Source organism: Crassostrea angulata, chromosome 6, assembly GCF_025612915.1.
Source record: "Crassostrea angulata isolate pt1a10 chromosome 6, ASM2561291v2, whole genome shotgun sequence".
NCBI lineage: Eukaryota > Metazoa > Mollusca > Bivalvia > Ostreida > Ostreidae > Magallana > Magallana angulata.
Genome location: NC_069116.1, coordinates 64,260 through 183,695, shown reverse-complemented (window position 1 = coordinate 183,695; position 119,436 = coordinate 64,260). Strand labels below are relative to the sequence as shown.

Here is a 119,436-nt window from a genome sequence, read left to right as displayed (position 1 = left end):
CATATAAATAATTTTTAGATTAAAAGAGTATTCCTCTACCACTCTAATTTTCTTGTCGTCGCGAAAGTTACCCATTTTTACAATAGAACCTAATAGGAATTTGCATGAAAACCGCACTATTCATCTGCTCTAGATATATATTTTTTCTCTCAATATGTGATTTCGATATAAAAAAAATGACTCAATAATTAGATTTTTTTAAAAACATTGATAATCTGGTTTGTCCAGGGGTTTTTATGAAAATGTACCATTTTCAATACTAAATCCCTCTTTTTTCAATGTTGGCATGTCGCAGTTTACTTGTTACTTGTGTAGAAAATATAATAAAAAATGAACAATTTATACTAGTTGGTGCCCTTTTAATCGTTTTTTTTTAAAATGCTTACACGGAGGTATTTCTTTACTGTATACCCCGCTATACAACTACTATATAAACTGTACTCACCACTGTCACAGTTTTTCCCCGTATACGCAGGTGTACAAATACAGTTGTATCCTCCTTTGGAATCATGACATGCCCCATGCTTACACTTACATGGTGAGTCGCTGCACTTGACGACTAAAGCAGATTTATTTTATGTTTGTGTTAAAAGTTGACGATTTAAATTAATGTTTTTTCAATGTTTATTATATTTAGCAAAATAAGACGGTTTGCTCACCCCTGTCACAGTTTGTTCCCACGAAGCCCGGAGAGCAGGTACATCGGTAACCTGTTGATGTGTCTAGACACGCTCCATTACGGCAAGGACTGTCACTACATTTGGCGGCTTAACAGAAAATAAGATTGTTTTGAAATAACAAAATATTATCGCAGTGCTAACGCTGGTGGAATACATTTCAATTTTCTTTCTAAAACGGACTTCGAAAATTAAGCATTCTTTTTTTTGTTAATGCACAGTATAATCCGGAAAAGTAACGATCTAGGGAGTCATTGTTTTTACCTTTCTATATCCTTACTCGTAATGTATTCGTAATAAGATAATAACGACTATTTATAGTCTGTGCCAGGATATTTATGCAGCACATTTAGACGATATATATACTGCTATATTTAAATAATAGACTCGATTTAAGAGCCTTTATTACCGATAAATTAGTAGAGTACTATCTTTTGTTTTTTAAATTTTAAACATCATTGGTATATGAAAATTACCAATTTATTTTTATTTTTCTTTCAATCATGCTTCGCTAATTAATAATCAACGAAAATCCCTACACAAGATTCTGAAAATTATCTGGATTGTTTTGGTTTTTACAATATTGCGCGTGCGCAATACATTCGCGCTAAATCATGAAAGGCTCATCACGGTGTTAAAATCAGATGAGACAAAAGTTGATATAAATTTGTTATTTTAATAATTGAAGGATATTGATATTGGGGTGATATTGGGGAAACAAAGACTAAAGGCAAAGAAATGTTTGATTCAATGCAAAATACTCGCCACATATTTATAAGGAAGAGTCGATACAATGTTCTATCGTTAAAATGTTAAATGTTAAATGTCCTACGGACCCACTTTATGACGAATCTTTCAGAAAGCTAAGGGAGTCTTTGGCTGTAGATTGGCAAAAACCTATTGAAGAATTCAGAGGTAAATGTATTGCTATGTCCAACATTTGCAGTGAAAAATCTTACTAGTATTATATTGACTTTGTTGGTTTGAACCCTGCTCTATACAAGGGTCACAACTTCAGGATAGGGGCAGACACTCATGCAGCACATTTGGGTTAATATTCTGAAAACTGCATTCAATAAATGGGAAGATAAAAATCTGATGCTATTCGCAGATACATACGTTTGTCAAGCTTTATATTTTAAATATGTATAGCAAATGCTATGTATATATACTTTTCTTGGAAGATTTTCACAGTTCAGAAGTTAACTGCTGTGTATTATGATTGTATCTGATATGCATTGTTTGTGTTTTTAATTCAATGTATAGATTAGTTGTATGTCAAAATTCAGTTCTCATCACAATTCCTTATCATCTGTCTTATATTGGACATTATTCAAAGTGTGATTCATGTATATCATTTATCTATACTATGTGCATGATGTGGTTACACATAACATAACACAGGTCAACAGTAAACTGATGTGTTTATGTGCTGTATAGTTTTTTAACCATTGTTTCTGTTGTTTGATTTTGATTGTCATTTGAGTAACATGTGCCTACTGGTTCATCTGAAAATGTTTGATTACATGTATATCTGTCTTTAAAACTTGTTTTATAGTATAACAAACTTTTAACATGTATATTAGGCAGCTGTTATATTAACACAGGGCAGAATTCAACTGATGTGTTTATACTTGCAAGGTTAAAAATAAGATGTTCCTAGTGGTATTCAAAATTTTAACTGGTTTGGTTATAGATAATCTGTGCCTTCATGATATATTAATATTTATATCTCCATAAAAGGTAGGGGTTGGTCATTTCCATGTGTGTTGTATGTACTGCCATCTTTCATATTGTTGACTACCATATCTGGCTAGTCCACTTTGTGTGGGGTCTTTTTGTGCAAACCCGCTGTTTTCTTTTGGTGGCTGTTTTTGTTCAACAATATTTTTGTTGCATGTATATTTGGTACATGTTGATAATGCATACATCTTTGTTTAATATGGGGGAGGTCATTTACTCATCTTTTATAACTTACACTCAATGTCTGGTAATTGGTATTATGACTGTTTGAAGACCTCCCCTTATTGCCTAATTTTTCTTATTAGCAAAAATAAATGGCAGTACATACACACAACCATGTTTTATATTTTTCTATCAATCCTAGACAGATCAACAATATTACATAATACAGCATTATTGTAAATAATAGCATTTATGTAAATTGTGATATGTTATTTTTATGCTAGTACCAATAATAGTAGTCATAATATAATTGTAATTCTAATCTTTGAGTACTTTTGAGTATTTAGCTGATCTTCCTTTTTGTCTACATTAGCCAATCAGAGTGCGGTATTTAGTCGCCCGATGTTTTGACTACGTCACTTTAACTGTCAGCTGTCAACAAGTTTGTAAATACCGCAGTCAAAAATGGTAATAATTAACTTTGTTATTTAAATGTCCACAAAAAATGTAAAATTCTTAAGGGACGACGACGGACAATAACCACAGATATAGTAAATTAACAAATGGTTTAATTTACTTGCAAATTGACTTTTTTGTACCTGCATACCTCATGGAAGGTGGTCCAACTGTAATGCACTACTCTGACAAATGTTGACTCATGCAGAAGAAAAAAGTACGTTATATTTAGTAAGCATTTTATAAAGTAACATACATGTAGTACAAAAGGCCAGACTCCAATGATTTTCCAGTATTTTGATATCCATCTGAGAGAGAGAGAGAGAGAGAGAGAGAGAGAGAGAGAGGAAAATATGAAACGAAAACATCGCGCGGTATATTATCAGACCTGATAATCGGCGCAAAAACAAGCGAGATATTAAAGATCAAAGTTTGCGTCTAAAAGAAAATAATAACAAGAAATCTGAATATTTTAAGAATAATAGTAAGGTCTCCCGCACGGAAGTGGAATACCTTAATTACATGAATTATTAATATACATCAGTGCGTTAGATCAATGAAACATAAACAAAAATCTCTCCTGTAGGATTTGAGTCTGACATCATCATAGTTATTTCATGTAGTCGGTGATATACTTATATGTTGATTTTAACAAATCGATTAACGGGGCGTGTAGATCTCATCAGGTCCGTCTGTTTCGACAGAGCTATGAATGTACAATCACTTTCAGTAAGAAATAGAGGAAATCATACTTGGTGGATGTAAATATAGTTATTTGAATTAAAGTCGATATTTATAAGCTAAATAAAACGTTTGAAAGAACTTTTAAAAAGTTAAAGAAATGCTCCTAAATATTTTCACTTACAGTATACGGTGCAGATGTTAATAGGTTTAAGATGATTGACATTCTGCTCTGTTATTTCTAGCTCTTTTTCGTGTATTAAAAAGGAGAAACTTATTTTAAAGATAAACAACATACACATTTGATATTACTGTATAACTGTACTTTCTGTTTAAAAATGTATATTTTTTTTGCTGTTTCACTGTATTTTCTGTTTAAAACTACACATGTTTCATTTGCTGGAAGTAGTTAAGAATATCAGTTGACTATATGCAGTTCTATATATTAAATTTTCTGAATTCTTGATAAGAAGATCACTGTAAGATCAGTAAATTATACTGTGCTAAAAATATTTAATCTGATGATAGTTCACTTGCCGTGCAAACACAAAAACAGACTAAAAGGGTGTTATATCTGTAAATAATAAACAACTCAATTGAGCACGTTGAGTATGGGTCTCCTGTTTGATGCAACTGATAACTTTGTAACTCATTAATATCAAAAAGTGTTTTTATCAAAGGCTGATGTTGATTTTTTTTTTAACATACACTATAACCACATGCACATTTATTATCTATCAAACATAACTAAAGGTACTCAGTCCTCAATGATTTTTTTTGATCCAGTAACTATAAAAAAAATGTAAAAAAAAAAAAAAACACACAAAACGATAAAAGAATTTTTCGAGTTTATGGCTTGGCTTGAACATACAACAAGGTTAAGTTTATAATTTTAAGCAATTTGATTTTCTCTAACGTTAAAAAAGAAATCAATAAAAAATATCTTTATTCTTACTTTTAATCAAGCACAATAAAATAATCCATAAAAGCATGTCAAAATATTTTCAAAATATATTTTAAACGCTAAATCATACTAGTAAGTAAGTTAAAGGCCTTTTTTACTACTAAACAGTAAACTGTTAAATGCAGCCTGTAACCTTATTTTAAATGATGCGTTTTGGCGGCCAGATAGAAACCTTTTTATACAAACAAATCACTAAACTAATTTAACAACGAATTAAATACATTCTCAACTTTTTATTGCAAATAATCGAATGTTCCTGACTGCAGATGCTACGAGAAACATGTATATTGGCGAGTATAAATATTGTCAAAAAAGATGCCATTTAAGGTGGTGTGGGACGCCTCCATATTGTGACATACTTCCGATCAAAATAAGCAATAAATTCAAGCATAATTTTATTAACTTTTTCGTACCTGAAATTGTTACTAAACAGCGTAGCGCCATGGGTTAGAATGTAAACTAGGAATACGTAAGTAGGGCTTTTAAAATGTTTACCTTTCCAACAAATTTATAAAAGCATATCTTTTTCTCAAATATTGTAAAATTCGCAAGAAAAATAATTTAAAATGGTGAAACTTCTTTGTTATTATAATGTAATTCCATTATTATGGACCGGTGTCCACCCGAGGCCGGTTAGATGCATTTGACGTTTCTTCTAAAATAAGTAAAATAGTATCTAACCTATAATATACAAAGCATTTTAGTGATGTATTTGTATGAAAAACACATTCAGACATCATTTTTAAACACGTTTTAAATCGCTACATATCATTTATCCATTTATAGATATCTTCGAGACATGACTTAGGTATATAATTTTTAGGGTAACAAAGTTTTTGGTCCTGTTTCTGTTTCAACATCCAAAAATTCTGTCAAGTTTGAAGAACAGTTTCAATGTTTTTTGTCTTTGCTCTTTTTCTCTAAAAAACGAGACATTAAATTGTTAATGATATTAATGATTAATATTTTTTATAAATACTTTATAATAAATTACAAGACACGTCAGCACTATATTCTAAGTTACGAGTTTGTTTGTTTTTTGTTTTTGTTTTTTTGTTTTTTGGGTTTTTTTTTTAGAACCAACTGCATTGCAGAATTTTATAAATGCAATTTGACAAACCTATTTTACCCTCAAGAGCCAATTGACCAGATTTCCTGAAAAAAGAACCCACAGACATTTATCGCTGTAAATCTATGACATTATGGATCAATTAATGCAGGAAATTTAAGCTTTATTACAGTGTGATGTCAAATGATTATTCATGCAAATATTTCTTGATAATTTATTTGTACTTATCTTACTTAAATAATCACAATTTTAATGCATTTTTGTATCTTGTACGGTTTCTGAAAGAGTATTTATAATTTTCTAAATGTTACTTATAATACATACCCTATTTGATTTACGATACTTTTGTCACCTTCAACCACAACTGTCTGTTCATGGACATTCCCATGTCGGTCTCTTAAAAAGGTTTGTAGGACAATATTAATAAGATTGCATTTTTCTGCAATTTAAGCAACATCCATAACACAAAAACAAAGTACGATTCCACTAATAGTGTAAAACGATTGTATGTGTGTTCGTGTTCAATATTAACACTAAGGAAATAAATACAAATTTTAAAAGTTAAAAATGTTTAAAAAGGTATGATAGTCCAAAATAAGGAAAAGTTTTATATTCATAAAAAGGTTGCGTGTAATGCTATAACAAATATTTTACCTGTTACAAACTTTTATCAAAATTGTTCCTTGAAAATAAGTATATGATAAATTGTTAAGAAAACAGCTATAAGCAAATAAATGGAATCATATAAATATTGATATTTTTCATTTTTATTGCATGATTTTGCAAATTAAAAAAAATGTTTGAATAATAGTTGTACAATAAATATAATAGTGTTATTTGTACATTATCTCAAAAGTTACTCTGTTAAAAGATCTGATGTCAAAACGTTTATTCGTCATTCATGATTGATTTTACTTTAAATATCTATTTTGATGAATGAAAAATCTTCCAAAGTGCATCAATTGATTAGTATGTAGAGATAATATTCCCAAAGCAAGTCAATTTGAAAATGGAATACTGAGCTATTGCTCTTGGATACAGAAATGTTTCTGCGAAAGAATGATACTTTGATACAGTTGCTGAAATAAATAAATGTTCTTTACAAAAATCATTGTCAGATGTCATGAATTTCACATTTGTCGTAGTGAGTTTAATTAACATCATAACACTGCACTTATATTGTTGTTTTTTTTGTTTTGTTTTTTGGTTTTTTTTTAATTCTTAGGAAATAGCAATGATTTTTGAAATTTAAGACATGTTCGCTTTATGACTATACTGCCCCGCTCTACGTCTGAACCTCTGACCAAGGGGCGATGAATTTCTCAATTTTTCTTTTTTAGAAAGCTTTAAGGACATACAAACCATTTCAAACTTTTTTACACCATGTGTGAAAATATAGAAGGAGCATTTTGAACATTTGGCCTTTTTGATAATTGCCCCCCCCCCCCCCCAAATGAGGTTGAGGACTAAGACAAACGAAAACTTTAAAGGGTTGCTTTTAATATTCTTCATCGTCATGTTTGGCTCAAAATTTAAATGATACAGGTACTGGCCCAGGTTAAATTTATGGTATATCTTTCTGAATATTTTGGGATTTCCCGTATTTTTACTTGATACCACGTGAAATATATCATTTTCGGTATGGGCGATGGCTGCAGACACATCCGTTTTGGCGGATCCACGTCAATGGGAATAAACATTAAAATACATTCTTGCAATATATAAAAATAGCAAAGCCGCGAAATAATAGTAGAACCTTCCTGAATGGGGTAACCAAGAACGCGGTTTGACTAATTAATGTCGTGGCGAAAAGGAAAGAACGTATGGGTTCATCATGCATCGCGAGCAAATATTCATAACTTGGAAAGGGGAAATCTTTAGTTGATAAAAATAAGTTAACAAATAAAATGAAACAATTTGATGCGATTTTAGTTTTGATCGAAAGAATTTATTTTCCACAACAGAGTGCCCAGGAAGGCTGTTTGAATAATTTACACCATAGCAGAAAGTGAGGGGGTGCTAACCATCGAGCAGATACTTGGTATATGACAACTTTGGTTTATCAAAAATACAAATTGATATGCATACATGAGCGGGTTTTTTTTAAATTTCATTCATTTCTATACCTAAGAAACAAAATCTAGAGATATGAAGTCCTAAAAAACCACTCACTGGGAAACAAAAAATCATTATTATCATTTTCATTCAGCTGCAACAAAAAAAATTAAGGCCCTGTACATGTATATATCACCCAATTCAATTTAGATTTTTCATACCTAAGCTAAGTATCCAGCTATGCATTTTTTTAATTTCAATTTTAAAGAATTGGTAGGAAAACAATTAGGAAAATATTCGGACACATTATATATGAAAATAAAAACAAACATGGTTAACATTTTAGCATCGTGTCAATAGTGTGAAGTATAAATTTCCACTGCGGGCGCGATATCATCTAGTTTTGTAGAAAACCTTTTGAAGTTTCATAATACATGTGTTTTTAAAATATTTCACCAAAATATGATTCACTAATGTCACGTATAATTAATCTTTTAGATATTGCGTTTATGTGTTATAAGACTACTCACGTTGTTTTGTTCATGAGGGTAACCTTTGTTTTCTTCAATTCGTCCTTCAGTTTTCTTTGAAATAAAACATAAATACTGTAATTGTCATATCACACACACACACACTAACGCGCGCGCGCGCGCAATTTAGGTGTCTAAGTATCGTAGTGAACAATGCACTCGCTTTTCACCGCTGCGACCCGAGTTCGATCCCCGTGATCGACAGTGGTTGTATGTGATAGGGTATGGCGGTCGCCCGCTTGGAAACGTGGGTTCTCTCCGGGTACTCCGGCTCCTTCCCACACCAATGACCCCCTCGCCCTAACATCCGTGCCAACGAGAGATATTAATATAAGTTGTAGATCTTGCTTATCAATCGTTGTAAAATAAATAAAGGTCAGTTTTAAGGTAGCACACAATACCCGCACACACAGTATTCATTTAATTTCAAATCAGTAAATAATGTTATAATAATTGTGTGTGAAATCATTATATTTACATTTAAAAGTGCAAAGAATGGTCATATACATGAATATACACTACCTCTCTTCAAGTCTGTTGCATTCCTTAACTTCATCTTCGTCTTTATGTTTATGGCCTTTGTGACAAGTGAAGCTACAGCAAAATTTTAGAATTTCCAAAATAATTCAATGCTACTTAAGCAGAAACACTCTTCTTTAATATAACTTAAAATACCATTTATTAAATGATTTAAATCAGTTTCAGTAAAGATAATGCCTCATAACGTTTTTGAAACGAATTACTATTTTTTTCTCTGTGAACAAAACGGCAGACTTTCTATACATGTATATGCGTTTTAACGTTTTTAAATATAATGACGTTTAGATTTGAAGTCAATTTCAGTTTAGTCTTTTTACTCTAAAAATAGTCGAACATTCACCCATTCAGCTCATTTCAGGTCATGTGTATTTTTGCTAGCCAACGGTTTTAGGATACTCCGCTCTCAAAAATCTTTGTCAGATCTCCGAAATGAGTCAGCTACTCGCAGCTGCAGCCAATTACAGAGTTTGTCACCGATTTTTCGTAATGAGATCTGCTTAGAGTTTATAGGGTGGGGAGTAGACCGAATCCCTTTGGCTAGCAAAGATGGGTCATGTTCCACTTCTTGATTTAATGAATCATTAGTAAGAAATTTGATTTGTCGTTTTATCATGGAGACACTGTTTGTTCATTATTCTTTGATAACATATGATCTGAATTTCTCAGAACAACATCGTGATTAGCAGCAAGTCAAAATTAAATGAACAAAACTTATATATAAATGAACCCCAAATATCACACATTCATTACAAATATTTATAATTGTTAAATAAACCTACAGAAAAATACGACGCAAACAACAGAATCAACAAACCTTTACAAATTTCTTTAATCGTTTTAAAACAGATAATTGGTTTTACAAATTTAAAATAAGAAAAAAATTCAGAAAAAAGGAAAAAACTACAATTTCACATTTTTGCTAAAACATACAACATTTTTAAATGTATCATTTAAATCATAATAAAAGTAATCTTTTCAATACTTGATCTTTTGTATCATTAAATTCTTACCTTCGGTGCCTCACAGGTAATCTAATTGATAAAAAAATCACTTAGCATGAGAAACGTGTAAATCAATAGCTAAAATCATATATTTTAGAAGTCAAGTCAAACAAAAAGGCCCAAAGTATTTACACTTGGCATAATCTTTGGTTACTCATCGTTCGGTCCTCAGGTTATGCTGAACACTTGTTGAAAAGCTTTTATATGCAATGAAACAAAGATAAGGACAGAACACGTGATTTTAATTGATTTCAAAGAAAAACGTCCTTTTCTTGCTAAAACACTATCAAAACAATCAAAATATGTAGCGGTTATTTGACATATTTGAAGTTTATTGATACAGTGGGTTTTTTTTTAAATGTTATCTATCCTCAACTAACAAATCAATATCATTTCATGAACACATGCCGCAATATAATCAGCAGAGCCCCTTTTCACCTTTTAGAGTAAGGATTTCACACTAAACATACTATCGGTTATTCACTCAAGAATGTATATTGTTTACAAAACAATTGAAAATAATATTTTATTTACATGAAACTTAACAACTTTCTTTACCTTTCAATAGAACTAAAGATATGGAGATGTTTACATGCATTGCAACCAGTTAAATGCCAATGGTGGTGCAATGTAAACATTGCAATGATTTATTAGCTTTTTCAGTTGTATTCTAGGCGATCGCTGGTATTTGAAAACGGAGTAGATTGAAACGGAAACCTTTTTTTTTCTCAGAAAATAGAGGGGAAAATGTTCAGTCAAAGTCAATAAATCATGATATTTTAAATAGGTTAAATACTTATATTTCTTCCGCTTTTGTGTTTCGAGGTTAAATAAAATACTTTTATCTATTTCCCAGTATTCGTGTAAAAAATCGACAATTTTAAGAAATTACTATCATTGTGTGACAAAACAAATATTCAGCATTTTTTTTGTAAAAAAGACATGGATATCGCACACATGACAGTGCAGAATCAAGTGATCTTTACCACATAAAACTGAAAATGCATATTCTATATTTTCAAAGAATACGACTTTTATGCCATTTGGATTTTAAAGTAACCAATCAGTTCACTATAAAACAGAAGCGTAAATCTGGCACAAAAACAAAAAGTAGAATTATTATATTTCTACACTTCCTAAATAAAATTTAATTGGCTTTATTGGTAGAATCTAACATATAGAGGGGCTCATAGTTTTATTTTTTTAGATTATTTTCAGGTTCATTTTAAAAGTCAATATTTTATAAATTGCACCTTTAGACTAGTCTTTTTTTCAACGAGTTCCTTTAAGGTTTTTCTTTTTTTATCGTTGCGGAATTAAGATGTGTGGTATATAAAATAATTCTAATCTCAGATCATTTGGAAACACTGTATTTAAGGTAAACCAATGCAATAAAAATAACAAGTATAACATACAACTTTATCTTTCCTTCTTTCTGTTTCTCTCTCACATTTATTTTATACCGACGTATCCCCCCATACATCTGTTAATAATGTCATTTTCTGATAAACATATGTATTTGATTTCATGGAGATATAACTTAATTTCCTAAGAAAAACAAACTCCTGGAAAAGGAAATTCATATATTTTCAAACGTGATAATCACATGATACAACTTATCTATGAAGTTGATTTTTGTGTTCTTACAATCAGTTTTATTTTCCTGTTAACAAGTCCAAAGGGTAACAGAGAATATGGCGGAGAGTGAGTAAAAGTTATTTAAAGTGTTGAAAGTTATAAACTTTTGAGAAAATAGAAACTAAATTGATGAGTAAGAGTACAAAACACACAAACACGGTCTTCATGCATTCCAATTGTTTCAAAAATTATCTAACTAAATGTAATTTTAACGAATTTTCACCTAGCTTCTATACAATATTTTTGACATATATGAGTTATTTTTACTTACAGCCATTATAGCAAACCTATTTTTAAAGGGTTCTCTAAGTTACCAGATGAAATTTATCCTTTCATGTTTTTTGAAGACTTTTTTTTAAAAATATGTTCTCTTCTTAAAAGGCTTTTTTGTTTTTCTCTTACAAAGTATCCTCACAGGAGACAAAGGGAGCCATTGGGCTAATACATTATCGATCATACTAAACCTAAAACCAGAGTAAACCCTAACTACACCCCGGGTTAACTCTCGAGGTTTACTTGGGGTTTACTCCAGTTTTTCATTGGGTTTAATCGGGATTTGCTTTTGGCGTTAACTGCACACAATGAAGTGTGAAGCAGACTCCTCTTTTATCTTACCATCTTCCTGCCAGTAATTCCTGATCCTAGTATATTCTGAATACACATGGAAAGTCTTCTTTCATGGGTATACTTCTAATCGGAGTTTACTCTTCGTGTCCACTCTGTTACTGTTTACTTTTTGTTTATCTAGGATTAATCTGGCTCCACTCTTGTAAAGTCGGAGGAAACCCAGAGTAATATCCAAAAGTAAACCCAAGGTATAGTTGGGGTTTACTTTCTGTTATGTTGGATCTGATTGGTTTTGTATGTATCATAAAATGCCGTAAGATGTTGGGATTTTTTAGCTTTTGTAACACTGACGATTTTCTTTCAGAAACTATATCAAACTATGTATATGGAGTGTGAAAATAAGTTGTTGCAGCGCGTTGCCGCCGACTATTAATATTAACGTACTGATACTAAGACTTAACTTTATGTAGAAATTGGTTATGCAAATAAAAATCGTAAACTCTTATCAAAGATTTTGTGTACTAAATTCAAAATGAAAGAAATTGTCACAATCAGATCCTAGTAATTGCTGTAGTGTAAGTTGTTTTTATATTTAGTGGATTTATCCCGTACTGAACCCCAGTGTTTTGATAGACTTTCTATTTTTATCCCGTATGGAGCCTCATATTTTTCAGTTTGGCATTGGTCAGCATAATAGACTCAACTTGGGTCATTCTATCCGCATTGTTAGGGCTTTATAAGGTTTGAATTTTGCAGTTTGGACAGAGCGCACGATTTCCCCACACGGATCTGACCACGTGTATTTAGTTTTGTAATTGCCTGGTAACTAAATCTCCAGACGGGGTAAGTTTGCTTTTATTCATTTCATTTTCTTTTCTGTAACTCTTAAAGCTTATAAGTGCTACTTTATTTTACTATAAATAGCGGACAAGAGTTGCCACGTGAATGTTACCTTAGCGTTGTATGTGTATCAGTGCCACGTGTATGCCACATATATCACAATATTTGCATTATAGTCTGATAGTGTCATGTTTTGTTTAGATATGTAGTATATAGTGTAGTTTAACTACCTGTGCCGTTCGCTACGGTGTGTAAACATATAACTAAGTATCGAGAGTTCACTCTGTTTAAATGTATTATACGGAGACCGATTAGGGTCATTAATACATTGTACTTATGTAAGCATTATAATTAAAGGTCCCGGGTTAAGCTACGTTCTATGCATTGACGAGGCTCTGTGTATTGGCCTGAGAGGTGATGGTGACTGACGGCCTATGGTGGACGAACGGAATAGTTTTCGTAGTTGATTACCTGGAGCAGGTGAAGTGGTGAACTGGTGGACACGGTAGACACGGTGGATACAATGGACGATGATTCAGGGTAGCATGGTGATGGGCGGAGACAGGAGGATTAGAGCCTTAGGACCGTCTCGCGTCGTATCTTTCTGACTCTATATTGTATATTTGTAATTTTTGTATATAAATATTTTATTGTACATTGTACTGTTGTTGTTACTGATCAGAGGCTCGGTCATGGTGACAAAAATACAGAATGTGAAAATCTTTCGTAATGGTTTTAAGTCAAAAATCTAATTACACTGTTTGTAAGCTGTTCAAAGATAAGCCTTAAAAAAACTCCATACTTTTTCACTATTTAGTTTTGTTTAAACTCAGGATGTTATTCGTGCTGCAAAAAACTATAGGATTTACCTGGAGGTATACATTTCATGTGTCTTGATTGTGATGTTTACCTTTGCAAAATGTGTTATGAACAGGAAGCACAGCCCGGAGAACACTGTCGATCGCACAATATGCGAATAATGGGTTTGTTGTTCTTTTTCTTTGCAAATTTATTAGTTTAACTCTTTGAATCAGAACAGAATAGTTTACTCCATCTCTACTTATTTGTCAGTTAAAGCCATGACCTTGTTTTCAGTAGAAAAAAAACATTAAGAAGTTTTATAGTCTATCCCATGTTATAGCTTTCATCACATGTTGATGATTTTAATAAAAATACACTTTCCTGTGAAAGAAAGTAAGTCGATAAAAGGGAAAATATCCATTATCATTGACATATTTTCATTTTTTAATCATAAAAGTTCACAGGAACCTTACGGAAATTCATAATGGGGAATGTTTACATCATTTCACCATTCGGAGCTCACTTGGAATGCCTGGCACAATTTTTCAACGTTATCATCCGGGTTATTCTATAGCTGATGCAATGCAAAATCCCCGTAGACTATTTTTGGTTATTATTGAAGCAGGAAGCGGTAGAAGGGGCACTTCAAAACAGATAATCTGGACATGTTTCATATTAGTGGATGAACGTACTTTAAGCACAAAGGTATTAATGATTATTGAAGTATCAAGCGAAAAGTGGTGGAAGCAAAAACTCGGGACAGAGTGTAAAAGCAGTTGTCAATAATTACAGCTCAAACAACATCTCTGATTTTGCGAATAAAAAATGATAAAAGGGATTGAAAATTCAAAACAAAACATGATTCTCTCCCGATTTATCGTCAATAAGCAAGACATAAGATCACTTGCTTTACGTTGTTAAAGTTAGTAACCTACTTGAGAAAAATGAACAAATTTACTCATTTAAGCATTTTAACCATAATAAGTTTATACAAAAAATTAAATAAATCACTTTAATTAGTTTTTTTTTTTTTTTTTTGTTTTGTTTTGTTTTTTTTATTGAACTTTCACATATTCACATACCACAGTATTAGTATTGCATATATATATATATATATATATATATATATATATATATATATATATATATATATATTCACTATGGGCAGGTATATGTCAATTTGAGAGTTATTGCAATGTTTGTGCTTGTTATATATGTTTGTATCTATGCAATGTGTATCGTTCCGATCCTCTCAGATTGTCGTTTAACTGTATTCCACCTGTATCTCAAGCGACTGTGTAGTGCGCGGCCAGCGCGCTAGGTTCCGTTCGTTATCGAAAGCAAGATTTTTGTCTTGCCTAGATAGCCGAGTGGGGAGCGCGGTGGCCGCTCACTGCTAGGAGAATGGGTTCCAGAGGTCGTGAGTTCAAGCCTCGGTCGGGGCGGATGGTGGAGCTCCAACAGAAGTGAATTTCTCTGTGCTTTATATATATATATATATATATATATATATATATATATATATATGTGTGTGTGTTGCAATGTATACATATACATTACATTTGTAGTATTTGTTTGATAGATATAATCAATACTTTGATATAAAGTATAAATGTACATATATGTATTACTTCTCAGAATAGTTACAATATAATTTGAACAAGTTGTGGTATATAAATATATGTGAAAAATGGTTTCCTTTTTAGAAAAAAAAAAGAAAAGGAAAAATTCAAAGATACATAGCAAAAAAAAAAGAAAAGAAAAAATATAAGAAACAGGGACATTAAGGAGAGAATATAGATGGTGATGAATGTTCCAAACGTTGAAATATATCTTTCCAATAAATATCAAACAAATGATAATTACAGTTTTGTGAAAAGAATGATTAAATTTTCCAACCTATGAATATCTCTATTATCAAATTTTCCAAAAAGGATTGAATATTTGTCAAAATTTGTTTGTAAACCAAAGATATCTGTCATCCATTTCTCCAAATCTGTCCAAATTTCCTTCACTAAATAACAGTCAACATGTTCTATTGTCTCAGGGGTCTGTTGACAAAAGTAACACAGTGGAGAATTTACTATCCCTACTCTATGTAAATGATAATTGATTGGCAAGATCCGGTATTGAAGCCACGGTAATTTTGAATCCTTTGTGCACTTTAAGGGCAGACTATAAATTTTCCTCCATTGTTTTTGAGTTAATTTGATTTCTGACATCCATTTTTTCTGATTTTGGATAAGTTCTTTTCTTTGATATCAAGAGGTTGTATATGTCACTACAACCCTTCTTAGATCTACAAAATATTTCTACTGTATTTGGGTAACCAATTTTACAATTCTTAGTTAACAGTATATTTAATACTTTCACATAATTTTGTAATGCTTGTGTAAGACAGAGATATTGAACAAAATTTGTTTTAAGTTGAATATCTTTTTCAACTGAATATAACTAAAAATCTGATTGTCATATTCATACATATCCCCTATATATATATATATAAAACCTATGTTAAATAACTCCTTAAAGAAAACTGATTTATTGTCGATTTTAATATCTGGATTATACCATATGTGTTCATTAAACAGTCTATCACAATTTCCTTTTTGCACATCAATAATTGTTCTCCAACATTGCAATACATCTTTCCAAAATTTATCGTTTGAATTTTTCATAATCATATTAGTAAAATCAATACCAAATTTCATCAATGTTTGCATATTATGTCCAAAATTAGCTTTAAAAAAGTTTGTCCAATTTGAATTTGAAAATATAAGCCTTCTAATCCAACTTGATTTAAGTGATATCATAAAGTTTTCGAAATCTATCATTTTTAATCCGGCATTCTCATATCCTTGAAAAAGAGTGCTTCTCTTAATTTTGTCTGGCTTTTCATTCCAAATAAATTTGAAAAGTTTTCTTTCAAAACTTCTAATAAATGTTAATGTTGGGTTTGGTAGTGTTAAAATTAAATGATTAATTTTTGAAACTATAAGTGTTTTAATAACTGTTATTTTGCCTATAGGTGTAAGATTTCTAGAATTCCATCTGGTTAAGAGTTTATCAATCTTTTCCATTACTGATATATAATATATATCTATCATCTCTTCCAGATTTACTGAAAAACTTATAATTAGTTTTAACCAACAATATTACATTAACTTTTTAAAATAATTTAAAGAAAACAAAATTATACAAATTTAATTTCTAATTTGTTGTAGATGATGATGATGATGATGATGATGATGATGATGATGATGATGAAAAATAATGACAATATAATTTTGATTCGAGATTTTGAAATAAAAAAATGAAATTTCATTTCTCATTTTTTGTCGATTTGCAGATATGCCTAATGGTACCTGTAAATGATAAGAGCTAGACACCGATGTGGCAAAGAGTGATGCAGATTTCACCTTGAATTTTTGTAATTTAAATCGGGAGAAATATCCTCGCATTGCACAAATAGTTTTATATAAATGGATTGCTTTTTAAATTTTTATTTTATGTTACCTTTTTCTGACTTGCCCTGTGTGTAAACAAAAAAATTCAAAATTGAAGAGTAAATAATACTAGTATGGCATACTTAATCAGTAGCGTAATACAAACTTAAGTATAGGATTATGCTTCATAACAATATCTTTGTTTCATAGGGTGCACGGGGGCTTAAATGTTTGGTAAACATAGTAAAAAATCATGTTTTAAACTGTCATTTTCAATGAAATATGAAGGATAAAAGTAATAAATTAAAGAGTTTTGTCTATTTTTGATATAAAATATATCTAGAATGCCTACAGTTTCTCCAAAAACAGCATTAAACAAGCCCTTGACATCCTTTTTAAAGGGACATGGTCACGATTTTTGCCAAAACTTATTTTTTCGACTTTAATGTTTATAATGCTTCAGTAAGGCATTTTTAATAGGCAACCTAAATTTGAGTGACATTTGTTGAGTTATGAGCGAGTTACAGAGCTTACAAATGTAAACAAAAGCTTTGTTTACATTTTGAATGTTGAAGTGAAAATACCAGTTTTAGACGTAAAATGAATGTATTAATGATAAGGAACTGTTTATTTATGTTTAAAATTAATAAGAGTTTTGACAAATCATCTTGAAAAAGATTTTTTACTGGTATATTGAACCTATGTAAACAAAAACAGGGCACGAGCCTTGTTTACATGACGAAGAATTGCGAGACCTGTATCTCACTTAAAACTCATCAACGGCCACCAAAATTTCACTTGATCATTAGAAATGCATTCAAAAAGCATTGTAAATAATAAAAACAGGAGTATAAAATTTGACCAAAATCGTGACCATGCCCCTTTAAAATAGTGTCAAATTGAATATAGGTACAAGGGTTACTTTTCCCGTGGTTAAATATAAAATGTCAAAATATTGTTTTATTTTCTAAATAATTCCTTTAAGGTTCCTCGACACACCAAAATTTTATTTTATGGATCGATAGAGAATCTTTTTTGAAACATGATTCCTCAAAACAGAGATCAATATCGGCTTTCAGTTATTTTATACGAATTTTTTTGTATTTTTTCAGTGAAATAGGAAAAACTGTTTTGCAGACAAACAGAATATGTTAGAGCTTAAAACTTGTTGTCAATAAATGTGTAATATAATTATAAATAAATTCATGCCAAAGATCGTTTGGTCAAGTGTTTAATTTTTTAATTAAAAAAATATTTCTGAAAATCAAAATTGTAATTCTTTAATATCTTTTTAATCTATGGATAAAATTTTAAAAATAACATATAGTCACATAATCTATTTACTAAACAATGATATTTTACAAAGAAATTGAAATGAAAATGCGAAATTTTGGAAAAATTGCTATTTATCAAATTTGAACCGATCCCGATTGAAAAAAAAACTGATCCCGATCAGAATTATTTTAAAATTAAACTGCAGTTTTTTTCTAAGTAATTGATATGAATTATAAAGTTAGTAAATGACGAAACCATTTTTCAGCTAAACAACCTGAAATTTTTGCAAAATTCTGATTCATTCTAACTTTATGTGATTTCGTTCGGGATCAGTTTAATTACAATCCGGATCGGTTCGATTTTAATATTTTCCATTTATACTTTAATTTCACTATTTGGTTTCAATTTCTTGTTGAGATATGATTGTACAGCAATTGTTAAATGCGAGTAACAGTTTATCTGCAGTTTGTATCCATAGATTTAAAAAATATCTACAATCCTTTTTTTCTCATTTTCATAAATATTTTTTTTACAAAAATATTTCAAAGTTTATCTGGCCGTTTTTGATATGTATTTAAAGATAATTGTATTGTGCATTAATTGATAACAAATTTTTAGCTCTAATATACCTTGTTCGCAGCTAAAACGATGTTTCCGGTTTCTATAAAAAAAAAATACAAAAAAATTCATATTAAATAATCAGAGGCCGATATAGGTGTCATTTTTTAATAATCATTTCTCAAAGAGAATTCTTCATCGATCCATCAAATAATGCATTGGTGTGTCGAGCCACCTTAAAGCCATAAAATACGGGAAAAGATTCATCAAATCAATTATGACGTCATAATGGTTCTATCACCAAAAAGACTTTTTAAAATCATTTACTAGATCTTGACCTTAAACGATTTTAAATTCCACAGAAAACAGAAGAAAAATTGGAACAAGTTGATTTATTAAAGTTTAAAAATAATGCCTATACAAAACCGAAATGACAACATGTTCTTACATCACTTTGATTTGAATCTACATCATACAGCTTATGAACTTCACAACGTTCCAAAGACGAATCAATTATTTTAAAGCACAAGATATATAATTCAAATTTAGGTAAAGCCTTTTTTCTTTTGAATCAAATTAGATTGATAAAAACTTGACTAAACAGAGTCAAATGAGCACTACTGTCTCAATAATAGGCTATCAGTTTAGACAAAAGTAAATTTGAATGTTTTAATAACGCATGCGCTTAGGACGTTTTGTTGGAGGTTGTGGTCGAATCTTTTTGTCCCATCTCTGGAACTTCTTTCTTCTGTTCTTTTTCGATGAGCGCTTCCATAAGAAATAACAGCATATGCAAACAGTTGCGAGAACTGATAGAGCAAGTGCGGCTCCCACTGTTGCAGTAATGATGCCTGCAATAGCATGGTTCATCAATATACTTAAACATAGCTATGTAAAAAAGAATACCCCAATGTTTAAAAACCCAAATAACACAACTTACCAAATGGCAATTTTTTCTCTCGGTTTGCTTTAACGTTCTGACCTACAAAGAAAATTTCAAAAGAGAATAAATATTCATACTACTTATCACTTTCCCCTTTTTTTCACAAACTTCCTTCCCAAGTTAAACATACTTAACACTTACCAGTCGTGATTTTAGGTCCAACAGTGTTGTCAGATCCATGTCCACCTCCATTCCCACCTCCACCCCCAGCATGATTACTGTGTCCACCCTGCACTCCACTCCCGGCTTGTCCACTGATTCCTCCAAATCCTGGTATGATGTTAGCTCCAGGAGTCACTTTAATCGTGGCACTAAATATGGTAGGAGACTGAGTTACTTTTGATGCCGGTCCATTGTTGCCAAATACAGAGCCCGTCACAGCAGACACACCTAATGAACGCGTCGTGTGCAAATGAGCACCTGCTCCTTGCTGACTGTTTGTTTGTCGTGAAGATTTGTTTGTGCCAAATAAGGATTGTGTAACTTTGTGATTTGATACGAAAATGTTCCCATTAGGACCACTTGTTTTGGTTTTCGTAGTTGTTCTAGAATTGGTAAAACCAACAGCGTTATATATTGAAGTGCTGTAAGTTGGATTTTGATTTGTTGGAAGGGAAGTCTTTGATCCGCTCTTTCCTCCATAAACCGGTTTATCTATTGGTGAAGTCATATTTTGAAGACCAATTTGTAAATTCTGATGACTTAGAGCGTTTCCAGAGTTTTGTTGTGTTTGGCTGCTAGGATGTCCATTGTTTTGCATCAATATGTGTCCAGCTAATGTTGAGAGACCATTCCCGTTACTTAATGATTGTGACAACTGTGGCAGGGAAATCTCTGATACAAGTAAATATTATTTAAAATCAATTCCAACGAGAAAAGTGTACAATTAAAAGTAAACTAGTTTTAACGAATATGCGTTTGTGACCGAATTTCATTTTATGTCTAATTTTAGAGATACAGGTCTGTCTTTTTTTACTTACGAATATTACATATCTCCCCTGTGAACCCAGGGTTGCACTGACAAACATAGCCTCGCTGTGAATCCACACAGGTACCGTGTATACATGGATGGCTGCTACATTTTATTGCTTAAATGATAATCAGCCATGTATTGCTAAACAAACTTTGAATGCAAAAAGATGTAACTTTGTTTCGTAAAGCGTGTAATTTAACACGAAATGTAATATTTTTTGGCGCCTCGAGGATTTGGCGGCAAAGGGTTTCATTGAATCTACATATAATAAATGGAATTTGAATCCATATATGTTTGTAATATATTCTTAAAAATTAATCAAATTCAAAAATACTGCTTTATTCGGTTCAGTTAGGATAGCAACGTATTACGCTAAATTTTAATTACTGAAAATCCTCATATGCTTTGTTATACAGCACTTATGCAATAATCAGGGAAACATATTTTTAAAAAAAATAATCGTATGTGTTATGTACGTGCAAAATGTGAGCTTTTAATTCTGAAAAATTAAACGTTGGTATAATGCATGAATTTTACTTACAAGTGTCACACGTCCTTCCTGAATATTTAGACGGACAATCACAGACGAAACCAGCGGCGGTGTCTTTACACACTCCACGAAGGCAAGGCGGAGGGGAGTCACTACACTTGATTACTGAAAACAAGGAAATAAATCAACCAATAAAGGCATCAATATTCAGAACTCATCACAACTGTGTAACCATATTCTTTAAACCAAACAAAATGTTTTCAGTTATGAAATCTTGACTAAATTCTGCCACAATATATTTATGCAGAATATTTTCAAAATGTTTTTGATATCTATAGATAACCCAGGGTTCAGACGATAACCATTTGATAGAATATAAAAATCCAACATTTTTCCTTTGATTCACCCCTCTAACTTGTTAAGTTTAAATGATAAGTACACTGTTAAAAATAAACTTTCTACCGGGATTTTGTAATGCAACCGAGATGAAAGCACCCGGATTATAACGTCGAGAATTGTGAAAGGTTTTTTTGAGTGACTTCCGAATGGAAAAAATATTAACATTTCTCATTATAAATTTTCGTGAGAAATTTTCTGTGGACGTTTACGAGTAAAAAATGATAATGTGTCAATAAAGATATCTAAGATATTTCCCCTTTCTTTAACTCCAATTACAGTTCATTTACAGGTCTGTGTATTTGTATTAAAAATCGTTCAAATGTGTTGCATAAATATCTTATGACAGACTTTAATTATGATTGTAAGGTAAACAATATTATAGATATAGCAAATAAGCTGGCAATGCTACAAACGTGTGTCGCAGTTGTCTCCCCTGTAGGAAGGGTCACATGTACATACATATCCGAGAGCGATATCTCTGCATGAACCGTGAACACATGGACGGGAGCTGCAATTTATCACTGAAAAGACAGTTATTCAGATTTATCTTAACTATTTTGTACACATATCTTCAATTATTGGTAACATTGTATTTTTTCCTATTTAATTAATATATGCAGATGTTTATGTACATAAACATATTGTAAGTATTTTGAGATTTCCAATTAATTAAATATTCAAGTGATTAATAGAAAAGAATAAATTCATTAGTAAAATGATTTTTTTATTAATTTGTCATTATTATAAACAGAATAGATATATTAAATTTGATGACACCCCACACTCTTTTACTTAAAAAATAATTTTAGCGGAATTGACGAGTTGGAAGCCTCGTGAATATATACGCCATTTCAACTTATTGGAAAAGCAAATATTAAATCAGACAATATATAGATATCTTCTATAATATATTATACAGCACTTAAGCAATGAAAAGGAGACCATCTCTTTTTTAAAGCTTATGTATTATATACTTGAAAATAAATGGGGTTTTGATGGACATTTTATTTTTAAAAATGCAAGTTTATTTTATATTATGATTCTGAAAATCGTGTGAAAAATCAAACGTTGACCTTTGTTAATTTTATGAAATTTACTTACAAGTGTCACACGTCCTCCCTGAATATTTAGACGGACAGTCACAGACGAAACCAGCAGCGGTGTCTTTACACACTCCACGAAGGCAAGGCGAAGGGGAGTCACTACACCTTATTACTGCAAACAACCAAGAAAATGTATCATTAAACATATTAATACATAATTTTTGTAAAGTAAACAATATTATGAATATAACAAATAAGCTTGCAACGCTACTAACGTGTGTCGCAGTTGTCTCCTCTGTAGGAAGGGTCACATGTACATACATATCCGAGAGAGGTATCTCTGCATGAACCGTGAACACATGGACGGGAGCTGCAATTTATCACTGAAAAGACAGTTATTCAGACAATATCTTAATTACTATGTAAACATTCCTTCAGTTTATTAATTACAATGTATTTTTTACCTTTACATCAATTACAATGCGCAGTTTTCTATGTACATATATACATATTGTTAGAACTTTGTGATTTTTCAATTCATTAAATTAACGAGTGAGTTCTAGATATAAACTCATTTATTGGTAAATTGATTTGTAACCTTATTAAACACTAAACAGATATTAAATTTGATGTCTTTAAAATAATGACACCGCACAACTCTTTCGCTACACTATAATATTAGCCAAATGATACAAATAAGATTATGCTAGTTAGAAAGCAGTGAAAACTCACGTGTATTGCACGAGAGCCCAGTGTATTTAGCGTTACAGGTACAGTAGAACCCAGATCCTCTGTCACTGCATGTACCGTGTTCACATGGATTATTGCTACATGTCAACACTTGTGTTGAAAAAGAATCAAATCCAATAAATTAATATTTAATTGCTTATCCAAAAATTACCATAGATGATTTGTTATAAAGCGTATTTCCTTTTGTTTTTGTTTTGTTTTGGTTTTTTTAATTTAAGAAGATTTTTTATTTTCTCTAAACGTCAGTTTTGATGTTGTTTTTCATTTTTTACAAATCTTTTTTGCATTTTATTCACCTATTTTACCCAATTCACACAGGAAATGACAAACCATCAGACTTCATTTCTTAGAGATGGGACATGAAATATGCTTTTTTTCAAATGAGATGTTTTAAAAAAACTCACTTTTGTCGCATTTTTGTCCTGTATAACCAGCGTCACATTGACAGACGAATGAACCGCTTCTGCTGATACATCGACCATGCCCACAAGGATTAGACTTGCATGGTTCTGAAAAATATTACACTTTTAACTTATACTTTGATATTTGATATTGTATGTAGAATAAAAAATAATCTTTATATTAAAATAAGTCAGAAACAATTTCAACGGACGCAAATCTTACAACCTGCTGTTTGGCAGTTTTTCCCTGTGTACCCCGACGAGCACCTACACACGTAGCCCCCTGATTGGTCTGTACACGATCCGTGCTGGCATGGGTTGTCCCTGCATGTCGTAGCTGGTTATTGAAACAACAAAAAATATACCGACATTCGTTCAATAATAAATTTAATTGTATTATTTTGAACAACTAATTAAAAAAGAGAAAAGCTGTCAATGTGACAGCAAACCGGGTTTTCTTTTGTGGGGACAATGCCAAAAATCCATTTGTCAACCCTGATTGATAAACAATACCTAAACAAAAAAATGGCAACGCAATTTGAAAAAAATTACGCTCTTTGAAAAAAAAAATTCAAACTGCGTTAAATTTTGGACAAAATGAACGCACTTTGAAATTTTTTTACAAAGTGCGTTTAATTTTGGACCAAGTTAACCCACCCTGAAAAAACATTCAATGTGCGTTATGAAGTTACATCAACATTTTTTAGTATTGGCACTCTTAATGCACTTTGAAATACTATTTTTATATCACATATTCTGGAACTGAATTTCTAATTTGTTGATTGTATGATGATTTAACACTGGTGGGTCTCATTTACCGTATTTAGTACGGAGAAGGGGAAGGGGGAGGGGTTAACCAAAGATAAAGGTCAAATACCAGTGCAGCATTTAATTGATTACAAGAAGGTCCCTAGTCACTCATTTTTTCTTCCAAAACATATGATATTCAGCAACTTTGGGTAAACATTTAAGATCGGAAAAAGAAATATGCTTTGTATAAGTACATTCAGTGTTATTGTAAAGTGAGCTGGCCGAACAATAATTTCTCCATTGGTATGTTAAAGAATATATGTGTTTCAACAGTAACCCTATTTTCGTGTTCTAATCAAATAAATCACTTCAATTTAATAATTTAATAATATCAACATTAACGGACATTAAATTATCATAAACCTAAAAATACGCATTAGGATATGGGTTAATTTTTTCGCACTGATCTTCTAAAAGATCATATTCTCTTTGATAAACAGAACAAAGGTATCCTTTTTCACATCATATTTGCAAGAAGCCAGTTGAAGTATATTATACATTGATCTCCATTATTCATATCTATAAATCATATCCGTTCGGGCATAGTCTAATATACTAGATAAGAAGTAAATTTGCTGCTTTCTCAAAAAAGGAAATTAACAGGTGGTATTTTTTCATAAATTATCAAAAATAAAATCTACTATTTAGCTTGGTGACATGTTACCTGTATCACAGTTCTTTCCCGAGTACCCCGGATGGCAGGAACAGGTGTACCCCTGGACGACATCACGACAGGATCCGTGTTGACAGGGACTGTCACTGCACTGTAAAGCTGGAACAGAAACTTCCTTACATCATTGTTACATTGACAAGGTAAGAAACTTAAGATCAGACAAATGCGATTTTAAAGGGGCATGGTCACGATTTTGGTCAAATTTTAAATTTATATTTTTATTATTTACAATGCTTTAGATATGCATTTCTGATGATCAAATTAAATTTGAGAGTCATTTGTAGAGTTATAAGCAAGATACAGGACTCACAATTCTTTGTCATGTAAACAAGGCTCGTGCCCTGTTTTTGTTTACATAGGTTCAATATACCAGTAAAAAATCTTTTTCCAGCTTATTTGTCTATTTTTTTATTTATTTTAAGCATAAATAGACAATTCCTATGGTTTAACACATCGTTTAACACATTCGTTTTAGGTTTAAACTGTATGTTTTACTTCAAAGTTCAAAATGTAAACAAATGCTTTGTTTACATAGCACTGAATTTCAAGCTCTGTAACTCGCTTATAACTCGACAAATGACACTCAAATTTTGGTTGCCAATTAAAAATGCCTTTCTGAAGCATTGAAAATATTAAAATCGGAAAAATAATTTTTGACCAAAATAGTGACCATGCCCTTTTAAATACTGTATATCTAAAATAAATCTCTTTTAGACTTCAATAGAGATAGAATATATTAATAAAAATGAAATACTTATTAGACAATGTCTTTAAATATCTACAGGATACATTGTGTTCATATTTTTACCATTAAATATAAAATTATGTTAAAATTCAAAGAGAATAATACTTACATATGTTGCATGTTTCACCTTTGTATCCAAGGTCACACGTGCAAGAGAATCCGCGAGTTGTGTCTTGGCATGTTCCATGATCGCACGGGTGACTACTGCAGTTTATCACTGATATTTATGAGAAAAAAAATACATTTTTTGTTTATTGACAACATATCATAATTGCACTCGTGAAGTCTTTCAAAAATATCTTAACATTTTGGTTAATAAAGAAAATTTCAAAATTTAAAGAGTAGCTGTATATTTTAAGCATGCATAAACTACCCCATATCATGTTATTCTTGTTTATTTTAGAGAAATAATAGATTTATTCCTTAAATTCTATTCATATGAACAGACGTAAATAATGCAACACTTTAAGCAAAATGTATGGATTTCCAGGTTTCCCTTGCGCATCGTATCATGACTTAGGCAAGATATGTTTATACTTTATAGAAAATTTGTTTATCAAATCCAAAAAAAGTTTTATCATATATTTAACTGGTTTTTTTTTAGTATAATAAAAATAAAAGCTTGAATATGACTCACGTGTATTGCACGTATGTCCTGTGTACTTGACATTACACCTACATAGAAACCCTGATGATCCCCTATCAGTACACTGGCCGTGTAGACATGGACGATCTGAACATGTCATCTCTATAAACCAAATTTATATATATATATATATATATATATATATATATATATATATATATATATATATATATATATATATATATATATATATATATTGTCTGTATATGATTTTGTAAACATGTGGAATGTAGGTCAATTTTTCATCTTATAGATTTTAAAAACGTACCATAATAGCGGAGAGCAAACTAACATAACAATGAAATGAATCATACTTAAATCAGTTTGTGTCTGTTTAAAGAATGGTTCAGTGTGTACCTACTAGAATCACAGTTGCTCCCAGTGAATCCCTCGTCACAAAGACAGGTGTACCCGTTCCTTCCATCTGTACACGTTCCGTGTTGACAGGGGTGATTGCTACATGTTACCTCTGAATTGGCATATTGTAATTAAATATACTTAAATTCTCGATGTTTCTTTGTTATAATATTAACAACACTATCTTGTTTATTGATCTTTTAAAGAAGAAGATTTATGGTGGCTTATGAATCTAGTTATATTCGGCTTTTATGAAAGGCTATTAAAATTGAAAAATAGAAGCATTGACTAACATCTCGTATAATGATCTTTGTTTGCGATGTATATAACAAAAAGTGCATAATTTAATTACTAGTCTGACAGTATGTCCCTGTATACATTGGCTGACAGGAGCACCTGACGCCATTATGTGTATTTGTACAGGTACCAAGATGGCACGGGTGATCACTACAAGTCACAGCTTAAAAAATATATAGATAATTTATCAATACGAGTAATATTTTCATGAAAATAATACTAACATTAAGAATATTCTTTTACTAGTCTCAAAATATATCAGGTTTGACGGTTTGAAACATACTAAGCAATTTTACAATCCCTCTTGTATAACTCATTGTGCATTGCAAACTGTACTAACATATGGCATACAATGTAGTTCCTACCCGTATATCCCGGTGTACAACTACAAGATACACTGTTGTAACCACGGTCACAGTTCTTCCCCATTAAACATGGTCTAAAGCTACAGTATAAACTGTACTTACCACTGTCACAGTTCTTACCCTTGTACCGTAGTATACAACTACAGTATAAACTGTACTTACCACTGTCACAGTGTTTAACCTTGTACCGTAGTATATAACTACAGAATAAACTGTACTTACCACTGTCACAGTTCTTACCCTTGTACCGTAGTATACAACTACAGAATAAACTGTACTTACCACTGTCATAGTGCTTACCCTTGTACCGTAGTATATAACTACAGAATAAACTGTACTTACCACTGTCATAGTGCTTACCCTTGTACCGTAGTATACAACTACAGTATAAACTGTACTTACCACTGTCACAGTTCTTACCCTTGTACCGTAGTATACAACTACAGAATAAACTGCACTTACCACTGTCACAGTTCTTCGTATACCCCGGTGTACTAATACAGTTAATTTCCAAACATACCTCGGCGAATACGTACTCCAGATAATTTCACTATAAGGCTATATTTTCCCCACCCTTAGGCTTAAAACTGTGTTCACGGATCGTGAATTTCACAATTAGGTAGAGTGCTTTATGAACATTAGAATTATGCATTTAGATTCTCTCATATAAATATATTTGTTTAATTTTGAATTTTTTTTGCATATTTGGCCCCGTCTATAAGTCCCCGGTGGTAGTAAAGCTTACCTATAGAGATGCGTTACACCAAAAGTCATAAAAATTGGCGTTGTACCTTAAGCTAAAAATGTCAAATTGTCAACGGACGAAAGACGACGCACAAAGAAGGATGTAGTCCAATTGCTATAGGTCACCTGAGTGACTCAGGTGACCTATTAAACTACATTCTCTACTCTCCCCGTGTATCCCGGTGTACAACTCTATATTAACCGTACCCACAACTGTCCATGTTCTTCTCTGTATACCCCGATGTACAACAAGAGCACAAACTGTACTTACTGCTGTCACAGTTCTTCTCCATATACCCCGGTGTACTAATACAGTATAAACTGTTACAATCATTGTCACAGTTCCTACATATAAAGCCCTGTGTTAAACTACAGAATAAACTGTACTTACTTCTGCCATAGTTTTCCCCTATACCCCGGTGTACAACTACAGTATTAACTGCTGTACTCTTCAATTCTTACAGTTCTTCCCTTTAAACGCCAGTGTACAATTACAGTATAAACGATATTTACAACTGCTACAAATTCTTTTAAGGTGTTCCCCGCTGTACAACTACTATATAAACTGTACTCACCGCTGTACAACTACTATATAAACTGTACTCACCGCTGTACAACTACTATATAAACTGTACTCACCACTGTACAACTACTATATAAACTGTACTCACCACTGTACAACTACTATATAAACTGTATACCCCGCTGTACAACTACTATATAAACTGTACTCACTGCTGTACAACTACTATATAAACTGTACTCACCACTGTACAACTACTATATAAACTGTACTCACCGCTGTACAACTACTATATAAACTGTACTCACCGCTGTACAACTACTATATAAACTGTACCCACCGCTGTACAACTACTATATAAACTGTACTCACCGCTGTACAACTACTATATAAACTGTACTCACCGCTGTACAACTACTATATAAACTGTACACCCCGCTGTACAACTACTATATAAACTGTATACCCCGCTGTACAACTACTATATAAACTGTACTCACCGCTGTACAGCTACTATATAAACTGTACTCACCGCTGTACAACTACTATATAAACTGTATACCCCGCTGTACAACTACTATATAAACTGTACTCACTGCTGTACAACTACTATATAAACTGTACTCACCGCTGTACAACTACTATATAAACTGTACTCACCGCTGTACAACTACTATATAAACTGTATACCCCGCTGTACAACTACTATATAAACTGTACTCACCGCTGTACAACTACTATATAAACGGTACTCACCGCTGTACAACTACTATATAAACTGTACTCACCGCTGTACAACTACTATATAAACTGTATACCCCGCTGTACAACTACTATATAAACTGTACTCACCGCTGTAAAACTACTATATAAACTGTACTCACTGCTGTACAACTACTATATAAACTGTACTCACCGCTGTACAACTACTATATAAACTGTACTCACCGCTGTAAAACTACTATATAAACTGTACTCACTGCTGTACAACTACTATATAAACTGTACTCACCGCTGTACAACAACTATATAAACTGTACTCACCGCTGTACAACTACTATATAAACTGTATACCCCGCTGTACAACTACTATATAAACTGTACTCACCGCTGTACAACTACTATATAAACTGTATACCCCGCTGTACAACTAATATATAAACTGTATACCCCGCTGTACAACAACTATATAAACTGTACTCACCGCTGTACAACTACTATATAAACTGTATACCCCGCTGTACAACTACTATATAAACTGTACTCACCGCTGTACAACTACTATATAAATGGTACTCACCGCTGTACAACTACTATATAAACTGTACTCACCGCTGTACAACTACTATATAAACTGTACTCATCACTGTACAACTACTATATAAACTGTACTCACCGCTGTACAACTACTATATAAACTGTATACCCCGCTGTACAACTACTATATAAACTGTACTCACCACTGTACAACTACTATATAAACTGTACTCACCGCTGTACAACTACTATATAAACTGTACTCACCACTGTACAACTACTATATAAACTGTACTCACCACTGTACAACTACTATATAAACTGTATACCCCGCTGTACAACTACTATATAAACTGTACTCACCGCTGTAAAACTACTGAATAAACTGTACTCACTGCTGTACAACTACTATATAAACTGTACTCACCGCTGTACAACTACTATATAAACTGTACTCACCACTGTACAACTACTATATAAACTGTATACCCCGCTGTACAACTACTATATAAACTGTACTCACCGCTGTAAAACTACTATATAAACTGTACTCACTGCTGTACAACTACTATATAAACTGTACTCACCGCTGTACAACAACTATATAAACTGTACTCACCGCTGTACAACTACTATATAAACTGTACTCACCGCTGTACAACTACTATATAAACTGTACTCACCGCTGTACAACTACTATATAAACTGTACTCACCGCTGTACAACTACTATATAAACTGTATACCCCGCTGTACAACTACTATATAAACTGTATACCCCGCTGTACAACTACTATATAAACTGTATACCCCGCTGTACAACTACTATATAAACTGTACTCACCGCTGTAAAACTACTATATAAACTGTACTCACCACTGTACAACTACTATATAAACTGTACTCACCACTGTACAACTACTATATAAACTGTACTCACCGCTGTACAACTACTATATAAACTGTACTCACCGCTGTACAACTACTATATAAACTGTACTCACCACTGTCACAGTTTTTCCCCGTATACCTAGGTGTACAAATACAGTTGTGTCCTCCTGTAGAATCATGACATGCCCCATGCTTACATGGTGAGTCGCTGCATTTGGCGGCTAAAGCAGATTTATGTCATGTTAAAAGTTGACGTATTTAAATAAATGATTTTTTTTTTCGATGTTTATTATATTTGGCAAAAATAAACTCACCCCTGTCGCAGTTTGTTCCCGCAAAGCCTTGAGAGCAGGTACATCGGTAACCTGTTGATGTGTCTAGACACGCTCCATTCCGGCAAGGACTGTCACTACATTTGGCGGCTTAACAGAAAATAAAACTGTTTTAAAATTACAAAATATTATCGCAGTGCGAACGCTGGTGGAATACATTTCAATTTTCTTTCTAAAAAGGACTTCGAAAATTATGCATTCCTTTTGTTTTTTTAATGCACAGTATAATTCGGAAAAGTAACGATCTATGGAATCATTGTTTTTACCTTTCTATATCCGTACTCGTAAGGTATTCGTAATAAGATAATAACGACTATTTATAGTCTGTGCCAGGATATTTATGCAGCACATTTAGACAATATCTATACTACTATATTTAAATAATAGACTCGAATTTTTGGCCTTTAATACCGATAAATTGGTAGAGTACTGTCTTTTGTTTTATAAATTTTAAACATCATTGGTATATGAAAATTACCAATTTGTTTTTATTTTTCTCTCAATTATGCTTCGCTAATTTATAATCAACGAAAATCCCTAAAAAAAATCTGAAAATTATCTTGATTGTTTTGGTTTTTGGGGAGTTGATTTAATCAACTCTCCTATGTAGTTACTCGGGCAAACCGAAAGTGAAACAGTGTTTGGACCTAAGCACAAATCAACACACCACTGACAACATAAAGTTCTAATCGATAAATTCGATTGATTTCATGACTTCTTTAAGGAAACTTATTTATAGATACCCTGTAAAAAGACAGATTTTAAATGGTACGGATAATTTAGATAGTTTTTGAAGTCGTACATTTTATATATTCCTACACCAGAGTTCAATATAGTCTCGGTCAGCCAGACGCTCGGCTGTCTCCGTAAATCTCCGACAAGCAGAGAGTCCCTCTTGCTTGTCGGAGATTGACGGATCCGAGGCAGCTGAAAGTCTTGTTGAACGAGACTAGAGTTCAATTTTGCTTGGGTCCATACAATGTCTAATAACTATTTCGATTACTGATACGTAGTTTGATGGAATAATTCTTTGAATATTACACAACATGATTCATATTGGAGTTTCACGAAATTCCTGTAGAGAATTAATATTACAAAAAATGTGCGTAATTTAAATACATAAAATACGTATAGGAAAGTACTTGCCATGCAAAATAATATAAGGTTGATTTTAAAATAAATAATAATCGATAAAATCAACTCCCGTCAGTACTTCAGTACTTTGATATAATATTGCGCGTGCGCAATACATTCACTCTAAATCACGAAAGGCTCATCATGGTGTTAAAATCAGAGGAGACAAAAGTTGATATATATTTGTTATTTTATAATTTCTATCATTTGAAATCATAAATATATATGAAAAGATTATAAAGCAAATTTTTCTTTTTTTAATCACATATATTTGTATCATCTCTCTGAGTTTATCCATGCAATATTTAATGTGATATTGGGGAAACAAAGACTAAAGGCAAAGAAATGTTTGATTCAATGCAAAATATCACATCATATTTATAAGGAAGAGTAGATAGAATGTTCTATCGTTAAAATGTTAAATGTCCTACGGACCCGCTTTATGCGTTCCGTGTATTGTCTCTGTAGCAATGAAAATACATGAGATAAGTCTTACTTGGTGCATTTACCGTGAAATATACCGAAAGCTCCGAATGTCAACATGGTGTGTAAATAAAACGTTGGTGAAAAAGTGTTGAATTCTTCCATTATCTGGATTAAAATTTTAAATGGACGGTATTTACAGTCTCAAAAAAGTTTGTTATGATTAATTTAACCCATTCTGTGCTACGCCGTTACGCAACAATATAAAAACAAAACAAAAATTACCAGAATTATATCCCCATGCATTGTTTATTTTAAAAGTATCTCACAATATGAATGTGTCGCTGTATCTTTTTCGTAAATGTCCGATATACAATATCAACCCGTGCACGCACGGGTCAAAGTCTAGTTTAATGAATATACATAAACCTGAATGAAGTGGATTATAAAATTTAAAAGGGGGAATTTTCAACATGTCTACATTTACATATGATCATTTATCTCTCGAAAAAATCCACAGGAACGAAAAAAGAGTTATTTAAAAATATCGAATGGAAGTGTGCAGCATAAATATCTTAGGACAAAGTATAATACACAAAGAAACATTATTTGTTCATCAAAACATTACCTTAAAACCTATTTTCAAAAACATAAACTTATGTATTATATTGTACATTGGATATTGTATGTAAAAGCAATCACGTAAGTATAATAATGTACCGTTACATGTTACTATAAAAAGTTTTCATTTTCGTCAAAATTGATCTCCAAATCATAATGGTTTGCCTATACTGGAATCAAAATCAGTTCGCTTTATTCGTAAATTTGTTGTTTTAGTTTTACAAGGATTTGTTTCAAATTTTCCAGAATCTTTATACAGTTTTTTCCCATATATATGAAGTAGCTATTTCGTGTTCGAGCTTTACAAGACTTACTCTGGGGGTTTTCAAATCATAACAAGGATATCATTAAAATAAGGAGACGTTACCCTTGCATCAAACGACTGATGTTCACTCACCCCTGTCACAGTTTGTCCCTGCATATCCTGGAGAACACGAGCAGGTGTAGCTGGTGCCCGTGTCACGACAGGTTCCCCTCTGACAGGGGTCATCACTGCACGTAGCGACTGAAATCAAAAACCCCTTTATCATTGACTGACATGGTCAAGTTTGAAAGGCTCGTCGAATGATGAACATTAGTATGTGAAGAACTAATTTAAGAATTACTTTAAGAATTATAGCTAATTTTCGATGCTAAAAGGTCTACAAAACTGTCAGTTATTTCATAAGTTACGTTGAAAATAAGGTATCAAAATATAGGTAAATATACTATCAAATAAATAGAACAAAGAAAGGAAATGCCTGCTGAGAGTTAGGGATTCGAAAGTTTTATGCTGACCTCTATCACAGTTTTTCCCAGCATACCCCGGAGGACAGCTACATTGGTAACTCCCCGCGGTATCCCGGCAGGTGCCCTTCTTACAGGGAGTGTCACTGCATTTGGCGGCTGTGAAACAATGCATTTTGCCGATAATGTCTGTTTATTTGTAAATAACTTTGCAAAATTTACTCTCAGAACTAGAAAAAATAGATTTATTTTTGCATTGGCAAGTAAATGCCCCACGAATTCAATACCTAACTTGTAAAATTAGTTTTTATGAAGACCTATGAAACATTATCTAAAATGCGCTGACAAATAGATGCGATTTTCTTTTTAGGTTACGAGCTGCTTGTTTGTTTATCACATGTGTCTTCACTAATTTGCTGATGTTGAAAAGTCTTTTCTGTAACTGTTACATTTACCAGGAGGGTTTAATAATAAGTGTCGTTTAGCGATTATTATTGATTTTATATTGCTTGTCTGACAATTATTTCTTTTGTGATTTTTCGAGGCCAAGTCCATTTAATTTTCCAAAGATATTTTTATTAAAACTCGAGCATGAAGTTTAAAAATAATTTTGAGATAAAAAAAAAATTATTCCTTTAATACCCAAATTTCCTTGGGGTTGTCTCGAAAGTTACCCTTTTTACAGAAGAACCTGATTGGAATGTGCATGAAAACCGCAAAATTTACACTTTTATCCATTTGTTTGTATGTCTGCCCTATATGTATCCTTTTCTTTCTAATATGTAATATAGATTTTAAAAAAAGGTAACTCAATTATTAGATTAAGGAAAAAACATTGATAACCTGGTTTGTCCAGGAGTTTTATGAAAATTTACCTTTTTAAATACAGAATCCCTCTTAATTAAAGTTGGCATGTCGTGATATACATGTTGATGTAGAAAATACATACATGTATAAAGGATTGAACAATTAATACTTTTTTGTCCTTTTAATCATTTCTGAAAAACAATTTCTACGCCACCTGAAATACACGACCGGTTCGCTCTACTTTCTATGGTTTATTCGATAGTAAACAACAACATGTGAAACTGGTGCTGTCAGTAGCCCCATTTTAAAAATTACACGAATGGTCATAAAAGAACAAATTTAAAAGTAAAACCTTACGAAAAACATAAAACGTTAATTGTAAATAAATACACCGCGTGCATATAAAAAATGACACGCAATGTCATGCGCACTCGAACTGTATTCGGCCATATAAAACAAATCTCGTGCTTGTCAATCATCTGAAGAACGCCCTCTGTGTCATGCATTGAAATTATCTTTGAATTTTTTAAATGTTTGTTGTATTGTAAGATTGTAATTGTATTCATATGTTTTTTGATATTTGCCCTTCTATAGTGTTATAGTTTTTATCTAATACAATGACTGAAAAATGGGTTTTTTTAATTTAAAGTAAATTCAAATACTTAAACTGTCATTTTAGGGATAGAACAGTAAATGCAAGTTTAGAATATATCGACTCTAAGTCTCCTATCATAAGACTCAAGATTCATTTCAAAAATGTTTACTTAGAGTAAGCTTTTAGTTTATCAATGGTAATTCCCTTTCGCGGACCAGCAACAGAGTTATCACTTCTTACCTCTCTCGCAATTTTTCCCTGCGAACCCCGGCCGACAATCACACTGATACCCCCCTGATGTGTCTCTGCATGACCCGCTCAAACAGGGGTTGTCGCTGCATTTGATAACTAAGGAGTAACACTACTAGTTTTACACAATGACTAAAGTATATTGACGATCAAATCATTTGTATGTTTATTTAGTTGTTTATCTTTTTATTTACATTGCAATGAATTGTTCTGTTGATTTTTATTGTGATTGAAAAAAATCTAATTTTTGATTCCTGTGATTAAATAAATAACCTACGTGAAATGCCTTTAGGTTCAGTTTTAATCTTTTTAACTATATCATAGTCTTTTTCAGTTTGCATTCCTAATTAATCAACTTGTAAAGTAATTTTTATCAATATATCAAAGCAAAAAAATCACACAAAATATAACGATAAACAATAACAAATCAATTGAATGGAGTAAGCAGTTAGTACGCGGGTCAAAATTATGATCAATTTAAAAACTGTTTATTTCTTATGAAAACTGTGCTGAATATTAATACCAAGTGAATGCGTTCACCAAGATATTATTTTTCTACTTCGGAATCGACTCGATCTTTGAAGCTGTCGTGCCATAGTATCACATGACAGTTAAAAATAGATCACTTTTTTACCTTATCAAAAAAAAATCAAAAAGTGTAACACTACCCCGAAGTTCATTTGTATGTTTGCCACAATAATTCGATCGGCAATTAGTTCATGTTTTTTAGTATTACTGCTAGAATTCTATTGTTAATCGCATAAAATAAACATCGTCAATAGTCCAATCCACACTTTGAAAAGTTGTTTCCCTTTAAGGGGTCAACCTAAAGGTCAAAAGGGAAAAACCAAACTTTTTCCTTCTTTATGCTACCATATATTTGGGCGTCCTGTGATAAATCTCTTTGAATTTAATTTGTATCTTCGATGTGTGGGTTGCCCCACCCTAGGGCAATCAAAATTCAAAACGGAAACAGAATTTTATTGCCAAATGACAAAGTTACAAACCTCTAAACTACAAAGACATCTGTGAGAAATCTGTGGGTTTTTCCCCAAAGATAAGGGACATAACTTTTGTAAAGTGTTGATTGGTCTATATTTATCGGAAACCTTCTCAACTTCTTTTTGTTTCATTGAAAATACTACGTATTTTTCATTTACAACAACGAGGCACAGGATTCTAGTAGCACTTTTCAAGTAGTTTAGGTCATATACTGATGATATTTACCAAAGACATCTTTTATAATACCCGGGGTAGTGTTACACTTTTGCCTTTTTTGTACACACTGACAGAGGAAAGGCTGGTCAAGCCATATAAATGTCGATCTTCTTACCTTATAACCCTCGCTGATAAAACAAAATATCCATGCCTGTCTTAGCCTGATTATATCCTAACCGACACTTATCTAAATCTTAGGTATCTGTATTAAATAAGTTTTATTTCGGTATTGTTTACACTGCATTCAGATGAAATGTCTCCCGACATTGATCTTCTCTGTTGAACATGCTTGTGACGTCATCAATGATAACAACTAGAATATAAACTGTACTTACCACTGTCACTGTACTCACCCTTGTACCGTAGTATACAACTACAGAATAAACGGTACTTACCACTGTCACAGTGTTTAACCTTGTACCGTAGTATACAACTACAGAATAAACTGTACTTACTCGTGTCATAGTGTTTACCCTTGTACCGTAGTATACAACTACAGAATAAACTGTACTTACCACTGACATAGTGCTTACCCTTGTACCGTAGTATACAACTACAGAATAAACTGTACTTACCACTGTCATAGTGCTTACCCTTGTACCGTAGTACACAACTACAGAATAAACGGTACTTACCACTGTCACAGTGCTTACCCTTGTACCGTAGTATACAACTACAGAATAAACTGTACTTACCACTGTCATAGTGCTTACCCTTGTACCGTAGTATACAACTACAGAATAAACGGTACTTACCACTGTCACAGTGCTTACCCTTGAACCGTAATTTACAACTAGAGAATAAACTGTACTTACTAGTGTCACAGATTTTACCTGTATACCCCGATGTTCAACTACAGAATAAACTGTACTCACCACTGTCACAGTTCTTCACCGTATCTCTTGATATACAACTAGAATATAAACGGTACTTACCACTGTCACAGTGCTTACCCTTGTACCGTAGTATACAACTACAGAATAAACTGTTCTTACTAGTGTCACAGTGCTTACCGTTGTACCGTAGTATACAACTACAGAAAAAACTGTTCTTACCACTGTCATAGTGCTTACCCTTGTACCGTAGTATACAACTACAGAATAAACTGTACTTACCACTGTCACAGTGCTTACCCTTGTACCGTAGTATACAACTACAGAATAAACTGTACTTACCACTGTCACAGTGATTACCCTTGTACCGTAGTATACAACTACAGAATAAACTGTTCTTACTAGTGTCACAGTGCTTACCGTTGTACGGTAGTATACAACTACAGAATAAACTGTACTTACTAGTGTCACAGTGATTACCCTTGTACCGTAGTATACAACTACAGAATAAACTGTACTTACCACTGTCACAGTGATTACCCTTGTACCGTAGTATATAACTACAGAATAAACTGTAATTACTAGTGTCACAGTGATTACCCTTGTACCGTAGTAAACAACTACAGAATAAACTGTACTTACCACTGTCACAGTGCTTACCGTTGTACCGTAGTATACAACTACAGAATAAACTGTACTTACTAGTGTCAGCTTTTACCTGTATATCCCTACGTAAAACTAGAATATAAACTTTGCTCAGCAGTTTCACAATTCTTTTCGTAAACCCGAGCTGATGTACAACTACAGTATAAAATGGACTAACCACTGTAACAGTTGTTTAACTGTCGCAGTTTTTCTCCATATAACTAGGTTTAAAACTACAGTATGACCTGTACTCACCACTGTCGCAGTTCTTCCCCGTATACCCAGATGTACAACTGCAGTGATATCCTCCTATGGAATCATGACATATCCCATGCTTACATGGTGAATGACTGCATTTGGCGGCTAAGTCAAAAAATAATATTGAAGACGAAATGATTTTTGCTTGCAAAGACAATTATTTATTTTTTTTTTCCCAAACCAATTTCATTATTTGTTTAAAAATTGGAATCATGTCAGGTCAGAAATTAAATATCTCTCCTAATTACTTTCATCACAGTTTGTTCCTGCATATCCCAGGCTACAGTGACAGAGGTAGCCAGTTGCTGTGTCCAGACAGGTCCCGTGCATGCATGGTGTATCTTTACAGGAAGCCACTGAAAATTAATACATGTAGGCGATTAATTTCATTTATACAGTGGAAATTGATGACGATGCTATCTGACAATACACTTTAAAGCCTCTACCTCTTTCACAATTACGGCCAGCAAATCCACGAGAACAGCTACACTGGTATCCAGAGGTTGTATCGCGACAGTTTCCGCCATTCCGACAATTTGTTTGTCCACACGTTACAACTGAAAAACAACGTTTTCCTTTAGTCCTTGAAATCACCTTTATCGGTGTACATGTACCTTTATATTTTGCATGTGGAATAAAAGTTTGATTTGATACATGGTTATGTCATAAGTGAAAGATAAATATGATGCACGCTACTTTATTGATTTCTAAACATGTATCTATTCATATTAAATTTTTCCGGTGACCATTCTTGTTTATTTGTCAAAATTCCAACATTTTCTTTACATTTAAAGAAATTTGTTCTCAAATATTTTAATAAATATAAACTCTGCGTTATGGTTTGTCATTTGTCATTTAATATTAACCATTTATGACAACCGGATAACCTTTCTTTTGTGTTTAGTCTCCATCGGTTTAAATCGTGTATTGAAAAGCACCAAACACTGTTGGGGGTCATTGTGCGTGGCATAAACTCAATACTATTAAATTAAAGCAGACAGATGTAGTTGGCGTCTAGAAATATCTCTATTGGACGTTTTGAGACATTTTTTTTTTACATCTATAAAGTTAAATACGAACACAAAGCCGTTTTGACAAGGTTTCAAAAAAAAAAAAAAGGCGCTTACCCTTTAGAAAAATGGTTTTGTTAAAAATTTTAAACTGTGTATCTACAAAACCAATTGTTAAAGAAGTAGATGTAAATCATATGTGCTTTCTGTAAATAATTCGGCGTTGGCTAGTTAAAGGCGATGTTTCAACGAATGTTTTAATTGTCAGTTTAACTTTTTGTAACTAACTAAACTGAAACATAATTTGGTATAGTAATAATTGTTTTTTAAATTTATAGAATGTAATCCCTTAAAACTTATTATGCTCTTGGTTTTAAATTACATGTGTCAATTAACTTTATCAAATCTATGTATTAAAAAGTCCTTCAATAATGGAAGGCTACATAAAATTTTTAGTTATTTCTTAATGTTACTATTAAAAATAATCTTTTTTTAAATAATTTAGTAGAAATGAAAAAGGGAAGTTCAAAAACAAATGTATATAAACATAAATTAAAGATTTATCACTAAACTAAATTGAGCTACCTTGATTGCAGTATTGATTAGAAGTACATGTTACGTCTTCTTGGTACTGATCCATAGTGAATTGGCACATATCAACCACACATTTACTGATGTTGTTGAGTTTGATGTCTGGAGGACAACAGATGAGCTTTGTTCGTGTTTTAATCCCTGTACCACACCCATTGGAACAATCTCCCCACGGTAGCCAGGAGGCCCAGTCACAGAACTTGTATTGACCGCCCCTGCAGTTTCCTTTGGGCGGGGCTGCTAATGAACCGTGGGCCGCTATCATAAGTACGATAGTGATTCCAACAATCGAAGCACTTACCCGGATCTTCATTCCGGAACGACTTCAAATAACAGGATTATTTTTTACTAGTACCTGTACCAATTTTTTGGTTTTCGTTCAAATGAACCATTACGATTTTATCGAGTAATTTTTATCTGACACGTGATAACTTGATTCCCGGGAAGATTTTTATTGTGTACAGCATTTGAATATTATCAGTGAATATTATTTGGACATTTTTGTATTTCCATATATTCAACTTAACAATGTATAAATGTAGATATGTTATTGATTTTCAGCCAATAACTGGGTATTCTTCTGATGTCTTCATAAGACAATCAAAATGCTTTAATTGTTCGGAGCACAATTAAAATTAGTTATTTTAACTGAATATAGCCAATTATTTTATATAATTTTGGAATATTTTAACCAAACAAATTGTTAAAACTAGAAAATACTTCAAACACAGAAATAATATGGAATACCTGTAACACCAGGTTTTATTTATGATACGAGTTTTCAGATACATTGATACATTCTTTTCTTCTGTATCTTGTAAAATGCTTTGTTTTGAATTTCAAACGCATGCATCGCATTCTGTTATAGTAGCATATTTACTTTAAATTTCAATTTTCTATCAATTTTTTAAAAGAATGTCCAGATCGTTTAATTTGCATATTTTGTAACATGACCAATATGTACTCTTTAAATCCATTTCAATTTTGTAAAAGACTTACCTGGATTAAGGTTATTTTTTTAATGATGTGCCTTTAGGGTCTGTTTTCACTTGATTCCATCTGTCGATTCTTAATACATATCTTCTTTATTTAAATCAAGTCAAATATGAAATAAATCCTTTGCTTACATTAAGATATAAAATCGCTCTATATCGATCTGTCGTTTTAATAGATCTCCATTTTATCTTCTTGTGAGTTAACAACAGGCTATGATACAGGAATTTGTTAACATCTGATGTCTCATCGCTTAAAATAGAGACAAATATGGTACATACTAGACATTCAAAGTTTTATTTTTTTTTTATGCAAAATTGTCATTTTTCGAGTGGTTTTCAAATACTTTTCTAGGATTTATTAAAAATGGTTGTCAAATATTTTTTTTTTTAATATTTCCGGAAAATACTGGGTGTGATCTTTTAATATTTTTTAAATACATTGGTATTCGTACAGCATACCCATGCACTTTAGTGATATTTCGAAATATATTGCATTTACTATTGGATTGTGTAAATCCTTCTCATATACACCCGGTTGTTAAAAAATGATTGAGTAGTTCTATATAACAAGATAGCATATATTATAATTAGTGTGGCAGTTATAATTTACGCTTCTATGTGTATTTCAATGACTATGATAGGAGCGTATAAAGCCTGTCAAATCCACCTCACCCAGAATGTTAAGATAACGAAAGTACATGTCTTATAAAAGAGATCTTACACTTAAAATTGTACATCAACAAGACATGTACAATTTGGTATTTTTTCGTTATTTGTATTAATAATATCTTTCAAAATTATCCTTAGATATAAGGAAGTAAATAACGAAAATATATAAAGAAGTCAATAAAGAAAATAGTCTTTTACCAAAGAATGAAGACAAGCAGAAAAAATTAATTAAAGAAAGACTTTCACTATTTCAAACCCCCAGTTATCCTACGAGAGTATCTTAAAAGACTCTGCTTGTCACACTGAACTACATAGATTCACAACAAACGTAGAGAGCAACCTTTTTGACAAAATTTATAAATAAAGTGGGACTTTCTGTAAAAGAAATCCATCATTTTGACTTATCATGAGTCCAGACTCCTTCTGAGTAGATCATATCCATATAAAAATGTATGAAATAGAAAGTGTTATTGTAATGAAAAATGTTTGGAAAATGGAGTCTACACTCATTCCTAACTACAGTTTGCAATTTCGCGTTGTAAATGATCAAGGATTAGTCATAAAACGTCGTGGTGCAATATTTGGAATCCCACAATTGTTTATTAACGTTTACAAAATTATAGCAAGTTGCTGAATTACGTCAAGAAAATGTTACAATAAACAACGTTTACATGCCAAAAAGGATGTCTTTACTGAAAATCACTTGTTTTCATTGCTCTATGTAAGGGATATCCAACGACTTATACGCCGGGATATCCAACGACTTATACGCCGGGATATCCAACGACTTATACGCCGGGGATATCCAACGACTTATACGCCGGGATATCCAACGACTTATACGTCCCTGTCCTTATTTATTACTATGGTTTTGTTTTATTCAAATTTTGTAATATTTGATAATAAAAAATATTCTGTGATATTTGCATTGTAGAAATTCCACTGACATATTTAATACAGAGTCATTGTTTGGTCACTGGTAAAGTCGGATCCCCCATTCCTTGGTGTCCGAGAGAGCAAAGCATACCTGTCCTCGAATTCTTGCTATTATCTATATACTATTATATCGGGTAGGGCGAATGACCATTGAAGGTAACATAATAAAATTATTTAAATATTTCTTAAACTTAAAGCTAGCGTTCTATGTGGGTCTGACGATTGCAGCTCCTTCAAAATTGTGTGCATACTTTTGTCCTTGAGATTGTCAACCTTAAAGCTGAACAAGGCTCGCTCATAAACAACTGTCATTTCCTGAAACATTGGTATACATTTATTAGATCTTAGTGCACACCTGGAATTGACGTTAGTGTTTCTAACGTTGTTTTAGTATTTACATCTTATTGTTTTACGTGCAATACGTGATTGTTTGTAATGCTGAAATGAATGCACCTGATTTTTTCTTCTCATGACGTGGTATAGTGGCATACATTTGGAAGTTTCATAGCAACCGTGGTAAAGGCTAAACAAAAAAGGGACGACGGGGAGAAATATGGTAGATAGTATCGCGTGAAATTTCAACTGTCGTGTAAACATGTGATCAGAATTACTGTTACGCGTAACTCCTTATGCAAATGTATTGTAAAAACAATTGGGTGCTTTAAAAAATTCGCTTTCCGGTTCCTTTAAATGATCAAGGTCATTTTTTATCGTTTTTGGTTCACCTGAACTAAATGTTCAAGTAAACCTTTCTGATCAACTGCTGTCCGTCGTCCGTTTGTCTGTCTGTAAACGTTTTAATTGCTTTGTACACCTGTTCTCAAAAATCATCCAATTAAATATAATCAAATTTGGTACAAAACATGTTTATGGGAAGAAGATTTCAAATTATCATAATAAATGACAAAACCATTTTAAAAATGGAGATAACTGTGTAAAAAGGGTGTATGTCCAGTCTGATTAAAATCATTCCACTTCTTACACTCGTCAGGGTCGGACAGGTATCGATAAGAGGTCATCTTCACACAACTTCAACATTTGAGTTTACTAGTAATCTAAGTCTACATATACCTAATTATTGACCATTTGTCTAGAGAGAATATAACCACCTTTGTTTTAAGTGTATCTCACCTGATAGATAAGATATTTACCTTTAAAAATGAATATCACATAAGAAAACAATAATTCCTATAGAAAAATTACTATCCTACAGGAAATTTTGAACATCCAATAGGGTTTTCTAAACATCCTTTACGAAAGAATTTAATACAGGAGAAAATAAAAATGTATTTCAAAAATAAAAGTGTTTAACATTATTTATTCTGTATCTTTAATACTACATGTCCATGTTTATTTATTGAGAGTAACATCATTTGGTGTTTTTATTTCATAAATGAACTTGCAATTACTGTAGATTCTTAATTAAACGCTAGGAATTAATATCCGCGAAAAGCGGATTTTTCGAACAAATAATTATAAACTAAATGGAACTTTGATGAAAATTCGGCGTTCACAATTTATATTCTCGCGATTTGATAGATAACGATTGAATCGCGGAAATAAGTAGTCGCGTAAAATAAGGAATCTACAGTATTTCAAAACTGCTGTAGTATGTAAGGAATTTTATAATTTGTTGTCATGGGCCACCTCGAAAATTTACTGACTGCCATGATGGTGGGTAACGTGTTCGGTATTTAAAAAAAAAAACAGAAATATACTTCAAACCTCTAAGATTGTTTTCTTAAATGATGATATGGTGTAAATAAATACATTTGAAAGTGAAAAACACATTATTTGGAATTTTGGACTGCGGAGTTCATGATCCACTTTATAATCTGTAATTATTTATGTCTATTTCACATACGGACAAGTATTTGTCATCACAATTTTTATCAACGTGGATCTCTTCATACAAAGCACTGAACGAAAGACATCCGGAATTGGTGAGGTCGATATTTGCATATGCTTGCAAGTTCCGCAGGTTCTGAACTGAAATGGATCCATTCCATATATCTATGGTTTTAGTTTCATGGCTATAGAGTCCTTCAACCCAAATAAATATCATAGGGGATACATATGGAGCTGTAAAGAATAAATGGTAAAACATTTCAGTGAACAGACGATGGGAAATACTTTTTTAAACAGTTTAGAGAAAAACATAAGCGTAGCAGGTTTATTATATTAACAATAACGATATATATGATAAGTTCACTTTATAAGCCATAGAGGAAGCTTGGTTAACCGACTTTAAAAATCAAATGGGTAGTTGTGAGGAAGGCATGGTAAATAAACTTTAAGTTACATATATCTTATCCTTAAAGAACATACAGGAAACCCGATATAGTTACTTACGGAGGACATCTTTTAAATCTCGAACCTTTTCTGCAGAATCTAAAAGCACCAAATGGCTGTGCGGTGACATAGACTGACAATATGTGCTTGCATCTTTATATGATTTTCTTTTGTTGGTGAACGAATAACATCCGTACGACTTGTTGTTGTAGACGGCATCTTGGTGTTTCAAACATTCTGAAAAAGGGAGAAAATGGAAAGCATGCATTTAAACTCCGACTAGTAATCATAAAAATATCTTCGTAATTTTACTAATGTATGCTTTTGATCTTCGGTGATACGAATATTCAGATAAAAAAAACAAGACAGAGACAGTGCTGCAATGTAAAATAAGACCAAATACAAAAAATTAATTTCAAAGTCAATTAGGTCGCTCCATTTATTTCCGCTCCTCGTATTAAAAAAAATGTGTATCTTATTTAAGTGTATTCACATAGAGTCTCCTTAAAGTCATGTCAAACGCACAATTTAAAGGTACACCGTTCAAATATAGTAGGGGTCGATTTTAAAAGTTATAAATATGGTCTCAAGACAGTAAAACATGTGCCCATGTGGATGATTTTTCGAGATAAAGAACGCTTTCTTATATTCCGATTACAAGCTTCTGTGGTGGCTGGGAATGTTGTTCAATTATTGGTTAAGACGCTGCTGAAGCTGGTTGATGTTTGGGTGGATCAGGTGAAGTCATCTTCCAAGTTCGACCCGGTTTGGATTCCAACAGACGGTTTTTGCGCCATTTATTCTTCCTGATCTTCTGCTTGATAAAATCGTTCAGGGAGAGGAGTAAGTTGCAAATTTCATCAATTTGCAACAAGTTATATAAAAATGAGTTCTTCGCTTAACAGAAAACCGACCTATACAGTATAAAACAGCGCCACAAAGTCACCAATTCAAATGTTACGAAACCTTTAGACTGATCAATTCACGTGACGGCGCACCTGTAGTGGTATCAGGCTCTCTATTCTGTCTATGCTTCTTTGATAAATACAGATTTATATTTAAAGTTGTGCTTCATCTATCAGTGTCCGTAGAATACGTTTGAACCGTCTTACACTGAACGTTTTTTTTAATGATGAGGAAGCATGAGAAACAGCGACTGTGGTTTCAGGATGGCATGTATAGATAGGCACGAGAGAAATGACTCTGCAAAAACGGAGACATTAATGTCATTGATGTCATTGACGTTGGATAAAAGGTACCCATACTGCGTAGCGCCTTTAATATAGGTTTCAGAAAATAATTGTTTAATCAAAATAAGTTTCTAGCAATATTCCTTGTTGGTTTGTTCTTCGTGAACGTCTAGTTATAAGTTTATCAGTTAGAGAAATAGTCAAATAGTTCATCGGCTATGAGTCTGTAAACTTGGTATTCTAAATGGTCAACGCCATTAACAGATGAACCTACTTGCAGCATTCCCTGGGCCATTGGAACTTCTATTTGACGCCAGTATCGTTATGTGTGGATTGATATCGTTTATTGGATTGTCGCTTTTTTGATTAGGGTTGGCTGAACCCGAAAAAACCTATGTAGTTACTTCAAATGATAAACAAAAAATAAGGATCCTATTGCAGATAAACGTTTTATGTACAAAGTTATGATTTTTTTTCCACAATCAACCACCCACTATAGTCTGTCCCGGGTTATTTATTCCGAGATAAATTGACAATTGTCAATTAATATTAGAGAATTTTTTAGTAAATTGAATAGATTTTTAAGTTATCAAAAATTCCCAAGCAAAATAACAGTAATTTTGTCGCATAATATACCTAATTGTCATGTACGAGCCGATTTCGAAAGTCTACGGGACTTTCCAATGTTAATTTCGGCCATTGCTGCCAAGCGTACGAGGGAGTAGTTATTATTTTTTAATGCGCGTCAAAATAAATCGAAAAAAATTAAATAAAAAAGATTTTTTGATCATTGCGAATATAAATGATAATTGAGCCATTTAGTCTGGTTGTAAATTACTCTCATATCAATTAGATGTCAGGAAAATATAAATCCGACTGTTATGCAGTACAACTACACTCTAAATCAATGACCTACTTAACGTTGTATGATATTGCTCATGCCATGGCGTTACTTCATGAACTGTCTTTGTTGGAAACTGTGAATGCTGCATTGAGAGCGCAACTGGAACGGTGTTATAAAGGTATGTTTATGTTTTGTTCTATACCAGACACTGATTTATTTAACGATATCAATCGTAATACTTCAGACCGACAGACGGTTTTAAAAATGAATCTTTTTTGCAAAAGCGAAAGTAGGTAACCCTGTGTTTTTTGTTTTGACTAAGTGAAAAAGAAATCGATTCTATAGCCTAATAAACTTGATAATAGCTTTATTGCCATGCGACACTGACACATTTGAGAATGAAAATTTATGGACCACTGTTATTGTTTTATGTGAATGAAAGTAGAGTTGGGGGTGGGGTGGGGGCAACATTCAAACAAACCAACTTTTCTTTACCAGGAATGGCAGGATTGTTTAAGGGCATTCCACTGACATGTATAATTTTTTTAATTTTGAGTTTCTCTAATCCACAGCTAAAAAATTTATTTGTTCGGTATTTTTACATTGGAAATTTAAAATAAATTTGAATTATTTTCAATTAACCAGGCCAGTTATAATTCTATTTTGATATATGATATGAATTCATTTTATGTAAATAACCAAGTATGAACCTATCAATTACATAATTTATGCAGTATTTTGTTTTCTGTTCCATTTGGGGCTTGAAATCAGATGACATTCTAATAATGATATATAGCTATATAATTATTAACATTTACATCATCCAGACTGTGAGTGTCTTTGTCTGTGATAACACTACGTATCGATTCTGTATTATATAACCCATAATACAAATGACGCCAAATTGAGGCGCCGGCGGGGTTTGCTTATTTATAGTTAAAGATTTAATTGTACGATGGCTTAAAATTATTTAAGAAATGAACTCAATGTCTACCCAAGTTATACTCGTATAACCTGGGTTGGGGCAATTTACGCTTTATAATCCGCGAAGCGGATTATAAAAAAGCGTAAATTGCTCCAACCCAGGTTATACAAGTATAACTTGGGTAGATATTGAGTTCATTCCTTATAATTTAATTTTCTGGAATTTGCTGTACAAATTGAGTCCGTTTTACTTTTAAAAATGATATAAATCTGTTCAAAATTCAAACGTAACGTCAAGTGAATTAGTACGTTGGTGCATTGTGACGTGTCTTGTGACGTGCAAACCAGGTTATACAAATTTAACTAAATTTTTCTATCCAATCAAATGCCGCGTTACAACCAGAATTAAATTATATAAATATAAGTAATAAGGAATCATTCTTTGAATATTATGAGATGATAATTTCGGTCGGGGCGTGATCAAATCTATCATAAAGCCCTTCGGGCTTTATTGGATTTGATCATGCCCGACCAAAATTATCACCTCATAATATTCAAAGAATGATCCCTTATTCCTTAAATGTTGGCCTAACAGTGTTAAAACAAATAACAGAGAAATAATATTATACTTTTGTGATGTTTATTTTACCCCAAAATTAATTAATGATTAAATTTATTGTTATAATTATAGCATTTATATATCTTCATGGTATGATGAGTTGTTTGATTTAACACAGATGCAATCACTGTATCATGATTTTGAATAATTACACCTGTCCACATTTTTTCAGCATGAAAACAATGAAAATATTCATATGTTTTAGATTTCAGGAATTACATAATTATTATACATGTAAAGGTTTAACAATCAACGTAATCATTATGTTGTCAACATTTATTGATGTCTGATTTTTCAAATAAAGTTCATACAAATTGTATTTTAGGCATGAAAAGCTAAACCATTTGAGTTATTATGTATTACAGAAATTGATAATATTAATTAAATATACACTCATTAAGTCATGTTCACAGAGTAAAGTAGATATACCTACAATTTGACAAGATGTCACTTGTATTTGGAAAGTAAGCAACCAATCACAGATGTGCTGTATCACAGTTATTTATACATGTAATCAAATTGAAATTTATAATTTCAAATTAAACAACAAAGATGTCACTTGTATTTGGAAAGTAAGCAACCAATCACAGATGTGCTGTATCACAGTTATTTATACATGTAATCAAATTGAAATTTATAATTTCAAATTAAACAACAAAGATGTCACTTGTAATAGTAAAGTAAGCAACCAATCACAGATTTGCTGTATCACAGTTATTACATGTAATCAAATTGAAATTTATAATTTCAAATTAAACAACAAAGATGCCACTTGTAATAGTAAAGTAAGCAACCAATATAAGCGAAATTGACTGACGTGAAGCTGCCATTATTTGAAAGCTCAATTCGGATGTAAGCATAGAAAACCAAACCCGAACAAATTATTTGGTCATCATTTATCTATTACAGTAATCAGATTACATGAATATTATTCCTTGAAAGTTTGATTAAACTTTTATCCGTAAGTTTTGTAAGTTTCATTTTGTTACTATCTTAAGCCTCATCATAATCTCCGAATAAATTTCACTTTTTAAAAGAAGTATAAAAACACATGATGAGAACTTATCAATTCACATCTTTGTATATCAATCTGGCATAATTACTGTCAACAACCGTGATGACAGCCGCCAGGGAGTAATTCAACATAACCGTTTTAAAAACAACTATATATCCCCTACGGGGACCGATCAGTGGCTTCAATATAAGCGATATTTCAAAATAGCCGATTTCAGTATATCCGTTAAATCAATGCAAAGAAACTGAGAGGCAAAAACGGGGGATTTATTTCTATTTCAAAATAAGCGGAATTCGATAATAAGCGATTTCAATATAAGTGGAGTAGGCTGTATTCATGTCAATACTTTGTGGAATTTATGGATTCCTATCTGGATTACTTTAACTCGACAAAACATTTTAAATTTTTCAAATGATGTGTTGTTGTTGTTGTTGTTAAAATGACAAAAGATATGATACATTATCTAAAATATACTTTAAGACATTTTCAGAGATGTTTTTTCCACTAATTTAATCGGATTACATGTATAGTGTAGAATATCATTTTAAAAAAATGATTTTTATATATGAAACTTAGGTGAAAATCAGTGATTAGTTTTCTTTCTTTTACCTTTAAAGGGGAGCAGTTCTCCAGGCACCATGGGGAGGCTCATGAAGGAACGGTGTTCAATCCATACAAAGCGTTCCAACATTGGACACACTTACCTGACTTTAGAGAGGGCTTGGTACATATGCGGTGACTCCACCTCTTACACACTTCACACTCAACCCAAACAATCTTTCGAGACTTTCCAGGAGCATTGTAATCACCACATATGCAACAAGTGACTTCATCGTCAGACTCCTCAACGAAGCCCATGGATTCGTCAGAGTCAGAGTCATTTTCGTCATCACCAGAATCTGTGTCCATGTCACTGTCACTGTCTTCCGAGTCCGTCAAGTCTATGACCACAGGAGCAACCTCCTCATCCTGGACTCCGTCGAGTTTCCACAGTTTTTCTTCGACCTCTCTTATCACGTGACTCTCCACCTTGCGCCACTTCTCAACCCCATAAGCTGATCTAGCCTGAATAAAGAGTTCCTTCACTTTCTCTTTCTTAAATGTGGCATTGCTCCTGGCGACGAAACTTTTTAATTCAGCCCAGACCAACTCGATAGGATTAAGCTCACAATGATAGGGAGGTAGACGCAAAACTGTGTGACCTGACTGTGAAGCCAAATCGTCTATCACATATTTAGGACGAGGCTTATGCTGCTTCACCAATGTGACCAATTCAGCCTTGATCATTCGCGGATTGTAATGGATACCCTTTCTATCAAGCCAAGACTGGATCTCAGCCTTCGGTGCCGAGGAAGTTGGACACCTGGACTCAGGATCCAGATGACTGTGATAGGAAGCATTATCCATCACGATGACTGAATTAGCCGGTAGGTTAGGGAGCAACTGCTCAGTGAACCACTTTGTGAAGTTTTCCGAGTTCATCTCGTCGTGATAATCCTGGTTGCCTGTTTTCGACTCGAAAATGAGGGCAGATCCCGGGATCATACCCACAGCCGAAGAACCTGCATCCACAATTATCAGACGAGAGCCTTTCCCAGATGGGACAAAACGCCCATGACCTCCACGATGTGACTCAAAGGCAGAGGTAGATGTCCTAGGACAGTCCACCCAATCTCCCCTCGCTACATGATTGGTGTTCAACCAAGTCTCATCCAAATACACAATAGGACGACCCTCCTCTCTAAACTTCCTAATGGACCTCAGGTAAGTATGTCGCATACTTACGATATCGTTCCTCTCCCCGATGTAACGTCGGTTGGAACCTGCTTTGTAGAATCTGAAGATAAAAACAGACAATTTTAATACATGTAGTTTAATACTATAGGTGCATTCCATATTTCACCTTACATCTAAAAGAAATTTGGTTGTCATTTCTAATTTTACTAGCTTTTTATTAGCTCACTTAGCTGAAAGCTCAAGGGAGTTTTTCTGATCACATTTTGTCTGTCCTCCCTCTGTCTGTCAGTCTGTTCATCTGTAAACTTTTCACAATTTCAACATCAACATCTTCTCCAGAACCACTGGGCCAATTTTAACCAAACTTGGCACAAAGCACCTTTAGGCAAAGGGGATTCAAAGTTGAGAAAATTAAGGATCACGCCCTTTCTCAAAGGGAGATGATTGGGAATTATTGGAAAATTTGGAGAAATTTTCAAAAATCTTCTTCTCAAGAACCATTTGGCAAGGAAGGCTGAAACTTATGTAAAAGCATTCTCAGGGTAGTATAGGTTCAAAGTTGTGAAAATCATGACCCCCATGGGTAGGGTTGGGCCACAATTGGGGGTTGAATTTTTACATAGGAATATATAGAGTAAATCTTTAAACATCTTCTTCTCAGAAACTAATCAGCCAGGAAAGCTGAAACTTATGTGGAAGCATCTTCAGGTAGTGTAGGTTAAAAGTTGTGAACAATTCTTTGGCCTCACAAGGGGTTCAGAGTTTGATGTAGGTTTATATCCCATGTATAAACTATTGTCTAGGATCTTGTTGAGAACTCTGATCCTCAACATGTGATATGACTATCAAATCATCATCCTGTTAGAATAGGGAATTAATTATAAACATAAAAATATCTAACGGGAAAATGGATTGTTATTTAAACAGGATCTACATGAAATATATTACATTGTCCAGATATTTTGTATTATGACTCCATAAAGCTGATATTATCATGCTTATTGTTGCTCAGGTGAGTGAATAGGCCCATGAGCCTCTTGTTATTCTGGAAATTTATCCATATTATATATTATAACATACCTTCTTGACATGATGTCATGACAAAAAAGAACGTTTTGCTCTTTATAAAGTTCAAGATAAATATTTGCAAGTGTACAGGTGTACATGTAAATTTTGCTAAGCTTTAACAGTCCCATGTTATGTTTTAGATCACCTGTGTCACTTGCAAATCTGCTTTTTTTATCACTATGTAATTAAATCTTTTATTTTACAGAGAGCATGCGAATCTTCATCTTTGCATGATGACAAAGTGCTTACTTGAACCCAAGATCCTTCACAAGTCTCCCCAGTGGTGTCTTAGTGATCCTGACTCCCCTTTCTACTAGAACATCTGACAGTCGACGAAGGGAAACGTACTGGCCCTTCAACTGCATATCATGAATGGTCCTCTTCACCAAGTCTTCATCGAAGTCATCAAGCTTTCTACTGGGACCGCGTTTCTTCTTTGGAGCTAGAACTTGCATGTCCTCCACCACCATTTCGACCGGATCAGGATCTACTTTCCCCTTCAATGTTTTCTCAGATATTCCTAAATATGTAGAAATAGATTTCAGTAATCATGGTAGATATATATTTATTAGTACCGTGTACCAAAATACAGTTGATTTATATAGATGCAAAATAATTTGTAAAATTAAAAGTACTTTACTTTAATGTTAGATATTTTTATTACAGAAATAAAGTTGTCTATTCGAAACAAAATCATTGTTACCGGTAGCCACTGATAATCTCTTCAGAGGATTTTGTATGTGTTTGACCCTTCCCTCCTGACTTTCTATGGAGAACTGTTTATAAATCTTTGTTAAAAGGTCTACAACCTGGAGAAGACATTTGTTATTAATTTTATGCAACTGTTCAATCTCATATATAACTGAAACATTTGCAAGACAAGTACATCTGATCAAGTTTAGCTCATTAAACTGAAAATTCCGTTGACTTATGGAATAAATGAATGTCAATCAATACAACAATCTAATTTAAAATTAATATTTTAAGGTCACTGTAAATGTAGGGCGTATTCCAATACATTTCATCAATGACTATTTTAATATTATTTAATCATACAATTGCTGAAAATCAAAATATATGTAAATATAAGTAATGATAATATTGAGGAATCATTCTTTTGATAATATAGGGTGATCAAAATACAGTCAGACATGAACAAATTTATCATCTAAGCCCTTTAGGTATTTTATTTTTTAGGTCTGTCTTTTTCATTTTACTTAAGTGTATATGATATATTTATATTTATCACATGTTTAGCTCAATGTATGGTGGATATCACTCATGTAATAAATTTTGTGTTTTATTCCACTGTGTGTTCTTACACCACGTGACGTCATAAATAAACATTACGTAGCTTCAGGTGGATGATTGACATAGAATAAATTTTTTTACAAAAACATTCATTTGAAAAGTGTAGAAATATGGATGTGGCGCAAACAAAGCTGTTTCATTTTTTCATAAATTGATATAAATATGTTAGAAAATGATATGCTTGTTTATTATTCTACAATGATTTTTTTTTGTCATGCATAGATTTGCATCTTATAGTAAATGTGTTGTGCAGCTCACAATTAAAATATTTACAGAAAAGATAACGGTTTAACAAAAGGCGTGGTAAAACATGTGATAAAAAGAATCTCTCATGATTTGTAGGTATATGATTTTTATCCAACTCGTTGTAAGGCGAGGGGATAGAAAACACAACTCGTTGGATAAAAATCATATACCATCGCAAATTATGAGAGATCCTATATATGATAAATTATTGAATTGTCATTTCATTCTACAGGCGACCATTAATGCAACTGAGCCTTTTGAATTTACTTTTTACATTCTATTAATATTAAATGCAGAGGTAAACAACATGTAGGAGTGTTTGTCCGTTCACAACTTTACATTGATGAAAAAATATGTTTGTAATCAAGTTCAGTTGTGAATAGCTCATATTGTTTTATCATCAGACATCAAAACAAATATATTAATTTTGTCCATTCACAACTTTACATATAAATAGTCCTTAAGTTGTGAATAGCTCATACTGTTTTATCAACATATTAATTTTGTCCATTCACAACTTTACATACATTAAAATCTTATTGTTTAATAAATTATTAAGTTGTGAATAGCTCATATTGGTTTATTATCAAAAATCTAAGTACATGTTAAATAAATATACTTTGTCCATTCACAACTTCAGTACCCCCCCCCCCCCCCCCCCCCCCAAAAAAAAAAATATGCCGGTATATAAATTAAAAAAAAAAAACCAAAAGTACAGACATCTTTTTATTATATATGAATTATTGCAAGTTGTGAATGGCTCATGATATTACCAGCTATATATAAAATTTGCAATTCCTGACTTCATTGTATTCTATACATGTATACGGATACAATTAACCTGGGTCTAAAATGACATGGCACCCGTTTATTTAAAGTTGAAAAGGTCACGGCCATTTCTTGTGACATCACATCAGTTTAAGCAGACAGCATAGAGAACTGTGCCCTTTTGTGGTGGAATTAAATCTTTGTGATGTTATTGCACATGTGACTCTTAAAGTAGTGATAATATATGATGTTTTGTGAAATATCTTCCAGACAATTTCGTCTGCTTTGATTACATTGTGTTTATTGGGATGTAAGGAATTTTAGTGATAAAGGTGCATTCAAAAGGTAAGTTTAGAGAAACATAAAGATACATTTATATGAATAAATAGTATAATTCTTGCCAGGCCTAAAGTATAAAAAAAAATAAAACAGTCGGGTTCTAGCCTATAGAGACAATGAAGTCATTGCAAACTTGTGCTGTATTTGTATAATAATCAACGATATAAAATTCATAAGCAATTATACCTCCATGGACTTTACAGCCTTTGCACCTTTGGTTTTAGGCATCTTGTCTTCTTCAAGTTAGTGTTAATATAAATTGTACGAGACGAAACAGCAGACTATATCTACATATATGTATAAGTTATCCTCGGTACGGATGCGTTAAAAATTAAGGCTATTACAGAGATATTCCGAAAGTAAGCGTTACAACGGCAACGTGCGCGACGGAGATATACGTCATCAACGTAACAATACGTAAAGCCACGAACATATCTAAATAATAACTGGCCCCGGCCGAAGTGGCAGCCATTTTCTCCAATGTTAATTCCCCGTAAGGTTTTATTTTTGTATCGTATAGTTAAGACGTTTGACTTTGTGAAACGTCTTTATGGCAGATGTCTTGGGATTTTTTCCTTCTAGTGAAAAAATATGGTTTTAACCCTGGTGTTTTCATAAACATCGATTTATTTAGGGAAATGTGCGGCAAAAATAACTCGGGACAGACTATAAATATTAAAAAGTTGAGAAGGAGATCGGTCAGTTTTTATAATAACAGAAAAATGTCGACCAAACCAAATCATTATACAACACCCTTAAGCATACTTAATACATAATGGTACATTAACTTATCTGTGAACAGCAAGTCGTTTGTGTGGTCAAGTTGATACTCACCAATCCGGTTGCACTGATGTGTGTTTGCTAGAGATCGTTGTGTTATTTTCCACAACCCACTTTGACGACACTTTACTGTGGCCATAAGAAGGGACGGGTCATTAGAACAGTAGAAGTTAACCTCCTCACCCACAGCTAGTGTACTGTTAACATCTGCCGTCCACAACCGAGAGACATTGAGAGGGCTACATTCTGTGTATAGAGCATGAGAGACCGTATCAAAATCATTTAAAGTCTTTAGAATTGAATTCATGTGTATATTAGATATAAATATCTCTTTCTGCAATTACCCGGTTTTGCTTAATACTTTAATATATTATATTATTATACTTTCACGTTTAATACTGAAATCTGATTTGTTTAGACGCAGTTGATAATCCGTTCTATTACCCTCAGCGTTAGCAACACACTTAGCAACGGGTAACACAACGAATTGTTACATGCGCGTAAATCATGCGCGTACGGTTCGCCGTAGAATTCATGTCATTTCTATATAAAAGTAGTAAAAAATTCTCTAAAATTAAGACATTCAGTATAATAAAATAAATAGTGCCTGTTTGGGAGGGTAACAGTTTAAATTGACACCCCTCAAAAACCATTGTCAACCTCCGCTTCGCGTCGGTTGACAATGGTTTCTTCGGGGTGTCAATTTAAACTGTTACCCTCCCAAACAGGCACTATTTATATAATGGAATATAATTGTAGGTAAACATTTCAGAACAACAGTCATTGATACGAATACATCTTAAATACTTCGAACACATTTTGTCTAGTTCATGAATAAAAGAATTAATTGGATGAATGATGAGTTTGATATAAATAACTTAACGATAAGATGGATTGATATACCTGTCGTGGTGCAGACAGTACTGTTATCAAACAGAACTTGGCATCTTTCATATTCTCCACATGTAGTGTCATGACACGGCAGGATATTTACCTACAAAAGGCATCTCTAGTAGACAATAAGGTGTATTTATGATGAGCAGATAAGTTTGTCTTTGTACAAATTGTATTTCTCTATAATAAAGATTGTCTTTTGCTTTTCATACAAATACACTTGATTGTTTTCTGTATCATATTTTAATTTCTGAACTGTATCAATGCCTTCATCTGTAATCCTATAGAAGAGTGTGATACTCAATTGATTAAAACACTTAAAAATTATATGATAATTTGTTTATTATACGATTATTTAAAATGTAAATATGATATTTTGTTTTACTCTAAGTACATGTATATGAAATATATTAAATGTATATTGCTTTAAATTTGAATTTTTGGAACTATCATATAGAATCAAAACCCTAGCAATATAAACTGTTCTAACTTGTTCTTCAATGAATAAAGCAGGTGCTTCTTGGTAGCCCTTCCTGTGCTTGTTTGAAGAGTTGTGAACTATTAAACAATACACTCACCACCGAGTACATTGGATAAATCTGTGTCTTCTCTATGTGTAGCTGGCCGTCGGGTGGAATGGTAATACTCCTATGTTCTGGCAGTAAGTAGAGTAGTTCACACCGACCACCGTCCGACTGGTAGTCTACAGAGTGACAGCTCCTCCTCAGCAGGCATTCTCTAACACAAGTGAAGGGACCCGTGTTCTGGAGCCTGCGCAGGACACCGCTTGAGTAATATCCTCCATGAAAATTGTCAGTAGAAAAGCAGTTGTTAGGATTCGAGTAGTAGAAATGTGGACAGAATACTGACCCCAGCAAAAATGTAACTACAAAATGAAAATAATGATGGAACAATTACGTTTCAAATATATCTATTTGGTATGAAACAACAAGAAGAATCTCAGATAATGAACAATGGATATTTAGAGGAAATAAGTGATTTTTGCAGAAAGATGTTCAAACATTTTAGATTATTCGCATACCTTGGAATACCTGGAGTCTCCGTCCAAGAGACCCCATCTCCCGTGGTTCGCTATTGCTGAATAAGGTTAAAGCTCACAGATCGCATATATATCAGCATCCGGAAATATGTACCATATGCTGTTAATATCAGTTGTTTACCATGTATCAGGCTCTAATCCCTTGTATTTAATTACTTTTGATAAATTGACGAACATTTGATAAAGAGATAAGAAAAAATTGTAGAAAAAAAAAAGTATTTCATGTAGTCTACAACGGACGGGCCAAAGTTTTCCCATCGTAGCAAATTCTTGGATATAGAAAAGTTTTTTTTAGTCCCTGGTAAAATTTATGTATAAACACGCAGTGAAAATGTGCGAGGGAGGTCCTTGGAACAGCCGCATTGATCTCTTAAAAATAAACATTTGAGGCAATACATATCATTTTGACTGGAACTAACACGTGAAATTGACATGGTTTTAAAACTTTTTACGGTTTGAAGTTGTATTTTCATGATCAGTGCAAGACAAATAGGTATTTCTGATCTGATAATTTACTGATGACGTTCGTGGTAGATTGGAGAATAATGTCCGCGGCATCTCTTTGATCTCTGCAATAACTGTAGTAGAATTCTTAACAAATCTTTGCAAAATTTTAAGATTATAATGAATTCAGATATAACGGATTTACGGATATATCGAACTGATTTTGAGTCCCGTAGAGGTGAATAATAACGAAATTTAACACTTTCATAACGAGTTTTTACAGTTTTAAAAGGTTTTACTACCATTTAACATAATAGTTTGAATAAATTTAATATCATATAATTTTTTCAATTCACAATCCGATTGTTACAGGTATCAAAGTAATGTAATTTAATTTTAAGCCTCAATTTGCAAAAAAATATAGTCTTGTAAAAGAATACATGTATATAGTGAACTCGTCACAGTTCACAAATTACGGATATAACAGAGTAAATACACTAGGACTTCGCTATAACTGAGTTTTACTGTATAAGGTTTGCTTAATCTTAACTACGTTTATTGATATATTTTTCTGTACTTTTAACCTAAACTTGGTTTTGCATGTCAAACAGTACACTGTTTATTAACGTTAAATGTACATGCATGGCGATGGTAGAAACTAGCGGTTGGATCAATGTGTTGAAATATAGGTATTGTTCATGGCGTCTGCCTGCGGTATCAAATATTATAATATTTGTAAGTGACCCAGTGACTTATCTACAGTCTTTCATTGGGGTATTACAGACAGTTCACACTGGTGGTTTATGTAAATAGCCTTGCTATGAGGTCCTATACAATATGAACTGCCAAACACCGCCAGCTCTCACGTGGCCAGCGTTTAATTAAATCTCCTCCTTTTATTACAGATTTTTTATTCATTATGAATCATTTTCCAGTGGCTGCCATAATTTTAATTAACGTTCGTGTGATAAATTTTCACGCACGCGATATTAACATCCGGATTTACGGGATAACCTTTAGAGATTAGAGAATTATAAAAAATCAATTGTAAAATTCATTTTAAAGATCTGAATTTTGTAGTCTTTTTTTCTTAAAATATGTTCTATGGCTTCATATTTTACACGACAAAATATAAAGCAATTTGTTGTAGCGTAGGAATATGTGACCTTCATCATTCGCTTCATTATTGCGGTACCGTTATTTTTCAATGGTTTCTTTAAAAAAGTGAATTGAAGTGGGTCTTATTAGAAAGTAACTTTAGATTTACGTTATTTAGATAATTTTTATTTAAAAAAAACTCAATCAACTCTTAATGAGTGCCCAGCATTCAAATGTTTCAAAATAAATGGTAACAGCTTGTATATATGTTTTGTTAAGAGGATTGATGAGATGGCTTTGATTTCGCACATTCGCATTTGTGACACAATTTCATATACATGTATAAAGAGTGAGTTTGTTTCCCGCACACATTTCATATACACTTATACATTGCTTCACACAACGCAAGCTCTGGTAACGATCAGTGGACTTAGACATAAAGATTTGAGGACACCGTTTAATCCTCCGTTTTGTCCTTTTTGTCATGGATTATTAGAAATGACCACCTTTGTATGGAACATTCCATTCTTATCATTCTTCGACAATTTGGCCATCATGTAATTGTCGAAAATTAAATAAAATCGAAAAACATTGACTTCATTTGTCATGTTGTAAATTTCGTATTTACTGCCACACGGTTAATTCAAAATTTACAACATGACATTATTTCCAATTACGCGATTATCCAGAAGGTTTTTCTGCGTTAAAACGAAGAAATTGAAGACATGATCATCGGTAGTTTGGTGTATTGCTGTATTCTGTAGAGTTGCTTTGTTGTTGTCATTGCATGTTAACATATATAATTTCAGAAGTGTTAATTAAAATCAAATTGATAATTCAATTAACATTGCTAGCCGTTGCTATCTCAAAATTGATATCTGGATTTAAATACAAAATACTAATGCAAAAAACTAAGACTTCAGAAAGGTTGCATTGTTACGTATATACCCTTTAAACTTTTAATCAAAGTACTGAAGTGCTGACGGGAGTTGATTTAATCGATTGTCATTATTTTAAAATCAACTTATCTTGCGTGGCAATTAGTTTTTAGTCTGTATTTAAATTACGCACTTTTTTATAATATGAATTTTAATTAGACTTGTCAGACAAGAATTAAGAGAAACCCCATATAGATCATGTTGTGTAATATCTAAAGATAGATTTTAAACTATGTATAAGTAATCGAAACAATTCTAAAAATTGTATGGATCCAAGCACTATTGATATTGAACCCCAGTCTCGTTCAACCAGACGCTCAGCTGTCTCCGTTAATCTCCGATAAGCAAGAGAGCCTCTCTGTTTGTCGGAGATTTACGGAGAGTGCCAATCGTTAATTGGTTGAGACTGTATTGAACCCTGGCATAGGAAAACATGAGACTACAAAAATATCTAAATTTTTCGTATTATATAAAATCTGACTATGTTCACAATGTTTATATTATAGATAAGTTTCCTTGAAAAACAATGCTTCAGCATTCATTACATCGAATTTTTCTATTATATTCAAGAACTAAGACTTGTCAGCGGTGATGATTTGTGCTTAGGTCCAAACACTGTTGTACTTTCGGTTTGCCAGAGTAACTGCATAGGAGAGTTGATTAAAATCAACTACCAAATAAGAAAACCCTAGGTTTCTCCTTGATTTTCTGTATCAACTACACGTACATGTATCTACAAATGAAATGAAACAATGAAATACATTACAATAGGAAAGCATGTGAAATAATCCAGTCAATTGAATATATTTACATCTACCGGGTATGACTTTCTATTTTTTACAGAAACCTATTGTTAATTCATATCTCAAAAGAAACTAACAGGGCGTATCTACACGCCCTGTTTATCGATTGGTCGAAACTTAAAGCGACCTAAAATGAATCACGGGCAGCCAAAATAATCATGATGGCGTCAGACTAAAACTCCCATAGGAGGCATTTTGGCTGTTTCTTTTTTAACGTACTGATGTACATTAAGTAATTTAATAAACATAAGTTACTTTTTACAGTCAATATATTAATCTATTAAAAGAAAGTTGTAAATATAAACAATTAAATGCTTTCTTTAATGATTCATGCGGGTTATGCAGGTAGCTTTTTTCGGCAGTGTCGCAACCTTCGTATCCCGCATGATCACCAAAGAAAGCATTTTATTGTTTAAGTTTCTATATATTTTTTGCGTATACAGGTATATATCTCTATACGACAAAGGGAGTTCTTGTATTTTTTACACCTTACCTTAACAACATAGAGATTGTAGATTTTGATATTGATAAACTTTTTCCATATTAGGTTTTTTTATCATGAAGTTTTAATGAATTACCAGTCAAAATAACAGATGTCCTTTGATAAAGGGTCAGTATTAGGCGCGCTGATATTGCGGTCAAAGTGAGTAATTATCGTGTGGACAGCAGATGTTGCAGAGTAATTTGTCAATCATATTTCTGAAATAAGTCAGTGTTCTGATGTAAAATGCAGTGATATTTTTAAAAGAATTATTTTTTTTATTAAAAAAGTTAATACGATAGGTGTTCGAAATAGATTAATTTTTGCCATATTTATCGGAGTTTTTGTACGTCTTAATTTTTTACATAGTTCCTCTTGTTTAGACAAGAACATATATGTTTATTCAAAACTCAATCTTTTTAAGAGTTATTAATCACGAAACAAATTTTATCAAATATTAATGCTATAAGTCCTCTAAGACGTGAGTATAAATACTCCTACAGAGCACAAATCCTAGCTCCATGCATGACGTTACCTGAAGTAATATATAATCGTTGGGAAGGCGAGCGATTTCATCAAGTTTAATTACTTCGTTATGGCAGATTTTACAACGACGGAGAGAACGACTGAGCACTATGTCTCCCACAACACTACCTCTGACTCGAACTCCACTGAAGAACGGATGTGGGAGTCGGCCATACCACCCGCCATGCAGTTTGGATTTGGAGTGATTGGGAATATCATCGCACTGGCTGTACTGGTGATGTCCTCCAAGACACACAAATGGCGGCCGTTTTACCGTCTGGTGGGGGGTCTGGCGGTGACGGACGGGGGTGGCATTCTGCTGGTCTACCCCACCGTCATGGTTCGGTATGCTACCGACTTCACGTACCTGTTTCCAAAAGCCCTCTGTAATTACAGCTCCTTTGTTTATACCTTCACGTTAATATCATCCGCCATGATTGTGTGCGCCATGTCATTAGACAGGTACGTCGCCATACTACATCCGTTTCTCTACGGCTCGGGTAAAAACGGGAGACGGGCCAACGTCACGCTGTGTATCGTGTGGACAGCAGGCGCTGTCATTTCCGGTCTTCAGCTGGTGGGACTGGGGTCAAGCTTTAACTATTATCCCAAATCTTGGTGCTTTATCAACTTCGTGGAAATGAACACGTTAGACAGGGTGAACTCGTATATCTACTCCATCACCGGGATTCTGCTTCTACTAGTGACCCTGGGGATCAACATCACGGTGATCGTCTCTGTCCTCAGAAACATGAAGTCGGGCATCAAGAGCTCCAAACGTCGCCAAAAGAACGACATCTTCATCATCTCCTTTCTCCTTGTCATCGTCCTAATCTTCAGCTCCTGTTGGGCGCCGTTAATGGTGAGAACTAGATCATATCAATATATTTATAATGCTGGTGGTTGTATGACTTGTATCTTTTGCAGTGTCTCAATATTGCAATAGTTTATTTTATAAATGTTGTATAAAACATTACATTCAATAAGGTTTATATGTGTACGTTTTCCCTAGGTTGTGATATTTGCCCATGTCTCTATACGTGCACGTTTTCCCTAGGTTGTGATAAGTGCCCATGCCTTAATAAGTGTGCGTTCCTAGGTTGTGATATTTGCCTATGCCTTTAAGTGTGTACGTTTTCCCTAGGTTGTGATATTTGCCCATGTCTCTATATGTGTACGTTTTCCCTAGGTTGTGATATTTGCCCATGGCTTTATATGTGTACGTTTTCCCTAGGTTGTGATATTTGCCCATGTCTCTATATGTGTACGTTTTCCCTAGGTTGTGATATTTGCCCATGGCTTTATAAGTGTGTTCCTAGGTTGTGATATTTGCCCATGCCTTTATATGTGTACGTTTTCCCTAGGTTCTTATATTTGCCCATGCTTTTATACGTGCACGTTTTCCCTAGATTGTGATAAGTGCCCATGCCCTAATAAGTGTGCGTTCCTAGGTTGTGATATTTGCCCATGCCTTTAAGTGTGTACGTTTTCCCTAGGTTGTGATATTTGCCCATGTCTCTATATGTGTACGTTTTCCCTAGGTTGTGATATTTTGCCCATGGCTTTATATGTGTACGTTTTCCCTAGGTTGTAATATTTGCCCATGTTTCTATATGTGTACGTTTTCCCTAGGTTGTAATATTTGCCCATGTCTTTTTATGTGTACGTTTTCCCTAGGTTGTAATATTTGCCCATGCCTTTATAAGTGTTGGTTTCCCCTAGGTTGTAATATTTGTCCATGTTTCTATATGTGTATGTTTCCCCTAGGTTGTAATATTTGCCCATGTCTCTATACGTGTACGTTTCCCATAGGTTGTAATATTTGCCCATGTCTTTATACGTGTACGTTTTTCCTAGGTTGTGATCTTTGCCCATGTCTTTATACGTGTACGTTTTTCCTAGGTTGTGATCTTTGCCCATGTCTTTATACGTGTACGTTTTTCCTAGGTTGTTATATTTGCCCATGTCTTTATACGTGTACGTTTTTCCTAGGTTGTTATATTTGCCCATGCCTTTATACGTGTACGTTTTTCCTAGGTTGTTATATTTGCCCATGCCTGTCGTATGATGACCACCAACGGTTCCCTGGAACTTCTTGTTCTCAGATTGGCAGTGACCAACTCCATTATTGATCCATGGATTTACATTTTACTTCGGAAGGAGACGATAGTAGGACTGCTCAGAGTAAAAACGGCGATATCAGGTCTATGTTTCACTAAAAAGGATCAACCAAGTCCTAAGACGGGAGCTGCAGAGGAAACTCGGTCAAAATACACAGCTAAGGAGTCACGAGATGCATCAACTTCCCCAGAAATTATCGTCAAGTTCACTTGTCCTCACTCTCAAGGTACGCTTATATGTATCTGCAGCATTGCGCTCAAGATCGAAGCTGCTACCCTAGCTGTTAGGTTACATACGTATGTCCTATTGAATGCACTAAATTTATTGATGCAAGACGTAGCTTTTAGCATCGTCGCAACCAACGGTTTTGTGTACTTTCTAGTTTGTGGTAAAAGGATGGACACAAAACCCGTGGCTTCCGACGATGAATGCTGATCTACATGTAGTATATTATTCAAATTCTTAGCGGCTACTCAAGCTAAGTAGCTATTGTGATTTTTAATGCGGCCTAAATATTTTGTACATATTCATTAGGTAACGTTTATTTACTAGAAAAATACGCTTGGGTATCGGTGATACTTTCATATGTTATATTTTTTCAAAGCTGTCGTTTCAACGTTACACGATTAGATTTTTTGTGAATTCATTTGACTCGGAAAGTAATAATGTAATTTTAATTTAGGAATTATGGAATTTTAATATATCATTAATTTTTCATACAGACTACTTTAGAAAGTCGCAGTATTTGTGTACTGACTTCATTTGTTAAACTATTAGTTGTAAAGTAACCTTATGCTTTCTTAAGCCTCAGTCACAGTTGGGATTACGTGCATCTACGTGCGGTCTGTGGGCGTGTTTTGATGAAAATCTTGTTGGACAGTCGCAAGTATTTCTTATGAATTTGAATGGACGTACGCCTCCCGTTAACAGGCTCGGTGGTTGCTTGACATGCCCGTCAATCACCAGGGTTTCCGTACGGGGCAGTTGAGCTTCTCTCAAGGTACACATTATATAACGAGGCGATATTACCTGCTCGACTGAGGTAATAGAATCTGCTTTGAGTTAAACGTACATTGACCGCAGGCCGCTTAATTGTGCTCACCAGCAACATACAAATTGAAGGCACAGTAAACGTACGTCATACTTAAGTCAGGCGTACATTATTTGCTCAAGGTGCATGCAAATCTTAAACAAGATATATATTTAAAAGTTTATGAAAATAAATATCATTATCTTCTCTAATAAGCATAAAATATTTCCGAGTTATTGTTTGTATAATGATTTAAGAAATAAACAGCAAGTAAAAAAGTTCACCGGAAATGAACTTGATTGGTCACGTAATCAAATCCTGTGAAACCAAAAGGGCTTCTCAGAAGATTTGATCACGTACCAACCAAGTTCATATCCCGATGAACTTTTTGATATTGCTATTTATTTTTTATATTTACATTTGAAAATGGCAAATCGTTCAGGTTTGTTAAAATTACAAATATTTTATGTTACAATAATCCAACTGACAACCGACAAGCAGGTACTATGATCACTGTGACTTCATGAACATGTTCACACAGAATTGAACGTTTTCGCTCTTCTGAGCCAATGAAAGAAGTCAGTACAATTGACTTGCAAGTGACGCGAATGTAAGTACTGCTATTCGCAAGACAAACGTAGGTGCGACAAACGTAAAACGCAAGAAGGACAGGCATCGCACTCTGCCAGTGGCAACCTGTCTCCAAATAAATTCATCGTGACACGTATGATTGGCATGTCAAACGGTCGTTTGTCTTACGTTACACTTGCAGTCACTTCAATTCTCTTATCTCGACCTACGATCAGCCATGGGGCCAAGGACTGGCGAACTCCATAGCACACGCAGAATCACCGATCACGCACGACCAGTTATGACTGAGGCTTTAGTGGATCTCCAGGGGATTGCCAATTTTAGACAGACGACATCTTGACTTATACTTTAACTTTTATACATGAATGTTTTTATGACATGATTTTTATTTATAGTCTATGACGGAAGTGAAGGAACCGACCCGGACCGTCCTGGAATTGATAATCCCGCCTTCAAGGATGACAGTAAAACAGAGGAAATAGAGGAAACATGATTTGATCGTCGATAATTTTGTTGCTTATATGCTTTTATAAAATACTTTTCTTACCATATTATTGTATATTTACATCTCCCAAGTATTATTACCTCTTTTTCTTACGGAAACCTATAGTTAATTCATAGCTCTATAGAAACAGCCAGACTGAAATATACACGCCCCGTTTATCGATTGGTCGAAATCTACAGCGGCGGAAACTGACAAGAAACTGACAGGACTGAAAATGACACGCCCTGTTTACTGATTGGTCGAAACCTACAGCGACCTAAGAAAAATCACGAACTGCACGAAATACTCATGTTAATGTCAGACTCCAAGTCTGACAGAAGACGATTTGGCTGTTTCTTTTAGCTAACGTACTTATGATTCATGCGGGTTATGAAGGTAGCGATCATTGCAGAAAAAATTTACATAACCGCTAACATGGTCATGCGCGGATCCAGAAAATTTTTCCAGGGGGGGTCCGAAGGATAATTGTGTTTGCCAGGGGGGGGGGGGGGGTCCGAGGCATATTTTACTATGTAAATTTAATAAATTTTCATTTTCCAGGGGGGGTCGGGACCCCCCCGACCCCCCCTCTAGATCCGCGCATGATGGTTATGTTGTGTTTTTTTTTGCAATATTGCTACCTTCATAACCCAAATGAATCACCAAAGAATGTATTTTATTGTTTAAGTAATTAGTAATTAGAAAACAGTTGAATATACAAAGAAGAATAGAGACTTATACTCTGCTACTTATTGATGCCCTATTGAATGCACTGAATTAATTGATGCTAGACGTAGCTTTTCTTGCTGAACTACATGTGGCATATTATTCATATTCATAACGGCTACTTAGAGCTAAGTAACTAATGTGATCTTGAACGCGGCCTAGATAATTTGTATATATTTATTAGCAGCAATTACAGAATAACGGTCTTTTTCATTGAGCTTTTTTTGACCATTAACTTGCTTATAATGGATTTAATTTCAAGTCTTAAGATAAAAAAAATCTTTATTGACGGGAAAACCAATAATTGTCCGAAAAACTGTTGTGGGGTTTGGCACGTCATCACACAACCCGCCCACAGACCGCACATCCGGAAAATTTTCACAGGCCAGAAAAAAGACTTAAATATTTTAAATGTGAAAAAACAAACATATGCCATCTGCCCGGAGAATGTTTTAGTCTCAACTGACTGCTCCTCTCACTTTGCAGATTTGGAAGTATTGCATGCTTATTGAAAGTATTGTTGACAATGATTTTGGGTATTAATAGTAAAATAGCAATTATTAATTCAATAGTTTAATCAATAATGTTTAGGACGTTGGATCCTGCGATCATAAGTCTTTAGTTTTTTCCTAAAGTATTTTTTAAATATCTACACACATAGCTAAACCAAAATTCAAAATAAAATATTGGGGTCTATATGCTCCTTTCTGTGCTACAGTATATTTGATATGACCTTTCTGCAATGAAAGTACAAATTGCACATTAATCGCTTTTCCCTCTATAATTTTTAATCGGAATGAACCATAGCATCAAATACAAATTCATATTATTTAAAACTAGTAAAATTAAAATAATCAAAAAGAAAAAGTTTGCAATTTCTTCACCTAATTGCTATTTTGACCTTTTTGCATTGATAAAAGGCTATTTTATCCATTAATGATTCAACCTGCAATGAATTATTAAAATGTCTTAAACTGTTTCTCAAATTTTAATAGACTTGTCAAAAATTATCCTACTAATTCAAAAAATGAAACCAAAAGTATGGGTCTATGATGTAAATTTTGAGATATAGCATGAAATAAGCTTATTTTGGGCAAAAGTTGGAGTTCATTTTTTTCTTGACTTTAATGAAATATTAGTTAAATGTGCTGATATGTGTCGATAGAAATATTGAAATATTGTTAAAATATGTTTTTTGAAACAACACGAAGATAACCCAATGCATTTTGTTTGCACTGAAAATAAGGAAGCTAAAACTCAATACTCTAAAACAACCGAGTTATGAAAAATAGTCATTTCTTCTTAAAAACCTTCCGCCGCAAAATATAGTCCCTTACTAAACTCTGTAAATATGTATATTCCCCTTAACTATTTCATTCGAAATAGTTATTTGGCATTGTAAAATAGGAATTTACAAGTAGAATTAATATATGGCACAGAATTTCCAGTCTAGAGGTGACCTAAAATGGCTACTCAAAATCAGAGGAACGAACCTCTTTAAGTGCCATGTATTGAGATAAATTTGTTTGGTTAACTGATTTTGTTCCATTATCCAAAACGTTAAGTCTTAGTAGATAAGAAATGCACCTGAGTGCACAGATTAAAAAGATTCTGATAGGTTGAAACATTGACGTAGTCTCATAACCACGATAAAATGCGGAACTAGCCCTTAGGAGCAACTGTCGATTAGATACATTCACATGTATAAACTCTCTTGGTAAATTTTTATAAAAGGCATTGCCTTAATTTGTATTTCCTAGTCAAATATTGGTTTTTAACTTTTCAATCATATGATAAACTATTTCAAATTTGTATGTACATTTGTATTTTGACATATTTATGTATGGTGTTTAACATAAATATATAGAAGACACTGTATTGAATGTATAGAAACATACATATATATATACTAATTAAATGTTCATGTCTGTCCTAGCTCTTTCAATCATCCAACTCTTTCCCTCTTGTATATGTTTATTGAATGTTTTATGTTGTATGCGCAGTCTTCATGTTGCCCCTTGAGGGCCCTTAATTGGTTAATAAAGAAATTGAATTGAATTGAATTGAATGTATAGGCAAATTGTAGAATCAAAGTCGAACATCAGGATAATCAAAGATTCTGTAACGGACGTGAACTGTACAGCCCCCAGCATCACGTGTTACCGCTACTCTGATCTGTCTGTACTTTTTACACAAATATTACAATACTTAGTCTTTTAAGGTGGAATAACACACCTGGAAAAAGTCACTCAAATTAACAGGAAATTTTTTGATAATGAAAGATATAAACTGTACAAATGTCAAATAGGCGAAACATTTGCAGTTTGGGGATAAAAAATGAATATTTAAAATAATAATGTCAGTAAGTAACAACAAAAGCTCCCACGGGATTTGAACTCGGGATGTACGGATCACAAGTCTATCCACTCGGCTATGGAGTAAGTTACATGTTACAATCAATAAAATCCTTTTAATAACACGAAATGTCGTTTCGATCAGCGGTCAGCCATTTTGTGATGATGTGTTATTTCACCTAAATGTTTCTTCACATTGTCAATCAAAATAATGAATCTAAGTTATAATAGTAATTAATATAGTACATATAGTATAGGCGTCGGAACCGGGATGGGGGGGGGGGGGGTTATGGAAAGGCTTAGCCCCCCCCCCCCCACACACACACACTTTTTTAGACCTAACCATTAGGAACATAGCATCAGGGAGTGTTCAGCCCCCCCCCCCCCCTCACTTTTTCTCGCAGCAAACAAAATTGTTCTTAAGATTGAAATATTTGAAAATTGGAGTCATAGGTATACTAGCCCCCCCCCCCCCCCCCCCCCCCCCCACGGATTGGTAATTTTATGATTTGGGAAGTTCTTTTTTGGCAGGTTAGATTGGAGTTATAATCATAGGTATTCTAGCCCCCCCCCCCCCCCCCCCCCCCGGATTAGGATTCTCATTATTTTGGAAAAAAGGTTTTTTTGTCTTGTCAAGATTTCTGATGATTAGTCTAGCCCCCCCCCCCCCCTTTCAAACCAAGTTGTTCAGTATACTACTTAACAAGATTATCTTTAAAAAAAGATTGGTGAGCTAGCGCTGTAGCAATCATAAAACACAGAAGCAGATTTCTAAAACATTGGTTTAAATTTCTGAATCGATTAATTAACAATAGGAAGGCACAGTGGTGTACTGGAATTGTGCTGGAGTGGGGTCTCAATTTAAAATTGTGAATTTAGAGTGGGCTTCACATCGGCAATGGCATAGCTCATTGGCCGTGCCTTAATCATTATGTATCTACTGTAATTTCAATTTCGAAGTGAAATTTTTCAGGAACCATTGGTACTGTTTTGTATCAATCGTATCTTCTAGGGCCTTTCCGGCAACTCGGAAAACATATCCGAAGTTGTCTTCCGAGCTTGAAGGAATTAAAGATAAAGCTAGCTACATGTTATTTATTATGATATTGAAAATAACTTTGTATTTATTTATAAGACCGAAGCTACTGTTACTTTTTGACATTAACGATAAAACACAGAACTTCACTTGAAGATGATAAAACGAAATTCAAAAGGTACAGTTTATCTACAGTAGCACAGTATTCCCAGAATCCCCTTCTATGGAGTCGAGCATGCGTATTCCAGTGAAAAGGACTAACGTAGTAGCTAGCGCTCGAGAGCGCTAGCAATAATGAAATGGAGGATATAACGATGCTGGAACATCTCAACATATATAAACACTGTCAGGTTAAAATATTCCTATTCAATTTCTTTCATGAGGGTAATCTGTAATCAAGTTGTGTATAACCGTTTCCAATTTCCTGGCGATACACTGCCCAATCAAATATTCTCAAATCTGACTAAATTACTATCACTTTATTTCATAGCCGAAGCGGCCATTCCGTTTGTTCACATACAAATCCCCTGTCTGTTAACAATCATTCACAATGGAAAACCAATTTGAGATCAGTGTAGGCAGCATCGACTAGTCACTGAAATTACTACTTTACCAGTAAAACTTATGTTTAGTAATAAGCTTTATTAATAAAAATAAGGGTGGATACTTGTGTCTGTTGGTATCTGAGGGACTTGGTGTTGTGTGGTTTACATGTAGTACCGACAAAAGATCATAAGGATGGATACACAGCCACGTCAATGAACAAAAAAATCATTAAAAAACCGCAAACGTCTGAGAGCGAGCTCCATCTTTATGGATATTGACTCCGTCTTTATTACCAGAGAGAGGCCTCTATTCACCATTTATTTGCTTGTTGGGAATCGTTGAAATGGGTAAATGACATCATTTTGTTTGGATAACAGAGCGACTTGTCCTGCTGACACGATACTCTAGAGTAATTGAGGATAAAAATAAAACGACACAAATCTTATGTACTGAATTACAGAGCGTAATCAACGAACCCTCTGTCAGTAAGCCTCGGGATGTTTTCTGTATATTGTTAATTAAACTCTCTATCGAAGAAATTACCATTTAAACGAGTAATCGAATGTTATTTGTCTTGGCTATCTTCTTCCCAAACCAAGGATTATTTACAATGAACAGGAGCAATATCTCAGCCTCAGTTTGGGAATCGCCGGTCCCTCCGGTCCTGCAGTTTGTGTTCGGGGTGCTGGGGAACTTTATGGCTCTGCTGATCCTCGTATGTAACTCCCCGTCCCACAGATGGCACCCGTTCTACAAGCTGGTGGCGGGGTTGGCGCTCACAGACGGCGGAGGAATCTTGCTTCTCTACCCTCCAATTCTGACCCGATATGCCACAAATTTCACTTTCAATCTCGGCAGCTTTTTGTGCGGTTATACATCCTTCCTTGCATCATTTACCACCCTTTCTTCTGCTCTGATCGTCTGCGCGATGTCCATTGACCGGTGTGTGGCAGTATACAGGCCATTCTACTACAAGAGTGAGTACGGCGACAGGCGGCGGGTGGTGGCGGTGATTGGGGCTATCTGGGCGGTAGGTGGTCTCGTTTCCAGTCTACATCTCGCGGGACTCGGGTCTGTGTACAAGTTTTATCCCGGTTCCTGGTGTTTCTTGAACTTCATTAGCGGGACTACTCTAGAGCGCGTCAATTCTTTGATCTACTCGGGTATGGGAATTCTCGTGCTTCTGATTACCGTGACCTTGAACTTTTCGGTGATAGTAGCGACCCTTCACAAGAAACACCGAGCTCACCTCGGCCGCCTCAGAAAGGACGTGTACAACATCGTCTTTCTCTCCGCCATTGTTCTTATATCCAGTGTCTGTTGGGCGCCATTAATGGTAAGATCTCTTGGGTTCATAACGAGACTCAATAGCTGCAGCTAATTATAGTATCTTAATTTTTTACTGCCGAACAAATAAAAGTTTAGTGATTCTTGATGAATAAAATTATTAGTTAAACAAAAAGTAATGAGTACGGCTTTTTTAAGCTTTAAAAGACGGATTCTTAGACTTCGCTAATAATGGGGGTTTTATAGGAGGGTATCAAGTTTTCAAATGGTAACAGATTACCAATTGTCATTAACTTATAGATAAATGTGTATATAATATAAATTGTCATAAAAATTCACAAACCTGTAAAACAAGGACAATGGTATTCAAACCTTTCGAGAAGTAACTCGGTAAACAGAAGTAATGGTATGACTAAGTCAAAGGAGAACGGCTGCTGTGAACCCAGGGACAGACTAAGTCAAAGGAGAACGGCTGCTGTGTACCCAGGGACAGACTAAGTCAAAGGAGAACGGCTGCTGTGTACCCAGGGACAGACCAATTCATCGATGCTGGAGTCTGAAGGCAATCCTGAAATGAAACAGGTCTTATCCTGCGATCCAGTATATTAATTTTTTCTTACAGTTTTATTAATAAAAAGCTAACAGATTGAATATGTTAATCGATTAATTGTCAATAGATTTTGAGTGAAAAAATTAATAATTTTATTAAGTTTTTAAGTTCTTCATATTACTCAGATAAAATGAACCGAAGGTCTATAAGGGCACGTAGCATCAGGCCCCCCCCCCCCCCCAAAAAAAAAATTGAAGAATCATTGAGTTGGCCCCTCATGAAAATAAGTAAATGAATAGTGAAATTAAAGTATAGATATACTAGACCAGCCACCCCCCCCCCCCCCCCCCCACGGTTTAGGTTTTTTTTAAGATTGTTATTTTTTATAATTTCCCTTTTTTTCCTTGTCAAGATTTTTTGGATGAGTCTGCCCCTCCCCCCTTAAAAAACCATGCTACGTGCCTGTATAACAAATATGGTATTCTATTTTATATTTCATCAGTTAAAGATAACAATTACAGTGAATTATATCTGTTTATTATACTACCTTATTTACGTAATGGAGTTTAATTATATAATGCTGTATTATCATACGGAAGGTTTTCTAAATCTAACATCTAATGTTTTTGGAGCATGCTAATAGATGAGTCGTCAGGGGCTTAATATGTTGATTCACTTCAAACCGACCAAAAGCCTTTGTCAATATTTAGCAGTTCAAGCAAATGGCTTACTGTATACGGCATATCACATTTTTATTCTTCCAACCAAGCATTTTGCATGCATGCGCATACTAAGCCACAATATTGAGAACATGTGGCTATTTTTTTAAATTATAAATAAAAGTAGAACTAAAGTGATTGGAAAAAGTAGTTTCGAAAATGTCTGTATTCTTAGTTGTAAAAATTGATGTTCAATAGCATTTATTAGCAATTGTACATGTATATATTGTGTTATACGAAATAAGGTATATTTAGATGACAGGTAAAACGATTGCAGAGCTAGTCTACATAGCTCATCAATGAACAAATTGCCCGTATTTAGCGACTATGGTCAATTGTTATATTGAGGATTTATAGTTTCTCAAAACTTGAAACTACGGAGATTTTTTCAAACTTTTTTACACTCATATTTATATCATGGCTTCTGTTTAGACTTTTGTTACATGTAACTCTTTGTAACTCTTTTCAGTGGAGAATCATGTCTGTGTCATGTGATCTGAGTACTCCAAACCAAGGGACAGAACTCCTGTCCCTCCGACTGGCCGTGAGTGGCTCTATCGTGGACCCATGGGTCTACATTTTACTGCGGAAGGAGACACTAAGTTACATTCACAAAATGATGAGGCGGTGTCAGAGAAACTATGACGTCAATCTACAAAGCAGTACGAGTCTCGATATGAATTCAATGTGATTAAGGGTGTATATGTATTACATCAAAGTTTGTTTCTATGACTTATCGGAAACAAAATGTTGATTGAGCATCATTCGTAGTGGAGCGGAGTGAATCACAAACCCTTGGCTTAGATTAGCATCAGTCGTTGCAGTGGGGCGAAGAGGATCGTAAAATCTTGGCTAAGATGAGCATCAGATGTTGTGGTGGGGAGGAGTGAATCGTAAACCTTTAGCTAAGATGAGCATCAGTCGTTGTGTAGCGGATTGAATCGTAAACCCTTAGCTAAGATTAGCAACAGTCGCATTCATTTCTAGACACGGAGCATTAGTTTTGTCATTCCGCAGCGACGTCAGATATTCAATTTGTGGCTATGGTTATACAGTAGTATTCGGTATTGTTTTGTCATTTGAAGATTAAAGGAAAGCTATTTTGTTTGATATATCATTGTGACGTGACAAAAATGAAAGTAGTGGTTTTTTTTCTCGAGTTTAATGGACCAGCATGGCTCACGACTGAAAGTTATATTTTCTTAAGATTTTTTTTACGAATTATTTCAATTCGTACTAACGACTGTAATTATTTAATAATTTTAGCGGCTGGGTTAAAAATTTTTACTTGATATCATATCTTACCAAAAAAGTACAAATTAGCCGTGAGGTGGATTGATACATTAGAACCAATTTTTTATGGTATTGTCTCTACACTGTCAGCACCACCTGCATAAACCTCCCTTCTTGCCTAATGCTGTATTTTTGTGTATTTATACCATAGTTCCCCTAATCCCGCGAGATTTCACTTGCCACAAGTCGTCTTTAAGTTTCTGATAAAGTGTCAACCTTAAGTATTTATTTCTGGTATTTGAAGTGGTTTCACTGTTTAAATTACCTTACAAGTGATGACCTGGTTGGCTATGAATTTCGTTTACAATCTCTGAATTGCGTTGCGTGGATGTCTTTTTAATAAAATAACTTAAGAAATAAGCTAGCTGATCTTCTGATTTTGTTGGAGCTGTATCCAAGGTTTCACGGAGTCCAAGGGCATTGGTTGGTGTCAGGAGCCTTTGTTTTATCAGCTCCCGGTGCTCCCTTCATGAACATGCACAATGCTCGGTGTCTGGATATAAAATTATACCTGTTTACAGTTATGTGTAACTAACTGCATGTCAACCAGGAAAACCGGTCAATTACTAAGCTAAATTTGTTGTAGTAACGATTAGATAAGAGATAAGCTTTAAGTTATTTTTAAAGCAGGTAATTCATGTAAAAGCATTCCTTTTTTCCTTTTTTTTTGGGGGGGGGGGATTGGTGGAGTGATTTTGAAATGAAATCGTAGGCATGTGTAGGCATGTGTAAACCAACTGCTAATATAAAAAGGCTCACCCATTGATAATGAGAAGTTTAGACTTTAGTTTTGACTTTTCGAAGTAATTTTGAAATTGAATCAACAAGGATTAATCTTGATATTGTCATTCTATTGCTCTTTGCATAAACTACACAGAATCAAGTCATCGAAGTGTTTCATTAACCAATAAGGATCGTCGGAGACAGCCAAGCTCCTCATAAGGAAAATAGGATCCATGCATGCTTCAGCCTCTAGCTCTTTGGATTTGCCGTACTGTCTGGTGTGCAATCACCGGCATCTTGCAGAATTGTAGCTTTACGGGAAAAGACTATATTATACAAACCCAAATATCTGCCACAATTTGATGTTTATTTTAATTCAATTTCAATTTTACGCCTTTAACATAACCAATCAAAGAAATATCTTCATAAAACCTTTTTTAAAGTATAACAAAGCGAAGTAGACCTAAATTTTGTGAACTTAATATTTATCTACGTATGTCTGTGTGAATGAAAGGGTTTTGACACAATCTGTGCAAAAAAAATATCGTATACTAGTATACTGTATAATAGGGGAGCTCCTCTATAACACTATATATAAACGATTTTTTTTTGCCCAGATTGTGTCAAAACCCTGTGGTGTGAATGTAAAGAAAATATCATTCTTTAACTTTTCCTTATTTTATGTACACAAAAGTTTAATTATGATACCGGTATTGCGTATACTGTGTACACCAATAATACTTTATTCTATAGAAATATCTTGTTACCCCCAATTTGACTTTGTATTCTGGAGATGGTTTATTTATGTTTTCAATTATTCACAATAGTTTAAGGTGACAAGTTGTTAACTTTACCAGGAATTTAATTGTATTTTTTTCATAATGTGTACATGAAAATAAGTAGGAAAAGGATTTAGGAGATTTGATGTGTTTAGAACTTTTTCTGTTCTATTAAATGTAGTTTTTGTAAATACAGATAATAAGTTAAATAGGAAATGGGATGTACTCCTGAAGTCACAAGCACATGAAGCATGTAGATCAACCATTGGTATGCAAACAAAAGCATGAAACAACATTCTGTAGAAGGTGCTCTTCGTATTGTTTTCTTACTCTGCCCTCTGTCCTAACCCCGCTGTTTTAACACGACCGTCGGTGACGTGCCTGATTTTTTGAACAGTGCACATCAATGGAATTTGTGACAGATATGCTTTGATAACAAGGCAAAATTGCTCAAACATTGACTGCCGAGTGGTTTCTGTAGATAAAAGTCTTGTCCAATCGGCGGAGGATTTCAGATACTGTTTCGGTCGTTTAGGTAAAAACAGAATTTTGTCATCAAATTTTTATACGGCGTGTTTATTTCTCAAAGTTGCGATATCTAGTACGTATCGGGCTGTGGATCTGACCTCATTCTAAAAAGGTGGATTGGCTTGATGGTCAGTCTTTGTCAACACCTGAAAGATAGCAAACACCTTTCTCAGAGGAGTTCAAATTTGAGAGACATTAATGATTTGACTGATAGAACATCAGAACGAACAAACGGTCTTCTATCTTGAGTATTTGTTTAAGGGAAAAAACAAGTGGCCGTGTTAGAGGATGCGGCGTAGTGTGGGCCAGGGGTCTGTACAAGGGATCGTGTCTGTTCCTTGATGGCGAGGGCTCTCAGCATGTCCTACATAGGAACCACAGAGGAGCCAGCTACAAGCTTCTCAACTTTCCTAAACTCTGGGAATTCCAATGATTCTACCGAATCAGTGTGGGAATCGAGTGTCCCTCCTGCTCTACAGTTCGCCTTTGGAGTTATCGGGAATGCCATTGCTTTGGTGGTTCTAGGTTTGTCTGCCAAAAATCACAAATGGCGGCCATTTTACCGCCTCGTGTGTGGACTGGCAATCACAGACGGTGGGGGTATTCTGCTGGTCTACCCCACAGTGATGATTCAGTACGCCGAAAACTTTACGTTCGATTTCCCAAAGGCGCTGTGTGACTACAGTTCATTTATCTACACATTTACACTGATGTCCTCCGCAATGATAATCTGTGCTATGTCTCTGGATCGCTTTTTTGCTATTCTTTATCCGTTTGTGTATAACTCTGAGAACAAAGGACGCCGCACTAACTGTATTCTGGCGACCATCTGGTTGCTGGGACTGCTTCTGTCCACGTTACATCTGATGGGTCTCGGATCCAGTTACAACTACTACCCCCGGTCCTGGTGTTTTCTGAACTTTGTGGGAGGAACAACTAAGGACCGCATCAACTCGTTCATTTATTCCATCACCGGGTTGCTCATTCTGTTGTGTACAATTGCTGTTAACGTCGTAGTGATTCTGAGCGTCTGTAGAAAGATGAGACGTAACAGCGTGAAGTCTGCTCGACGTGTCAACGTCAACATCATCGTGTTCCTCGTGGTGATCGTCATAGTGTTCACCACGTGCTGGGCCCCGCTGATGGTGAGTGCGGCTTTTTACAAATGTCGAATAAGTAAATTGAGCCAATTCGTTTCTTGAATTTTAGCTTCGTTAATCGCTTTTTCTTTTAGGTTGTTATATTTTCTCACGCCGCGAAATTGATGAAGGCGAGCGACCAAGGTGGCGACGGTCCACTAGAGCTGCTGGTTCTGAGATTCGCTGTTACAAATTCCATAGTGGATCCCTGGATCTACATTTTGCTGCGGAAGGAGACACTGGATGGATTAAAAAGGTGCAAACGCGGAGTAAAACAAAAACTGGGAATTGTTAGTGAATCTTTCCACGATAATAATGTTGGAAGAAATTCCGAACGAGCGCGCCGGAAGTGTCCAATAAAAGTGACAGAAAGTGGGACAACAGTTCCGGTATCATCTGAGAGGTCAAGGTCATGGTTACAAAATCAAGTGTGAATTCATGATCGGGACTTCAGTCTTCTAAATGACTTCGAGTGCAGTAATGGAGAAGTTTAATTTAATGTATTGTAGGTATTATGAAATGTTTGTTTTTGATAATAGGAAGAGGTAATTGGGATTTCCAATTCCAGTTTTGAATACAAATTGTTTGGTTACCAGTAAGATAAGCCTATACGTCAGACCTCAGAACCTCTGTATACTCACCATATATGGAAAACTCGATCCGATTTTAGTGAACATGAACTGACGACATGCACGTTCAGTACGGTACAACCCATACTGTAGTACGATACAACCCATACTGTAGTACGGTACAACCCATACTGTAGTACGGTACAACCCATACTGTAGTACGGTACAACCCATACTGTAGTGGGCTTTTATTACTACCGTATGTGTTTGTATATGTTTCATGTATAAATACATTATGCAGATATTTTTATACCGAGTTTTTTTTATTCTGTGACTATTTTGTATGCGTTTCGATCGAATACTAGAAGCTAAATGTTCGTTTACCTCTGTTTGACTCCTTCAATCCGGGTGCGCTTAAATAATTGATCGATGAAAATATTTTATAATAGAACTCAAAGTTGTGTCTGTCGTTTGGTGATCTCGCAAATAAAGGGGGTGGGTCTTTTCCTCCGAGCAGGACGTCCCAAATGTTGAATTATATACTATAGCAATGCATAATAAAAGGTGGAGTGTAACTGGTTCATATATTTTCTGATATGGTATTCAATAGATTAGGCCATTGAATCACCTTATTTTGAGCCAATTATTATACATGTGTGTACAGCTTTTTTAATAATAGCTGCTAAATGACGAACTCCCGGTATTGTGTATTTTATGATTGTTTGAAATAGCTGCACTTCATTTATGGACAACAGCGCCGTTCAAGTACATTAAGTTCACGAATAGATAGTTTATCAAACAAAAGCTTTCAAAAGGGTCAGGTTTTGATTTGTTTATCAAACGGGTCATGTTTTGATTTTTAACTTTTTATAACCCTACATAGAATGAAAGAGATTATTCTTTGAACTTACAAGTTAGGACCATTTTAACAAGAGCTTGGACTTTGGGTAGTTGTGTTAAACACCAATGTGACGTAGACCTTTGAAATCAACAAGATTTGTCTGAAGTTTGAGCTAAGACTACGCAGTCGGTGCATATTTCGCTTGAAACCGCGTCATTTTAACTTGTTAAGACGCAAGAAATAGATTGCTACGTCTAACCGAAAGCCCGAGGCCTTGTTAAAATGGTTCTAATTGAAAAGTCAATATAGAACAGAACAACTGAAATATCATGATAAATCAAATTAAAAATAAGCATGAGAAAATCGTTTGACTGAATCCAGATATATTTCAAATTCCCAGAGTTGAACGTTTTTGTCAATTATATATATATATATATATATATATATATATATATATATATATATATATATATATATATATATATATATATATATATATATATATATATACACGTCATTTACCGTCTCCTAATGCACTGCTAAATGTATTTATGAATAGAAGGGAGTACGAGGAAATGATCAAAACAGACCTTTTGGGAAAGATTTGGAAAGTTTATAACCATTTTAACAAGAGCTTGGACTTACAGTAGGATGTAACGATCTATTTCATGCGTCTTAACAAGTTAAAATGACGCTGGTTTCAAGCGAAATATACACCGATTGCGTAGTCTTTGCTCAAAAGCCAGACAAATCTGGTTGATTTCAAAGAGCAATGGCTGAGTGACCAGCAATGAAATAGACAGGCCTACGTCACATTGCCGTTTGACTCAACTACCCAAAGTCCAAGCTCTTGTTAAAATGGTTCTATTATAAATCCCATGCACAGAGCCGATATACTAAATTAGATGATTTTACAATGCGATATTAGATATCTTGGATCAAGAAAGATAACTAGGTTTCTACCATTCAACTGTTCCATTGATCCTAGCTGTAACCGTGCTGGTGACGTAATGAGACGTTTGGGCAATTCTGATTGGCTGAACATGTATTGTCAGACATTACTGCTTGTGTTCATTGGCCAATTAAACATATTTCCAAACATTTGATTGACTTCATTTATAATTCATTTATTTTATCATTTTATAACGAGATCATTACTTTGTACAATTTTTCATCAAATCAATTTAAGAGAAACAAAATGGTAACCGAAGTCCAGTTTTAGTTACATGTAACTTTATTTGGCACATGTAGTTTGCTTCTATATCAATAGGCTGTATTTCCCGCTTTGATCGCTACCTCCATATCCCTCTGAATCTAATATTCATTGATGTCTGAAGGATTTCAAAGCCATAAGGATCTTGAATTTTGAAAATTCTTAGATTGAATTTGAGACAAACTGTTAATAACTCGCATTGGCTTTGAACCAGCTAGGAACGGGGGTGTATCCGACCAAATTTCTGACATGGTAAACAAACAAAAAATTGCGTTGAATCCCCCTCACTCACCCCCCCCCCCCCTCATATATGTAGGATCATCATTTTAATCTTATGCTGATCAGAGTTTACCTATGTGTTGTTTAAATAATAAAACACCTCGACTACTCAGTAATTAAATACCGTGGCTTTCAGTTGGTATAATTAAACTATGAAACAAACTTTACCAACCCGGATATGAGAGAAATCACGTTTTTATTGCGAAATGAAGCCCAGTCTTTGTTAAATGTAAACTTACTCTCATTTACTTTGATAAATATATCAGGGAATCCCCGCTTAATGACTCAGGAGCACGATACAAAAAGGTCTGGGTCCGACTGTACCTACCTACTTAGTACAGCGAACAGGCGTTACAATGTATTTAGATCTGACAAAATACCGATAGAGTGTGGTTCCCCATTGACATGAGAAAAAATCATTGATTTTTTATTATTTATCTGTCAAAATAATGATGGTGTATTATGTTGAATTAGTCCTATGAGGCACTGCTAGGTAATCTGGCGAATTCAGTTGTGCAGACAGTGTGCAAGTCAGATTTGAATATATGTAGTGAAACTGAAAAATTAAATTCATTAAACTCATTGAGAGAAAGTTTAAAATTCTAATTTATTCAATCTGTGCACGGTAAGCTGCGGATATAAAGCTTCGGTTTATTTGAATGGTTTCTTTTGAATGCACTTGTGTTAGTTAAGTATATGGCATGAATAATTTATTCATCCCAGGGATTCCCAATCAGCCCCCGCCTGTCTGTCTGTCAGCAGGACTGTAGTCGCTATACTAGTAGACTTATGAAATAACTGACATTTTTTCACATGCATCGGACTTGTCAGCCATTGAAACTAGTTAGCAGACGTTATTCAACGTTCAAATGTTTGGATTTCTTCACGATGCCTTGTCGAGACAGACACACAGTTCAAACAAATAAATGCTTGTATTGAGCAGTGCATTCAGGTGTTAATGTGCAGGCGTATTTTATTTACGCTTCAGTGAGAAATCGATGAGAACTTGGCGAAAACCTGATCTACCGGCTCCCGGGGAAAACATGGCCGGAGTACTGCTGAAGAAGAGCGTGTATTTCCTGGGGATGTGGCGGACCAGTCGTCTGGACGAGGAGCTCGCGCGGGAAATCGCCAGGAGGGCGCCAAATGTGACCGCTCGCCACGCCCAGCTAGAAATCTGTACCGTGGGGGTGAGACTAATCACGCGGTCAGGGGCGGGAGAGAGTGTGATCCGGATGCCGTATGTCCAGGATATCGTCATAAATAGATACGAACCGACCTGTCTCCTGTGTGTGCTGAAAGAGAGCAGAAAGCTCAGCATCATTGTGTGTCGGTGTTACAACACCAGGGATCCCTCGGACATTGTGAAATCGTTTCGAGCCTCTAAACGGGACAGTCGGATCATCGAAAGCGTTACAGAACCAAAGCGTCAAATTGACACAGACACAAAGCGTCACTGGACGCCTCACTATCCGCAGGATAGAGCGAGGACGGGGCGGCAGGGGGAGATAGGCATCAGAACAAAGGGCCCAACTAGAGCCACCTACACGGAGGTGTGTCACGTGGGGATACAGACCAGTCCCCAGGACCCGGATGACGTCAGTTTATCGCTGTCCTCCATTCAGACCGGTGACCTCCGCGAGGAGTTGTCTCATCTGTCCGAGGAGGTCAAGGCCATCAAAATGTTGATTGAAAAATCCACGGGAGTAGTTGATGATAAAAAGACTGAACCCAGAACATATCACAACACTGATACTAAAGGGGATTACGTAAAAGAACCAGAACCGAAGAAACGCGAAAATCCGACGTTTGTTCGGGGAGAATTCGTTTCGGCAAAATCGCCGGGATACCTCTCCGATGATGTAGAGGAAGTTCAAGACACTCGGGAAATGTTTGGTGGCCGCCGACACAGTGGAGATGCTATCGACTCTGGGGTCCGGAGTTTTTCTGTGACAAATTCTTCCGTGCACGGTGAACCTGATGAAGCAAAGTATATCTACCATAATGGCAGCCACAGTGAACTGAAAGACATTCATATCGAGAGGGTGGATTCCGGTGAGGAGGACTTTATACCACACGAAAACCCGTCGTCATTTTCAGGCACCGCTCGTCTTACTACTTTTATAACCGCACCCCCGGGCTTTCAGTCTCTGCCAGCCCCATTGAGGGATCGGGCATACACCACACCAGGGCGGCGCTACCATCGCCAGCCCAGAAACATCTTACTTAGCTCTACAGTCCCCAAGTCTATTGAGAATGTATATCGCAGCACGCGCTCACACAGAAAAGCACACCGGTATTCCAGGCAGGCGGTTACCCCGGATGTGTTCCTATCACAGGACGGAGAGCGGCGTCCGCGCTCACACAGTGCGCATGATCCAAACAGGGGGCGCTCATTGACTAGCGAGGAGGACATGGAATTACGTAAATCTCTTTACAAACTTTATAACGAGGTTTAAACCCATTTTTCTGTCACTTCGCATGACGTCATCAATTTTCAGGAAACTTGTTGAGAAAATATTCAAGTTTAAATCTGGCTAACAAATACATACTTATTATGTATTCTTTATTTTGTCACTGCTGGTATAATTTGTGAAGTGAATGATATTGTATTATACTTTACGATGATGCGTGGCTGTTTTATTTTCGCGTTTTTTTGTTGTAATTTTTAAAGCGCTAAGCATAGCTCAGCGCTTTATTGTCGTTAGACTTCTACTTCCGGTGCAAGGAATAACCGCCCCCTATGAGCAGAAGTTTACATCATTTAAACTGGTTAGGGAACCAGTTTCAGGAGCTGCACGGGCTGGTACGGGCTACTGTGAATTTGATGTACAGGGCTTACAAACATCGTTGCAGGGGCTGCCACGCAGTGATGAGGAAATATATCGCGTATACAGAAACTAAAATGTTATATACATACATGTATATCTTTTACAAACAGAAGCTGGGTTAGCGCTTTTCAGTACTATGAGTACTTTGATTTTCTTTGGTATATGTTTTATCATTTAATATTTTTAGTCTTTGATGTTGTATTTTTTTTTGTTCATTTTTGTTTTTGCTCTTTGTGGGTCTTTTTTTTGGATTGTTTGATTTTTTTGTTTTTTGTTTTGTTTTGTTTTTTTTTTGTTTTTTTTTTTTGGGGGGGGGGGGGGGCACTAGTAGACAAAAACGTGAGCTTGTTTTGGACCGAATAACGTTATCTATGCGCAAATTCTGTGAAAGCAATTAAAACCATTAAGAAATTTACAACTGATATCATCTCTTTACTAGCCTCTGTTAGTCTTAAAGCTTTTAAACATCATCACCAGCCAAGTAAAGTGAAGTGGTGCAGTTTGTTGACATGTAAAATAGCGACTTTCGATCTCGATGTAAATTTAACTTACTTGATTTTCCGATGTCGGTAGCGTGTTCCTGAGAAAGTCTGAAGCAAGTAAAGAGACGATATCGGTAGTAAAATACATGGCAAATTACATGGCATTGTTTTCACAAAATTTGCGTATAAATAATGTTAATCAGTCCAAAACTAGCGCACATTTTTGTGCGCAATAAGTACACAATTTTTTTCAATGGGTGGCACTGTAACTCCCAGGTGGTCCATCCAAATTTTTTTTTCAGATCGAGATCTGCAGACCTGCAGCTAGATAATAACGTCATTGCATTATACAGTCTAAAAGTCTGCTTAAGATATTTTATTTAGAAGTTGTGTAGATATTTAGCCGGTGAAACATATCGAAATTGCGTCAATATAGAAAAACGAATTTATGAACAGATTTTGCCAATTTAACCTTTAGGTTATGTAATGAAAAAGAGGTTTTCCTTTAAATATCCTGTTTATCTGCTTATTATTCTGTATATACATGTTTACAATGTACTGAAGTTGATTCAAAACTTATATAGTTTAACACATTATAAAGGAATACTAAGAATTCTTTGCTTAAATCGAAACCGTGAATGGGTTCATCTTTACTATGTATATGCATAAAGTCAAGGCAATCATTATGGAACATATATTGAATATTTCTTTGTGTACCAGATATAAATGATTAGGCAAATTTAACCATTTTCCTCACATTTCATAATTAGAAAAACTTCAATAAAAAAGCAAGACATTTATATTTGTTTATATTCGTTGGCTTGCCAAAGTGTCTAAATGAATGTTATAAAAGTGGGGGGAACGACAATTAAATTGAGGCGGAGAACCATTTGCATACAGGTTATGGTGACAATTTAAGTTATTTTAAATCTCGATCGAGAATACGTAATGCAGAAAAATAACATAAAAGTAGTGTTTGGAAATGAAAATAGTTAACCATTATAACTAAAATATATTTCACAATTTTTATAGATTCTCAAAGGATTTATCAATTTTCCTCTGTCGTATATATAGCGTGTGTCAACGTCTGTGAATGCTACCATAATGTACAAATATTAATGAATAGGGGCATCCCCAGCAATATTCTATGATTTGCAATTGATATTTGGCAATACTCACTATAGTAAACAAAATTTAAAAGTTTACCAACCACAACTTATTTATAGCTCCTTAACTTTCTATAGTTTTTCCTTTACAGTAGTTATTATTTGTTATTTTCCATATCTTAGTCTCTGTCACCATAACGACGGACGCCTTTATCAACCACCTTAAAAGGCTTTTATACTCATGTGTAACTTTATATTTAATAAAAAGGGAAATTAACGGTATGATGTGTGCCCCTCAATATAATCTATCATTAATACAGATAACCGATGTAAATATTTTTGCCAAGACTGGTTGTATAGAAGTGTCGTCTTCCTGCACAGTTTGCACTACGCACTACAATACGTTTCAATGAGATGGTCGACGTATTGAAGATAGCGGTCTTGATGTGCGTTTCAAGGAGAAATAAAGTATTGAAGAATGTGGTTTATATAAACCCCCATCTACATGTACGTTTCAAGGGATTCTTACTATTGAACTGTGAGCTATTTGCCAGCTTGAAAAAACGGCGAATTCCACGCCGGTCTTTGCAAATCGGCGTACACCAGCGAGCCCTCCCCTCTAAAATGAAACAACAAGCCAGGTTATACCATAATATTTGTCTTAGCTACCCAGTGATAATCGGATTGTCGGAAAAATTATTCAAATATCAAACAAATATATATATTAAGAACATGTAACAGAAAATGGGCACAGCAATAGGGAAAAGTTAAGTCGAATGAAAATAATTTTACATTGGCATACATTTATATTTTCCTTCAGAACTTTCATTACCAATGAACACATTTTAAACGTATGAATAAATATATGGACAACTATTTTCGCGCATGATTGAGGAACTTATATACTTGAAGAATGACAATACCATTGCTTTTTTTTTCTTTGCCCTCGGGTCAAAACATTTAACATTTCGGATTGTCTTTTTCTTTCATTTATTTCTGCCTTTCATGTGCGGATCCATTAAAAATTTTCCAGGGGAGTGGTGGGGTCAAAGGAATAATTTTGTTTTCCGGAGGGCGGGGTGCTTATTTTCGAGTTTTTTCAACTGACAAATAATTGTCTGTCGAAGAACGCGATTTTTTAAAATAGTTCGTAGATACGAATGGGCTACATTACCGATGAAATATCATGCATATTGTAATAGTTAAAAAAAAGCTGTGTTATAGTTCAGATATGTTTTAATTCTCAAAACAATTAAAAGGAGGTCCATGTTCCCCAAGTGTCTATGGAAAGGAAGAAAAAATCTCTCAATCCGACCACGACGAGACTCGAACTCGCAATCTTCCGATCCGAAGTCGGACGCCTTATCCATTAGGCCACGCGGTCTTGGAAAAAGGGGAGCCCTATAGGGTATAAAAGAAAATAAAAACAATTTAATGTGAGATATATCATAGTTTATGACAATTTTTATTGCCATTTTCTACTATTTAACGATGAAAATACAGTAAAAAGCACTAAACACCCAGGGATTCGCTAGATTCAATTGCTCGTTATTGCATCGACCTTCACCTTGTAAAGAAACACGTTTTCGGAGTTCATTGGACTTTATTAACCGGACAACTATGGATGAGGGTCTCTTGGAAGGAGAGGCGAATTTAAAGTCCTGTCTGGAAGACTGGAGTGATTTAAACAAAGAATTCACACAGCTAGAGGTAGGAGTGGATAATTTCGTTTCGTGAAAATTAATGATGTTGCCGAACTGAATCGGCATTCGAATTTTCTCGAAAACATGTTGCAGCTGGGATCAACGTGCCTCAATAAGTTGAATAACTCAGATTATGCACTGCTACTTCATTCTTATTCTGCTATGTCATACCAAAACCGAACATATTTAATCTGCACAAATACAAATATCAAACGTACAGTAACGTTAGAACTTAGATTTCAGGATGCTTCTGACACCAAATGACACAAAATTTTCATCTGTGCACCATCTTCTTAATCCATACTATACTGTAGTCTGTCCAAAGTTATTGCTTCCATCACTTTATGATGATTTTTAATATAAAAAAAAATACACATACCTGTGAAAGAAGTACCAGGGACGTATATACTAAGTATATACGTCCCTGGAAGTACGTACTACAGTTGAAATCGATGAAATGGAAAATATCCAAGATATCTTCATTAGGCCTAAAAAAAAAAGTTGTGTGTCTAAGGTAACCCGACCTAACCTACAAAAATGCCCCGATCCTACCATTTTTAGATGTCTGTTTTTATCCAATTGTGATTTTTATGTTATTTCTATTAAAAACCCATTTTTTAAATACAAACAAACAAACATTCTTAGGATTCATGCAGAAAAAAATATGATGAAATAAAAAATATCCCTACCTAACTTACCTAATTTTTTCATCAGTGTTACCCTAAACACACATTTTTTTTAATAGTCCTTAACAAATTATCCCTTTTCACTCTTAAAAGTTTACAGGAACGAAATAAAATAATTAATTTCTTACAGAGATTTATAATGGGAAATGTTTACATCTTTTCTCCATTCGGAAATACTCGGGACACCTTGTGTAATTTTTCAACGTTATCATCCGGGCTTATTAATGGTTGATGCAATGCAAAATCCCCGTAGACTTTCTATTTTGGGATGTGTATTAAAATCTGAGGCGGTAGAGGGGGCGTTTCAAAACAGATAATCTGGATATTTTTCATATTAGTGGATGAATGTAGTTTGAGCACAAAGGTATTTATTATTATCGAAATATCAAGCAAAGTGGTGGAAGCAAAAACTCAGTACAGAGTATAATTTAACTCTTACTAGAGCTTTGAACTTGAATAAATCCGCACCTTTGACAAAACTAAAATCTCAAATAGGGCACTGTGTACAGTAAAAGGGCAAAAGAATATGGCATGCTAAAAGGTGTGTGATGGTCAGCTGACACCTGTTGTCTATGTACAGCTGAGACTTAAAGAACTCCAGTTATAGTGCTAAAGCAACCTAATAAAGTGATTTTACTAATGACGAAAACAGCAATGATAGTTCCAGTCCAGGATTTTCCTTGAAAAAAATGAGTGGTGGTCTGGAGTTGTCTTCAATGATAATCTGAGTGTGTGGTAGGGAGTGTATATGGTTGCAGCTAATGGCCACTTATGCATGCTTGATGCATCTGTAACTGCAGAAGATGTATATATTATGTTGTTGGACATTACAAACCATTTTATACCTATTTACTGGATAAGATGACAAAAGCAAGTTTATTGTCAGCCAAATCTGAGTAATTATTTTGTCAACCTTGCATGGGGAAGTTGTTGTTGTCTTGGGGGAAAATAAAACTTAATTGCTGTTGTCTAAAAGGTCAGTAAACAGTTATTTTATGATGCCAAAGAAATATTTACTTGGGGTCTGTTTGTGTTGGTCGTGCAGTAATTATTGTAGGTAAACAAGTCATCAGACTTTGAATTTAACAGAACAACCCTGATAACAGAAGAAGAAATGTGAGACTAAACGCGAGGGACATCAACTAAACGCGAGGGACATCAAATATCACCTGTGAATAGCTATAATGACTATATTTACCATGGACAAATAGAACTAAAACTTTTTCATAGTTTCCATAATGTTGTCTAGATAGAGAAACATATGACCATTCATATTGTAAGTTATTGCAGTTATGCGTTTTACATTATTTTATTTGATTAGGAGAGCTATCAACATTCTTTGTAAAAGGACTTCGACTACAAAGAAAAGTGACAAGTACTTAATAGCTAGCTTAGACAAGCATATTATGTAGATATTATTATGATTAAAATCATAAATCTGTTTGGCTGATGTCAGCTTGCATGAAGACATAAAATATCTCAAACCTTCACAATATCATTCAATTCTATACCCAGTTAACAGGTCTAACTATTTTCTGTGTTTATTAACTTCTAGATCTGTGAAGAAAGCTGAATGAAATCATTGGTATGGTAAACTGTTGAGATCCAAATCAAGTGCTTACTGATTTACCATGTCACAATATGTACCAGGTTATTCCATACGTATAGGTTTTTTATAAAGTTACCTGGTTTCCTCATAGTTTTATGTAAAGCATAAACTGTAATTGTCCAACCCAGCTTCCACTCCTACAGATTTTGAAGCTATTTAATCCTCTTCAATAATGTTCATTAAACAGACATTACAGCTTTGGACACTGCTTTCTACCAGTCAGCTATTTAGTATTTTAAAAATTAATTTCCTGAAAAAAGCATGCAATTTTAGGCTGCTCAAAATGAGGATTCATACTAAAAAGACATGATTCCACACCGTGTACATTGTTACAATGTTATGAAAGGTACGTGTACCTTGATAGGACACTTAAGCAGCGTGTTTAGCTTTATAATGATAGGCAAGACTATTCTTATGTACTCATTTCAATTCTACAGGCTACCCATGATCGGTACAAGAAAGTTCTTGAGGACTTATGGGACATACAGAAAAAATGTGTGACAGGAATAGCCCACCATCGATATCGGATGAAGCAAATCACAGAAAAAATGACCAAGTGGGGATTGTTTGACCCTTCATAAAACTAAAAAAAAATTTTAAAATAATTATAAAAGATTTATATAAAAAAAAACATTCAAGTAAAAATTTTCTAAAATGAACTATTTTAGTCTCAATTTGACCTAACAATTGTTGATAACAGAGTTTTATTGTTTGAATATTTTGTTGAGCGTTTCTTAAATGCAGACATTACAAAGTTTTTAACAGAAATAAAATCATTAAATGTTTTGTCAACTACTCTTAAATTGTTGGGCAATCTATAAAAAGAGTTAATATTTAATAAAATTTTGACATCAATAAACATTGTGAATTTGTCACTTAATATTTTACACCATACATGTATGTATGTACATGTATATTAATGATGGTAATTAGAATGTTGGTTTTATTTTAATCAAGAATAAAAGAAAATTCCAAACCAGAAACTGATGAAGCTCTGAAACAGCTGAGGAGTGAGATGCAGCAGAGAAAGTCACAGTTCCGGGAGATGGAGGAGTGTTTACCGCACAAGAATGGGTAACTGTAAATTAAATATTCTCTTAATAATGGATACTGTTAACAGACTTAATTGTGTGTTAGACATGTATACCACACATGAATGGGTGACTGTTAACTAACTATTCTCTTAATAATGGATACTGTTAAAGAGTTAATTGTGTGTGAGACATGTATACCACACATGAATGGGTGACTGTTAACTAACTATTCTCTTAATAATGGATACTGTTAACAGACTTAATTGTGTGTTAGACATGTATACCACACATGAATGGGTGACTGTTAACTAACTATTCTCTTAATAATGGATACTGTTAAAGAGTTAATTGTGTGTGAGACATGTATACCACACATGAATGGGTGACTGTTAACTAACTATTCTCTTAATAATGGATACTGTTAACAGACTTAATTGTGTGTGAGACATGTATACCACACATGAATGGGTGACTGTTAACTAACTATTCTCTTAATAATTGATACTGTTAAAAGACTTAATTGTGTGGGAGACATGTATACCACACATGAATGGGTGACTGTTAAGTAACTATTCTCTTAAGGTCAGACGACACGTTCCTCGAGAATCTTTTTTGTATCTCCTCATAATCAAGAGTTCCAATAAAAAATATTAATTTTATAATTACTTTAAAAATGATCAAAATTTACTTGAATTTGGTTATATGTGTACATGGTCGAGTGGTTAGAACTGTGGCCGCTCACTGCCAGAAGCTGGAGGTCGTGAGTTCAAAGCCCCGCCACGGCGGAGATATAGTTCTAATTTAGTGAATTTCTCTGTGCTGTAGATGTTTTAATTTTTATATCAGCAATTCAAGTGTATTTTCAAGAAGATTATATAGGAAATTGCATACTCTAGTATTTTGCAGAAATGCCTGGTAAGGTACCCTAATTTTTTGCAAGAAAGTTTGTCAAAGTACTGTAGTAGTAAACCATTAACAAATTCCTGGAAAAAGTTATCTAAAATTGAGGAACGTGTCGTCTGACCTTAATAATGGATTCTGTAAAGAGATCGCACAAAAACGGTTATCTGTTAACTAATTGTTCTCTTAATTATGGTTGCTGTAAACAGACTTACAGTAACTGTGTTTTAGACATGTACAATACATAAGAATGGGTGAAAGTTAACTAACTACTCTCTAAGTTAAGGATGCTGTAATCAGACTTTATTGTGTGTGAGGCATGCTTACTCCACAAGAATGGGTGAAAGTTAACTAACTATTTATTCTCTTAATTATGGTTAATGTGGCTGTTCTATTCATAAAAAACCCATCTGTTTGTCTTAACAGTATAAATTAAAAGGACCCTTTGCCTATTTTGACCATTTTGATTTATTTATGTTTGAAGATCCATTTACATGTACTGTATATTTAATATGTATTTTATTTTAAAAATTTGTAGGTTGTACCTCAGCATCATCCTGGGATCTGTCAGTGTATCACTCCTAAATAAGGAAGACAAGTAAGTAGTGCTTGCAGTGAACTTATAGATAACAAGGGGCTCATTAAGTGTATCGTATACAGTGTCTTTATACAGTAAAACTGCTTTAATATTAACACTGTTATATCAAAATCTCATATATAGCGAAGTTTTGTGAAGTCCCCAGAAAAATTCTTAACAAATCCTTGTGAAATTTTGCAGTTATAGCGTATTCAGATGACACAAATTTACAGATATAGGGAATTGGTTTTGAGTTCTCTAAAGGTGACAAATAAAGAATTTTAATCCTTTTATAAGGAATCTCCTTAATTTACAATCTGATTATTATAGGTTTCAAAGAATGTCTTTTCATTCTATGCCTCAATAAGCATTAATTGTAGTCTGGTGGAAAACATGAACCATTTAGCCAATTTGCTATACCTGTTATTACGAATTTGTTATAGGGCTGTAACGAAATATAGATATACTGTATTCAGGGTTATTTTTGCCCTGTGTAATTTTCGCCTTTTACAATTGCAAACTGTTTCGCCCCGTCTTGAATTCGCCCAGATGCAGTTGTGTTAGCAGAGATATTATTTTAATATAGAGTTCGCCCAGTCTTTAATTCGCCCTCTGACAACAAGGGCGAAAATAAAATGGGGGCGAATATTCCCCTGTATACAGTAGCAAAGTAAATGCATTGGTCCCAAGGTCATCGCTATAATCAAGTTTGACTGTATATATATTTGTGCTCATTTATATTATTATTCTCAATAAGGCAAGATTAGATAAATATGAATCACATGATGTTTTATAAACTTGTATCAATAAGCTTTGATTATCAGGCCAGATTATATTTGATTCTTAGTAAAGAAACCGTATGTTTTCATTAACTGGCTCTATTACATGGCATTCCTCTGTTTAAGGTTTGCCTACAAATACAACTACGAGACGTTCAAAGCCACAGTAAGCTACATCAGTATGGCACTATCCCTAGTCCTGCTGTTTGTATCCGATTACAGGTTAGTGATATCAAGATACATTTTCTTCTGTATGTATCCGATTACAGGTTAGTGATATCAAGATACATTCTCTACTGTTTGTATCCGATTACAGGTTAGTCAGATCAAGATACATTTTCTACTGTATCTAATTACAGGTTAGTGATATCATGATATATTTTCTACTGTATCTAATTACAGGTTAGTGATATCATGATATATTCTCTTATGTCCGATTACAGATCAGTGATGTAATGATACATTCTCTACTGTTTGTATCCGATTACAGATCAGTGATATCAAGATAAATTCTCTACTGTTTGTATTAAATTACCCTTAAGTGATATCGTGATATATTCTCTGGGTTTATTTGTTTATGAAACAAATTTAATTTTCACCTATGTTATACTATATAACATACCTTGGAGCATTTACATTTTAAACTCTTTGTGTTTGTATGAAGGGAAGTGTTAGGTTATAATTTAACCTGTGTCTTGATGATTGAATGATAAAACAGTGATGGTTATATATTGTTGGTTGACATTAGCCAGTGCTCACTTTAAGCATTGAATGCTTATCATTGGATGTCGTCGGTCCAATGACATACCAAGCGGAGCAGCCAAATTGAATACCACGCGTTAGCGGGGTATGATAATTTGTCTCCACCGCTTGGTGTGTCATAGGACCGACAACATCCAAAAAAAGCTTTCAATGCTTATATTTATATTTTCATTCTGATGTCTTTTTGTATGAAATGTTGTGTATCACTGCTAATAAGCCATTATTTGGGCTCTTAGTCAGGGATATGAAACATACATGGAACAGCCATATAAACATGTTACATACAATGTAGTTAGCTTCCGCGACAAAAAATATAGTGCCAGAAACTGTGGAGAAAAATCTTTTTGATTAAGGAGTAGATATATATATTTATGATTGTTTTTCAAAAGTACATATCAAATTGGTTATGTAATATTGAAAGTTTCATTTAATCTTACAAAAATAAATACATGTATACTCAAAACACATGAAGACGTTTGTATCCGAGCTCATGGGGTATGGATTAGCAAAGTGTATTCATAGAAAAATGAACGTGACAGATTTTCAATGCAACCATAAGGGGAAATATACACTGAATGTAAATATATAGCTATGTTTATTATGGATGACCTCAGAGCTGACTCAATGTTTATTATGGATGACGTCAGTGCCGACTCTTTGTTTATTATTATGGATGACGTCAGTGCCGACTCTTTGTTTATTATTATGGATGACCTCAGAGCTGACTCTTTGTTTATTATGGATGACCTCAGAGCTGACTCTTTGTTGATTATGGATGACCTCAGTGCTGACTCTTTATTATTATGGATGACCTCAGAGCTGACTCTTTGTTTATTATGGATGACATCAGAGCTGACTCTTTGTTAATTATGGATGACCTCAGTGCTGACTCTTTGTTTATTATGGATGACCTCAGTGCTGACTCTTTGTTTATTATGGATGACATCAGTGCTGACTCTTTGTTTATTATGGATGACATCAGTGCTGACTCTTTGTTTATTATGGATGACCTCAGTGCTGACTCTTTGTTTATTATGGATGACCAAAGTGCTGACTCTTTGTTTATTATGGATGACCAAAGTGCTGACTCTTTGTTTATTATGGATGACCTCAGAGCTGACTCTTTGTTTATTATGGATGACCACAGAGCTGACTCATTGTTTATTATGGATGACCTCAGAGCTGACTCTTTGTTTATTATGGATGACCACAGAGCTGACTCATTGTTTATTATGGATGACCTCAGAGCTGACTCATTGTTTATTATGGATGACCTCAGAGCTGACTCTTTGTTTATTATGGATGACATCAGTGCTGACTCTTTGTTGATAATGGATGACCTCAGTGCTGACTCTTTGTTTATTATGGATGAACTCAGTGCTGACTCTTTGTTGATAATGGATGACCTCAGAGCTGACTCTTTGTTTATTATGGATGAACTCAGTGCTGACTCTTTGTTTATTATGGATGACCTCAGTGCTGACTCTTTGTTTATTATGGAAGACATCAGTGCTGACTCTTTGTTTATTATGATGACCTCAGTGCTGAATCTTTGTTTATTATGGATGACCTCAGTGCTGACTCTTTGTTTATTATGGATGACCTCAGTGCTGACTGTTTATTATGGATGACCTCAGTGCTGACTCATTGTTTATTATGGATGACCTCAGTGCTGACTCTTTGTTTATTATGGATGACCTCAGTGCTGACTCTTTGTTTATTATGGATGACCTCAGTGCTGACTCTTTGTTTCAACCTTTAGGTGGCTGGATGCAGTGCTTCACTTCCTGTTGGTCTGGTATTACTGTACGCTGACCATCAGAGAGAATATCCTCATGGTGAATGGGTCCAGGTAGGAATCAGCCTTTGACTAGCCAGTATTCTATAGTTTTCCTTTCTGATTTGATAGTACATGTAGTTAAAATTACAGTAATTAAAAATTTATTTCATTGATCATGATTATTGTGATCAGATGTTAAATATTGTTATGAAATAATGGAGAAACATGCTTTCTTCTCAGGAGATAGAAACAGAACTGATTCTGTTTATATATAGAGTGCAGTATTAAATACAACAAGGTGCTTATTCATCAAATCCCTTGCTTAGAAATGTTTCACACATTTAAGAAATACAAAAATATGTCCATTTTCTAAAGCCAGAACATTGATATTCTTATGATAAACTAAATAGTGTTTAATTTGATATTACATGTGTCTAGATCTCTTGTATTTACAGCATTGTTAATACATGTATATTGTTCTGAAGTTGTTGTTTTCTGATTTTCAGAATCAAGGGTTGGTGGGTCACTCATCACTTTATATCCACGGTGTGTGCAGCACTCACACTTATCTGGTAAACACATTATTCCTTAAACAACCAAATCATGTTTCACAAGTTGTGATACTTTAATGATCTTTCAAATAAAATGTTGGTGTAGCATTCCACTTTTATAAACTAACACTGTTTAATTTTGTGGTTACAGGCCTGACAGTTATACCTACAAATACTTTAGGGGCCAGTATTCCTTGTTTTGCTGTTATCTAAGTGAGTCTCATACAAACAGAAGCCTTAAAAATTAATTAGTTTACTTTTAGGATTTTTTAAGGCAGTTTTTTGTATTAAATGTTAAAACCTAACTACTGTTTTATCTGAGTTTGGTAAATAATTGTTGTCATCATTATTATGTATAAATAATCTTTATATTTTCTGTGTTTCAGGTTTTCTTTACATAGTTCAGTTTTTCTACCAGAAGGGGGCGCTGTACCGTCTCCGAGCCCTGGGTCAGCGTCATGAAATGGACATCACAGTGGGTAAGACTGACACGGACAATTTTATGTTCACAACTGAGCAGGACCAATATGTGCACTGGGTTAACAGATGTGTGACTGTCAGTCAATATATCAGGTCTCTGAAGTGGTTAGAGCATTAACACAGTTCATCAGAGGCCTTGGGTCCGAGTCTCGGTGAAGACTTGCCTTTTTACAGACTATTACTCACACATCAACCCAGAATGATGTACATGAATTTGTTATACAGAAGATGCCTGGTCTACTTTTAACACTTTAAAACTTAAACATGCATCAAACTGACTTTTCTCTTTCAGAGGGCTTCATGTCCTGGATGTGGAAGGGGATTTCCTTTTTGCTGCCGTTCCTGTTCGCTGGTTATGTAAGAACATCATCGTTTATATTTATCTGTAGGTCTTACTGTGTCGTCACAAGCCACAAGTTTTCGTGTCTATTTTATTTCCACAAACCACAATGGACACAAAACCCACTATGGAAATTGAATGACACAAATTCATGGCTTGCTACAAGGGTCTTTATTTATCTTCTTTCACTCCAACCATGATCATAAGATACTTAGTACTGAAACTTTGGGCTTTTGAGATAATATTTAATGAGTGAATTGAAAGCTAGTAAGAGCAAAATTAATGAATTGAGTCAGACACTATCACCTTGATTATTTTCTTGATGAATGTTGTTTTTGTTGAGACCCATTGAATTTCTTGATTTCAAATCTGTGAGGAGTGAAATCAAGAAACCCTTTTGGCTCTGACAGCATCATTGCAGTTTATAACTTATCTCGGTTTTGTAGTCTGTCAATAAAATATCAGTATGCTATTTATTTTTATCCTTTTCTTGATTTACAGTTCTTCCAATTGTATAACGCCTACGTACTGTACAGACTGTCCCAGGATCCACAATGTAAAGAATGGCAGGTAGGACATCATTACCAAACACTGAATTATACGCTTTTACGATTGGGGGTATAAAACTTATTTCTCTATAAGAATGAATTCATGATAAATAATTATACTCCACGTGACCATTCAGTATGTCAGTCCTGGTTTTTGTAAGCACAACTCTTAAACCGCTGTACAGAACTTCCTTAACCTTTGTAGGTAAATAGGACACAATGTGTAGATGTGCATACTGTAGAAGCAGAAGTATTCATTGAGGATTTAATTTCGTTATTTTTGTTGGCAGAATAAATCAACAAAATTAAATCCATGATGAATTTCTAACCCAAGTATTGATGAATAAGAGTTGATACACAATACACTTTAGGGATTACAAAATGACGAACTTAAATGCGAACATAATTGTATTTGGTTTAAAAACAACGAAATTTTAACCCAACGAAAATATGTGGTTCTACAGTATTACATGTACCAGGAAATTATAATTCCATTATTTTGTTGATATCTAAGTGATTACTTATTTGATAACAAAGTGATTACTGATTGTTGATATCTATAGATGCTGACTTTTCTTTATCTAAGTGATGACTTACTAGTATTTGATAACTAAGTGGTGACTTTTATATATACTGTTGATATCCAAGTAATGATAGTTGATGTCTAAGTAATGACTGTTTATGTCTAAGCAATAACTTAATATCTAAGCAATAACTTTTGATATCTAAGTGATGACTGTTGATATCTAAGTGATGACTGTTGATATCTAAGTGTAACCGAGCAGTCAAAAAAAATGAAAATGGTGACTGTGCATCTGATAATATTGTTTGTAGAATTAAATAATGGGCATTGTCCTACAAAATAATGCATTGTATGAGAAAATTGACAAAATAAAGAAAAGACATAAGCTATAAGTCACCACACTTACATTAAATGTTTCATGGAAACTCATTTGCAATGTGTATTAGTAAAGCAAGTAAATCTTTGAACTTTACAGTCTAAGTGTTGCAACTTCAGCTGCAAAGTACACCTTAGTAGACAATGCAATAAAATAAAACCAGAGACTAAACATTTACACTAATAAGCAAAACATCAGTTGATAAATTAAATTTACAATCAATAAGATGCTACAGTTATTGGCTGGATACTAATTTATGGAAGTGGTATACTGCTCTAATTAAATTAGAATTACAAGTAACTTATATATACATATAGCTTCAATACTATTGGTTTATATGAGCCAGTGAAATAAGAGATAGGAAAGAACTCAATCAACTTGTGCAGTAAAACTTGGACTAATATAAATTTCTGATCCTGTTTAAGAGAACAAAAAGTAGAAAAATAAAAAAAAATTCAAATAAATACACAGACATAATAATCTTAGTACCACATAAATAATGATTATCTAAGTGATGACTTGATATCTGAGTGATGACTATTGATATCCAAGCGACGACTGATATCTAGGTGATATCTATCTGTAGGTATCCTTCCTGGCCATCATACACCTGATTCTGTCGGTCGGTAACATCACCACCACGCTGAAGGTCGTAGTGGACAAGCTGAGGACGGATCGCAGGCAGCAACTGACCACCAAGTACCGCTTCAACTCCCACGAGAAGAAGGACAGCTAGCCTCTACACAGTCATGGATGCTACAAGCAGTCATCCCAACTTCTCTGTTGCCATGTAAAACTATCAAGTGTTCACCTCCAGAAAGTGAAGAACTGAGTGATTGAGAGGGTGATTGTACACACTATAGATGCATGTTATTACTGTTTGTGGAGAATGGTTTATCTGTTAAGTTCCGTCTCTCATGTACTCTATTTGGAATTTATTTATAAAAAAAATAGTCAAATTGTAATAAACCTATAATTTATATAAATTTAATTTATATAAATTTAATTGCATAATTTAGAACATAATGTGATAATTTTTGTGATTTTTATTTAAGTAGTTATAAAGCTATTTATGTGTATTGGACCATTTTTTTGGAATTTTCTTTTTTAGGTCATAGAAATGATTTGTCATTAAAGTACAATGTTCATGTATAAAGTGATGGAGATTAGATCAATAGAGGGGTGGAGAATAGATCAGTAGAGGGTGTTGTGAACAGTTGTAGCGAAGCTCCTGTAAAATTATCAAGGTTGAAGGGAAAAGTTTATTGTATGAATTTAAAATGAAAATGATCACAGTGGTTTGTAAATATGAACTGAATGAGTTACAGCTGTTTTCCTTTTTCTCTCTTTCATTCAGTTTCTGATATTTTGGCTTTTGTAATTCTTTCCAGTTTAAAAAAAATAGACACTGTATTTAAAGTGACACTTTTTTATTTCATTATTAAAATCACATGATAATCAAAATACATTTACAATATGATGAGATGACAACCAGGGAGTATAAATAAGTCTGTTGACTAGTCTTATCAATTAAGTGAAATAAAACCTCTATTAAAAATGAATGAATGAAATAGATTAGAGGAGATGAATTGGTAAATGGTGTGTATTCCCCCGCTGTGGCACCTAAGCTTGTCAGAGATGCGGGGAGACAAGTCTGTCATGACTGGGTCACTTTGGTGCTAACATAATTGCTGTTACATTAATTCTGTTGTTCTTACATTGTTTTTGTTTATTGGTTTTTATTTTACATAGGGATTTACTCAATAAAATTGTTGAGAAGACTTAAACAGGCTGTAGCTTTTTGTTATGTAGGTCACCTAATTTCCTAGTGACCTGTTATAAGCAGGGGCTCTCTATAGAAGCCTGACCTTGACCTCTCTATCTGACCATGATCTCTCTATCAGACCATAACCTCTCAATCTGACCATGCCAGTCTTTGCTTCAGACTGGAAACAAAGGTAAAGAACCTAAACTGCTGCATGATTGATAGAATAACCCATGATTTGTGATGTGATTTTGATTCAGCTCATGATAATTTTTGTTTTCTATCACCGGAGTTAAGACAAAGCGTCATTAATCATGACCAACCATTTGATATGTATTATACAAAAAAACAGCTCAGAAATAGAGGAATTTGTTCATATTATATCAATGATATATAATTACATATTACAAAAAGGATATCAATCAATGATATTCAATTGCATATTATCAATCAATGATAGATAATTACATAGTAAAAAAAGAGATTATCAATCAATGATTTCAACAACTGTCTACAATTAAGTAGTGTCACTTAGTGATAAACATAAACCAACACAATGTGTACATTATTTAACACAATGTGTACATTATTTAACAATGTGTACATTATTTAACGCAATGTGTACATTATTTAACACAATGTGTACATTATTTAACAAAATATGTAGTGTATACAATACTTCTTTGGAATACTTTGTGATGCACTGTAAACAGTTATAAATAACAACACAGTTTGATACATCTTATAAAAATGAGTATTTTCTCGGTAACAAACACCCTATATGGGTTATCGATTGGTCTGGGAATAACTGTCCAATGAATGGCCTCAGTGTCTAGGACTGGATGTCCACACACAAAGCTGGGTCATGTGACCTCCCAGATTTGAGGTCACATAACAAGTCGGTCTTACATTTTCCTGTACAAGAAGGAGGAGTGGCCATTTTGTAGTAATGTCTGGAAAAGAAATCCCAGGGCCATGATATTACAGGAAATATTGAATAGAGCTATAACTCCACAACTCAGTGATGTAATGAGGATTAGGAAATATTGTTATTTTGAACAAAACTACCTGTTAAATTTATGTTTTAACTTTAACTTAAATTTCTAGATCTGTTCATATCTTTTGACAGTGGGTAGTGAAATGCAACCCTAGCCTCTACAGACAGAATTAGTTCTTAATTTTATAATAGAGATGGCATCAGTTTACATTTACCTGTGGAAAGTCTGGAAGAGCGTGTCATTTGCTTTCATCCGATAAATGAGTTCACTCCAGTCCTCAGGAAACAGAGTCTTTAGACCATAGGTTTCCTGCCAGGAATCAGTGGGTAATATGATTTTCTTATGCATTATTCATTTCTTTAATGGTTTCTACATTGCCATTAAAATGGTAACTTTGTGATATAGCCTTGCTGTTAGCTAATTCTCTGTATGTTACCATAACCTTGACCTAACTGACTTTATCATTGTGTAACATGACCTTAACCTAAATAACTCAGGTCAGTGAAACTCCTAATAAAATTTTGTGAGTGTGAAACATTCTGTGGAACACTGCACAATAACTGATTTTATCAGTGTGAAACATTAACATTTAAAACAAATCCCATCAAGAATGGCATTGTCAATCAAAATGTAATCTTGGCTTAATACTGTTAGAATTCACCATTAAATATTTCTGTCAATGAGAAATTACCTTATCTGACTGATTTTATAAATGACAAGTGACCTTCACTTGAATTATTCTCTTATTGACATATCCTTGACCTGACTGACATTGACCCAACTGACACTGACCCAATTTACATTGACCTGACTGACATTGACTTGACTGACATTGGCTTGATTGACATTGACTTGACTGAAATTAACCTGGCTGAAATTGACCTGACTAACATTGATTTGACTGACATTGGCTTGTTTGACAATGACTTGTTTGACATTGACTTGACAGACATTGACCTGAATGACATTGACCTGAATGACATTGGCTTGATTGACATTGGCTTGACTGACAGTGATCTAACTGACTTGACTTGACTTGACATTGACCTGGCAAACATTGACCTGACTGACATTGGCTTGATTGACATTGACTTGATTGACATGACTGACATTGATCTGACTGATACTGACATGACTTACATTGGCTTGATTGACATTGACTTGACTGAAATTTACCTGGCTGAAATTGACCTGACTAACATTGATTTGACTGACATTGGCTTGTTTGACATTGACTTGACAGACATTGACCTGACTTGACATTGACCTGACATGACATTGACCTGAATGACATTGAACTGACTGATATGGCTTGACTGACAGTGATCTAACTGGCTGACATTGACCTGACTGACATTGGCTTGATTGACATTGACTTGATTGACATGACTGACATTGATCTGACTGATACTGACACGATTGACATGACTTGACATCACTGATGTGACTGACATTGTCTTAACTGATATTGACTTAATTGACCTGATTGACATTTACCTGACAGACATTGACCCAACTGACATTGCCTGACTAACATTAACCTTACATTACCTTAGCACTGTATTCTTTCTGCCACACAGGTTTATTACTGCGGTTCACTTCAGTGAGGTTAAGGTAGTAATTGGTAAAATCCAAAGTTGTCTGTTTAAAAAAATCATAGAGATGAACATAATTATATAAAACATCAAGCTTAGGTCATAAATATGAAGAGTAAAATTTTGTTTAAAATGAAATATCTGTTTCATTTAATTCAAGCTAGAGTTTGTGTATCACAACTAATTGTGTCAGATTTGGAGAAAAATGATAGACTTGCCCAGGAGCTGTTTTGATACATGCCGTCGTTCTCGTAGATTCTGAAGCCAGGGTTAAGGCTGGTGAAGGTCGTGACACTCCCAGGAATGTACAGAACACTGGTCGGTCTCTTGAACGTGACATCATCGTAAAAAACCTCGTACCAGTCTGTGTGACTGTGCCCAAAGTACTGACCAGCTATGGTGGATTCATACCTATCAGTGAAATAATTTTAATACACCATAACAATTTAACAACTCCCAACAAGTATTGATTGTTTAGATCAACTGAAGGAGATGAGCTGACCATTCAAGCTGCTAAAACTACTGTAGTAGTTCAAATACTCTAATAGAGTTTAGTAGTACATTTTCCTTCACAGTTGCTGCCTGTTAACCAATATGTAATCTGTTATAGTTACTTCAACTGTTATTAGATATCTGACCTGTTTAAAAAAACAATCCTGTAATATTTCCATTTACTGTATGACTTTCTCTGTCCTGTTAAAAATGATGTTAACAATTCTGTAATATCTCCTTTTATACTGTAATACTGTCTCTGACCTGTTAACAAACCTATATAATAGTTCCTTTTACTGTAATACTGTCTCTGACCTGTTAACAATCCTATATAATAGTTTCTATTTTTGTAATTCTGTCTCTGACCTGTTAACAATTGTGTAATTGTTTCTCTTACTGTAATACTGTCTCTGACCTGTTAACAATTCTGTAATAGTTTATGTTACTGTAATACTGTCTTTGACCTGTTAACAGTCATGTAATAGTTTCTGTTTTTGTAATACTGTCTCTGACCTGTTAACAATTGTGTAATTGTTTCTTTTACTGTAATACTGTCTCTGACCTGTTAACAATTCTGTAATAGTTTCTTTTACTGTAATACTGTCTCTGACCTGTTAACAGTCATGTTATAGTTTATGTTACTGTAATACTGTCTCTGACCTGTTAACAATTGTGTAATTGTTTCTTTTACTGTAATACTGTCTCTGACCTGTTAACAATTCTGTAATAGTTTCTTTAACTGTAATACTGTCTCTGACCTGTTATGTAATAGTTTCTGTTTTTGTAATACTGTCTCTGACCTGTTAACAATTGTGTAATTGTTTCTTTTACTGTAATACTGTCTCTGACCTGTTAACAATCTTATATAATAGTTCCTTTTACTGTAATACTGTCTCTGACCTGTTAACAATTCTGTAATAGTTTCTGTTTTTGTAATACTGTCTCTGACCTGTTAACAATCCTATATAATAGTTCCTTTTACTGTAATACTGTCTCTGACCTGTTAACAATTCTGTAATAGTTTCTTTTACTGTAATACTGTCTCCGACCTGTTAACAATCCTATATAATAGTTTCTTTTACTGTAATACTGTCTCTGACCTGTTAACAATCCTATATAATAGTTTCTTTTACTGTAATACTGTCTCTGACCTGTTAACAATTCTGTTATAGTTTCTTTTACTGTAATACTATCTCTGATCTGTTAACAATTGTGTAATTGTTTCTTTTACTGTAATACTGTCTCTGACCTGTTAACAATTGTGTAATTGTTTCATTTACTGTAATACTGTCTCTGACCTGTTAACAATTGTGTAATTGTTTCTTTTACTGTAATACTGTCTCTGACCTGTTAACAGTCATGTAATAGTTTCTGTTTTTGTAATACTGTCTCTGACCTGTTAACAATCCTATATAATAGTTCCTTTTACTGTAATACTGTCTCTGACCTGTTAACAATTCTGTAATAGTTCCTTTTACTGTAATACTGTCTCTGACCTGTTAATAATTCTATTATAGTTTCTTTTACTGTAATACTATCTCTGATCTGTTAACAATTGTGTAATTGTTTCTTTTACTGTAATACTGTCTCTGACCTGTTAACAATTGTGTAATTGTTTCTTTTACTGTAATACTGTCTCTGACCTGTTAACAATTGTGTAATTGTTTCTTTTACTGTAACACTGTCTCTGACCTGTTAACAGTCATGTTATAGTTTCTGTTTTTGTAATACTGTCTCTGACCTGTTAACAGTCATGTAATAGTTTCTGTTTTTGTAATACTGTCTCTGACCTGTTAACAATCCTATATAATAGTTCCTTTTACTGTAATACTGTCTCTGACCTGTTAACAATTCTGTAATAGTTCCTTTTACTGTAATACTGTCTCTGACCTGTTAACAATTCTATTATAGTTTCTTTAACTGTAATACTATCTCTGATCTGTTAACAAATGTGTAATTGTTTCTTTTACTGTAATACTGTCTCTGACCTGTTAACAATTGTGTAATTGTTTCTTTTACTGTAATACTGTCTCTGACCTGTTAACAATTGTGTAATTGTTTCTTTTACTGTAACACTGTCTCTGACCTGTTAACAGTCATGTTATAGTTTCTGTTTTTGTAATACTGTCTCTGACCTGTTAACAATTGTGTAATTGTTTCTTTTACTGTAATACTGTCTCTGACCTGTTAACAGTCATGTAATAGTTTCTGTTTTTGTAATACTGTCTCTCACCTGTTAACAATTGTGTAATAGTTTCTTTTACTGTAATACTGTCTCTGACCTGTTAACAATCCTATATAATAGTTCCTTTTACTGTAATACTGTCTCTGACCTGTTAACAATTCTGTTATAGTTTCTTTAACTGTAATACTATCTCTGATCTGTTAACAATCCTATATAATAGTTTCTTTTACTGTAATACTGTCTCTGACCTGTTAACAATCCTATATAATAGTTTCTTTTTTTGTAATACTGTCTCTGACCTGTTAACAATTGTGTAATTGTTTCTTTTACTGTAATACTGTTTCTGGCCTGTTAACAATTCTGTAATAGTTTCTTTTACTGTAATACTGTCTCTGACCTGTTCACAGTCATGTAATAGTTTCTGTTTTTGTAATACTGTCTCTGACCTGTTAACAATTCTATATAATAGTTCCTTTTACTGTAATACTATATCTGACCTGTTAACAATCCTATATAATAGTTCCTTTTACTGTAATACAGTCTCTGACCTGTTAACAGTCATGTAATAGTTTCTGTTTTTGTAATACTGTCTCTGACCTGTTAACAATTGTGTAATAGTTTCTTTTACTGTAATACTGTCTCTGACCTGTTAACAATTCTGTAAAAGTTTCTTTTACTGTAATACTGTCTCTGACCTGTTAACAATCCTATATAATAGTTCCTTTTACTGTAATACTGTCTCTGACCTGTTAACAATCCTATATAATAGTTCCTTTTACTGTAATACTGTCTCTGACCTGTTAACAATTCTGTAATAGTTTCTGTTTTTGTAATACTGTCTCTGACCTGTTAACAATCCTATATAATAGTTCCTTTTACTTTAATACTGTCTCTGACCTGTTAACAATTCTGTAATAGTTTCTTTTACTGTAATACTGTCTCTGACCTGTTGACAATTCTGTAAAAGTTTCTTTTACTGTAATACTGTCTCTGACCTGTTAACATTCCTATATAATAGTTCCTTTTACTGTAATACTGTCTCTGACCTGTTAACAGTCATGTAATAGTTTCTGTTTTTGTAATACTGTCTCTGACCTGTTAACAATCCTATATAATAGTTCCTTTTACTGTAATACTGTCTCTGATCTGTTAACAATTCTGTTATAGTTCCTTTTACTGTAATACTGTCTCTGACCTGTTAACAATTCTATTATAGTTTCTTTAACTGTAATACTATCTCTGATCTGTTAACAATTGTGTAATTGTTTCTTTTACTGTAATACTGTCTCTGACCTGTTAACAATTGTGTAATTGTTTCTTTTACTGTAATACTGTCTCTGACCTGTTAACAGTCATGTTATAGTTTCTGTTTTTGTAATACTGTCTCTGACCTGTTAACAATTGTGTAATTGTTTCTTTTACTGTAATACTGTCTCTGACCTGTTAACAGTCATGTAATAGTTTCTGTTTTTGTAATACTGTCTCTCACCTGTTAACAATTGTGTAATAGTTTCTTTTACTGTAATACCGTCTCTGACCTGTTAACAATTCTATTATAGTTTCTTTAACTGTAATACTATCTCTGATCTGTTAACAATTGTGTAATTGTTTCTTTTACTGTAATACTGTCTCTGACCTGTTAACAATTGTGTAATTGTTTCTTTTACTGTAATACTGTCTCTGACCTGTTAACAGTCATGTTATAGTTTCTGTTTTTGTAATACTGTCTCTGACCTGTTAACAATTGTGTAATTGTTTCTTTTACTGTAATACTGTCTCTGACCTGTTAACAGTCATGTAATAGTTTCTGTTTTTGTAATACTGTCTCTCACCTGTTAACAATTGTGTAATAGTTTCTTTTACTGTAATACTGTCTCTGACCTGTTAACAATCCTATATAATAGTTCCGTTTACTGTAATACTGTCTCTGACCTGTTAACAATTCTGTTATAGTTTCTTTAACTGTAATACTATCTCTGATCTGTTAACAATCGTGTAATTGTTTCTTTTACTGTAATACTGTCTCTGACCTGTTAACAATTGTGTAATTGTTTCTTTTACTGTTATACTGTCTCTGACCTGTTAACAATCCTATATAATTGTTTCTTTTACTGTAATACTGTCTCTGACCTGTTAACAATTGTGTAATTGTTTCTTTTACTGTAATACTGTCTCTGACCTGTTAACAGTCATGTTATAGTTTCTGTTTTTGTAATACTGTCTCTGATCTGTTAACAATTTGGTAATTGTTTCTTTTACTGTAATACTGTCTCTGACCTGTTAACAATTGTGTAATTGTTTCTTTTACTGTAATACTGTCTCTGACCTGTTAACAGTCATGTTATAGTTTCTGTTTTTGTAATACTGTCTCTGACCTGTTAACAATTGTGTAATTGTTTCTTTTACTGTAATACTGTCTCTGACCTGTTAACAGTCATGTAATAGTTTCTGTTTTTGTAATACTGTCTCTCACCTGTTAACAATTGTGTAATAGTTTCTTTTACTGTAATACTGTCTCTGACCTGTTAACAATTCTATTATAGTTTCTTTAACTGTAATACTATCTCTGATCTGTTAACAATTGTGTAATTGTTTCTTTTACTGTAATACTGTCTCTGACCTGTTAACAATTGTGTAATTGTTTCTTTTACTGTAATACTGTCTCTGACCTGTTAACAGTCATGTTATAGTTTCTGTTTTTGTAATACTGTCTCTGACCTGTTAACAATTGTGTAATTGTTTCTTTTACTGTAATACTGTCTCTGACCTGTTAACAGTCATGTAATAGTTTCTGTTTTTGTAATACTGTCTCTCACCTGTTAACAATTGTGTAATAGTTTCTTTTACTGTAATACTGTCTCTGACCTGTTAACAATCCTATATAATAGTTCCGTTTACTGTAATACTGTCTCTGACCTGTTAACAATTCTGTTATAGTTTCTTTAACTGTAATACTATCTCTGATCTGTTAACAATCGTGTAATTGTTTCTTTTACTGTAATACTGTCTCTGACCTGTTAACAATTGTGTAATTGTTTCTTTTACTGTTATACTGTCTCTGACCTGTTAACAATCCTATATAATTGTTTCTTTTACTGTAATACTGTCTCTGACCTGTTAACAATTGTGTAATTGTTTCTTTTACTGTAATACTGTCTCTGACCTGTTAACAGTCATGTTATAGTTTCTGTTTTTGTAATACTGTCTCTGATCTGTTAACAATTTGGTAATTGTTTCTTTTACTGTAATACTGTCTCTGACCTGTTAACAATTGTGTAATTGTTTCTTTTACTGTAATACTGTCTCTGACCTGTTAACAGTCATGTAATAGTTTCTGTTTTTGTAATACTGTCTCTCACCTGTTAACAATTGTGTAATAGTTTCTTTTACTGTAATACTGTCTCTGACCTGTTAACAATCCTGTAATAGTTCCAGCTCCAGGCCTTCAGACAACTCCCTCCCCCCGGGTGAATGTGACCAATGATGTGGACCTGTGTAAAGATAAAGTACATTAGATATAATTGTATGGCTTCATTTCTTGTAATTAATTAGATATTATATCAGTGGTTTGATAATTAAATTATTGGAAGAAGTCAGATTATTTTTGGTTCTTGAAATTGTTGTAAATAATTCATGTCAGTGGTTTAAGTATTTTCTTGCCAGTGTTTCAATCAATTGTTGTAAGCGGTCAAAGTATATTTCTTATTGGTTCAAATAATGGTCATAATTTTAAGTATTGTTGTGAGAAGTTCAAGTAATTGTCAGTGGATTTAGTTATTGTCTCTAGTGATTCAGGCAATTGTTATCATGCAGTGGTTCAAGTAATTGTTGTCTGACAGTCAGTGGTTCAAGCAAAAGTTGTTAGTGATTCAATTATTTTTGTCATTGGTTAAGTAATAGTTGTCAGAAATTCAAGTACTGTTACCAGCAGTTCATTTATTTTGTCAGTGACTCATCAAGATGGTGTCTGTTGTCCTTAGATAGTTTTTCTTGGTGTTTCAAATTGTTGTTGTCAGATGTATTGGTTTAAGAATATATGTGGGTGGATTAAGTTTTTATCAGTGGTTCTAGCTCATTAACATAGTCTTTCTTGATGGAAAGTAAATAAAAGCTCATTCAAATACCTTTTCTTGAAGGAGAGTACAAGCTCATTAACATACCTTTCTTGTGGGAGCTTATAAACATACCTTTTTTGATGGAGAGTGTAAGCTCATTAACATACTTTTTTTTATTAAGAGTGCAATCTCATTAACATACCTTTTTTATGAGAACAAGCTCGTTAACATACCTTTGATTGATGGAGAGTGTAAGCTCATTAACAAACCTTTTTTTGATGGAGAGTGTAAGCTCATTAACATACTTTTTTATGAAGAGTACAAGCTTGTTAACATACCGTTTTTGATTGAGCTTATTAACATACCTTTTCTTATGGAGCGTGTAAGCTCATTAACATACCTTTTTTTGATGGAGAGTGTTAGCTCATTAACATACTTTTTTATGAAGAGTACAAGCTCATTAATATACCGTTTTTGATTGAGAGTGTAAGCTCATTAACATACCTTTTTTGTGGAGAGAACAAGCTCGTTAACATACCTTTTCTTGGTGGAGCTTATTAACATACCTATTTTTATGGAGGGTGTAAGCTCATTAACATGCCTTTTTTGATGAAGCTTATTAACATACCTTCTTTTATGGACAATACAATCTCATTAACATTCCTTTTTTATGGAGAGAGTGTAAGCTCATTAACATACCTTTTTTTTTATGAAGAGTACAATCTCATTAACATACCTTTTTTGAAGGAAAGTGTAAGCTCATTAAGGTCAGACGACACGTTCCTCAATTTTAGATAACTTTTTGCAGGAATTTGTCAATGGTTTACTACTACTTTGACAAGCTTTCTTGCCAAAATTTAGGGTACCTTACCAGGCATTTCTGCAAAATACTACAATATGCAATTTCCTATATAATCTTCTTGAAATATTTTCAATGAAAATACACTTGAATTGCTGATATAAAAATAAATACATCTACAGCACAGCGAAAATCACTATAATAGTAGAACTATATGTCCGCTGGGGCAGGGCTTTGAACTCACGGCCTCTAAAACCTATATGCTTCTGGAAGTTAGCGGCCACGGTTCTAACCACTCGACCATCTAGACACATACACAAATCCAAGTAAATTTTGTTCATTTTTAATGTAATTATAAAATTAATATATTTTATTGGAACTCTTTATTACGAGGAGATACAAAAAAGATTCTCGAGGAACGTGTTGTCTGACCTTAACATACCTTTTCTGATGGAGAGAGTGTAAGCTCATTAACATACCTTTTTTGATGGAGCTCATTAACATACCTTTTTTATGGAGAGTACAATCTCAATAACATACCTTTTTTTATGGAGAGGTCAATCTCAATAACATACCTTTTTTATGGAGAGTACAATCTCATTAACATACTTTTTCTTGATGGAGCTTATTAACATACTTTATTTGATGGAGGGTGTAAGCTCATTAACATACCTTTTTTTATGAAGAGTACAATCTCATTAACATACCTTCTCCTTGCTGTCCTCTGACTGCTGGAGGGTATCAACAAGCCACTGGAGCTGTCCTGTAGGGTCTGTAGTGTTGATCAACAACCACCTAAACAAAAGGTCCGGCTCAAATACAGGATGATTTCTAATGTAACTCCAACACTGAGGTACACATATCTTGTTAACATGAATCCACTTACCAGTTCATATTGTTGCAGTAGTTCATGTTCAATGAGATCAATCTGAACTTGTCGCCCAGCTTTACAGTGTAAAATCCCCCACTGTAAAACAAGACAGAGCTTCATTATAAAATCATTCCCTGTAATATGGGATAGCTTAATGGTATAAAATCATTTCCTGTTAAATATGCTGTTAAAGTATATGAATTATCCCTTGTAAAATATGTTGGCCTTACAAATGAAATCATCCTCTGTATAATGTGCTAGCTTTATAGTATCAAATAATCCCTGATAAAATATGACAGCTTCACAGTGTAAAATCTTCTCCTATTATAATATTCTTTTATGTCCTATCAATGAACACATTTCCTCTCTCTCTCTCTCTCTCTCTCTCTCTCTCTCTCTCTCTGACCTTTTTATGGTAGGCATGGTTTCCTGTGGCAGCCAGTTCTTCCAGGAGTCGGCCACTGCTTCATACAGCCAGCTGATGGAGTCTTTGTCATTAATGTATGGAGGAGGAAAGCTTCAAATACATTGAGTAAATCAGTACCTACACAGTCAAATACATTGGGTTAGGGTTAGGGTTAATGAACCCAGATTTAAAAGTTGGCATAATTACCTATTAACAGGGGCACTTTCATGATTACCCAGAGTGCAGTAGATGGGTTTCTTTGGCAGGTACTTTAGACTGAGGTCAGTGAATTGTTGAAGTGCACCTATCTGGTCCCCTTTAGACTGGTTCCAGACATTGTGTGGGGGTATATCTCCAGTGAAGTAAACCACATCAAACTAAACAAACAATGTACACTTTATAGACTAACAGGATATTGATGTACTTTGTTATGTTGTGAATGTAGAATATTTCTGTAACCTATAGAAGACAGATATCTCGTAATATTTACAAAACTATCTCTCAAGCAAAAAAAAACATGTACAGATCTTTGTCAGATGAATTAGACTGGTTTCATAAGATTCATCGTTACAATGCTTTAACTGACCTGATTTTGACAGTGGGACTTAGTACTGACCTGATTTTATATGGGGCTCAGTACAGACCTGATCTTGACATTGGGGCACAGTACTATCCTAACAGTGTATGGGGCTCAGTACTCTTACCTGATCTTGAAAATGGGGCTCAGTACTGACCTGATCCTGTATGGGGCTGGGTACAGACCTGATCTTGACATTGGAGCACAGTACTGACCTGATCTTGACAATGGGGCTCAGTGATGACCTGATCTTAATAGTGGGGCTCAGTACTGACCTGATCTTGACAGTGGGGCTCTGTACTGATCTGATCTTGACAATGGGGCTCAGTACTGACCTGATCTTGACAATGGGGCTCAGTACTGACCTGGTCTTGACAGTTGGGCTCAGTACAGACATGATCTTGTACGGGGCTCAGTAGTGACCTTTCCTATATGAGGATCGGTAACAATCTGATCTTGAGAGTGGGGCACAGTACTGACCTGATCTTGACAGTGGGGCTCAGTACAGACCTGATCTTGACAGTAGGGCTTAGTACTGACCTGGTCCTGTATCGAGCTGAGGTGTTTGAATAAGCTGTCGACCAGGCTGAATGGGACATCACAGGCGTCCACTGTTCCCCACAAACCCGCACCTGCCTCTCCCGGGGCTGAAAAGGGGGAAAAACTCTTAATGTGTTTTCTGTATGAATACTACGACATGACATGTTATTCTTATGACAAAACTTGTATTTAAAGACTTGGTAAATACTGATATACATAGTGTTTCATCTAGCAATATTGGTTAGAATCAAACAGAAATTTTTGGAAAAGGAATTATCCTGTGTTTATTTTTACCTGCTTTTCCATCTCCTTGACGACAACAGAGAGGCTCACCACACTTGACCTTTGACCCGACTTCATAGCCCGGGTCAATGTGGATGTCTGACACATGGAGGATGCGAAGCTTGGGGGAGCCAGCCTAATGTACCAGATACATGATATAATTACAATATTACATGTAATTTATGAATGTAATAAAAAACTCAAAGCAATCTTAACGGTCTTGAACCTCTGATTAATTAATAAATCATTCAATTAATCAACTAATCAATAAAGAAAGCAATGAGTCAGTGGTCATTAAAACAATCACATTATCAATAAATCAAGCAGTCATTTAATAAAGCAATCAGTCAATAGATTAGCTAATCAATCAATTAATCAATATATTGAATCGTTTATTTATGTAGTCAATCAACCAGTAACACAATCCTAAACAAAACAGATAAGTCAACTAGTCATTGATTCTGCTGGAATGTAAGATTCCATTATCTTACTTGATATTTTAAGTTTTTAATTGTACAATTGTTGAAAATTATATAAATATAAGTAATAAGGAATCATTCTTTGAGTATTATGAGGTGATAATTTTGATCGAGGCATGATCTAATTTTATGATAGATTTGCATGATCATGCCCCTACCAAAGTTATTACCTCATATGATACTCAAAGAATGATTCCTTATTACTTATAGTTATATAATTTTCAACAATTGTACAATTAAAAACTTAAAATATCAAGTCTACATCATTTGAATTAATTGGACTGTAAAGTACAAAATTGATTTGTAGTGTTATCACAGACAAAGATCCTGGAAAATGTAAATATATATAATTATATATTTTTTGACTCAGTATATCTCTACACAAACCAGTGATTGTAAGATACAAAGATACTAGATATTTACCTTGGGTAGTACCCTGGGGGTCAGTGGAGGTTTGGGGGTTGAAGGTAAGGTCACATTCCAAAGGTCATTGGGGTCATAGGGCGTACCACAGTTGTTACCAAGGAGAATTCCACAGACCTCTTCAGGGCTCAAAACGAGGCGCAGGGCAACCCCAATAAACTCATCCTGAGAAATGTAATCAAATGTTTGTACATATAGCTCCTACTTTAAACTCATCCTGAGAAATGTAATCAAATATTTGCACATAGCTCCTACTGTAAACTCATCCTGAGAAATGTAATCAAATGTTTGTCAAAGCTCGATCCTACTGTAAACTAATTCTGATAAATGTAATCAAATGTTTGTACATAGCTCCTACTGTAAACTCATCCTGATAAATGTAATCAAATGTTTGTACATAGCTCCTACTGTAAACTCATCCTGATAAATGTAATCAAATGTTTGTACATAGCTCCTACTGTAAACTCATCCTGAGAAATGTAATCAAATATTTGTACATAGCTCCTACTGTAAACTCATCCTGATAAATGTAATCAAATGTTTGTCAAAGCTCGATCCTACTGTAAACTAATTCTGATAAATGTAATCAAATGTTTGTACATAGCTCCTACTGTAAACTCATCCTGATAAATGTAATCAAATATATGTACATAGCTCCTACTGTAAAGTCATCCTGATAAATGTAATCAAATTTTTGTACATAGCTCCTACTGTAAACTCATCCTGATAAATGTAATCAAATGTTTGTATATACATGTAGCTCGATCCTACTGTAAACTCATCCTGATAAATGTAATCAAATGTTCTCCTCAGAGCTAATGTTTATTGTTGTATAACCTGACTTTAAATAAATATTATCTTATCTATCTTAGGTAACCTTACCCTCATAAATGTGTCAAAAGGGGTGAGAGTTGCTCTTATGTAGTTAATTCATGCTAATACTGCCACCCTTTAAGTTAACAAATAATATAATAAACTTAGGAATGCATACAATATTAATTGTCATTGAATCATTTGATAAAACCATTCAGTGTTAAAGCATCAAAACGCACTATAGGCTTCAATTAAGCATAACTATTTAAGTCCTATCTGTATTAATATTAAAGAGACTTTAATACTGAACATGTCAGGCACGTAGCATCGTTTTTGAAAGTGGGGGGGCCAGACCCATCCAAAAAATCTTGACAAGCAAAAAAAGGGAAATTTAAAGTTTTCCAAAAATCTTCAAAATCCTAATCCGGGGGGGGGGGGGGGGGGGGGGGGGGGGGGGGGAGGTAGACTCAACTATACTTCCAAAAAAATTTTTCCCTTCCAAAATTTTTTTCCCCTCCAAATCATGAAATTCCTAATCCGTGGGGGGGGGGGGGGGGGGGGGGGGGGGGGGGGGGGGGGGGGGCTGTATTCAACTTCAATTTTACTACTCATTTACTCATTTCCTAATTTCCATACCAATTTTTTACTAACTTCCGAAAAAGTGGGGGGCCAACTCCATTATAATTCATTTTTTATATGTAAATTTTAAAAAATTTGTTGCTGCGAGAAAAAGTTGGGGGGCCAGGCCCCCCCTGGCCCCCCCTGATGCTACGTGCCTGCATGTACAACAATGTTATTAAATCAATTTATCTAAAGAGCATACGTCAAATCTTTAATTGTTAATATCATAATGGAATTAGAACACTACGGGCATTTCATTTGATATGATATTATAATTGAACTAATTAAATCAACTATTGAAAAACACTTAAACATTGTGACAGTAGGTTGGAAAGAGAAATTACGAGAGGGGGGTGACAGACAGACAGACAAACAAACAGACAGAGAAAGGTTGAATATATATATATCTGATATAAATTAATGTACATATTGTACTTATTGTTTTTTTCGGCACCAAACATTTAATTTGCCTTTGTGTTTGAGATGTAAAATTAAATGTAAAAGAAAAGAGGAATGAGCATATAAAGTACATTGAAAATGTATGACTGGAGTGGAAATCGAACCCGGGATCCCTGAACTCCAGTAAGGAGCTACCCAGGCCGATATCCACAGTTCATAATATATTAATTAAAGCCCCATCTACTACAATAAATAATTCCTGTAATTCTTAAATCCATTAGTTATATAATATAAGCTCTTGAGTCCAGTATGGCTGAGATAATATTTATATAATATGTATATTTTATGTAACATTCTCTATATTAAATGTAATAATATTTCATAAAACTTACTTTGTATTCCTTAATAATGTCGTCACACACTTTGTCATCCTCTATGTCGAACTTTTTACAGATGAGCGTCATAAATGTGACAATATCTTCCTCGGTACTCTGTTTCTCCACTAAGTCTTTCAGTCCCTCCACAGCTAACTTACACACCTCACAGCCGATAAAGCTTAGATCCGTCAACGTGCCACATTCCGTCTTGTATCGGGAAGTCTTGAACTTGGGGTTCCGTGGGGTAGCGCTGGGTATGCGGGGGTGGTCATTGGAGTGAGACAGGGAGGAGTATATTAAAGGCGAAGATGAGGCGAGCAGAACAATGGCAAGCAGTGAGAGCATCAGGGCGAGCGGTCCGTCCATTTTACAGAAACATGTGACTATCGTATGTTTACCAGTGTTTACGTACGATGCGCCACGCGGAACAAAAGTACAGAGAGAGAGAGAGAGAGAGAGAGAGAGAGAGAGAGAGAGAGATCTATATATGAGATGTGATGGAATGTAATCTCATTAATGAAGTATACATTTAAAGGTAACGCATAAAATGATCTGGGACACTTTAATTTAGGTTTACTGTTATATGACGATTTGGACCAGTTGTGTAAAACATCTGGCAACTTTCTTCGTGTTGAAGGGGGCACCCCCCAACTCCGCTATAGTTATTATTAATATACTCCTTCTTTAAAAAAAAAATATAGCAAAGAAAATTATCCACTTGTGAGTCTTAATTATCAACTTTTTAGAAACTCATGGGATTTCTTCTGTATATAATACATGCACAGTGTTTAATTTCCAGTGATATTAAATTAATCAAACACAAAGCTAAAGCTCTCTCTCTCTCTCTCTCTCTCTCTCTCTCTCTCTCTCTCTCTCTCTCTCTCATATTTTCCGAAGATTCATCATCAGTACGTTTAACCACCCCTCCTTTTCTTTATTCTTTAAAATCTGGATTAGGTTACATTCCTTATTGATATTCAGAAAATTGCCTGGTTGTAATTGATTAGTCTACATTTTTAAGTTTGTGTTTTGATATTTTTAAGTTTAATCATGGTGTTTTTTCTGAAATTTTTTTAGGAAGAAACACTTTGATTTAAAAAAAAACCCTAAGATGCTCAATTAATCATATAAGGCTTAATTAATTCTATTTCCCTGTTTATGCACAGCCTAGCCAGTGCTCAATTAATCCAACGGATATATTTATATGAGACGATAAAATAACGTAGATTTATAAAACGCCAAGTTTACGGGTACGTCCAGGAGCCCAAGATACTGACCATTTGAAGACATTCTCTCCCCAGAGGGCGTGCTACACAAGCCTCAATTTTGTGTTGGCGAAGCTTCTGTAGCACCCTCTCTGGTGATAGAATGGACCAAAAACTAATGACAGTGTCAGACCTATGTGTTCGTATAACTAACGATGTTCCGCGAGACTAACAGAACCACAGGCTTTATTGTAATTAATGTACATGATATTGATATTTGAAAAATGATAGTATCCGTATATCCGTTTGTTAAAGATTCAGTTTCTTTAATTTTTGCTCGAGCAAACATAAATTAATAATCTTAATTCATACTAGCTATAGCTTCCATAAAGCGTTTATTTATTGAAAATCTACATGTTTTCCGGGCTTGAAGTGAGCTAGAGTACATGTAAATATGTCACCACATGGAAGTAATGCAAGTAATATCCAGAAAATGAAATTTAGATGACATGGATCAATACTATAGTTGATTTAATGTTCAGCATTTACTAACAATATACTTAAGCCAGGCACAAACAGGCACACATAAAACACAGTCATTAAAGAGTTTTCACGCAAGGAAGTAGTTACTGAACAACAGTTTAACAACAGTTGAATCTCTCTCTCTCTCTCTCTCTCTCTCTCTCTCTCTCTCTCTCTCTCTCTCTCTTATATTAATCACTGGCATTCTGAGTCGGAATGACTAATTACTGAGATATTAACAAGAGGCGTGGGGGCTACATCGCTCACCCAACCAACCCTAACCGAGCTCGCTGATTTTACTGATTTACAATCCAGCCTTACGCTGACCCCAGGGGTCACATTCGATCTATATGATCAGATGGGGACTTGAAATTATTATTTGTTTATTGTCACTTCTTACAGCCTCTATTTTCTTTCGTTTAATTTCTTTTTCTTTAACTTTCTTGCTATATATATACATTATGTAGAATTGGGCCATCTCTTACACCTTCTGGTCTCTCTATGACCGGGGTAAGAGAACTATATGACAGACGCCGGACAAAGCTCACCCAGCTCAGCAGCCGGTGAGTGAAAAAGGAGTGCCAGACAGAATATGATGCATCTGAAGCGTATCGGTATTACATTGTACATAACCTATCGATCTAATGCATTCATACTGTAATGTGAATGTTATCTTGTATTTACCGGGTGAGTGTAAATTACTCAAGATTTACAATACGTCAAAAGTTGTTTTATATAAATATTGCCTGTTTGGGAGGGTAACAGTTGAAATTGACACCCCAAGGAAACCATTGTCAACCGACGCGAAGGGCATTCATTATCATTTGTACATTGTACTAAGCTATCAGTTGAAAAGGATATCAAGTACACAAATATACAATAAGGTTAACCATTCATTAAGTCTCGTTATGAAACATAGCTTTAATTCATATACTTCGTTAGGCTTTACCCTGGAGCAGGTGCCCTCGGGGTCGCTCTGTGGGGCGGGGCCCGTGGGGTCGCTCTGTGGGGCGGGGTGCGTGGTGGGCCTTTATGATTAATGCTAACTGCATGCAATGATGCGTCTTCTAATTTATGAAGCTGAAAGAAACACATATATGTAATGTTGTCAAATTGAAATATACCCTGTTTTAGATCCAAAGAACCTCTCTTTAGACAAGGAAAAGAGTTAAATAACTAAATAAATGGATAACTAAATAAATAAATAAACTTACCGTCCATGCACAATGAAGCAGATTGAAGATTACATAAACTAATACCCCCCCCCCCCCCCCCCTCCCTTTTCACCCATAAAATTTGGGATCTATCATCATTATCATAGAAAAATCTAGCAACTGATTTCATTTATGAGATTAATTTGAGTCATGTCATGATCAGGATTTAGGAAATAAAAGTAGTTACTCATGATCATTTGATATAAGGAAGTATAG

The 119,436-nt window shown here is 34.1% G+C and overlaps 9 protein-coding genes, 1 long non-coding RNA gene, 1 other non-coding gene and 1 pseudogene across 13 annotated transcripts; 6 read left to right on the top strand and 6 right to left on the bottom strand.

Moving 5' to 3' along the window:
• LOC128190487 (fibropellin-1-like) overlaps positions 1-523 on the bottom strand; it is a 13,954-nt pseudogene extending 13,431 nt beyond the window's left edge.
• A 4,061-nt stretch (positions 524-4,584) lies between these two features.
• LOC128190539 (uncharacterized) lies at positions 4,585-10,074 on the bottom strand. 2 transcript variants are annotated; one of them, XM_052862621.1, is made up of 7 exons: positions 10,011-10,074; positions 9,888-9,908; positions 8,860-8,931; positions 8,338-8,391; positions 6,077-6,148; positions 5,804-5,838; positions 4,585-5,603 (listed from the first exon to the last, which is right to left on the bottom strand). In XM_052862621.1, the coding sequence occupies exons 1-7, from the start codon at positions 10,034-10,036 to the stop codon at positions 5,575-5,577; spliced, it is 309 nt and encodes a 102-aa protein (XP_052718581.1). In that variant the 5' UTR covers positions 10,037-10,074; the 3' UTR covers positions 4,585-5,574. The 2 variants fall into 2 exon arrangements, with proteins under 2 accessions (XP_052718581.1, XP_052718582.1); XM_052862622.1 differs by having other exon boundaries at positions 5,813-5,838.
• Positions 10,075-19,386: 9,312 nt separating this feature from the next.
• Positions 19,387-34,720, bottom strand: LOC128188364 (fibropellin-1-like). The gene is made up of 20 exons (XM_052859369.1): positions 34,597-34,720; positions 34,217-34,324; positions 31,624-31,731; positions 31,423-31,542; positions 27,586-27,693; positions 27,238-27,345; positions 26,868-26,978; positions 26,340-26,447; positions 25,477-25,584; positions 24,229-24,339; positions 24,006-24,110; positions 23,584-23,691; positions 23,127-23,234; positions 22,910-23,023; positions 22,222-22,329; positions 21,461-21,574; positions 20,927-21,034; positions 20,088-20,780; positions 19,944-19,985; positions 19,387-19,854 (listed from the first exon to the last, which is right to left on the bottom strand). The coding sequence occupies exons 1-20, from the start codon at positions 34,718-34,720 to the stop codon at positions 19,673-19,675; spliced, it is 2,796 nt and encodes a 931-aa protein (XP_052715329.1). The 3' UTR covers positions 19,387-19,672.
• Positions 34,721-44,649: 9,929 nt separating this feature from the next.
• Positions 44,650-58,489, bottom strand: LOC128188998 (uncharacterized). Its single transcript, XM_052860360.1, has 6 exons — positions 58,421-58,489; positions 57,957-58,264; positions 57,388-57,478; positions 56,539-56,730; positions 45,704-45,880; positions 44,650-45,433 (listed from the first exon to the last, which is right to left on the bottom strand). Exons 1-6 carry the CDS (start codon positions 58,455-58,457, stop codon positions 45,180-45,182), a joined length of 1,059 nt encoding a protein of 352 aa, XP_052716320.1. The 5' UTR covers positions 58,458-58,489; the 3' UTR covers positions 44,650-45,179.
• On the top strand, positions 47,333-54,649 carry LOC128188999 (uncharacterized). Of its 2 annotated transcripts, XR_008244205.1 has the most exons (3): positions 47,333-47,855; positions 50,853-51,999; positions 53,246-54,649. It is a non-coding gene; the product is annotated as an uncharacterized LOC128188999 (long non-coding RNA). The 2 variants fall into 2 exon arrangements; XR_008244204.1 differs by lacking the exon at positions 47,333-47,855 and having other exon boundaries at positions 50,021-51,999.
• A 4,267-nt stretch (positions 58,490-62,756) lies between the features above and the next one.
• LOC128190576 (prostaglandin E2 receptor EP4 subtype-like) lies at positions 62,757-67,327 on the top strand. Its single transcript, XM_052862668.1, has 3 exons — positions 62,757-63,589; positions 64,765-65,074; positions 66,865-67,327. The coding sequence occupies exons 1-3, from the start codon at positions 62,798-62,800 to the stop codon at positions 66,960-66,962; spliced, it is 1,200 nt and encodes a 399-aa protein (XP_052718628.1). The 5' UTR covers positions 62,757-62,797; the 3' UTR covers positions 66,963-67,327.
• A 4,850-nt stretch (positions 67,328-72,177) lies between these two features.
• Positions 72,178-75,226, top strand: LOC128190078 (prostacyclin receptor-like). The gene is made up of 2 exons (XM_052861984.1): positions 72,178-72,951; positions 74,641-75,226. Exons 1-2 carry the CDS (start codon positions 72,178-72,180, stop codon positions 74,860-74,862), a joined length of 996 nt encoding a protein of 331 aa, XP_052717944.1. The 3' UTR covers positions 74,863-75,226.
• Positions 75,227-76,829: 1,603 nt separating this feature from the next.
• LOC128190828 (prostaglandin E2 receptor EP4 subtype-like) lies at positions 76,830-79,512 on the top strand. Its single transcript, XM_052863040.1, has 2 exons — positions 76,830-78,639; positions 78,729-79,512. The coding sequence occupies exons 1-2, from the start codon at positions 77,836-77,838 to the stop codon at positions 79,065-79,067; spliced, it is 1,143 nt and encodes a 380-aa protein (XP_052719000.1). The 5' UTR covers positions 76,830-77,835; the 3' UTR covers positions 79,068-79,512.
• A 2,132-nt stretch (positions 79,513-81,644) lies between these two features.
• Positions 81,645-84,186, top strand: LOC128189230 (uncharacterized). Its single transcript, XM_052860759.1, has one exon. The coding sequence runs from the start codon at positions 82,534-82,536 to the stop codon at positions 83,992-83,994; it is 1,461 nt and encodes a 486-aa protein (XP_052716719.1). The 5' UTR covers positions 81,645-82,533; the 3' UTR covers positions 83,995-84,186.
• A 3,079-nt stretch (positions 84,187-87,265) lies between these two features.
• Positions 87,266-87,338, bottom strand: Trnar-ucg (transfer RNA arginine (anticodon UCG)). The gene has a single exon. It is a non-coding gene; the product is annotated as a tRNA-Arg (tRNA).
• Positions 87,339-87,509: 171 nt separating this feature from the next.
• Positions 87,510-100,389, top strand: LOC128188413 (ion channel TACAN-like). The gene is made up of 12 exons (XM_052859453.1): positions 87,510-87,664; positions 90,390-90,508; positions 90,910-91,026; positions 92,425-92,484; positions 93,369-93,464; positions 95,767-95,856; positions 96,291-96,356; positions 96,487-96,548; positions 96,722-96,814; positions 97,108-97,172; positions 97,657-97,725; positions 99,189-100,389. The coding sequence occupies exons 1-12, from the start codon at positions 87,575-87,577 to the stop codon at positions 99,336-99,338; spliced, it is 1,077 nt and encodes a 358-aa protein (XP_052715413.1). The 5' UTR covers positions 87,510-87,574; the 3' UTR covers positions 99,339-100,389.
• LOC128188412 (sphingomyelin phosphodiesterase-like) lies at positions 100,016-116,673 on the bottom strand. Its single transcript, XM_052859452.1, has 13 exons — positions 116,295-116,673; positions 114,070-114,234; positions 113,180-113,303; positions 112,886-112,992; positions 111,976-112,145; positions 111,769-111,879; positions 111,378-111,458; positions 111,199-111,286; positions 109,046-109,128; positions 103,179-103,371; positions 102,917-103,006; positions 101,580-101,674; positions 100,016-101,320 (listed from the first exon to the last, which is right to left on the bottom strand). Exons 1-13 carry the CDS (start codon positions 116,643-116,645, stop codon positions 101,200-101,202), a joined length of 1,779 nt encoding a protein of 592 aa, XP_052715412.1. The 5' UTR covers positions 116,646-116,673; the 3' UTR covers positions 100,016-101,199.
• Between the last annotated feature and the right edge of the window lie 2,763 nt (positions 116,674-119,436).

What these genes read in the sequence shown, in the direction of transcription:
- LOC128190539 (XM_052862621.1), bottom strand. Translation starts at nt 10,036, where the DNA reads ATGAGTAACCAAAGATTATGCCAAGT. An exon ending in TTACCTGTGAGGCACCGAAG is followed by an intron (nt 8,932 to 9,887) that starts GTAAGAATTTAA and finishes ATTTTGCTGTAG; the next exon opens with CTTCACTTGTCACAAAGGCC. An exon ending in TGCAACAGACTTGAAGAGAG is followed by an intron (nt 8,392 to 8,859) that starts GTAGTGTATATT and finishes TTTATTTCAAAG; the next exon opens with AAAACTGAAGGACGAATTGA.
- LOC128188364 (XM_052859369.1), bottom strand. Translation starts at nt 34,720, where the DNA reads ATGCATTGTTTCACAGCCGCCAAATGCAGTGACACTCCCTGTAAGAAG. An exon ending in TGGGAGCAACTGTGATTCTA is followed by an intron (nt 26,979 to 27,237) that starts GTAGGTACACAC and finishes TTTGGTTTATAG; the next exon opens with AGATGACATGTTCAGATCGT. An exon ending in GAAAAACTGCCAAACAGCAG is followed by an intron (nt 24,111 to 24,228) that starts GTTGTAAGATTT and finishes AATATTTTTCAG; the next exon opens with AACCATGCAAGTCTAATCCT.
- LOC128188998 (XM_052860360.1), bottom strand. Translation starts at nt 58,457, where the DNA reads ATGGGGTCTCTTGGACGGAGACTCCAGGTATTCCAAG. An exon ending in GAGACTCCAGGTATTCCAAG is followed by an intron (nt 58,265 to 58,420) that starts GTATGCGAATAA and finishes TTCATTTTGTAG; the next exon opens with TTACATTTTTGCTGGGGTCA. An exon ending in AGATTTAAAAGATGTCCTCC is followed by an intron (nt 45,434 to 45,703) that starts GTAAGTAACTAT and finishes TATTCTTTACAG; the next exon opens with CTCCATATGTATCCCCTATG.
- LOC128190576 (XM_052862668.1), top strand. Translation starts at nt 62,798, where the DNA reads ATGGCAGATTTTACAACGACGGAGAGAACGACTGAGCACTATGTCTCC. An exon ending in CCTGTTGGGCGCCGTTAATG is followed by an intron (nt 63,590 to 64,764) that starts GTGAGAACTAGA and finishes CGTTTTTCCTAG; the next exon opens with GTTGTTATATTTGCCCATGC. An exon ending in CACTTGTCCTCACTCTCAAG is followed by an intron (nt 65,075 to 66,864) that starts GTACGCTTATAT and finishes TTTTATTTATAG; the next exon opens with TCTATGACGGAAGTGAAGGA.
- LOC128190078 (XM_052861984.1), top strand. Translation starts at nt 72,178, where the DNA reads ATGTTATTTGTCTTGGCTATCTTCTTCCCAAACCAAGGATTATTTACA. An exon ending in TCTGTTGGGCGCCATTAATG is followed by an intron (nt 72,952 to 74,640) that starts GTAAGATCTCTT and finishes AACTCTTTTCAG; the next exon opens with TGGAGAATCATGTCTGTGTC.
- LOC128190828 (XM_052863040.1), top strand. Translation starts at nt 77,836, where the DNA reads ATGGCGAGGGCTCTCAGCATGTCCTACATAGGAACCACAGAGGAGCCA. An exon ending in CGTGCTGGGCCCCGCTGATG is followed by an intron (nt 78,640 to 78,728) that starts GTGAGTGCGGCT and finishes TTTTTCTTTTAG; the next exon opens with GTTGTTATATTTTCTCACGC.
- LOC128189230 (XM_052860759.1), top strand. Translation starts at nt 82,534, where the DNA reads ATGAGAACTTGGCGAAAACCTGATCTACCGGCTCCCGGGGAAAACATG.
- LOC128188413 (XM_052859453.1), top strand. Translation starts at nt 87,575, where the DNA reads ATGGATGAGGGTCTCTTGGAAGGAGAGGCGAATTTAAAGTCCTGTCTG. An exon ending in AAGAATTCACACAGCTAGAG is followed by an intron (nt 87,665 to 90,389) that starts GTAGGAGTGGAT and finishes TCAATTCTACAG; the next exon opens with GCTACCCATGATCGGTACAA. An exon ending in CTGTTTGTATCCGATTACAG is followed by an intron (nt 93,465 to 95,766) that starts GTTAGTGATATC and finishes TTCAACCTTTAG; the next exon opens with GTGGCTGGATGCAGTGCTTC.
- LOC128188412 (XM_052859452.1), bottom strand. Translation starts at nt 116,645, where the DNA reads ATGGACGGACCGCTCGCCCTGATGCTCTCACTGCTTGCCATTGTTCTG. An exon ending in ACATTATTAAGGAATACAAA is followed by an intron (nt 114,235 to 116,294) that starts GTAAGTTTTATG and finishes TACATTTCTCAG; the next exon opens with GATGAGTTTATTGGGGTTGC. An exon ending in TGTATCAAAACAGCTCCTGG is followed by an intron (nt 103,007 to 103,178) that starts GCAAGTCTATCA and finishes TTTTTTAAACAG; the next exon opens with ACAACTTTGGATTTTACCAA.